Genomic DNA, 103,938 nt, shown 5'->3' with positions numbered 1-103,938 from the left:
CCAGTGGAGACCCTATTACCCTTCTCCCTTCTGTCTATAAGATATTAGCGTTACTGATCAGCCATCGCTTGTGACCGTTCTTACCAGATATTATTCATACTTCTCAGACAGGCTTTGTCATGGATCGATGCATCCTGGATAATATCTTCACTTTTTATGAGGCAGTAGAGTGGGCCAGATCATCTTCTGAACCTCTCGCTTTTTTCATCCTTGACTTCGAGAAAGCATACGATCGTGTTGAGTGGGACTTTCTCGAAGGATCATTAGCCAGGATGGGTTTCCCTTCGAGATGGATCTTAGGCATTTCCACTCTCTTTAGGACTGCCAGCAGTGCTATTACTATTGGTGGCCGTGTCAGTCGTAGTTTTGAGCTTTCTCGATCTGTCCGTCAGGGATGTTTTTTAGCAGCATATCTGTATCCGTTTGTAGGAGAGACTATGTCCGACTTTCTTCGCGCTCAGAGTCATGCATTTCGTGGCTTGACCATGCCAGTACCTACAGCTCCGGACCTTATCGATCAGGAGTTTGCTGATGACACTATGCTAATGTTGCGCTATTTGCTAGCTGCTCTTGATGCCATGCGGGAGGCCCTAAAGGTTTTTTGCATTGCCAATGGTGCACGCATTAACTGGCATAAATCCTATGGGTTACTGGTTGGCAGTGATGACATACCTACTTGGGGGGTAGCTGATGGTTTCACATGGCTACAGCCGGGTCAGACATGCAGATATCTGGGCTTTCAGGTTGGATTTGATGTTTCCTCACAGCAGCAGTTTGCACCCGTACTACAGTCTATTCGCAGGAAGCTATGCCATTGGTCTTCACGTCATCTGTCGTTGGCTGGCCGTGCATTGGTTGCCAACCAGGTCATTCTGGCTACAGTATGGTATACGGCCTCTTGTTGGATGCTACATTCTGGTGTGATAGCTCAGCTCCGCCGACTAGTGAGGAACTTTTTATGGAGTGGCACAGATGGGCTACTGATACTCGTGCTCGAGTTCGCTGGTCCACGATTATTCGTCCTAGGTCAGAGGGAGGCCTTGGCATTATTGATCCAGAGTTACAGAGCCGCGCCCTTCTTACCAAGCTTATTGTTCGGGGTCTTTTTCCCGGCCAAGAACCTTGGAAGATGCTTCTTCAGGCCGCTCTTTGCACAGTGACTCCACGTCTCTGCACTAGAGATGGTCATACTTGGCATACAGGGTATCGTTTTCTCTTTACGGATGCCCCCTTGTCCACCACCACCCTCTCACCCTTCATCCGATCGCTCCTTCAGATTTGGGTTTCCATGCGACGGGCTATCATATGCTCACCTCCCTCATGTCGTGAGGAGATTGAGCGCCAGCCTCTCATTTGGAATGCTGCAGTTCTTGATTCTTCGGTTAATCCACCCTGTCAGCTTGGAGAGAGGACTCACATTGATTGGGTTGCTTGGGACACCGGCCCTACTGCCTCTATGCGGTTGTTTCATGAGACACGATGCTGGATGCAGATTTTGTGGCAGAACATTATGACATTGGTTGCGGGGTGACAGACAGACTGCTTGAGATTGATTCCGCCGTTCCTTCACAGTGGGATGCAGTCATGCGAGGCACGGTTCAGATGCCTCCCCATTGTGGCTGGGAAGGCCTCTTTGCTCATAGCACTCTCTTATTAGTTCGTTTAGACACCATGCTGTTCACAGTTGATACTGACTACTCTCAGGGGATTCATGCTAGATTGACATATGATGCCACCTCTCCGCACCTTGTCTCCCCCGGCGCTCGATGGGAGGCCATACGAGAAGTTGGCTCCCGCGGGAAGCGTTGTTGTGTTGACCCCCGTTTCGCTTCCGCTGATGCTGCACTTTGGAGGCTTTGGGTGTGGGAGGGTCGTGCCCTATCTCAGCTTTATTGGGACCCTGCAGAGTGGCATTGGCCTCACTCTGACCCCACCGGTGCACCTGTATCATTCTTTGAGTACACTGTCAGGATTGGAAGGTTAGCATTGATGAGACAGCAACCAGAGCAGCCCACTCGTATGCGTTTCTGGTTACATTCAGGTCTCTCCCATGCCTATCTACAGCAGTTTTGGTCCGCCATCTGGGATTTACATGCGGCTCGTCGTATTTCTTTTTTCATGTGGATGATTGCACATGCAGGACTTCCAGTTGGGACTTGGCTAGCTACTATGGGTCATGATCTGTTATGTACTCGCTGTCCTTTGCGACTACTTGAGTCACCTGCACACTGTCTTTGGTCATGCTCAACTTCCCATGTAGTGTGGCTTGCAGTTTGCTTTTTACTTAGCAGAGCGGGTGTTCAGCATGGATTTCTCACTTGGGGATCTGTCTCATGGTTGATGCCGATGCCCGGTCCGCATCTTTTCTACGAGGGCTCAGACATAGATCCAGCCTTTATGCTTACCTCGACTGGTTATCGGCGAGGGACTTTGGCTATGCTACCACAGATTGCTTGGTAGGGGGATTCTCAGACACGTGATGAAGTTTTTTCAGTCATCACTAGTATTACACTATGGAATGTTTGGAGAGCTTGTTGTCTTCACATTCTAAGTGCGGCTCCACAGCTCCTTCAGGATACCCTCACTGCCATTGGCTGGACATCATTCACACTCTGATTTGGCAGTGGGATTCTTCCTCAGGTACATCTCGAGCAGCCGAGGCTCGCCGATTTGCCTTCCTTCGGCGTTGGGCCCGATCCCCACTCTTCTTCACACTTACAGGTGGCCAGATTACGTGGCATTATGCCCCTCCTCGGTGGTTTCTCCTCCACTCATCAGACCGACCACCATGAGATCTTCTAGTCGAGTTGTCACTATAGTGGCTCTCATCCTTACATTCAGCTTGTACACCCCACGTGATAGGCTATTTTGGCATCCGCTGGGGATTACATTGTACTCAGTAATATACAGCCCTGACTTTTTCGAAAAAAGAGAGAGAGAGAGAGAGAGAGAGAGAGAGAGAGAGAGAGAGAGAGAGAGAGAGAGAGAGAGAGAGAGAGAGAGAGAGAGAGAGAGAGAGAGAGAGAGAGAGAGGGAGGGAGGTTGATGGCTGTTCACGAGCAGCTTGATTGCACCAAGATAGACCAGTCCAACAGACTTTGGATCTCTCGGAGCTTCAGTCGCAGGTGCCTCTCATAGTAGGCCCTATTCAGGGGGAGCACGAGGGTAGTGAGTCTTCGCATTTTGCTGAGGATTTGACTATTCAGCAGGCTTCAGATCTCCAGTAGACGTCCCACTTTCTGAGATACTGCGAGCTCAGTCTTCGCGGTTAGCCCATGGATATCTCCATATGTTTTTTGAGGAGTGGACCGCTATGTGTCGATATGCTTTTCCTACAGTTATCAAGAACACATCACATTCTTCTGATTAGATTTAGAGTAGAGGTTTAACATGATGATTGCTTTTGGTCGAGAGAGGCTGTCTACGATACCATACAGGAGCAGGCAATGGTAGAGGCCAATTACTTTATGGATAGTTTGCAGATTTGTTTGAGAGCCAGTTTAGAGAGGCCTTAGGGAAGCTGGTTTGATCAGAGAGATGTGCATCTTGGTGCCTTCCCTTGGCCTTTGAGGTGGAGAGTGAGTGGGCCCTCCTACCTTTCTTACAGTTTGGTTGTACCGTTGATTTGCATCCTTTTTCGGAGTACATCATTAGGAAATGGATGTGGATGATTTTAAAGGCACGTCCTTGGGGTTTCACAGTCCCTTGGCTTTTGTGAGTGGCTACAGGAGATTTATACAACGGATGCTTCATATGAATCAGATAAACATCACTAGACTCCGTGGTTTTCGCTACATCCCCGAGGTGGACAGAGCTTTGGACAGATTTGTGTAGACTTGATCACTATCCAGATAGCTACACTTCACCACCTAGTTAAAGTATCTTTATCCCCACATGTTTCTTGTAGTTGTTATGGGATTTTTCCCCATGTTCTCATTGTACATTCATCAAGGTTTTCCCCATATTTCTTGTATATGGACCTATGGTTTATTTATGTAATGCAAAGGGTCAAAGCCCCACTTTCAATGAATGAGAGAGAGAGAGAGAGAGAGAGAGAGAGAGAGAGAGAGAGAGAGAGAGAGAGAGAGAGAGAGAGAGAGATGATGAAATGAAATGTTGTATTAAACGTCTTCAAACGGCCAAATTGATACAATCTTGGTGGATCCAATACAATGTCTGGGAAACAAAATAAAAACGAAGTAAAGTGAAAAACTAAAATCATCATCATCATTAATGCCCGAGGATGCCCGACAGCGGGTACTGTCCGAGAAAGTATACCGGACAATGACAAATGTGATGTAACTCTGTCTCTGGCTCTATATGACATAACTGGCAAATCCTGGCCTCTGGTTGTAGAGAGAGAAATAAAACGAAATGAAATGTTATATTAAATGTTTTCAAAAGGCCAAAATGACCTATGAGAACAAACTGATACAATCGTGGTGGATCTAATACAATGTCTGAGTACAAAAAGAAAATGAAGTAAAGTGAAAAACTAAAATCTTAATTGCTAGATGTGAACTAAGCAGCTAGCTGGAACCGTGTAGGATATGAGTAGGGGGATGAAAGTAGTGACTGGGGGCTAATACAACACAATGTGGGTGTGCGTGTGGGAATATAATGGGTGAGAGCTGATACAAAGGCTGATACAAGATGAGCAGGGTGTACGATCCTCAAAAGAGCGAAATCATAGGAGATCCATCATCGGTCGCTGGCGTATCTCATCAATCTCCTCCATAGTCAATAGTCTGACCGGGCGTCATGCATGTCGGGCAAAGTGATCCGAATCCTTTGATGTAGCCTCCGTCGATGCTAGATAGTCCTCTGTAGTTGTGGGCGTCTAGATCTCCCTAGCTCTGTCGCTCGATCGATCAACGTGCCTCTGATGTGAGGAGAATGTGAGCTCTGCTATGGTAGCTGCTCCTCTGGCTGCCCAATGTCCACTCGAAAGAAGTCCGTGGTCTGTCTCTGAGACTGGCTAGCCTCGCCTCTCATCAGGCTCTCTCTGGGTCTGCGAAGCTTGAGCAAAAACAGACCCACACATCTCTGGTCCTCATACCACATGACTCTAGAGATTGGTCCAAAGCTCTCTCTGAACAGGCAGTGAAATCGGCTTCGTATCTCATAGTAAACTGGGCAGTGGCATGTGTAGTGCAACTCTGTCTCAGGCTCCATGTGTCCTGGCCTCTGTTGGTATTCCGCTATATCTACCAGTCTCGATCTGAAGCTGGTGTGAAGATGTGGGTATCTGGCCAATAGCACATCGTATCCCATGAGATAAGTGGGTGTCCATGTATCTGGGCCTCGTCACAAAACCATCTTCAGTAAGCTGGAGAAGATGCTCTCTATAGAAAGCCATCTTCGTGCCCAACTCCTGTGCCGGTTGTAACCAAGCCCTCCTAGTATCTAGCTGAGTTAGGTCTTGGTGGATGAGCCTGGTGAGCTCGAACTGTGTAAGTGTCAGAGGTGGTGCATCCAATGAGTACTTGAAGGGGGGCAATCTGTCCATGTTGAACCCATGTACCTGAAACCATGATGTCATCTATCCATACCAGCATGTTGTGTCTCCCTGCAAAGCTAACTGTCGAGAGGACTGAAATGCTAGGCGGGCATATCTGTCTCTGGGGAGGTCCCACAAGCGGTGTATGAAGGAGACTAATTTGGTAAGCGCCTCAACCACTTGGGCAGCTAGCTCTGCTTGAATAATCTCATGTGGTATTGAAACCTTGGCTCTAATAAGCCGCGAGATCATAGAGACTAGAGGCTTCTCCATGTCTCCCCATCCATCAGTGCGATCCGACCTCCGGTGATGGTCCAATGAAGGCCCACATATTTTGAACTCCATAGAGCAATGCGGAAGCCACCAGAGTGTCAAAAAGCCAGAGCTTCATCCGAGGCTTTTGAAACTGAATCTGTGAACACATCCTCTCCAAACCACCCAATGCTGCATGTGCTCTAGTCAGTCTAGTGTCTGATGCTCTCCTCAATGGAAATGCTGGTCCACTAAAGACCACCCCAAGGTAGGTGTATGCATCTGTATACTCCATTGTCTCATGGCCGTATGTGAATGTGGGTGCTGATCTCCTGGCCCACTGTGGGGTGGTGTTAAACACCATACCTTGGTTTTACCAAGGTTGACAGACAGACCACTATCGTGAGCAAACCTATGCAAAGCATCCAAGTGACGTTGCATCCCCTCCGGAGAGTCCAAGATCAACACAATATCATAAGCATATAACAATAGTAGAATCCATATCCCTGCCAATTGTGCACCTCTATCACCCTCTCTCAATATAGTCAGAAACCTTATCCACATACATACCAAATAGAGTAGGAGAGAGCGGGCAGCCCTGCTTCACCCCGATAGTGGAGTGAACTAATGTAGATAATCCCTGTGGAGTGCGTACATGTCCCACTACTGACCTGTAGAATGCCATAATCCCCCAAATCATCTTTTTGGGTACTCCCATCTGCTATAGTCTGTGCATCAATCTAGCTCTAGGCACTGTGACAAATGCTTTGCGGAAGTCCACAAAGCTACAATAGATCTGTCTCCCATGTAATCTGCCCTCCTCAATAATGGCTTTGAGTGTCAGAATGTGGTCAAGAGTAGAAAAACCTCTCCTGAACCCTGCTTGCCCGGCTGCGCGTATACCCTCCCTCTCTGCCCATCTACTTAGGTGCTGCTCAAGAATGGATGCATACAACCGTGTCAATGTGTGTCCAATCATGATAGTGTGATAATTCCCAATTTCCATAGGGTCTCCTTACTTGAAGATAGATACAATAGTAGATAAACTCCAAGTACCAAACAAACCCTCACACATGGCACGGTTGAACATCACTTCTAGAAGCTTGTAGCGGAGATAACGTGTCGTGCTCTCTACAATGGGTGCTCCTTAGTGCAGTGTGCGTGAAATCTCACTCCAACACGATGAAAACACAGAAGACAATGAATAATACAATGAATAGCACAACAAAACACAACTCAGCAGTAGAACCTGAAGAGCATGGGACTCGACTAACTCAAAGAGACCAGTACAGACCCTGGCATGGCAACACACTCAACTCGAGCCCAGAACTCATAGGTACAATGGGGGGTGGTCGAGGCTCAAATGTGTAGGGACGGTGTAGACGTGCTGTGCGTGAACTCCAGATACTAGACTCAAGAACTCATGACCATACAAAGAAGATGATGATAGTGTATCTGACCCTGCACCCAACCACTCATATGTAAGGAGCCACCAATGGATAGCAGATATCCCAATCCAGCTAAGCCTATCTCCAAACTGAGGTGGTGGTAATCTAGCCTCGGTGTCCACTAGACCACCATCCGTATCACTTGCCACGTGTCATTGCCTAGGCAAGAGTCCGTCCAGTGTGAACTCCTGATCAACTGAATGTCTGTCTTGCCAGTGACATTGTAGCCTTGCTACAGATTGCCCACCACAAGACCACTCAGCATCCCGGATAGATAGAACTCTGAAACTAGAGAGAACAGTGAACAAGCAGGAAAAACACAGTACACTTTGACCGAAGAAGGTGATGTTTGGAGAAGATTTTGAATTCCTAGGAGGAAGGTACCAATGAAGCAATGTAGATATTTACAAGATATGCTGAAGAAGTAATAACCTTGCCTCAATGAGGTAAGCTGTCCAGAGAGTAGAAACTGAAGATTGCCCAAGATAACAAATCCCAGAAAGTCACAACGCTAGTGTAAATGCAGCCAAAAGAGCCAGGAGTTGGCTACCATGAATGGTATTTGTCCGAACAGAAGACAATAAGGGCAAACTTGAAATACATTTGGTTTTAGGGGCCTCCGCCGCATTTAAACTTGCGAAAATTTCATTGTTTTCTTCAAGCAAATGCTCAAAATCTAACTTGAATGCGGCCTGTAGAAGTATTTTTAACACTGGAGGGTGGAGGGAGGGGTTGAGGAGGTGGGTGAGGGCTAGGGAAGAGGGAGGGGGTAGGTAGGGGCGAGGTGGGAGGGAGGGGGTGGGTAGGGGCGAGGGGGGTAGATAGGGGCGAGATGTGGAGGGTAGGGGCGAGGTGGGGTAGATAGGGGCGGGGGGGTGGGGGGGGGGTGTATAGATAGGGGCGAGATGGGAGGGAGGGGGTGCGTAGGGGCGAGGGCAAGGGAGAGGTGGAGAGGGGCGAGGGAGGTAGATAGGGGCGAGATGGGGAGGGTAGGGGCGAGGGGGGGTGGAGAGGGACGAGTGGGAAGGGATATGGGTGAGGTGGGAGGGAGGGGGTTAGATAGGGGCGAGAGGGGTGGAGAGGGACGAGTGGGAAGGGATATGGGTGAGGTGGGAGGTAGGGGGTTAGATAGGGGCGAGAGGGGTGGGTAGGGGCGAGGGAAAGGGAGACTATCTATTCAACCTTTGCCTAAGGTCACACCCTTTTCCAGTGTTCCTACCGTAACTGAGCCCAATGAGCCACCTGAGCCAACTCCAAGTGTGGAAGCCACAGAGATTGATTTCTCAATTGGCCCTTTAGTAAAAGCCTTTAAACTTGGTAAGCTTGCCAAGGACCGCAGTAGGAGGAAGTTTGTTGTAGCTGTCGGTGCTTTCATTATGACAACTCAGGTCATGGTATCTGCTATGTTCTCATTGTTGAGCATTCTGTTGCTCTTGGCTGCTATTTCCTACCCACCCTCTCTCCACCTCTCCTTTGCTCTCGCCCCTATCTACCCCCCTCGCCCCTCTCCACCTCCATAACAAGGAATAGACTTGGTAGCTTCCAAACACTCTAACAGATCTACGTCTAAGGATTCAGCTCTACGTCTGAGGATTCAGCTGGAGTAGGTTGTTCCAATTCAAGGTTGGATTCCATTGACAAAGAACTATGTTGTACTATTGGATCCATTCCTCCTTCAAGTCGAATGGGTTTCATTGGGGAGCTAGCAGTATGTATCCACATGGCGTTGTTTCCCCAATCATGAAGTGCTTTAGTGTGCCGCAACCATGGTCTACCGATGAGCAAGGGAAATCCTCCCTCAACCTGTGAAAGCAGAACCACAACAAAATCCAAACTAAAGGTGAAGTCTTGTACGTGCAGAGGCACCTTGTCCACTATGCCCAATGGGTAGACTGGCTGGTTGGCCAAGGTCACTGTGAAGGGAGCAGGCCGTGTAGGCTGCAAACCTAAAGCCAACATAGTGAACTCAGGCATCAGGTTGATGCCAGATCCACCATCCACTATCATTTCTGAGAATTGCCGCCCCAAGACGGACACGATGAGATGAGGGCTTCTATAATCAGTGAGGGGAGCAGCGAGATTTGATATCGTATAGGACTCTGATGGTGGCACTGAGAGGTGCCCGCCACTAGGACCTGCTCTAGGGTAAAGCGATTTAATAATTGCAAGAGAATCACTCTGAAAACTCGCATCTAGCCGCAACATGTCATAGAGCGATACTTGTTGAAAGGTGTCCTTCAAGATTGTCTATGCTGTAAGCTTTTCTTTTTATACAAGAGGTTTCTCAGGCACCTAATCTACTGTAGGTCGTCTACTGCTTCTAAGAAAGCTTCATCAATATCTAAGAGCAGAGATGAGGATCCTTGCTTGGCACGGGGGGGTGGCTTCTCGACAGCTGAAAGCGGGGTATCCACTGGTGTGAGAATGCGTGGGGGAGTTGAACTTGCTGGCAGGCTAAGACCGAGAGCGGCCCGTGGGCCTGAGTGAGGACATCTGCTGGCTCCTTTACTAACTGCAGCTTGTCTTGAGGGGATCCACATGGGCAGAAGGGGGCGGTTGAAAGATGGTGCTAACTGCTATCAGATTGATCTTGGGAAAGGTGAACTCATTTTGGCTTTGACTTGGGCTCGAAGCTGTAGATGCACGAAGTTTGGAACAATCCTTACTGTAGTGATCCTTTGTTTTAGGGCAATGATGGCAGGGAAGGAACCCTTCTCGCAGGGGACATTTGCTTTCGTAATGTCCATACTCCCCGCATTTGTAGCACAAAATTGGTTGATTCAATGGGCGAGGTGGTCTTTGCTCCTGGTGCATGGAGGTGGAGGCGTAGAAGCTTTGAGGGGATGAGGGAGCATGTGCATGATAAAAGCTAAGAGAGGGAAAAGTGCTCTGCATACCTTGCATAGGAGGGGCTCTCAGCAAAGGTGGCGTATGGTTTGGATGGCCATAGGGGGAAACCATGGTGGATGCAAGTGCTGCCCCTTGTTGAAGAGTAGGACCAAGATTTTGCTGTATTTGTCGCAATCCCTTAAGGTAGTAGCAATCCTTGTCCTTATGTCCAGAGTTTTCATAGAAATGGCAAAAAGCCCGAAAGGGGCATTCATGTGGAAGGTGCCCTGGTGAGCGACATGAGCTACGCCAGACCACAGCTTTAGACTCCTGCTGAGCCAGAGCTCTTCTAGCTCGTGCTTGATCTGGTCCAGAGCCTCTTGATGAGGAGGCTTCTCCTGTCGAAGAGAGAGTGATCTCTCCTCTTGAAGAGCTCGTTATAACTTCAGGGCTTCTAGTTCCTTGCGTAAAGAAGTTAAAGGATAAGAAGGACTTTCCAAAAAAACTGACATGGTCTCTACCTGAGGTGTAACATTTAATGGTCTAATTAATAACTTGTGTGTAGCGGAAAATAGCATGAACATAGTGAGCATTTCATTAGAATAGCTTCCTAATAAGAACAACAAGAGTGCTTGGGTGGAGAGAGCAACAAAAAGTATAACACCTAGTTAGATAGCATGAACAATACTTCAAAAGAGAGAGAAATTAAGCAATTGACAACAGTTGAGGACCGGATTTGCATGAAGCCGGTCCCCCCTCCAAACGGCTCTGTATTATGGTTTCTCCTATCAAGAGAGACATTTTACAATACAATTCTTTGTGTTCCTTCAATACTAGCTAGTGCAATGAAGATGGAAACTTCATGCACTAAGCAAAACACTTATCAAACACAACATCAATTCCCTCACGGTCTCAGACCCAAGACCTCACACACCTTCGAAGATGGTGAGAGCTAGCGGGCTATGAGAGTAGATTAAGAGGAAGAAGGAGTATTCTTACGAGAAAGATGTACATCTCCTCACATAATCACTCATATTAGCATAGCTTAGCTTAGTAATTAGCATGGTAGAGGAGACGAGCATGCATTGAAGCTTGGCTCTTGGTTGGATTTGCATCACAAAGCCAAGAGTTGTTGGTGTATGCCTCCGTTCTCACAAGCTTGGAGTAGGTGGTAAGCTTTCCATTAAAGCTTGAGAAGGAGAGAGAGTCTTCTTTGCTTCACACATCAAATTGTGTGTGTGTGTGTGTGTGTGTGATAATGCTTTCCAAAAATCAGCCCCCCTCTCTCTCTTGGTCGACCCCCCTTGCTATTTGCTCATCCTCACACCTCATTGGACCTCCCCAGGCCTAGCCAATGGAAATTAAGAAGCATAAGTGATAGTCTTCTGACATGTGTCCCCCTTTCCCCTTTTGTGAGAGCTTTACGTAATTACTTAATTCAACTAAACTCTCATTGGACCCCTTTACCTCCTAGCCAATAGGAATCAGGCAAGCCATTGGGTTGTTGAATGCTCATTGGACCCCTTGGGAGACTGTCCAATAGTCTTTTAGAGAGATTAATTTTTATTGGTTCTTTTATTAAGTGTTTTTAAATTGATTAAACTAGATATACTCTAGCTTAATTCTCATTGGTCCACCTCCAATGGTCCACCTCCAAGGCCATCCAATAGGAACTGAGTACACCTTGTGGGCATCTGGGCTAGGGAGCTGACATGTGTCCCTCATTCCCTTTGTGTAAAGGGAGCTTCCCTTTGTGTAAAGGGAGCTTGTGTGTGTGTGTGTGTGTGAGTTTCTCTCTCATCTCCTACTTCTAGGGCTCGCCCCCTCCTATGTAGGGATGGTTGAAGACTTTTGGGACACACACAAAGCATCCAATTTCCCTAGGCTTTTGACCTTTGGACAGAACCTTTGAATTTCTGAACCTTAGCATTTTGGAAGTCTTAATGGGTTGAACCTTAGGATCTTTTAAGCCCATTGGTGCACATTGCTCTTTTGCAGATGACTTTTGGATCCCTGTTTTCCCTCCTTTGGATCCCTACTGTGGCCGGTCTGCTAGCTTAACCAATATTCTAGCTTTTTCTCCCCTTGCAGTTCCCCATACCAAATGATCAGTTTAACATGAGAAAATTATTTAGGAGAATTAGATATTGATTATCATGACATTACCTCTCTCTTGAAATCATTGTCGTCCTCGACTATGGGGTAGAGAAGATAAAGCATATTCATTAGTCCTTTTTCCTAGCGGGTAGAGGATCCCTATGTTACCCTACGACATCGTTCTAGAATGGATGACTTGTCCATTTGGCGCTTGAGAGCCTAAACTGCCGCAAGAATGTCTACACATAGTCCTATCAATCTTCCGTAGTAGAGTGCTCTACTTGGTGTTTGGGAGACGTCGTCTCTGCAAACTTGATCTAAGCATGCTTACTACTTCATTTTTGTGCACAATAAAGAAAAAGAGAGTTTTATAAGACAAAAACTTTGTTCATTTTTAAAATTTGTACATTTGCTTACCCTAGGGAAGCATTGTAAGCATTGACAAGGTTTAGGTTATCCTTTAATTGTATGCCTTGCATCTATCTAGCATCTTCAAAAGGATAATTCTTAAACTTAATAGATATTGTCGCATAGTCTTACCACCTCTTAATACCTTGTCTTCATGCGGAGAATGAACTCGGGTTGCAGCACCTCTTCTTGGTCCTCGATCTCCGGTGAGTCTTCAATAGTTGGTTCTCGAGGTGGCTCTCCTTTGTAAGGCTTTAATAGGCTCACATCGAAAGCATTGTGTATGAGCCAATGGTTGGGCAACTTGAGTTGATAGGCCATCTCATTGATTGGCTTAAGAATTTGGAAGGGACCATAGCACCTTTTTGCTAACTTAGCATAGTACTTTTGGTATCCCGTAGTATTCTTGCCCGTCGTGTGCCTTAATCGAGCCTTGGGAAATTTGAGTAAGACCCAATCATTTTCTTTAAAGGCTTGGGCTCTTCTGTGCTTGTCAGAAGCAGCCTTTTGCCTTTGCTGTGAGATAGAGATAGCATCCTTAAATCTTTTGGAAAGATTCTTGTAGGTCTCGGCTATACTCATCTGCAGCGAAGATCTTCCCGTGTACCTTAAGTAGCAAGGGACTTTTTGATCTTCCCTCAATTACCTCAAAAGGTGCTTTTCCCGTGGAAGTATGTACAGTGTTATTGTAGGCATACTCCACTAAGGGTAAGTACTTCTCCCATTGGGATCTTTGATCTACTTCCGTTACATAGGCTTTTAGTAGATCGAGAATTGTTAGGTTAGCTATTTCACTTTGGCCATCCGTTTGCGGGTGAGGCCGGAGAGAAATTTAGCCTTGTTCCTAAATTCTCAAAGAGACCCTTCCAAAAATTACTGGTCGTTCTAGGATCTCTATCCAACACTATGGACATTGGCAAGCCATGGTACTTGAAGATTTGTGAAATGAAGAGGGTTGCCATTTGATGGGCTTTGATAGTCCTTTTGACTGGTATAAAATGAGCTTGTTTATTGAACCTGTCCACTAAAATCCATGGATATGCTCTCCCATGGTGAATTAGGGATTGACAAAGGTTGAAGCAATCCAGGTGCTTCCCTCTATCAAACTTCGTCTTTTGGCATATCACACATTTAGAAACATACTCTTGTATGTTTGCTTTTATGGTAGGCCAATAGAAATATGTTTCAATCCCTTTTAGGGTAGATTGAATCCCTCTATGCCTTGCATAAGGAGGAGCATGAGATTCATACATTACTTTCTCACGTAGTGAGCTAGTAACGCATAGTCTATTGCCATAGAGAAGATAACCATCTTGTAAAGTAAATGGTTCCTCTTTCTTCCCTAGTGCAAGGGCTGAAATCACATCTCTAAAATCGGGATCACTAGCATACTCATCTATCATAGAAGATAGATCATTGTGAGTTGCTATGGAAACCGCATTCACTCTCAGCCGTCTTGAGAGTGCATCGGCTACTTGATTATGCCTGCCAACAATGTGAGCAATATGAAAATGAAATTGCGAAAGAAAGTTTGCCCATCTCATTTGTTTGTCGGAGAGCTTGGTCTGCGTCATGAAGTACTCAAGACTTTGGTGATCCGTTCGCAGAATGAAAGGAGTCCCCAATTAATAGTGCTTCCATGAGTCTAAGGCATGTAGAACTGCGAGGAGTTCCTTTTCATATATGCGTAGAGCTTGCTCAACAGGGTCAAGCCTTCGACTTTCATAGCCTATGGCGTGTCCTTCTTGAAGCAAAACAGCTCCAAGGCAATCACCACAAGCATCACATTGGACCTCAAATGGCTTTGAGAGATCCGGTAGTGTAAGCACAGGTTGAGAGATAAGCTTTTCGAAAGCATTGTTCTCCTTGGCAGACCATGTGTACCTAACGTTTTTCTTTGTTAGGTCATGTAATGGTCCTGCTATTAGTGAGAACTTTTCTATGAAGCGTCTATAGAATGCGCACACACCTATAAAGCTTCTTAATTCATGAAGATTCCTTGGTTTAGGCCATCCTTTTATTACCTCTAACTTTGATGGATCCATTTGGATGCCATCTTGAGAGATAATGTGACCTAAATACTGAATCTCTTGTAAGAAAAATTCACCTTTCTTTCGATTAACATAAAGTTTATTCTCTCTTAGAACTTGAAATATTACCTGGAGGTGTTGCTTGTGTTCGTCTAATGAATTAGAGTAGATGATGATATCATCAAAGAACATTCCAGTAAAGGTTCGATGAGGCCCGAATAGCTTCTCCATCAAGCGGTTGAATGAGGCTGGTGCATTGGTCAAGCCAAAAGGCATGACAATGTATTCGTAAAGACCAAACGTAGTGCGAAATGCGGTCTTTACAATGTCTTGATCAACTATTCTTATTTGATGATAGCCACTTTTTAGGTCAATCCTACTGAGGTAGGTGGATCCTTGTAGCTTATCAAATAGGTCTTCTACTCGTGGAACGGAAAACCTATTCTTGATAGTGATCCTATTTAATGCTCTATAGTCGAGACACATACGATATGTGCCGTCTTTCTTTTGCACTAGTAGCACAGGAGAACAAAATGGAGATGAGCTAGGCCTAACCATGCCCTTCTCAACTAACTCATGCACTTGCCGCATAATCTCCTCTTGTTGAGCTTGAGAAACTCTATAAGGAGGTTTGTTAGGCGGTGAACTTCCTGGAAGAAGTTCAATTGCATGGTCATCATTGCCTCGTTTAGGAGGTAGCTCACAAGGGATGTCGTCAATAAAGACATCTTGAAACCCCTTGAGAAAATTGGATAACTCTAATTCCTTTTGATTGTGTATATTTTCTTTTACTAAAACATTAGCTTCATTTTGAGAATCTTTAACAAAAATCATGCACACGAAATAGAGCTCTTTATTGACTTGTTGAAAGCTTGTGTATGTACAATGGGTACAGTGTTACCTATTTCCTTAGCATTCATATACATATCTTTTTCCCTGAACTTAAAGGAGATTCTCCTTTCAGGGAATTTAACATTGGCAGCCATGCGATCAAACCATGGTGCCCCTAGGATTACATCCTCATGCTTGAGAGGAGAGATAAAGAAGTCCTCTTTGTCCACATAGCTTTGGACATGGAGCCTCAATTTCCCGATTAAGAGAGTGACTGAAGCTTCTTGCCCCTTGAAAGCACCGTCTGCGGGTAGGACATCTCCCATCTCGTAGGCTTGTATGCCTAGCTTGGTAGCCAACTCTATAGATATAAACTTGTGAGTAGAACCAGGGTCAAAGAGAATAAAAGCATCATGTTCTCTAACCTTTCCCCAAGCATGGCATAGAGGAGATCCTTTGTGGTGAATTTCCTCCTCTTGGATTTCGACCAAGGTAGCTCTAGGAGGTTCATGACGGGTGTTCTTTTGGGGACAAGCGTGATACGCATGCTCTTGCTCGCCGCACTTGAAACAACAGTTATCCTTGCGATAACGCTCAAGCTCTTTAGGAGAGAGTTTATTTTTGCCTTTATAAACTCCCTTCTCTTTAGCTTTGTTGGAGTTGCCCTTAGGAGACTTTTGGACATTGTCCTTCCCCTTAGGCTCATTGGAACCCTTGTTTTCCGTGGGCTTAGAATTTCTTTGTAGCCCCCGTTTGGAAATTGATTCTAGAGGCCACCATAGTATGGTGTATAACCGCCGATATGGTGCGTGGCCTTTGGGAGTTGACATAATCCGCCATTTCTTTAGTTAAGCCCGCACAGAATTGTTGCTTTTGCTCTCCAAAATCGAACTTCTTGAAGACAGTGGCTTTGAGTTGTAAATCGCAAAACTTGTCTACATATTTGTGAATGGATTCGTAGGGAGAGAGCTTTAAGCTTCGCCATTCGGTGAGTACTTTGTTTTTGGCATCGGTGGCCAAAAACTGCTTCATAATGGAAGCTCTCAAAGCTTTCCATGTTTGTGGAGCTTCACCGTTGGCCCGTAGGCTAGACCACCATTGCCTGGCGGACTTTTGAAAGTACATAGCTACATGGCGTAGCTTAGAGGACTCAATGAAGCCCTCATCTCCAAACGCCGCATCGAATTGTTGGATAAAAGCCAAGACTTTGTCCGTTGCACCAATAGTGCGATCATAGGTAAGGAAAGAGATGCTATTCCCTCCCTCTTTGACTTTCTTGTGCTTGGACGTCCTCTTCCACGTGGCATAGGATTTCCTTTTCCTTCTCTTGCTTTTTGTCATCCCTCTTTGAAGTATGGTGTGGAGAAGTATGCGATGGTCTTCTCCGTTTTGGAGGTGATAGAGTGTTTAGCCCGCCGTCTTCGTGGAGCTATCTCCGCCGAGGTAGCAGGAGACTCACTTATTTCTCGTTCCTTCGGTGGAGGCTCTTGAATTCTCCTTTGAGAAGGAGATGCGTCATCAAGGAGCAAATTTTTGAGCCCTTCATATGGATCCTCTTCTTCTTCCCGAATCGGAGAGAGGCCTCTTTTGGAAGTCTCGCAAGGAGGCTTCCTAGGTGCTCTCTCGTCATGGTGGGGAGCTTGGAGAATCCCATGAGCACGAAGCTGCCGTTGCACTTCATTGTGGAGGGATGGATTGCCCATGGCTTGTTGAAGCCTAGAAACAAGATAGTTAGCAAAATCAAAGCTGTCAACATTAATTTCACTCTCTTTACTATTGTCAGCCATTCTAACAACTTTAGGTGTAAACTTTTTAGGTGTACTTTGGCACTTCAAGCCCTAGGTGCTACTCCTCTTTACCCCTTTAGAAAAAGCACTCAAGCTACTGTACCCGTGGCTCGAATATCATTAATTGCAAGGAATAGAAGAGAGGGTCGTTCAACACCAAAACAGCACCGGCTCCTGTCAAGCTTCTAATAGCTCAATAGTGGTTAAGCCGTAGGCAAGTCCCGTAGGACTCTACTATTAAGACCATAGCTCTCGACGGTGATGCCCCGTTAACTGCATAAAGGAAGGTGCACTGCAAGGCTGAAAAATCCCTATTCTACTTACTCACATGCAATTAATAGTACCAACCATTTATAGGTAGCTTGAGGACCTCCCTACTTGAGCAAGAAAAGAGAAACCTTGTGCTCTGATAGCAATGTAACATTTAATGGTGTAATAACTTGTGTGTAGCGGAAAATAGCATGAACATCGTGAGCATTTCATTAGAATAGCTTCCTAATAAGAATAACAAGAGTGCTTGGGTGGAGAGAGAAACAAAAAGTATAACACTTAGTTAGATAGCATGAACAATACTTCAAAAGAGAGAAATTAAGCAATTGACAACTGTTGAGGACCGGATTTGCATGGAGCCGGTCCCCCCTCCAAAAGGCTTTGTATTATGGTTTCTCCCATCAAGAGAGACATTTTACAATACAATTCTTTGTGTTCCTTCAATACTAGCTAGTGCAATGAAGATGGAAACTTCATGCACTAAGCAAAATACTTATTAAACAAACATCAATTCCCTCACGGTCTCAGACCCAAGACCTCACACACCTTCGAAGATGGTGAGAGCTAGCGGGGTATGAGAGTAGATTGAGAGGAAGGAGTATTCTTACGAGACAAATGTACATCTCCTCACATAATCACTCATATTAGCATAGCTTAGTGTAGTAATTAGCATGGTAGAGGAGATGAGCATGCATTGAAGCTTGGCTCTTGGTTGGATTTGCATCACAAAGCCAAGAGTTGTTGGTGTAGGCCTCCCTTCTCACAAGCTTGGAGTAGGTGGTAAGCTTTCCATTAAAGCTTGAGAAGGAGAGAGAGTCTTCTTTGCTTCACACATCAGATTGTGTGAGTGTGTGTGTGATAATGCCTTTCAAAAATCAGCCCCCCTCTCTCTCTTGGTCGACCCCCCTTGCTATTTGCTCATCCTCACACCTCATTGGACCTCCCCAGGCCTAGCCAATGGAAATTAAGAGCATAAGTGATAGTCTTCTGACATGTGTCTCCCTTTCCCCTTTTGTGAGAGCTTTAGGTAATTACTTAATTCAACTAAACTCTCATTGGACCCCTTTGCCTCGTGGCCAATAGGAATCAGACAAGCCATTGGGCTGCTGAATGCTCATTGGACCCCTTGGGAGACTGTCCAATAGTCTTCTAGAGAGCTTAATTCTTATTGGTTCTTTTATTAAGTGTTTTTAAATTAATTAAACTACATATACTCTAGCTTAATTCTCATTGGTCCACCTCCAAGGCCATCCAATAGGAACTGAGTACACCTTGTGGGCATCTGGGCTAGGGAGCTGACATGTGTCCCTCATTCCCTTTGTGTAAAGGGAGCTTGTGTGTGTGTGTGTGTGAGTTTCTCTCTCATCTCCTACTTCTAGGGCTCGCCCCCTCCTATATAGGGATGGTTGAAGACTTTTGGGACACACACAAAGCATCCAATTTCCCTAGGCTTTTGACCTTTGGACAGAACCTTTGAATTTTGGAACCTTAGCATTTTGGAAGTCTTAATGGCCTGAACCTTAGGGTCTTTTAAGCCCATTGGTGCACATTGCTCTTTTGCAGATGGCCCTCCTTTTGGATCCCTATTTTCCCTCCTTTGGATCCCTATTGTGCCGGTTTGCTAGCTTAACCAATATTCTAGCTTTTTCTCCCCTGGCACTTTCTCATATTAAATGATCAGTTTAACATGAGAAAATCATTTAGGAGAATTAGATATTGATTATTATGACATGAGGAGAGTCGGTAAACAACTTCCTTGTCCCCTCTATCCTAGTAGCAACAACAACAAACTCCTCTATAGTGGCTTCAGGTCGGAGACTCTCTCCGATTTTCTGTTGTGAAGTCTTAGGAAGAGCCTTCTCTACCCATTTCTTGACCATAAACTCACCTAGTTGCTGAGGAAGCTTGGCGACCAAAGACTTTATTCTGGTCATGAGTTTTGCAAAAGTCTTTGTTGTCTTAATGTGGCCCAAGTAGTAAAGTGGTTTTCTGCAAAGTGATTGTACCATTTGTCTGCTAAACCATCGAAGGTGGATGTGAAGAGTACTAAGTAGGCGTCTTCTCGGTTGAGGCCACGACACCTGCAGAGGGAAACAAATCTCCTGGCATGGTCGTTGGCATCCTCTATGAAGAGACCCTTGAAAGTCGGAAACTTGATATTCACCTTAGCGCTTGTGAGCTCCTCCATGGTTGTCTGTGCAGGAGCCTCTTGCTCACGAGCTTGCTGTAACACAATGGGTGAGAACTTTACTGAGGGGGGTGACTGTGGAGGTGTAGAACTGGTTGAGGGAATGGAGGTAGCTGCTTGGGAAGGTAGGGGTAATGGGGCTCGTGGACTCTACTTGGCACGAAGGGTTGACGCTTTCTGTGGTAGTACTTCAGAGGACTCAGTAATGGGCTTTGTCGTTCTTTTGACTGCCTTGTATGTGTCATGTAGTAACCAAAAGCCACCCCAAGCTTTTGGCACGAAGACCTTTAACTTACTGAACACTGCTCTAGATTCCACTAGACCAAGGCGAGTGACTAGACCACTTGGCTAGACCTGGAGGAGAGTGGACTAGACCAAGCTGAGAGTCTGCTAGACCAGGACGAGAGACTAGATAAGCAGGTCTAGAACTAAGCAGGTCGAAGTGAAACTAGACTCGACCAAGCTGAAGCAGCCCCACCCAGTCGAAACCAACCGACCAATACAGAGAGCTTAAACCGAGTAGCTCCTCGACTCGACTTTCGAAGGAGTGAGACTTCAGTTGAGGTCCCACCGGGTGTGCCAAACATGAGAGCACTTGTAGCGGAGATAATATGTCGTGCTTTCTACAGTGGGTGCTTTCTACTCCGTGCAGTGTGCAATGTAATCTAGCCATTTTGGGGCATGCTCCTAGAACGTCGTCTCTGCTCAAGCTGGGTGTGTGGGTATGCCTCTACTGCTGCATCATGCAATGTTTGTGTTAGTATAGTAGTAAGGTCCTCCATAGGTCGCTTTGGCTCCTTAGTGCACAGATGTCTATAGATCCCATCTATGTAGACAGAGTCTGTCTCCCGTGTAAAGATGTAGCGAGTAGGGGCTGCTATCCGTGGTATGTGTGCTACACTAAACTGGAAAGAGATGGTCATCGACACAAGGGCATGATCTACTGCCACGCCAACAGGTCTAGGTTTGTGAGGTCTTGGATACTAGAGATAAAGCTCGGGTGTGCCATGCATAGTTACATGGGACGGCGGGTCGAGGTCTGGAACGGGGACCGGGATAGGACGGCAAAAGTCAGAAAATGGGGACTGGGTCCGGAACGGCAAAAAAAAAGAGGATTTTTTTTGGCATTTTTTGACCTACACACATGCCACACACATAGAGCATCACTTTGACCACAAATTTACACTAAATAGACCAAAGAGCATGAGTCATATAGGCACAAATGTGCTAATAAAACATCGATGGATACAAAATGAAAAGTGCATGCCACAAGGGCTCAAAAAGGACAAGTCTCAAGGATAACAAAAAATAAAGAGGGCTAGGTAGACTCTAGAGGAGTAGACTCTAGACTCTAGACTCTAGAGTGATCAATGATCATCAAACTCCGGAAGTGCTCGCCTGTTGAATCTCCATATCGTCCGTAGTCGAGGTCGTCAGTGACATATGAGGCCTCGCGAGGCTCGCATTGAGGCTCGAAGTCCTCCTCTAGCTCCTCCAAAAGTGTCTTGGCCATAGATGGATTCTCTTGTGCCATCTCCCACTCAGTGAAGGGATCTGCCTTGTGTGTGACGCTCTTGGCAAGCATGCGCAAGTTAGCGTTCACAAACACCAAATCATTGGCCCTATGGACCCCAAGGCGATTCCTCTTCTTAGAGGCAATGTGGATGTACACACTCCATAGTTGCTCCAAGCAACTAGTGGTACATGCTTGGTCTAAGGATACGAACAACCAAGCGCTGCAAATGTGGGCCATCTCCTCCATAGTCCTCCCACCACAAAACCGAGCCAATCTTGCTGCGATCAACCTATGCATCTACACATCCATAGGAGCCCTTCTTTTGGTTGTAGTTGAGTAGCTCGTCTCTAATCTTGCGCCTAATGTCACTGCTAGGCTCAAGGCGCTCCAATGCAAGCCGCCATCCTTTGCTCACCTCCTTGTCGGTCTCTTGACACCTTCCTTGAAACTCTGGGTCAAGCACATAAGCTGCCACATGAAGTGGAGAGTAGTATCCATTCCACCTCGACTCACACAAGCTATGAAGAAGATGGGCTCGCACTTTGTTTGCACCACCCGTTCTCCTGTACGGGCATAGCATGCACGTCCATGGTCTTGCACTGCCACCTTTACCACGTGTAGTAGAGTCGACTTCATCCCACCACGACCATGTTTGCACGGCGGGCCTCCTTAGGGAAGAGCCTGCTTGAGAAGTGGAGTTAGCTTGAGATGACATGACGGTGGAGAGAGAGTAGAGCTAAGAGGAGAGCTTGTGTGGAGAGAGAGTAGAGGAGAGCTTTAAAGTTGAGAGGGTAGAAGAGGGAGAGAGTGGGTAGAGAGACTCAAGGGTAGAGCTTGAGCGCCCAAAGGTAGACCGTAGAGTCTATATGGTAGAGAGGAGAGGCTTGTCACTTGAGCCTTGATTGAGGTTGAGAGACCCAAAGGCCCAAGGGTGCTTTTACTGCCTCCCAAGTCCCCCCCAAAAAACAGACGTTGGCTGCGAGTTTTGTCCGTTAATAACGGTCAAATTTTCAAAATTTGAAAAATCCAGCCGTTCCTTGCCGTTCCCATCCGTCCCTTGTCGGTCCATCTGTCACCGGTCCCCCGTCCGTCTCCGGTACGGCTGCCTGCATTCCCACCGGTCGGATGAAAAACCGGCCGTTCCCTTCCGTCCCCGACCCGGTTACGGCCGTTCCACGTTCCTAAGCCCCCTCCCCTTCGTCCCCTGTAACTATGGTGCCATGACATAATCCACTGTGCTGGCTTCATGTCTGTATGGAAAGCATGTAAAACCTCCCGTAGAGCAGGAAATCTCTGTAGGCCATTCAAAATAGCCAATCCATGTGCAGTCCCATGTCTATCAAGTGCCGTCCATACTTAGTATGCTCCACATCTTGTGATATTCTAGATAGGCCCATCTCTACAACATCCAGCTCCCTCAACATCTCCTCTGTAGTATCATAAAATACTGTCTGCTAATGGGAAGTCCTAGCATTGATGTCCCCACGATGATAATGTCACCATCCCTAGAGAACTCCCATATGTCATCATCCAAAATAGGAAAGGGAGACTGTTCTCTAGGTGGTGCATGTACTAACGTACTCGGAGGAAAGTAGCAAATAGCAATGTAGAAGTATCTGCCTGTCTCTGCCTTAGTCTCACCCATATGTACCTAGCCTGCTCATCCCTGCGGGCTATATGTATCAATGGCTGCAACTCCTCCCTGAATACGACTGCCACTCCCCCTGAGTCTCGTCCTCTGTGCTCTGATCAAGTTTCTTGTCTACAAATTGTTTCCCATTTGTATCCGCTGACACGTGACATAGACTGCCCAGGGGCTTGATGTGTCTCATAATAGAAGATGATGTCCCTTCCAGTGAAACTATCCTCAAAAGTACCCACATCAAGTTGTAGAGATCCATTACAATTCCAAGTAGCGGACAATGACAAATGTGATGTAACTCTATCTCTGGCTCTATATGACACAACTGGCATATCCTGGCTTCTGCTGCTGGTACCCTCCTTAAACTGCCAGTCACAATCTCTAGCTGATGCGATGTTGTGCGCATATGACCAATAGCACATTGTATTCCATAGGATAAATGAGTGTGCATATAGGCCCGTCTGATCACATATCCATCCTCTGTTAGTTGGAGATGCTCTCTATAAAAAGCCATCTTTGTGCCCAACTCTTGTATCGGCTGTATCCATGTGCTTCTGGTATCTAGTTGAATCAAATCCTGACGTATAAGTCTAGTGATCTCTGTCCGTGTGAGAGAAAGGAGAGGGTTTATCCAAGGAATACTGGAATGGAGGAAGTTATCCATGCTGAAGCCATGTGTTGGAACCATGATGTCATCTGCCCATACCAACATGCTGTTTCCCCTTGTAGCGCTAGCTGTTTGGATGACTCGAGGGCTAGCCGAGAATATCTGTCTCTGGGAAGGTCTCATAAATTATGCATGAAGGAAACTGATCTCACAAGGGCCTCAACTACGAGAGGGGGGGCAGCTAGCTCAGCTCGAATAACCTCATGTGGCACCGAGGCCTTAGCCCAAATCATCCAAGAGATCATAGAGACTAGAGGCCTTTCCATACATCTCCATCATAGTTACAGGGGACGGGGGGGACGGGCCCTAGGGCCGGGGACGGAAGGGGACGCCTTGGGACGGTCGGATTTCTGGCCGGACGGGCGGGTCGGACCGGGGACGGCAGTTTTCAGGCGGGGTAAATAGCCGTTTATGACTGTTTTAAACGGCTGTTTGCAGCCCAACTGCCATATTTTGGGGGGGGGCTTGGCCCTTGGGAGGCTATAAAAGCCCCCTTGGGCCTCTTAATACTTATTCCAATTTCCCTCAAGGCTCAAGCTCTCCTCTCTACTCATAGCCTCATTGCTCAAGGCTCAAGCATGACTATGCGCTGTGGCCCGTATGCTCTACACTCTACCCTTGAAAGTTGAGTCTCCACTCTCTCCCTCTTCTACCCACTTTGAAGCTCTCCTCTACTCTCTCTCCACACAAGCTCTCTTCTAACTCCTCTAACTTCTAAGCTCTATTCTCTCGAGTCTCTCCACCATCATGTCATCTCAAGCCAACTCCACTTCTCAAGACGGTTCTTCTCGAAGGAGGCCCGCCGTGCAAACGTGGTTGTGGTGGGATGAAGTCGACTTTAGCACGCGTGGCAAAGGTGGCGGTGCAAGACCATGGACATGCAAGCTATGCCCATACAAGAGAACGGGTGGTTCAAACAAAGTGCGAGCCCATCTTCTTCATGAACCCGGTCACGAGGTGAAGTTTTTCCCTCATGTAGCTCCCGAGAAGAGGTTGGATCTTCTTGAGAAGCTCACGGTGTATGAGGTTGTGGAAGCGGCCAAGAGGGGCCGTTTTGTTGCCGTTGATCCCTCCGCCACGGCGACACCACGAGAGCAAAGGGAAGCCAACCTTGACGACATCTCTCGAAGCTTCAAGAGCCATGCATCTACACCGTCCTCTTCCGTTCCGCATCGCCAAAGCACTCTCAACGAAAATTGGAATCCTAAATTGAAGGAAGAGGTGGATAGATCGGTTGCCCGATTCTTCTTCCATGACCACATTGCCTTCCATGCTTCGCGGTGAGTTTCCCTTGGCATATGCACATTGCAATCTTCCATTTTGTATTCATAATGGGTTATAACTTCTCGACTCTCGACTCTCCATACTAACACAACATGCTCTATTTTGTGTGGATAGGTCTCCATACTTTCGAACCATGGGTACGAAAATAGGGGAATATGGCTCCTCTTATTATACCACCTTCATCGGAGAGGCTTCGCACCACCCTCCTTGACAAAGAGAAGCTTGCTGTGGAGCAAGCGGCCCAAGCGACAAAGGATTTGTGGGAGACCAATGGCGTCTCTCTCCTTGTAGATGGATGGAGCGACACCCGCAAGCGGTCCATCCACGGGGTCGTGGCCTACTCTCGGGGGGAGATGTACTTTGTGGAGTCACATGATGCATCCGATAGTGGCAAGGCCGCCGAGATGCTTGCTACGGAGTGGACAAGCACCATAGAGATCACCGGCCCGGAGAATGTCCTTTGTATGGTTGCAGATGGAGAGGCGTCAAATAGGGCAGCCGGGGCTATCACTGAGGGCATGTATCCCAGCATCCATGTCACATTTTGCATGGCGCATTGCCTCAATAACCTCCTCAAGGACATAGGGAACTTGTCATGGATTTCACCCACCATTGGTGACGCCTCTCAAATTGTCTCCTTTGTGCTGAACCATCAAAAAGTGCGCCATGAATTCTCAAAGAGGAGCCACTTGTCCTTGCTCAAATATTCAGAGACAAGATTTGCATTCAATTGGCTTATGCTAGGCTGCTTGTCTACATGTGGTGGAGCCTTAAGGGGCCTCTTTCTCAGTGATGAGTTCCAGGCCATGCCGGAGTCTACATCAGCAACAGGATTGAAATGCCGAGAATGGGCCGACGATGCCGCTTGGTGGGAGGAGATGAAGACTCTTGACGCCATGGTCAAGCCTATTCTACACCTACTTCGAGTGGTGGATGGCTTGCAGCCATGCATTGGCAAAGTCTACGAAGCCATGGATCGGATGATAGAGGCACTTGAGAGCTTGTGCCTGACCCTGTTCAGTATACGGAGATTCATGGCTTGTGTGAGTCGAGGTGGAATGGATACTACTCTCCACTTCATGCGGCAGCTTATGTGCTTGACCTGAGTTTCAGGGAAGGCGTCAAGAGATCGACAAGGAGGTGAGCAAAGGATGGCGGCTTGCATTGGAGCGCCTTGAGCCTAGCAGTGACATTAGGCGCAAGATTAGAGACGAGCTACTCAACTACAGGCAAAAGAAGGGCTCCTATGGATGTGTAGATGCACAGCTTGATTGCAACAAGATTGGCTCGGTTTTGTGGTGGGAGGACTATGGAGGAGATGGCCCACATTTGCAGCGCTTGGCTTTTCGTGTCCTTAGCCAAGCACGTACCACTAGTTGCTTGGAGCAACTATGGAGTGTATACAGCCACATTGCCTCTAAGAAGAGGAATCGCCTTGGGGTTCAGAGGGCCAATGATTTGGTGTTTGTGAGCGCTAACTTGCGCATGCTTGCCAAGAGCGTCACACACAAGGCAGATCCCTTCATTGAGTGGGAGATGGCACAAGAGAATCCATCTATGGCCGATACTCTTTTGGAGGAGCTAGAGGAGGACTTTGAGCCTCAATGCGAGCCTCCCGAGCCCTCATACGTCGCTGACGACCTCGACTACGACGACGATATGGAGATTTAACAGGCGAGCACTTCTTGAGTTTGATGATCATTGATCACTCGACTCTCGAGTCTAGACTCTTGAGTCTACGACTCTACCTACTGCATAGTCCTTTGTACTTTTTGTTATCCTTGAGGCCTCAGGCTTGTCCTAAGTCCTTTAGGCTTTTTGACTCTTGAGCCCTTGTGGCATGCACTTCTCATATTGTATCCATCGATCATCGATGTTTTATTAGCACATTTCCGTCTATATGACTCATGTTCTTTGGTCTATTTCGTGTAAATTTATGGGCAAAGTGATGCTCTATGTGTGTTGCATGTGTGTAGGTCAAAAAATGCCAAAAAAACTCTCTTTGTTTTTGCCGTTCTGACCCCCGTCCCCGTTTCCTGACTTTTGCCGTTCCGTCCCCGTCCCCGACCCCGACCTGCCGTCCCATGTAACTATGATCTCCATCCATCAGTGCTACCAAATTTGCCCTGGTGGTCCACTGAGGGTCCCACATGTGAACCTCATAGAGCATAGCTGAAGCCTCTAGAGTTTCAAAAAGCCTCAGCTTTGTTCGAGGTTCTTGAAACAAACCTGTGAACACATCTTCTCCAATCCTCCCAAGGCTGCATAAGCTCTCATTAATCTAGTCACTGCTGCTCTTCTCAATGAAAAAGCCAGTCCATTGAAGACTACCCCAAGATAGGTGTATGCATCTGTATACTCCACCGTCAATTGGCCATATGTAAAAGTAGGTGCTGACTGCCTGACCCACTGTGGTGGGTGTTAAAACACCATAACCTTGGTTTTCCCCAGGTTAGCGGACAATCTACTATCTTGGGCAAATGTGTACAAAGCATCTAAATGACGCTGCATCCCCTCCGAGGAGTCGGAAATCAACACTATATCATCAACATATAACAATAGTGGGATCCATGTCCCTGCCAACTGTGCTCCTCTATCACCATCCCTCTTAATGTAGTCAGCAACCTCATCCACATACATGCCAAATAGTGTAGGAGATAGCAGGCAACCCTGTTTCGCCCCAATAGTGGAATGAACCAAATTAGAAATCCCCTCTGGAGTGCGTACATGCTCGACTATTTGTATAGAGCCATGATCCCCCAAATCAACTTTTTGGGTACCCCCATCTCTTGCAATCTGCGCATCAATCTAGCTCTAGGCACTGTATTGAAGGCTTTGCAGAAGTCCACAAAGCAACAATAGAGCCGTCTCCCACGTGATCTCCCCTCCTCAATAATGGCTTTGAGTGTCAGAATATGATCAAGAGTAGAGAAACCTCTCCTGAAACCAGCTATCCTGCTGCCTGTACACCCTCTCTCTCTCCCCATCTACTCAACTGCTGCTCAAGGATGGATGTGTACAACCGTGCCAATTTGTGTCCAATCATGATAGTGCGGTAGTTCCCAAGCTCCATAGGGTCCCCTGACTTGACGATATGTATGATCGTGTACAAACTCCAAGTATCAGGTAGGCCCTCGCAAATGGTACGGTTGAACATCACTACTAGAAGCTCTACAAGCAAATCTCTGGCATGTATAAAATGCTCTGCTACCAGGCCATCGTGATCATATGCTCTCCTAGTCTTTATCTTGTCAATGGCTTTCTTTACCATCTTGGCGGTATAGAAAGCACATGTGTGTGGGCATGGCTCTGGCAAATCTGGAAGAGGTGGCTACCCAGAGACTGTGTAGAGAGATGATGCATACTGACCCCACACCTCCGTAGAAGTGATGACCGGTGGGGGGAGTGCTCATGGAAGAGTCTCCATGCCTCGCCTAAATCCTGGCTCAAAAACAATTGATTTAAATCCTGCTCTAGCCGAGCTAGAATTGCCCTCTTCTTCCGTCGTACCAAATGCTGAGAAGCAATTTGTGACTGCGTGTGAGTAATGACTCCTAGAAGTCGGGCTCTGATCTCTCTGCACTCCTAATCATACCAGCTATTTTGAGGTGTGCTCCCAAAACTCGTCGTTGCCCAGGCTCAGTGTGTGGGTATGTCTCTACTACCGCATCCTGTAGTGTCTCTGTCAATATATAAGTGAGCTCCCCTAAAGGTCTCCCCGGATCCTCTGTGCATAAGAGTTTGTAGATACCATCTTTGTAGACAGAATCAGTCTCTGAAGTAAAAGTGTATCGGGTATGCGTAGGTGTCTGTGCCAGTCGAGCTGTGCTGAACTTGAATGAGACGATAAACGTGAGGAGAGCATGATCTACTGCTACCCCAATAGGCTTGGGCCCGACTGTAAAGTCTTGAATAGAGGGTATGAAAGTGGGTCAAGCCAAAACATAATCCACTGTGCTGGCCCCATGTCTATGAGGAAAACAAGTGAACCCGCAATTCCCTAATCCGTCAGATATTCCCCACATCTCGTGTGCTCTTCATCTTGCGAACACCTGGCCAATCCCCTATCACTTACATCCAATTCTCTCAACATTTCCTCTCAGGTATCGTAGAAAGCTGTGTGAGACTGGCCATCTTGGCATTGAAGTAAAAAGAATGACATCTCCATCCTTAGAGAACTCCCATATGTCCTCATCCAATATCATGTAGGGTCACTCCCCCTTGGGCGATGCATAATGAGATGTGTTGGGGGAAAAATAGCATATTGCAATGTAGATTGTCTCTTCCCTTAAAGCTATCTTCAAATGCGCCTACATCTAGCTTCATTGATCCGTCCCATAGGTCTTGCACCGTCATGCGGTGTGTTTTTCCAACACCACTACTCTCCCTGCCCTGTAGAAAGCAATTTCCCTTTCTCCTTCGCTGCCTTGATCTTTGACATCAGCTCTTGAATGTGTGCTACCTGTGTTAGAGTGAGCTCATCTTCGAAAATATCCTAGTTTGCTTCAGTGTTGGTCTCTTCTTCAGGAACTCCTTCCTAGCTTCGAGTCTAGGGAAACATATAATGAGTGCTCTTTCCTGCATCACTTCCCTTCTTGCCAACTCTCCAAGCACCTGTGTGTGTGGGTTCAGAGATACCCATGCGCTTCAAGAGCTCTTGCACTTCTTCTATTTTTCCGGTGTCTTTGAGACTTGTAACACGCACATGAAGGGATCTAGTCTTTCTCTTTTGCTCCTCTTCAATTGTCATATTGATGATAGTCAATGTCGGTGTGGCTTCAGGCATCTTATCTTTTCCTTTCTTTGCGTCCTTGATCCACTTTTCAGCTTTATCAAACTTCTCTTGTGTTGTCAATAGGTGCTCCGCCCATGAAGAAGTTGTTCGTGCCTTTTGCTCTTCCTCTTCTCGTAGAGTTTTCACCTGCTCTTTAATGCTTTCGAGCTCCTTGATCATTGAGGGGTGATTTTCTGCCTCCTTTGCGGGGGTATTTTTGCAAACTGTAAGGTCTCCCTTAAGTGCTTCGATCAATGCATCCCTTTCATTCATGCGTTCTTCCATTTTTTATTTCCAGGATTCAAACATAGCAAGTGCATCCTCTAATCTTTTCTGCATCATACATTCCATTACATTCACTTCTGCCCGCACAATCTTCTGCATTTTGGCCTTTAATGGTGTACATCTCATCATGCTTACCAAGCATCTCTTTGTCCAATTCTTTCCTCAATTCTGCATACATAGCTTTTCTGTAAGTTTCCGCATTTGCATACATCTCTTTTTCAATGTTATCCCTCAAGAGGCTCAACTCTGCCTTAATCATCACATGTACCTTCTCATACATTAAGCCACCTTTGACTCTAGAAAGTTTCTTTGCTCTCACAGAACCTGGCGATAGTGTGCTCTCTCGAAACCTCCGCCTAAATGTCGCTTTCAATTAAGGCGGGGTTTCATAAATGCCGTCATCCCCGACAGTGACTGGTTGGTCCATCCTCCAGCATCTTGAGAGAGAGAGAGAGAGAGAGAGAGAGAGAGAGAGAGAGAGAGAGAGAGAGAGAGAGAGAGAGAGAGAGAGAGAGGAGTGTATGACCTGTTCTCTATTCCTGCAAGCCCTAAATCTGCACGAGTCCCCCTTCCTTTGCTTCTGCCGCCACGAGGGCGTGCTGCACAGTCGCTGGTCTGCTGCTAGTCGCTGCACCCTGTTTCGGCCTGGTGGTGAGAGCGGCTTTGCTGTTGTTCAGGCTGCTGTTCCAATGCACATGAACGTCTTGCAAAGAAGTGAACTCAGCCTGCAGCGAACCTTTAACCTGCACCGTGAACTTCTGCCAGCACGCGTACCTGCATGGATTGAGAGAGAGAGAGAGAGAGAGAGAGAGAGAGAGAGAGAGAGAGAGAGAGAGAGAGAGAGAGAGAGAGAGAGATGGAATGAAATTTTATATTAACGTCTTCAAAAGGCCAAAATGACCTATAAGACCAAAAAGTTACAACTAGTGAATCTGATACCATGTCTGAGTACGGAAATTACAAAGTTACAAAGAACTAACACTGGAACACTAAGGAGAAAGGAAATAGGAGAGGGTGGGGGGGTGTTTGGTGGGTTCACATGAAATTTCTCATCGACCTCCTCCATGGTCAGTACTCTAGTTGGACGTCTTGCATGTCGAGCTAAAGTGATCTGTATCTTCTGTTGCAGCCTTCGCCGGTAGTGGAAGACCCCCCGAGGTCGTGGGCATCTGGATCTGCCAAGTTCATTGGCTCGGTCAAGCAACGTACCTCTAGTATCAGGTTGTGAGATCTGCTATAATGATTGCTCCCTTGGCTCTCCTTTGGCTGGTGACAAAAATCTGTGATTCGTTTCTGAGGCTGTCTATCCCCTGATGTCCTCAGCAAGCTCTCCCTAAGTCTGCGCAGCTCTAGCAGGAACAATCCGAGACATCTTTGATCCTTGTATCTCATGACTCTAGAAAAAGGTCCGAAACCTTCTTTGAACAGGTAGTGGAAGCAGCTGCGTATCTCATAGTACGCTGGGCAGTGACATGTGTAGTGCAGTCTGTCTCTGGCTCTAAGTTACATAGGTGACATATCCTGGCCCCTGCTGCCACCCCTCGAAAACGTCCAGTCTCGATCTGGAGCTGATGTGAGGATGTGCGTATCTGCCCAATAGCGCATCTTATCCCATGAGATAAGTGCGTATCCATGTATGCAGGCCTAGTCACAAAGCCATCCTTTGTGAGTTGGAGAAGATGCTCTTTGTAAAAGGCCATCTTCGTGCCCAACTCTTGTGTCGGCTTTATCCATGTGTTCCCAGTATCTAGCTAAATGAGATCCTGGCGTGTGAGTCTGTTGATCTCTGTCTGTGTGAGAGACAGGGAGGGTGCATCCAAGGAGTATTGAAACGGAGGTAGTCTATCCATGTTTAGACCATGCGACTGAAACCATACTGTCATCTGTCCATACCAACATGCTGTATCGCCTTGTAGAGCTAGTTGTCGAGATGACTCGAGGGCAAGCCGAGCGTATCTATCCCTGGGAGATCCCATAGTCAATGCCTCCACCACGAGGGGGGGGGGGGGGGGGGGGGGGGGGGGGGGGGGGGGGGGGGGGGGGGGGGGGGGGGCGGCAGGCTAGCTCAGCTCAGATAATCTCATGTGGCACTGAGGCCTTAGCTCGAATCATCCGAGCGATCATAGAGACTAGAAGCCTCTCTATACATCTCCATCCATCAATGTTGCCAGATCTCCCATGGTGGTCTACTGAGGGTCCCCATACCTGAACTCCATAGAGCATAGGAGGAGTCAGTAGAGTGTCAAAAAGACAGAGCTTTGTTCGCAGTTCCTGAAACTGAACCTGCGAACACATCCTCTCCAGTCCTCCCAAAGCTACATATGCTCTTGTCAGTCTAGTCTCTGATGCTCTCCTTAGTGAAAACACCGGTCCCCCGAAGACTACCCCAAGATAAGTATATGCATCTGTGTACTCCACAATCTCCTGGCCATACGTAAATGTGGGTGCCGACCTCCTGACCCAGTATGGTGTAATGTTGAACACCATAACCTTGGTTTTCCCCAGATTAACAGACAATCCACTATCACGAGGAAATGTATGCAGAGCATCCAAATGACGTTGCATCCCCTCTGGAGAGTCAGATATCAATAGCATACAGTAACAACGGAATCCATGTCCCTGCTAGCTGAGCCCCCGTGTCTCCCTGACGCTCTACATAGTCTGAAAACTCATCCACATACATCTCAAAAAGAGTCGGGGATAGGGGGCATCCCTGCTTTGCTCCAATAGTGGAGTGGACCATGTCAGACATACCCTCCTTGGTGCGTACCCGCCCCATCACTGTCTTGTATAGAGCCAGAATACCCCATATCAGCTCTATAGGCACACCCATGTCTTGTAGTCTGCGTATAAGTCTGGCTCTTGGCACTGTGTCAAAAGCTTTGCGGAAATCCACAAAGCTACAATAGATCCTCTTGCCATGGTGTCTACCCTCCTCAATAATAGCTCTGAGTGTCAGAATCTGGTCAAGAGTGGAGAAACCTCTCCTAAAACCTGCTTGCCCTGGTGCTCTTATGCCCTCTCGCTTTGCCCATCTACTCAGCTCCTACTGAAGAAGGGATGCATACAACCTAGCTAATGTGTGACCCACCATGATGGTGCGATAATTCCCGGGAATCATGGGATCTCCTGACTTGAAAATAGGCACAATCAAAGACATCTCCAAGTCTACGGGAAGCCTTCATACATGGCTCGATTAAACATCATAGCCAGGAGCTCTACAAGCATATCTATGGCATGGATGAAGTGCTCTGCTAGCAGACCATCATGATCATGTGCTCTCCTTGTCTTCATCTTGTCAATGGCTTTCCTTACCCTCTCGGCAGTAAAGAAAGAACATGTCTCCAGGCATGTCTCTAGTGGGTCCGGCAAAGGTGGTTGCCCTGATGCTGTGTAGAGAGATGTGGCATATTCCCCCCATGTCTCAGTGGAGGTGACCGCTGGTGGTGGTGAATGCTCGTGGAATAGCCTCCATGCTTCGCCTGAGTCCTCACTTAATAAATAACTGATATAGATCCTACTCTAGCTGAGATAGATAAGCCCTTTTCTTTCGTCGCATAATGGGGTGAAAGATAATCCATGACTGTCTGTGTGGTAATACCCATGAGCACTTCCCTCTGTAATTTGATCCTCGTCTCTTTGCACTCCTCATCATACCAACTGTTCTGGGGCATGCTCCCAGATCGTCTCCGTGTGGGCTGGCTGTGGGGGTATGCCTCTGATGTTGCATCATGGAGCGTCTCTGTCAGTACCTGAGTGAGTTCATCTAGTGTCCGTCCCGGCTTCTGGGTCCATAGCTGCCTGTATATATCATCCATATACACAAAATCCGTCTCCTTTATGAAGGCATACCCAGTGTGTGTGGGGACCTCTCCTAATGGAGCTGTGCTGAACTGAAAGGTCAGGGTGAAAGACACGATAGCATGATTAACTGCTACTCCAACTGGCCTAGTGCCCACCATGAAGTCCTGAAAGAATGGAATGAGACCTGGCTGGGCCATAACATAATCCACTGTGCTGGCACCATGTTGGTGTGGAAAGCAAGTAAAACCTCCAGCTGTCGAAAAATCTTTGTAGGCCATTCACAATGGCCAATCTATGTGCGGTTCCCATATCTATCAAGTATCTGCCATATTCAGTGTATTCCTCATCTTGTGATAGTTTGGATAGACCCATCTCTGTGACGTCCAACTCCCTAAGCATCTCTTCGGAAGTATCATAAAATATTGTCTGGTGGTGGGCAGTCCTAGCATTGAATTCCCCTAGTATGATAATGTCACTATGCTTGGAAAACTCCCATATGTCATGATCCAAAATAGCAAAGGGGGATTGTCCTCTAGGTGAGCATATATTGACGTACGAGGAGGAAAGTAACAAATAGCAATGTAGAGGTCTCTGCCCGTCTCTGCCCTGAGCCTCACCCACATGTACCTAGCCTGTTCATCCTTGTGTGCTATATATATCAATGGCTGCAGTTCCTCCCTGAATAGAACTGCCACTCCCCTTGAGCCCCGTCCTCGATGGTCCGATTTGGTCTCCTGTCTCTGCAGGCTGTCTCCCATCTATATCCGCTCACCTGTGGCATGGATTGTCCAGGTGCTTGATGCGTCTAAGAGTAGAAAATGATGTCTCTCCTCGTGAAGCTATTCTCGAAGGCCCCTACATCAAGACGGAGTGACCCATTACAATTCCAGGTTGCCATCTTTAGTGTGGTCCCATAGGTCTCGCACCGTCATGCGGGGCGTCGCTCCAATATCACCACCTTTCCATCCCTGTAAAAAGCAATCTTCCCCTTTTCCCTTGCTGCTCTTATTTCCGGCATTACTTCTTGCATATGAGCAATCTGCGAGAGGGTGAGGTCATCTCCAAGAAAGTTGCCAGTCTTCTTTAGAGTCGGTCTCTTCTTCAAGAAGTCTTTCTTCGCTTCCATGGAGGGGAATCTGAGAATGAGTGCCCTTTCCTTCGAGGTTTCTCCGTTGCTCCCACTTTTCTTAGTGCCCACTCTCCAAGCCCTCGTGTGCGTCTGCTCGCTGACTTTCACCAAAGTCATGAGTTCTTTCACCTCTTTATCTACATTATCTTGGTCTCTGAGGCCACCTATCCTTACGTGTAAGGCCTGTACACGTCTCCTTTGCTCCTCTTCTAGTGTCAAGTTGATGATGGTTGGCGTGGGAGTGGCGGTTATTTCCTTGCCTTTTCCTTTCTTGACAATCTTGATCCATTTTTTGGCCTTTTCTGCTTTTTGCTGGGTCTTTGTGATGACATCTACCCACGAGGTCGTCATTTATTTTTGTTACTCCCCACCTTCCTTGATGGCCCGTACTTGTTCCTTAATCGTGTTAAGTTCTTCAATGATAGAGGCTTGAAGCTCTCCTTCTTTGAGGACATTCTGCGATCGCACCTCTGCAAGCTCTTTCTTGAGTACTGCGATTTCCTCATCTTGGGCCTTCATGCGATCCTCAAGTGTATGTATCGTGCTTTCTTGTGTTGCTACGCGTGCGTCGAGTTTGTTAATAGTACCTAGGAGGCGGCGGTTGATCTTGCTGAGGAACTTGCTCAATTCTTCTTTGCATTTTTGGATGGCATCCTCCACCGGGTCATCCTTGCCGTTCTCCTTTCTCACGATTGACGGGAAAATCAAGAGAGGGAGAGGGATACAGAAGTGATTTTTTTTATTTTTTATTTTCTCTCTCTATGTGTGTGTGTGTGTGTGTACCTGCACCAGTGATGCCGCCCCACTTTAGTCCCACCTGCTGCTGCACCTGCACCCTCGCCAGTGCTACCGCCCATACCCCCGTTTATTGCCCCCTCATTGCACTATCTTTCATCATGACTCCCCTCAACACTTGAGCCACGACAGATAAGCGAATAAATCAAGAAAGCTCCGAGATGGCAAAAGGAGGAGTGACCAAGGAGGAAATAACCAAGATGGACTACAAGCTCAATGCCACAATCAAGGAGAACAAGAAAATGACGGATTCCGCCGTCAACACTATCATCAATCGTTTCTCCAAGCTCGAGAAGAAAGTGGAAGCTTTGAATAAGGGGAAAGAGGAGTGGGTCAAAGAAAAAGAGATTATAGACGAGGAGACAAGGAAGGAGCTCGCGATGTGGAAGGAGGCCCAAGAAGGATGGAAAAAGGAGAAGGAGGAGATGCAAGAACAAATGGCCATCCTCAATGTTTCAATCGCATCCCTCACCCCCGAGGAAGGTGAAATAAACAATGAAACCAAAGAGGCCATCAAGGAAAAACTCACCAAAGCTCTCACCGAAAGCTTGGAAGACAAGCTCGAGGCCACAAAGGAAGGGTGGGTGGAGGTGGTCAAGAAGAACCTCAAAAAAGAAGCCAAAGAGGACGCTCACAAGGAAGAGGCCCTCCTTGTACACACCACACTCGAAGAGGAGAAGATGCGAGATGCCCGCCGCCTAAATGTACGAGTCACCAGCATGGAAGAAGGGAAAGACTCCACTCCCAAGAAAGATGGCAAAACCCTATGTACGAAACTTGGGTACAAGATAGAAGACCCAACCCCCTTCACTAAAGCTTGGAGAGTCGGTAAAGACCCAACTAAAAAGAGGGCCCTCATCCTCCAATTTCCATCGGAAGAAGCCCGTACCCTCTTCATCCGCAAGAGGGTCATCCTACGAGGCCTCATAGGGGCACCCGTTTACCTTGATGATGACCTCACAAAGATGCAAGTAGAACATAGGAGAGCATGCATGCCCCGAGTACAACAAGCACGCAAAGAGGGGAAACGGGCCTCCTACCGAGACGGTCGAGTCATCATTGATGGCAAGGCCGTAGCATAGGGACTCGTGGCCTATGGGACAATATACGAGGAGATACACATGGCAGTTTGGAACTACAATGGCTCTCTGGACACATCACATCCAGGGAGACTAGAGGAGGTGATGCATGACCGAGACATTGTTCTACTCGCAGAGACACATGTGAGTCCCGAGAGAGGCCTACCTCGAGTACAGGATTACCAGTGGAAGTCTCTACACAGAAAGTGTACACGGCACAACACTTCTAGAGGATCTAGCGGAGTAGCAATCCCCTATCGCTGCTCACTTCATAACAGGATACAGATAGTAGCCCGCGACCCAGAGGCACGCACATGTGGATACGGATTGAGCTATCGGAGGAGCACACTCTATTCTTGACACTCTGGTCACACCTGCCATGATGTATGCCGCGATAGTATGGGCACCAGGACTCTGAGCACCTCTATGGACACAAATAGAGCGACCACAGATCATTATGATCTCTCGTTTGCTCCACAGCAAACCCTCAGTCCCACATGACATCATCACAGCAGAGCTAGCCACACCACCGATGCTAGTAGAGGCCCTTTTCCAGACGATTTGTTTCTTTCAACGCATGCGAGAGCTCCCACCAGACAGACTCACCTGTAGAGCTTTTGAGGCATCGATACAGCTGCATCAGGAGGGTGACACGAGAGCATGGTACTCACAGGTCATAGAGTGGTTTACATCCCATGGTTTGGACATCACAGACCCTACATTAGGGAGACATGGACCACACCCAGAGAGCCTCTCCCCATGAAGAGGTAGTACTACAGAGATCACTTTCTGACCATCCTAGCAGATGGGTTCATCCAGAGACCGAGATACATGGATATTTACATGCCACATAGAGCACGGGTCGCCATTGGACAACTTAGAGTATCATCACACCGGCTAGAGATTGAGGCAGGGTGAGCTACACATGTCCCCAGAGCAGAGAGGATATACAGACTTTGCACAGCAGAGATTGAGAGCGAGGAGCACTATGTTTGCAGATGTAGAGCATATGAGGAGATCAGAGGCAGATACCTGACCTTGTTAACAGATCAGCCCACTCTACATCAGATTTTTGAGTCTAGAGACCAGCGACAGTTCGGCCGCTTTCTCCTCGAGATACAGCAACATCGGGACTCCCTCCTCCAGGTAGCATCATCTGTGAGAGACAAGCGCCAGACACAACTCACATAATTTTTTCAGAAGACCATAGCAGCACCACCACCTCCGACCATCCAAACAGGAGTGACTCTACAGCAGGCTGGGGAGGCCCGAGCTCGCAGATGCCCACGTCCCCATGGATGTAGGGTGCCTTGCCTACATCAGAGCGAGATCCAGGAGCACTATTACAGATCTTTGGAGGATAGATGCCTCCGGGCTTTTGCAGATCCAGCAACCATCTTACGAGGACTGTTCACACCCTACCCGCCCATGCATCGTGTACTACACCCTGATTATGGTACTGGATGGAGCCGGAGATAGGACATCATTTCATCTTATGATTGTACATTCTACCCCAGCATATAGGATTACATCTTTTCCTCAGTTTTGGAGCTCCATCCACGCCCTTGATTCACTTTCCTCCCCCAGTCATCATACAGGATAGTCACCTTTACTTTTGTACCTTTTATCCTTTACATAGAGGACACCCACCTCATGTACTTTGATTTGTCTCATAGGCCGACTTCGGCCTTTCATAGACGTTAAACTCTCTCTCTCTCTCTCTCTCTCTCTCTCTCTCTCTCTCTCTCTCTCTCTATGCAAGCAGAGACTCTCTCCTTTCTCTCTCTACGCTATTTATCTCTCTTTTTTATTTTTGTTTTTTTCTCTCTCCATGGGATTTTCCCTCCCGCTCTCTTTACGCCACTTTTTTTTTCCTCTTTCTCTCTCTATGCAATTTTTCCCCTCTTTCTCTCTCTACCCCCCCCCCCCCCCCCCCCCCCCCCCCCCTCTTTCTCTCTCTACGCGTTAGGTTAGCGCTCGGTTGGGGGGTTGCAGGTAGAGCAGGAGGGAGCGGAGCGCCAGGGGAGGCGTGTGCGTGCGTTTGGGGGGGCGGGGGGGGGGGGGGGGGGGGGGGGCAGCGAGAGAGCAAGGGGTGGGGGCAGCGGCAACGGGACAGAGGGAACGGGGGATAGGGGCAGTGGGAGAGAGCAAAGCGAGCAGGGGGGGGGGGGGGGGGGGGGGGGGGGGGGGGCAGAGAGAGAGAGAGAGAGACGTGACTGACTTATCAAGTGTCTTAGTTCAGTAACATTCAGAAATTTCTAGTTCTGTTCTCTTACTAATTTTTCTTGGTTCTAGAACAATTGGCTGATCAAGATGCTAGTTTCGAGTATCAAACAGATGGGAATGAAGAGGATGCTGAAAAACAGGTTAAATTGGTGCAAGACAGAGAGGGAAGGGCATCTTTTAGAACAGGTTCACTCCATTCCTCTTTACTGTAAAAGTTCTTAGATGTTTTGACAAATTGACTTACTAGAAAGCTTTCGGATTTGTGTTTTGTTGAATCAATTTCTGTTGTTCTCTGTAGTTTCCATTATGTGTAATTATATCTGTTTCATGAATGTGTCTTTTTCTTCCTATGTTTATATGAGTTGTGGATCTTGCCCTGCCTTTAAGAGGCCCTCTACATTGTATCAATGATAGTATCTTGAAGGCATTCTAATCCCCAAGGACAAGCCTCAGAAGAGCTTTTTGATCATCAAGCTTGTCAAGAGGGGATAGTTCCTGATTTGCTAGCTGTGTTACCGTGTTCGCTTTGCATGTAATAGCCACACCAGAGCATTGATGTAATTAGGAAAAGGTAAAATGTCTCAGGCGATAGAATGGCAAGCTGTTCCCTTGTAGAATGCCTGCAGGCTCTTTGTTTGGACGCAGATTGTCTGCACCCACCCTTTTTTCAACTGTTTCTTTAGGACGAGGTGATATTGTTTGGGATCTGTGTTTTCAACAAGATAACTTCCTTTCTTGCTTCTTTGCAGCGGTTGTCAACTGTTTTCACTCGACAGAAATCCTTTTTGTGTGTGTGAGATGAGAACTGAGAGGAAGATTGAGAGGGCAGAGGAGAGAGTAGCATGGTTGAAGAGGGGGGAAAGGCACTACGTGGAATAGGCTCACGAGAGGGAGTGGACCATGCTTAGGAAGGGGATGATCTAGGAACATGCAATCCCTCGTTTTCTCAGGTGCTAGATCTCTCTCTCTCTCTCTCTCTCTCTCTCTCTCACACACACACACACACACACACACACACACACATACACACACACCCCTTTGTAAATCATTTTATAGAAGTGTTCCGTAATGTGAAGGCCCTAAAAGCATATATAGGAGAGCTGAAGGATATCCGGGGATATGTCCTCTACATCAAGGGCAAAATGTAAGGATTGCCTAAGTGAAATCTTGAACAAAGGAAAGGGATTTGCATACTGATGGAACATTCGAAAATTGCATTGGCTCCACAATTAACCATAGAGACCAAAAGATGACCCACGTGAAGAAGATCGCAAATCGTTGAAGGGAAGTTGGGTGAATGCCAAAAGCCCAAAACTGTTTGTGGAAAACTGCGGAGGGAAAACGGAGGCGCATACTGGCTGATATGCGGTGAAGGAAGGCCCTGGTGAAGCGACAATCCCAAAGTAGATGACTGAGAGTCTCATCACAGGCCTGAACATCTGACACAACGAGAAGAGCTAATGTGACGCACACTAGGGAGAACTCCCAACAAAAAGTCACCATAGAAACAGATGTTCCTTCAGAGGCAAATGACTCTTCCAGATTGCAATAAGAGCCTTTCTCTACCATTGATTAAATTTATGCAAAGACCATAGCGCATTACAATTGTCAGCCAGTCAAGACTCATGCAGGAGAAGCATAACTGTTGCGGGCAAAAATGGCAACAAAAGGTGTGTCCCATAAAGTCCAATCGGACATACGGCCTCCATTGGCCAATGGAGGAATGCGCAGGAAAGCAGCCAGCATGTGCTCCACCACGCTCAAATCTGATGATAATGCACGCCCAAACCAAAATGTGCAGCTGCCTGAGGAAAACGAAGCATATTCCTAGACGTGTTAACCACATCATCCACCGTGCGTATGCCATGACAAGGAGGGAAGCATGCCTGGCGTGGCAACCTGTCAACAAGAGTAAGAGAGAATGCCCTACTCCAGTGAATGCTTTCTATCCGTAGCGAATTCCTGTTGGGCTGTTGTCTGCCATGCCATGAAAGATGAGCCGTAACGGCTTTCCAAGCAAAGAGTAAACTAGAGGTGTCAAGTGCAGCGGTATTGAAATGGTGACAAGATCTAGACTTTACACTTCCAGAAATCTTTGCTTCTCTCCTTGCTTGAATGGGTGCTACTTAGCACAAATGACGGTTCCTTTTAAAAAGAGAGAGAGAGAGAGAGAGAGAGAGAGAGAGAGAGAGAGAGAGAGAGAGAGAGAGAAATGAAATGAAATGTTATATTAACGTCTTCAAAAGGCCAGAATGACCTATGAGACCAAACTGATACAAAAGTGGTGAATCTGTTACAATGTCTGGGTACCTTAGTACTAAAGTACTAAGTGTGAAAAGTGTGAAAGTGTGAAAATAAATGTGAAAACTAAATACAAAGTATTAAGTAAACTTCTTAGGAGCATTCTGGGTGTCTGGCTAGAATGCTTCTAATCCTTTGTTGTAGTCTCCTCCGGTGAAGTGTGCTTCTGCATCTTGGTCGTGGTCGTCTCGATTTCCTAAGCTCAATCGCTCTGTCAATTAGGGTGCCTTTGGTATGAATGTGGGTACTCCTTTGTGCTGGCTGCTGGCCTCTTGCTTCTCCTTCCACTCCTGCTTCTCTCGATCCGAAGAAATCAGTGATCTGCCTCTGAGGCTATAGTGCTCTTTGTCTTCTCATTAGATTATCCCTGATCCGATATAGTTCCAGTAGGTACAAGCCTAAGCATCTTTGATCTTGGTATTGCATGATTCTATCTAGAGAACCAAAGCCTTCTTTAAAGAGGCAATGAAAACGCCCACGTATCTCATAGTATACTGTGCAGTGGCATATATAGTGTACTTCTGTCTCCGGCTCCATTCCGCATAACATGCAAATTCTGCTTTCAGGTGGGATTCCCCTAAATCTGCCAAATTCAATTTCCAGCTGGTGTGAGGATTTACGAATCTGACCAATAGCACATCTCAAACCATGAGACACGTGGGTATCCATGTAACTCGGGCGAATCACAAATCCATCTTCAGATAGTTGTAGGAAGTTTTCTTTGTAGTCGGCCATCTTCGTGCCCAATTCTTGTGTAGGGTCTACCCATGTCCTCTTAGTATCCAACTGTATAAGATCCTGTCGGATGATTTTATTAATCTCCGTTCGTGTAATTGCCAGTGATGGAGCCTCAAGAGAGTATTGGAAGGGGGGTAATCTTTCCATATTGAACCCGTGTCTCTGAAACCACGAGGACAGTTGCGCATACCAACATGATGTATCCCCTTTCATTGCTAATTGTCGAGAGGATTCGAGGGCCTTTCTAGTATATCGGCAATTATTTGTATCCCACAAACCATGTATAAAGGACATTGATCTGGTAAGAGCTTCAATTTCTATCAGAGGGGCCGCTAGTTCCGCTCGGGTAATCACTTGTGGTACGGAGGCCTTGGCTCTAATCATTCAAGAAATCATAGATACCAAAGGTCTCTCGATTGACTTCCAATTATCCTGATCCACAGATGGTCCCCAAATCTGGACCCCATAAAGCATAGTCGAAGCCACCACACTATCAAAGAGCCAAAGTTCTGTTTGTGGTTCCTGAAACTGCACTTGTGAACACATCCTCTCCAACCCTCCCAGAGCCGAAGAGGCTCTGGATAATCTAGCATCCGCTGCTTTCTTAACAGTAATCTTCGGTCCTGCAAATACCACCCCAAGGTATGTGTATGCATCTGTGTACTCTACTGTATCCTGGCCATATGCAAATGTAGGTGCCGATCTCCTAAGCCACTACGGTGTGGTGTTAAACACCATAACTTTGGTTTTACCCAAGTTTACCGACAGTCCACTATCCTCCACGAATTTATGTAATGCATCTAGCTGCCTCTGCATTCCATCTGGTGATTCTGCTATCAATACAATATCAGCTGCATACAACAACACAGGGATCCATGACCTTGCAAGTTGAGCACCTCTGTCACCCTCTCTATCGATGTAATCTGATACCTCATCTATGTACATACCAAATAAAGTAGGGGACAGTGGGCATCCCTGCTTTACTCCAACGGTGGAATGAACAATGTCGGAATCCCCTTCTGGAGTACGTACATAACCAGTTATACTGACCCATATAAGGCCATGATCCCCCAATAATCTCATTGGGCACCCCTAACTCTTGCATCCTGCGCATCAATCTGGCCCTTGGTACTGTATCAAAAGCTTTCCGAAAATCCACAAAGCAACAATACATCCTTCTTCCGTTTGCTCTTCCTTCCTCAATAATGGCTCTGAGCGTAAGAATATGATTTAAAGTGGAATAACCCCTTCTGAATCCAGCTTGTCCTGTTGCCCTTATGCCCTCATTCTCTGCGCATCTACTCAATTTTTGTTCCAGAATGGATGCGTACAGTCGGGTCAAAGTGTGACCTACCATAATGGTACGGTAGTTCCTGGGTATCATAGGATCCCCTGACTTGAAAATAGGTACGATAGTAGATAATTTCCAAGATTCAGGTAATCCTTCACACATGACCCGATTAAATAGACGAGCAAGGACTTCTGAAAGTAGATCCTTGGCATGGATCAGATGTTCTGCTACTAAACCATCATGAGCATATGCTCTTCTTGTCTTCATCTTATCGATGGCTTTTTCCACCATTTCCATAGTAAAGAAATTACTAGTAGCAGGGCATGGCTCTAGCGGATCTGGTAATGGAGGCTGTCCAGCTACCATATATAATGATGTTACATATTGACCCCAGATCTCAGGAGAAGTAATCGTCGGAGGCAGTGAGTGCTTGTGAAATAAGCGCCAGGCCTCATGTGAGTCCTGACTCAAGAAGAGCTGATATAAATCCTTCTTTAGTTTGGCTAAAAATGCCCTTTTCTTGCGACGTACTATACGCCGAAGAGAAATCCGGGACTGCTTATATGTGATGATCCCAAGTGTAAGCTCTTTCTGGACCTGGGTTCTCGTCTCTCTGCATTCCTCGTCATACCAACTGTTTTGAGGCCGATTCCCAGATCCTCTCTTCTGATCAGGTTGAGTATGTGGGTATGCCTCTTGTGCTGCTCCATGTAGTATCTCTGTTGTGAGAAGTAATCTCCTCTACAGTATATACTGGCTCGGCTGCCCACATCATATTATAGATCTTTTTCACATAGACTAAATCAGTTTGTGGCGTGAAAGTATATCTTGTGTGTGTCTTCTTCCTTTGTACTTGAGAGGCATTGTATTGGAAGGAGATTGATAAGGTCAAGAGAGCATGATCCACTGCAATCCGAACTGGTCTGGGTCCCACCTTGAAGTCCTTGATACTAGAAATAAAGCTTGGTGAAGTCATGACATAGTCCACTGTATTGGCCCCATGCCTATGCGGGAAGCATGTGAATCCCCCAGATAACGGGAAATTCTCTAGACCATTAAGTATGGCCAAACCATGTATAGTTGCGATCTCCATGAGGTGTCTCCCATATTCAGTGTGTTCTTTATCCTGTGAGTTTCTAGTAAGCCCCCTCTGTGATAAATCCACTTCTCTCAGCATTTATCCTGAGAGAGAGAGAGAGAGAGAGAGAGAGAGAGAGAGAGAGAGAGAGAGAGAGAGAAAATGAAATGTTATATTAACGTCTTCAAAAGGCCAGGATGACCTATGAGACCAAACTGATACAAAAGTGGTGAATCTGTTACAATGTCTGGGTACCTTAGTACTAAAGTACTAAGTGTGAAAAGTGTGAAAGTGTGAAAATAAATGTGAAAACTAAATACAAAGTATTAAATAAACTTCTTAGGAGCATTCTGGGTGTCTGGCTAGAATGCTTCTAATCCTTTGTTGTAGTCTCCTCCGGTGAAGTGTGCTTCTGCATCTCGGTCGTGGTCATCTCGATTTCCTAAGCTCAATCGCCCTGTCAATGAGGGTGCCTTTGGTATGAATGTGGGTACTCCTTTGTGCTCGCTGCTGGCCTCTTGCTTCTCCTTCCATTCCTGCTTCTCTCGATCCGAAGAAATCTGTGATCTGCCTCTGAGGCTGTAGTGCTCTTTGTCTTCTCATTAGATTATCCCTGCGCCGATGTAGTTCCAATAGGTACATGCCTAAGCATATTTGATCCTGGTATTGCATGACTTTATCTAGAGGTCCAAAGCCTTCTTTGAAAAGGCAATGGAAACGCCCACGTATCTCATAGCATACGGTGCAATGGCATATGTAGTGTAATTTTGTCTCCGGCTCCATTCCGCATAACTTGCAAATTCTGCTCTCAGGTGGGATTCCCCTAAATCTGCCAAATTCAATTTCCAGCTGGTGTGAGGATGTACGAATCTGACCAATAGCACATCTCAAACCATGAGACAGGTGGGTATCCATGTAGCTCGGGCGAATTACAAATCCATCTTCAGATAGTTGTAGGAAGTTTTCTTTGTAGTCGGCCATCTTCGTGCCCAATTCTTGTGTAGGGTCTACCCATGTCCTCTTAGTGTCCAGCTGTATAAGATCTTGGCGGATGATTTTATTAATCTCCGTTCGTGTGATTGCCAGTGATGGAGCCTCAAGAGAGTATTGGAAGGGGGGTTATCTTTCCATACTGAACGCGTGTCTCTGAAACCACGAGGACAGTTGCGCATACCAGCAAGATGTATCTCCTTTCATTGCTAATTGTCGAGAGGATTCGAGGGCCAATCTAGTATATCGGCAATTATTTGTATCCCACAAACCATGTATAAAGGACACTGATCTGGTAAGAGCTTTAATTTCTATCGGAGGGGCGGCTAGTTCCGCTCGGGTAATCGCGTGTGGTACGGAGGCCTAATCATAGATACCAAAGGTCTCTCCATTGACTTCCAATTATCCTGATCCACAGATGGTCCCCAAATCTGGACCCCATAAAGCATAGCCGAAGCGACCACAGTATCAAAGAGCCAAAGTTTCGTTCGTGGTTCCTGAAACTGCACTTGTGAACACATCCTCTCCAACCCTCCCAAGGCCGCAGAGGCTCTGGACAATCTAGCATCCGCTGCTTTCTTAAGAGTAAGGTTCGGTCCTGTAAATACCACACCAAGGTATGTGTATGCATCTGTGTACTCTACTGTATCCTGGCCATATGCAAATGTAGGTGCCGATCTCCTAACCCACTGCGGTGTGGTATTAAACACCATAACTTTGGTTTTACCCAAATTTACTGACAGTCCGTTGTCCTCCACAAATTTATGTAATGCATCTAACTGCCTCTGCATTCCATCTGGTGATTCTGCTATCAATACAATATCATCTGCATACAACAACAAAGGGATCCATGACCCTGCAAGTTGAGCACCTCTGTCACCCTCTCTATCAATGTAATCTGATACCTCATCTATATACATACCAAATAAAGTAGGGGACAGTGGGCATCCCTGCTTTACTCCAACGGTGGAATGAACAATGTCGGACATAACCAGTTACTGACCCGTATAAGGCCATGATCCCCCAGATAATCTCTTTGGGGACCCCTAACTCTTGCATTCTGCGCATCAATCTGGCCCTTGGTATTGTATCAAAAGCTTTCCCAAAATCCACAAAGCAACAATACATCCTTTTCCCGCTTGCTCTTCCTTCCTCAATAATGGCTCTAAGCGTCAGAATATGATCTAAAGTGGAATAACCCCTCCTGAATCCAGCTTGTCCTGTTGCCCTTATGCCTTCATTCTTTGCCCATCTACTCAATTTCTGTTCCAGAATGGATGCATACAGTCGGGTCAGTGTGTGACCCACCATAATGGTACGGTAGTTCCCGGGTATCATAGGATCCCCTGACTTGAAAATAGGTACGATAGTAGATAATTTCCAAGATTCAGGTAGTCCTTCACACATGACCCGATTAAACAGACGAGCAAGGACTTCTGAAAGTAGATCCTTGGCATGGATCAGATGTTCTGCTACTAAACCATCATGAGCATATGCTCTTCTTGTCTTCATCTTATCGATGGCTTTTTCCACCATTTCCATAGTAAAGAAATTACTAGTAGCAGGGCATGGCTCTAGCGGATCTGGTAATGGAGGCTGTCCAGCTACCATATATAATGATGTTACATATTGACCCCAGATCTCAGGAGAAGTAATCGTCGGAGGCAGTGAGTGCTTGTGAAATAAGCGCCAGGCCTCATGTGAGTCCTGACTCAAGAAGAGCTGATATAAATCCTTCTTTAGTTTGGCTAAAAATGCCCTTTTCTTGCGACGTACTATACGCCGAAGAGAAATCCGGGACTGCTTATATGTGATGATCCCAAGTGTAAGCTCTTTCTGGACCTGGGTTCTCGTCTCTCTGCATTCCTCGTCGTACCAACTGTTTTGGGGCATGTTCCCAGATCCTCTCTTCTGATCAGGCTGAGTATGTGGGTATGCCTCTTGTGCTGCTCCATGTAGTATCTCTGTTAGCTGAGAAGTAATCTCCTCTACAGTATATACTGGCTCGGCTGCCCACATCCTATTATAGATCTTTTCCACATAGACTGAATCAGTCTCTGGCGTGAAAGTATATCTTGTGTGTGTCTTCTTCCTTTGTACTTGAGAGGCATTGTATTGGAAGGAGATTGATAAGGTCAAGAGAGCATGATCCACTGCAATTCCAACGGGTCTGGGTCCCACCTTAAAGTCCTCGATACTAGAAATAAAGCTTGGTGAAGTCATGACATAATCCACTGTACTGGCCCCATGCCTGTGCGGGAAGCATGTGAATCCCCCAGATAAAGGGAAATTCTCTAGACCATTAAGTATGGCCAAACCATGTGTAGTTGCCATCTCCATGAGATGTCTCCCATATTCAGTGTGTTCTTTATCCTGTGAGTTTCTAGTAAGCCCCTCCTGTGATAAATCCACTTCTCTGAGCATTTCCTCAGAAGTATCATAGAATACTGCTTGAGAGTTGGCCGTTCTGGCATTAAAGTCTCCTATGAGAAGGATGTCTTCATCTCTAGAGAACTCCCATATGTCATTATTCAATATGGAGAAAGGGGATTGTCCTTTAGGTGCGGAGTAGACTGATGTACTTGGAGGGAAGTAGCATATAGCGATATATAGAAATCTACCTGTCTCGGCATACCTTGCTTGTTCATCTTTATTGATAATTTGTAGTAGTGGTTTCAGCTCCTCTTTAAATAAGACTGCTACTCCTCCTGAACCCAGGCTACCTCGTAGAGTTCTCTTGTCATGTCGACCCGCTGTTTCCCATAAATACCCCTTCACATGTGGCATAAGGTGTCCCGGTATCTGGTGTGTCTCTGAGTAGAAAACTATGTCTCTGTCTCTAAAGCTGTCTTCAAAGGCACCTACATCTAGCCTTTATGACCCATTACAATTCCAAGCCGCTATCCGGAGCGTCGCCCCATAGGTCTCGCACCGTCATGATGAGCGCTTTTCCAGAACCACTACTTTCCCTCCTCTATAAAAGGCGATTTTCCCCTTTTCTCTTGCTGCCCTGATCTCTGGCATCAACTCTTGCATGTGTGCCACTTGTGCCAATGTAAGGTCATCTCCCAGGAAAATACCGGTTTTCTTAAGAGTTGGCCTCTTCTTTAGAAATTCTTTCCTTATTTCTATATTCGGGAAGCGGAGAATAAGTGCCCTATCCTTTACGTTTCCCTTCTCATCGACTCCTTTGTTGCCCACTCTCCATGCACTTGTGTGAGTAGGCTCTATGATGCCCATGCGTTGTAGCAGTTCCATCACCTCTTCATCTACATTCTCTTTGTCCTTGACTCCTGTGACCCGCACATGCAGAGCTCGAGTCTTCCTTTTCTGCTCTTCCTCAATGGTCATATTAATAATGGTGGAAGTAGGTGTGGTCTCAGGCATTTGGGCCTTCCCTTTCTTCGCATCCTCAATCCATTTCTCTGCTTCATCAACCTTTTCTTGTGTTTTAACAAGACGTTCCGCCCATGAAGATGCCGTTTTCCATTTCTGTTCATCTCCTTCCCGTAGAGCTTTCATCTGGTCCTTCATGTCCTCGAGCTCCTTCAGCACCGAAGGTTGGTCGTCTCCCTTCTCCTTAGTTGCGGATTTGCAAGCCGCAAGTTCTCCTTTTAGCTCCTCGATTATTGCATCTTTTTCCTCCATGTGCTTTTCCATATTTGTTCTCCATGCTTCAAAATTTGCTACTGCCTCATCGAGTTTCTTTTGCATAACGCATTCTGTTACATTTACTTCGGCCTTGATTAGGTTTCGTAATTCCGTTTTCATGGTCTGAATTTCCTCATTCTGTATCCCCCGGATCTCTTTCCTTAGTTCTCTCATCATGTCTCCATACATGGAGTTCCTGTAGCTCTCGGCGTTCGTGTGCATTTCCTTCCTGATGTTGTCCCTCATAGAGAGAGAGAGAGAGAGAGAGAGAGAGAGAGAGAGAGAGAGAGAGAGAGAGAGAGAGAGAGAGAGAGATGATGATGAAATGAAATGTTATATAACGTCTTCAAAAGGCCAAAGTGACTTATGAGACCAGAAAGTTACACAATGTGGGTGTACCCTCAAAAAGGGCTATATCACAGGAGATCCATCATTGATCGTTGGCGGATCTCATCAATCTCTTACATGGTCAGTAGTCTAACCGGGTGTTGTGCATGTCAGGCCAAAGTGATCCGATCCTCTGGTGCAACCTCCGTCGATGCTATGTAGTCCTCCGCAGTCGCGGGCGTCTGGAACTCCCTAGCTCTGTCGTTTGGTCGATTAGCGTGCCTCTGGTGTGAGGAGAATGTGGGCTCTGCTGTGGTAGTAGCTCCTGCGGCTGTCTAGTGTCTGCTCTAAAGAAGCGTAACAAACTTGGACACCCCAAGTCAAGATTCTACCGCGACACAACAGAGATTCACTTCAAAATAGTTCACAAAGATGACACGGCCCGGCGTAGTTCCGTGCCCAGAGGTATTGGCCCCAAAGACTGGTGCCCCTTTCGGTATTTCTTTTTATATTAATCTGTGTTCAAAGTACAAGAGAGAGTAGGCAGGCACTCACTCTTTGACTGTGCGTCCAGATGCTCTGAGAAGTGAGGCCTGGCCCACTTATTTATAAGTACAAGGGATGCCCAAAAGCAGAGCCCCAAAAATCTTTAAACTCAAAAGCTTTTAACTCATAAGAAATTGTCCCAAAAGCTGCCAGAAAAATCAGCCAGCACAAATTCCGTACAACGTACAGACTGTCACGTCATCAACGTAATTTGCGTTGTAAAATCCGGGCTGCCATGTCAGTGTTTAGTCAACGCATAATACATCGCATTTTTCGGGCCTCCGTACTGACTGCCATGTCAGCATTCATTTGTGTGTGTGTGTGTGTGCGCGCGCGCGTGGGCATTGCCACGTCATCAGTTTGTTACATCCCCCCCTCTTGAAAGAATTGTAATCGTCCTCGATAATGCCTGCAAAAATAGACAGAGGCCATAAACTGTCTTAGTAGACACTGACTACTAGTACCGACGCACTAGACAAGACACATCTAGCACATGTACCAATCGATAGTCACATCACTTCACATCACAGGACCTCACATGACAAATCACATTCAAATTGATTCCAAATCTCAGACCATGATTAATCGGCAACGTATTTAGTAATCGCATCTAGATCCAGTCGGGACCTCACAGATGCCCGATTAACTAATCCGTATTGCAATCATGTCTATAGAGATTTATGAGACTGAAATGTTGCAGTCATTTCGTCTTTCCGTTCCTGCGCTCAAACAAGTCAAGTACAAATCAATCAGTATCATTTTTATTTTCGGGAATTTCAGTTCATAAAGTCATATAACAGAATACTATCAGCCCAGCAGTATCCGTGAAACCCGAAGGGACATCAATGACTCTATATCAAAAATCGGGGTAATCTGTTGACAAAGTAGGGGAGTGACTCCCCTCTTGTGCAAGCCCGCTGCACTAGATTCACCCATGCTGAAATCGGGGTTCTATTGGAGTAGACTATACTAAACAGAATGCTTCAAGGTAAAGTTCCAAAATCTGAGGAGTATCTGCTAGGTCCTCCTCCTCCATCCACTTCGCACCCAATGCAGGATAGTTCTTGAATTTAACCAAGAACTGCCTAATCACTTTACCTTTAATCTTTCTATCTTTATTTTCCAATATGTGTTCTGGAACGAGGATCTCCTCGCTTTCCTCCACTTTGGGTTGCTCATTTGGCTCCCCATCATTGGGCACATTGCCTTTAAAAGGCTTCAAGAGACTCACATGAAAAGCATTGTGAATTGTCCAAGTATCGGGCAGCTCGAGTCTAAAGTAGACATCATTTATCTTTTCTTTTATCTGGAAAGGTCCATAGTATCTCATGCTAAGCTTTGGAAAAAGCCGCTCCTTTCCCTTTTTCTTTCTTAGGCGTGCCTTCTCAAAATGTAAGAGCACCCAGTCGTCTTCCTTTAATTTCAAATGCTGTCTTCTTGTGTCTTTCCTGAGATTTTGCTAAAGCCTCCCGGACCTTGGCAAAAGCAATGTCCAAGTCCCTCGTGTACTGGTCGGCTTCAAAAATCTTATCTTTCGTGCTTAGGAAGTGTGGAACCTTCGTAGCACCTTCAATAATCTCAAATGGCGCCTTCCCTATCGAAGAGCGGATCGTGTTATTATAGGCAAATTCCACCAAGGGCAAAAAATTTCCCATTGAGTCTTCTGATAAGAAATGTAAGACTTCAATAAATCCAGTACGATTGAATTTGCAATCTCAGACTGCACATCTGTCTGCCGGTGGAAAGATGACGAGAACTACAATCGTGTGCCAATGTTCTCCCAAATAGCCTTCCAAAACAAACTCGTGAATCGGGGATCTCTGTCAGAGACTATTGTCTCAGGCATGCCATGCAATCTGAATATCTGGGCAATGAACATTCTCGCTAAATGATCTTGCTTCCTTGTTTTCTTCATTGGAATGAAATGAGCTTGCTTGCTAAATCTGTCAATAACACTCCAGATACCATCGTGCCCACTCTATGTCTTCGGGAGATCAAAAATGAAATGCATAGCAATACTTTCCCAGGGGCAAGTGGGAATGGTAAAGGCTGTAACAATCCGCGTGCTTTATTCCTGTCAAACTTGACCTTGTGGCATACCAAGCAACCGCGTACAAAGTCGTCCACATCCTTCTTGAGTCTCGGCCAAAAGAAGTAATGCTCCACACCTTTCAAGGTGGTGTCGATGCTACGTTGACCCGTAAACGGTGGAGAATGGCATTCAGTTAGAACCTTTTCCCTCAACGGCGTGTAATGCACAACATCGTTTTCTTCACAAGTAGCCATCCCGTATGGAATATCCCGCTACTACCTCCCCATTCTGTATTTGTGTGAATAGATCCGAAAAATCTAGACCTGTGGCGTACTGATCGACCATGTCCTCGAAGCTTCTATGATGAATCGCGGGAATAGCCAAGACTAACGGCTTCCGGGACAATGCATCTGCCACCAAGTTCTTTTGTCCTTGTACATGGACAATCTAGAAGTGAAACTGTGACAAAATGTTAGCCCACCGTATCTGCTTTTCTGAAAGCTGCTTTTGTGACAAGAAGTAGCGTAAACTCCGATGATCAGTGAAGATCGTAAAATCGGCTCCGAGTAGGTAATGTCGCCACTGAGAACAATCGGCTCTCATAGGCAATGACATGGCCTTCTTGCATTAAGACCGCACCCAGACTACGACCACAAGCATCACGATATACTTTGAATGACTTTTGCAAATCCGGCAAAGCCAAAACTGGTCCTGTAGTCAATTTCTCTTTCAAAGTCTGAAAGGCAGTCACCTCTGTGGGTCCCCACAAGAAAGAGACTCCTTTCTGTGTCAGAATATGCAAAGGGGAAGCGACCTCTGCAAACTTTCTAATGAACCGCCGGTAGTAAGAACATAAGCCCAAAAGGCTTCTAACTTCATGGACATTCTTCAAATCGGGCCAATCACGTATAGTCTCAATGTTTTTTTTTTCGAGAAAAAGATCCTTCTATTAGTTAATGAAAACTGCCCGTAGGGCTACAACCACCTCTGCAAGAGAGGGCTACAACAAACATGGTGGGGAGACTTTCCCAATGAAAGAACAACATATATACAATGAGGCTAAATCAAGAGATGAGAGGAGGGAAGAGCCACACAGGTGGTCGGTAGTGCCATCTGAGCACCCCTTGGACAATGGTGTAGAAAGGCCCAGGGCGCCAGAGTCGAAGGAAAGCCTCGGGGCGCTCCCGCATGCAGTCGGAGCTGCCTTGTAGTCCCTCAAGCTGTCCTCTGAGAGTATGGATCAGCTCTAGCCAAAAGTCACGAACAGTCTCTGCTGGTGGCACAGAGCGAGCCTCAAAAATGCGGAAACAGCGGGCCCACCAGATGAACCAAAGTGTCAGGCCACTCATGAGCTCCCAACACTCCTCTCTCTCATTGCACCACTCATGTGGAGTAAGCTCTGTAGCAGGCTAGAGTGTAGGTCGCCCCCCCTGTATCACTATCATCCTGCTGGTGGAAGATAGCTCAAACTGAAGTGCCGGGCCCGTGAGAGTGGACCAAGCCGCTGCCCCCCAAGTGTAGTGTCTAGCCGTGGAGAGAGTAGGCATCAGCCGAAGAACTCGTAGCCACACCTGCTGGGCCGAGGGACAGTCCCAAAGACAATGGCGCTGACTCTCCATCAACAAGTCGCAGGCTGCACATGCGGCCGAGAGACCACTATGCACAAGCCAGCTCCCTACTGCTATAGCTCTGTGTGCAACCAGCCACTGAAACAAAGTGACGCGCCTCGGCTGTCTGGAGTCCCACAGCCTCTACCAAAAGGCTGCCAAGAACTCGACTATGAGGCCCTCCTCCTGCCAATGACGTGTTGCAGCGGGGCGGGCCTCTCTCTGTGCTGCAAGTATATGACGTCCAAGCCGGACAGTGTACTGAAAGAAGGGGACTCCTGGGTGGTCTGCAGAAGAGAAGGGGTCCCTCCATAACCACTCACCAGGATCCCACTGTACTCGTGCCAGTGGACAACACTCCCAAGCCCATAGCCTCCAGTGTCCAGTCTCAAGAGCTGCTGGGTCAGGGTCTATGACGCAAGTCCTCCCACAGATGCCCACAACTCGGATCCTCTATAAACAGCACTCTGCTACCTGCGGGGCCTCTACTGCAACTCGCTGTAATCGTCCCCCACCCTGAAGCTTGAAGAACAGGGCTGGGACAGTCTTTGAGCAGGCCCTGACTGAAATGAGAACCTCCAGTCGTGTGAAGGCTCCCATCCACCGGGGTGCTACTGGCTCGAGAGGCGTTAGCCACTCAGCTGGAACTGACTCTGAGATGTCCTGACACATGCTCTGCACCCCTCTCATGCCCTGTAGCTGGAAACCCTGCACCTCCTCTGACAAACCTGTGAACTCTAGCCAGTCACCTAGAGAGCGCGCTGGACCTGGTGCCATGGGACCCCAGGAAACATGAGGCCGGCTACCAACCAAGTGGCCTCTCTGAGTGCTAACCATGGGGTTCCAGACGAGGGGCTGCCGTAGGCGCTCCTCCGTGCACGTCGGCTGTCCCTGCTCCAAGCCACGCCGTAAGAGCTCCCAAGATTGAAGCAAACTCACAGTGAAGCGGTCCTCTAGTCTCCTGCTCAAACCAACTCGCCGCATCTTTGTAAAGATCCATCTGGTCGAAGGTTGCCAAGGGCCTCCTGACTGAGGCACTCTGGCTCGAAGCCTCTGCAACAAGAACTCCTTCCAGGGCTCCTTACCTGGAAGAAGGCCTCTGACTATGAACTTCCCAAGAAGGGCTCTGCTCTGCTGTGCTGGATCAATGATCCCAAGCCCTCCCTAAGAACAAGGAAGCGTGATGACCGACCAAGCCACCTTGGCTTGGGCTATCTGAGTGTCACGTCCTGACCAAAGAAAGTTCCTGATCAGCCTCTCTACCTGGTTGATACAAGAACTCGAGAAGATCTTGCAGGAAGTGATGTACCACATAGTCGCCAACAGCACCTGGTTGGCAACTACTACTCTACTAGCCAACGAAAGTCGTGCTGAGCTCCAATGTAACAGCTTTCTCCTGATGGACAGGAGAAGAGGGGCAATCTGCTCCTCGGGAGACAAGTCCAAACGAACCTGACAACCCAAGTATCGAACTGCAGTCCCTGGGGGAATCCACCTGAAACCCTCTCCTGGCATCCAATCTGGCACAGGAGCACTACCAACCGAGAAAGCCACTGTCTTTCTCCAGTTGATCGGTGCGCCCGATGCACAACAGAAGGTCTCCAAAGCCTGCTCACATCTGTGAAGATTGGCCTCCTGGCCATCTAAGTACAAGGCTGAGTCATTGGCAAACTCAGCGTCAAGTAGCTCATCTCCCCGAATAGGGAGTGCTAAGCCCCGAAGACCAACTTGCTGTGACACCAAAAATCTGCTCATCGCCTCCGCATAGAACAGAAAGAGGAAGGGGGCAAGAGGACAACCCTGTCTGACCGAGCGTGTGAGCATGAAGCGCTCACCTCTCCCTCCTGCCAAAAGCACCTGACTGTGAGCCTGTCTGTACAAAGCTGACACCCCTTTGATCCAAGCATCTGAGAAGCCCATCCTGCGTAGAGTGCCCTCTAGAAAGTCCCAGTCAACTCTCTCGTATGCCTTCTCAAAATCGAGAAGAAGAATCACAAGGTCCTCACCACGGAGCTGTGCCAGGGTAGAAGCCTCCCAGAAAGTAAAGATGTTGTCAAGGATACTGCGTTCCTTGAAAAAACCCATCTGAGTCCCATGTATAAGGCTCTCTAAAAGTGGCTGAATCCTCAAACTCAGAGCCTTGGCAAGAATTTTGTAGGCTGAGTTGAGGATGGTGATGGGGCGCCATTGTCGAATCTCATCCAAGGAGCCACCCTCCTTGGGAATGAGGTAGATCAGGCCCTCACTCATGCTGTGAGGCATCACTCTTGTGTGCAAAATGTACTAAAAAGCACTACAAAGATCTGGGCCAAGCAGGTCCCAATACTCCAAGAAAAAGCTGGGAGTCAACCCATCCTCACCTGGACAGCTACCACGAGGGAGGGCCCTAAGAGTCGTGTGCAGCTCCTCAAGTTGAAGTGGCATCTCTAGCCTCTGGCGCATCTCCTCTGTCACAAGACATGGCATCTGTGCCCAAACCTGCTCCCTGCATGCATCCTGCCGCTCTGACTGAGGCTCAGTCGAGAGTAACTCACGGTAAAAGTCAATAGCAACTGCACGCATATCCTCGGACTCACAAGCAACTCACCCATCGGGCCTCCTCAACTGAATGACCTTGGCATGCGAGTGCCGAGGTCCCTTCGCGTGCCGAGGTCCCACTGTCTCAAAAAAAACACCAGTCACTCTGTCACCCTGCTGAGTCCAGTGAGATGCCTGTCGATGAAAGGCAAACTCATGACGCCTCTCCTCTGTGCTAGCAAGCTCCTGTCGAGCCTGCTGTAACTGCTCCTCCACCCATGGACTGTCTACATGGTGCTCCTGCATCCTCTGTAGTGAAGCAATGCCTCGTCTGAGACGCTGCTCCTCCTCTCTCTCTGCAGCTCGGCGAGCCAGAGACTCCTGAAGAAGAAAGTGGCTAAGCTGAGCTAGGCCTGAGGCCACTCTGTCTGCAGGTGAAAACTGGCTGTCCATGCCCTCTGTCCAAAGAGCCTCTACCCTCTCTCTGAGTGCTGAGTCCAACAAGACCCTCTCTGGGATGCGAAGCATCGCGCTCCCACTCCTCTGCCTGTCTGCCACTGTGAGGATCACTGGTGCATGGTCCGAGAAGGATGTCCTTGTCAGGATGCCCATTGATCCCCCCAAGTCGCTGAAGTGGTCACTAGTGTAGAAGCGATCTATCAGCAATAGATTCACTCCTCCCACTCCGCGGTCCGATCTAGAGAAGGCAAGACTGTCTGGGGGCCTCACAAAACCAGAGTGCTGCTGCCATGTATCCGAGACCCTCAAAGTCATACACAGTCTCTCCCAAGCTACCAACTCGACTCCATGCACAGTAGCATGGCTGCCACCAATCCTGTCAGAAGGGTCCTCCAACATGTTGAAGTCCCCTCCTATACACAAATGAACGGCCTGCGGCAAAGACTCAACAATCTGTGACCAAAACTCTGCACGAGCACTCGCCACACTGGGCGCATAGATGTTCAGGAAGCCCACAAGGCCACCCTGAACCTGCATAGTAATCCACTGAGCCCTGCCTGGGACAATAATCCCTCTGCCCACCATGGCCTGCTGCAATGAGTCCGTAATAGTCATACATACCCCACCCTGGATGCCTCTAGGTCCAAGAGCAGTTGATCAAAAGGTATCATATCGTCCACGCAAAATCTGACCACATCACCGAATGTGGCTCTCACACAGATGGTGCTCCTGAAGCATAAGGAGATCAATCTCTCCTCCCACAAGGCAACGCTGAAGCTCCTGACGCAATCGGCTCGAAGAAGAACATCCACCTGCTATGGACCACCCCAACAACTGCAACTTCATCGACCACAGACACAAATACATGCATTTGGATGGTAAGAACATCTGCTCCATCTCTACTTCGTGAAATGCCGCTTCAGGTATTAGTTGGGAGGACTCAGTCGATGGTTGCTTGTTTGAAAATCTTCATCTCTGGGATGAAGTTGGAGCAATATCTACTTGCGGACTTTGACCTTCAATCTCTAGACCATGAGATCGATAACGCATGTCTTGTACTTGCTCTATCAGAAAGAGACCGTGATTGCGTATGTCTTGGTCGTAAATTTTTTGTTTTGGAAAGATCTGATGCTTTCAATGCGCACAAGGACACGCCATCCTATCGTCCATACTTTATCTACCAATGATGCAACAAATAATTAAAACACTCTCGCTATCGTTGAAACTGGGGCCCACCTAGTCCGTGCACGTTCCATGAGACGATCCTCATGGGGAGCGAGAGAGAACAGATGCTGCCACAACAGCAAGACGGGCTATCTTCGAGGCTGGCTTGGATGGGGAGTAATCCGCATCCGAGCGTCCTCTAGATAGGCGTGACTGCAGTGAGTGTCTAGCCCAAGCCCAAGCCCAAGCAGAGCGAGCCGTGCGTAAAGCAACCTCCTCTGTCCAGGAGTCCTCATGAATGTATACATAGCAAGGCAAACACTGCGTATCAGCAAAGAAGTACACCACAATGTGCCTACATCCTGCTGAGTCTGGGGGTGTCACCGCAAACTTGGCCAATGGCCACAAAGTCTACAGCAAATCTGTAACTCCAAGTTCTTCCATGTGGTGAGAGAACTCTAGGACCTGTGTATGCAACCATCCCACCACTGAGTTGAGGGACCACTCTGTCTCGGCCCTACCACAGAGGGGGAAGGAGAAACCAACTGCTGAGTCCAAGGCCTCTGTCCCCCTAGCGGCGAGGAACAAAACATGGACCCTGAAGCAGGCTGCCTCATGGTCTGTTGCGGAATCGCCGAAAAAACAAGTGAACCCGTAGTCGAAGAAGTACCAGCGGCGTCGGATGTCAATGCTCATCAGACCATGAGGGATAGCTGCAAGGGAAAATTTCTGAATCTGCAAAGGGGGCCGCAAGAAGGGCTGACCCTCTCGTGCTAGGCGACTCGTGGCAAAGGCACTGCCAAGAGATCTCCTAGCCGCCGAAGAGGGACCTGTCTCCTGAGTCGACTGTGAAACTGGAGCAGAAGGGGGAGGAGAAGGGGCAGGGGGGAGCGGAGAAGAAGAGGGGCGGGATGGGGTGACAGAGGTAAAGGGGCGTCGGGAGCAGAAGGCGGGGGGGAGGATGAGGGAGAAGGGGGGAACTCTGGGGGGGGGGAGCGGCTGTCGAGAGTGAAGCGGAGGTGGGGGCTGGCGCAGGGATCTCCTCCTGCTCAAGAGGACCAAAGCGGTTCCCCGTGGGAACCCACTGCTGTTGAGTAGGCACCTGAGGGCCACTCTGAGTGCCAGGCTGACGCTGTGGCCCCTGGCGTCGTCGGCCACGGGCTTGCTGCCACCACTCCTCCGCTGAAGCCCCAGGCTCGGAGGGTGGCTCTACATGTGTGCGCTGTGCCGCTGGCTGTGGCTGCGGGCCAGCCCTGGCAGGCTGGGGCTGAGGCTGTGGTGCAGGTCTCGGCCTCATACGTGGACAAGCCTTCACGAGATGGCCCATCTGTCGGCAAATGAAGCACTGTTTTGGGAGGCCCGAGTACTCCACACTCTGTCTAAACCAACCCCCACTCACCCGAGGCAGAAGGATAACCTTCGGGAGTGTGTGGGTATCTTTGACCAAAACTCGAACTGAGGGGATGCCTGCCGCCTTGGCAGCTACCGATGCTGCCGTACGAGGTGTCTCCAGGATAGACCCAATCCTAGAAAGAAGTGGTAAGTACTCCCTCCGTAAACCCGAAAAGCAAACTGAGATGGGGATGTCTGCCTCCTCTACTAGAACATCTGAGGCCGGGTCAAAACCATGTCGCCACTGTCGAAAGTGGGCGCGTGATGCTCGAATGGCCAGTGGACTCATAGCTATGACCTTGGACGCCATCTCGGAGGTCTCGAACTCGATCTGATAGTAACCCCGTTCGAGAATCTGGACATCCAAGATCTTGCCCACCTCTACGAGAAGGTGGGCCTGGAGAAGGTCTCGCAGCTCTCCTCTGCTAGGTCGGGTGCCGAGAATCTTGCAGATGACTGAGGTCGCCTACAATCGCTCTACCTCTGCGGCAAGGCTCGCTTGCTCTGTCGGCGGACAGAGCAAATCGAATGGTGGGCTCAGTGGGGTCGGGCGAGGGGGCTTCTGGCGAGTCCCTCTGTGGCGAAGCTGGAGCCTCCATCTGTTTCTACTGCTGTGTCGTAAGAAGATGACGATGGGAGGATGTTGCAATCCGGCGCAGAAAGCCCCAAGAATGAAACTGAATGGGCCGAGTTGCGGGGTTGTCGGGGTGGAAACCAAGCGGGCGAGCAGACCGGGGGGGGGAGGGGGGGTAGCGGGCTGAGGCAAATGGGAGCGTTGGCGGCAGCAGGAGGGGGTGACAGGGGCGGCAGGGCAGGAGGGGCAAGCAGCAGGCGGGCGGGCAGGTGGGCAGCGGGCTGCAGAGGCGGGCAGGCAGGCAGCGCGAGGGCAAGCTGGGCTATCAGGTAGGCAAGCAGCGAGGCAGCAAGGGCAGCGGGGAGGGAGCAGTGGGCAGCGCTGGGGGGGAGTAGTAGGCAGTGCTGGAAGGGGGGGGGGGGGGGGGGGGGGGGGGGGAGCGATGGCGTGCGAAGCAGCAGCAATGAGCTGTTCTAAGTATCCTGGTCGAAATACAAGGTTACACACTACATTGGGTTTTTTTATGCCCCGGCGTCACTAAAAGCATCGCGGTATAGTCTCAATGTTGGCCGGGTCCATCTGTACTCCTGCTGCTGAGACGATGTGTCCCAAAAAGTGTATCTTCGGTAAGAAAAAATTCACTCTTCTTGGCATTGATTACTAACTTGTGATCTCGCAATGCCTTAAAGACCTGTAGCAGATGGTGTCTATGTTCTGCCTCATCCTTGGAGAAGACTATAATGTCATCAAAGAAAGTGCCAACAAAAGATTTGTACTCTCTGAAAATCCTATCCATCATTCGGTTGAAAGTCGCTGGAGCATTGCTTAGGCCAAAAGGCATCACCAAAAATTCCTATAAACCGAAGCTCGTCCGAAAAGCTGTCTTATAGACATCTCTTGGTGCGATTCGGATCTAATGATATCCGCTTTTCAAATCGGTCCTGCTGAATCAAGAGGATCCCTGTAATCGGTCAAGAATATTATCGATCCTTGGAACCGGAAATCTGTTCTTGATGGTGATTTTATTGAGAGCTCTATAATCAATGCACATTCTCCAAGATCCGTCTTTTTTTAAAACCAACAACACCGGGGAGCAGTAGGGTGGAGTACTCGGGTGGATAAAACTCTTTTCCAAAAGGTCTTTCGCTTGGTTCATAATCTCTTCATTCTGGGCTTGGCTCACACGGTAAGGTGGCCGGTTCGGTCGTGTGCTTCCAGGTATCAGATCAATAGTATGATCCTCAGGACGAGATGGTGGCAACTCGCTTGGTAGGCCCTCAAAAAAGCAATCAGCATGAGTATGAAGAAAATCTTGTCGTTCTTTAGCAAGTTCAGACATATTCGTTCTGTGTTCATCATTTAACTCTTTCAAATAGATCGAGCAAACAAACAGACTGGATTTCATTAATTTGGAAACGGCCGAAGCCGATACACTAGCGACAAACTCGCCCTTCAGTTTCACATCAAGTACAATTTTTCGGCCCTTTTCATTTGTCAAAGTCGCTTTCTTTGCCCGATAATCGACCACCGTGTTGTTCTTATGGTACCAAGGGACTCCAAGGTCCTCGTGCCCCAAATACCTCCGACAATGCAACCGAAGTTTGTCAATGACAGGTGTAATGGCTATGTCCCATCCGCTATAATTGCCTCTGCTGGTGGTCCCATCCGATCGGGTGTAATCTCGAGCCGCGCCGCCAATTCAGGTGAAATGAAGTCGGCCTTGGCTCCTCCATCAAAGAAAATCAAGGCTTCTTAATTTTTTTCTTTGCCCCAAGCTCGACAAAGTTCTGTACTTTCATGAGTCGTACTTGGGTGAGTACCCATGCAATCTGGAACCAGTTTTACTTTTATCTTGCCTTTTCTGCCACGTTCCTCCGCTGTTGTCGAACTCTCTCACGTGTCTTCATGTTGTTCTTGTCGTACCTTATTAGGGCACTTCGCAGAGACGTGCCCATGTTCCCCGCATCCAAAACACTTCCCTTCTTTGATGTAACTGGCCCTCTCTCGAAGAGTGAGCCGGGGTCGTGTGTCCTTGTCTTTCTTTTCTTCGGAACTCTTTCTCTTTCTACTTTCATTGTTAGAATTCTGTTGGGTTCTCTGAGTTAAGATCTCATTAGTGGGGTAAGTCAAATTTCCTGAATGTATCGCAAAACCCCCTTTCGCATGACCCGTCAATTCTTGAGTAGAATTAGACTTTTGTTCCAAGCAGTAGTCTCGGATCTCTGTAGGAAGTCCGCAAAAAAACCGCTCAATCTGGTTCTTAAATGAGACCTTCTTAAATGAAGAGGTTGGTAGAAAGAGTTCCAGAATCTCTCACAATAAGCGTCCAGAGAAGACCATTTTACTAGAGCTTCCTGCCTCAGAAGAAGAGTGGACCACCATGTTCGAGCATTTCCCTTAAAGAAAGATGTAGCCCTCCCAATCTTGGAGTGCTCTGAGTAATGCCCTCTAGAGAAAGCTATGTCAAATTGGTGAATGAAGGTCAAAGCCCTTGGAGCATCTCAGAATCCAGAAAAAGAGTCAAACTTAATCGACTGTCCACCTTCTTTGAATTCTTTTTCTTTCTTGCTTTTATCTTCGAGGAAGTCATATTGGTTGGCTCTATAAAAATGCTTCGTCTTTGCATAAAACATGTGATTGTCGGAGTCCGAACTGTGAGGATGACTCCTCTGTAGAACTGTCAGAAACTGGGCGAAATCTAGGCTTCTTTGCCTTTTTCTTGCCCTTTCGGAAGCTTTGCTTTTTGCTTCGCTTTTTGCCTTTTCTGTCTTCTTCGCTCGAGTCTGAAGAGCTAGAAGAACTATCAGAAGAAGAAGAAGAACAGGGTAGTCCTTCAAATCCTACACACTTCTTCTGCTTCCTTGTAGATGCAAATGAAGATTGACGACCTAAATAACCCGAGAAGTCAGTCCCTTTCTTGTGCCTTTTCTCGTGCTTTTTGGATTTGTTGTTTGCATCCAAAAGCCGGCTGATCTGTGTCTGAACCACCTCTTGTAATTCTTGCTCTGTAAACATTCTCGGAGAAGGAGGTTTCTTGATTGCCACCGGGATATCCGATCCTTTTCTCCTAGCACTTATGAATTCCAACAACAAACAGTCGACTTCTTCTACATCTGCGAATGCAGGAGGAGATCACGAAGAAGATTCTCATGAGCAAACAGAGGAAGAGTACGGCCCACCTCAGCCTACTCAGTTCAAGATTGAAGAGATGGAACGTCGATAACTAGTTGACGAAGCAACAAAGCAAATGATTAAAAATGCGAAGGATCCGAAATTTGCAAATCTTTTGTCTCAGCAATCCATCGTAGAAGTGCACACCTAGTGGCAGAAAACCACAGAACCACCCATCAAACTAGAAGAGAAATCGGCCGCGCTCTGATTCCACTGTAACAAACTTGGACACCCCAAGTCAAGATTCTACCGCGACACAATAGAGATTCACTTCAAAATAGTTCACATAGATGACACGTCCGGCGTAGTTCCGTGCCCAGAGGTAGTGGGCCCAAAGACTGGCGCCCCTTTCGGTATTTCCTTTCTGTGTTCAAAGTACAAGAGAGAGTAGGCAAGCTCTCACTCTCAGACTCTGCGTCCAGATGCTATGAGAAGCGAGGCCTAGCCCACTTGTTTATAAGTACAAGGGATGCCCAAAAGCAGAGCCCCGAAAATCTTTAAACTCAAAAGCTTTTAACTCAAAAGCTTTTAACTCAAAAGCAATTGTCCCAAAAGCTGCCAGAAAAATCAGCCAGCGCAATTTACGGAATTCCGTACAGCGTAAGGACTGCCTCGTCATCAGCTTAATTTGCGCTTTAAAATCCGGGCTGCAACGTCAGCGTTTAGTCAGTGCATAATCTGGCGCATTTTTCGGGCATCCGTACTGGCTGCCATGTCAGCATTCATCTCTGTGTGTGCATGGGCACTGCCACGTTATCAGTTTGTGACAAGAAGACTGTGATCCGTCTCTGGGATTGGCTAGCCTCTCCTCTCATGATGCTCTCTCTGTGTCTGTGCAGCTCAAGCAAAAACAGTCCCAGGCATCTCTGGTCCTCGTACCTTATGACTCTAGAGAGTGGTCCAAAGCCCTTTCTGAAGAGGCAGTGAAAGCGGCCTCGTATCTCATAGTAGACTGGGCAGTGGCATGTGTAGTGCAACTCTCTCTCAGGCTCCATGTAGCATAGGAGGCATGTCCAGTCCTTTGCTAGCACTATGCTGTATCTCCCAGTCTCGACCTGAAGCTGGTGTGAAGATGTGCGTATTTGGCCGATGGCACATCGTATCCCATGAGACAAGTTGGTGTCCATGTATTTGGGTCTTGTCTCAAAGCGGTCCTTCAGTAAGCTGATGAAGATGCTCTTTGTAGAAAGCCATCTTCGTTTCCAACTCTTGTGCCGGTGTTTAGCTGAGTCAGGTCCCGGAGGATGAGCCCGGTGATCTTCGACTGTGTAAGAGTCAGAGAGGGGCAATCTGTCCATGCTGAACCCATGTGCCTGAAACCGTGTGCTTGAAACCATGATGTCATCTCCCCATATCAGCGTGGTGCATCTCCTTATACATAGCTAATTGTCGAGAGGACTGAAGTGCTAGGTGGGCATATCTGTCTCTGGGAAGCTCCCACAGGCTGTGTATAAAGGAAACTGATCTGGTGAGTGCCTCAACCACTAGTAGAGGGGGCAGCTAGCTCTGCTCGGATAATGTCACGTTGTAACAAACTGCTAACGTGTCAAAGCCTAAAGAATGGAGCCAACTTACAGATGTGGCCGAGGGGCCTAAACTGTCACAAATATGATGACGTGGCACCTGTACGGATATTCCGGATTCTCGGCAGATTTTTAGAGAAATCCCAAAATTTTAGGAAAGTGATTTTTTGGGTTCAGCTTTTCATATTTGATGCTTTTAGGCTTTGGGCCTTTAAATATGAGCCTTGGCGGCCCTCTTTGGCACTCTTCAGCGTGCAGATTGCAGAGGAGGTGCTCCTCGGCTGTTATACTTTGCGAATCAGCAGTAATATAAAGAAATACCGAAAGGGGCGCCAAGGTTTGGGGCCAATACTCTCTGGGGTGGAATTCCGCCACTCCATGTTGCGTGTCGTCTCTCTCTCTCTTTCAGTTCAGTTGTTATTGAAGTGCTAAAAGCGTGTTCAGTCTGTTCTTTTCTATTGGCACGTGGTGCCCGTCCTATGACAGTGGTATCAGAGCATCAGGCGTGTGCTTTTCTGAAAGCATACCGGTCCTACCAAGGAGCAAACAGAGCATACCGGTCCTACCAAGGAGCAGACAAAGCAAGATTGCACTTTCAAAAGTTCATTGGAAGTTTTAGCTTCGTGCTCCGACCCTGGACTCATTAGCAACTCCTCCAACCTAGACTCATTAGCCACTCCTCAACCCGGACTCATTAGCCACTACTTCAACCCGGACTCATTAGCCACGCCCACCCTTACTTCATCGCGCATCGGGCACGCTCCCATCTTCACCGCTCATGGCTTACAAGGCATAAGCCATTAAGATCACTTGCAAAAGAAGAATCCCCGATTTGTTTCAAGTCACTGTTTTTCTCAGAAGCAGTGCCATGCAGATGTTGATGTCTACAGCTACCAAGCAGCACACTCCAAGGACTTGGCAAGTTTTCAAGAAAAATTTTGTCCGAAGTTATATGGTTTCTGACATCTTCCTTCAGGGTGCAACTTCTGGCAGAGTGGGGTATTCTGAAATGCTTGCCATGGAAACCCTAACAATTTATAACTTGAAATTTCTCGATATCTCTCAGTAGATGTCTCTTCACGAGCTGATGACCTTGGAGGTCCGATGTGACTGATATATCTTGGGACTACCATCGCCACCAATGAAAACACGGTTTGTCCAAGAGCTGATGGACCATGCTGTGCTCTGCCACGACCCTATGGAAGAAACCTAACCCTAATTTTTGATGCAGGTTTTAGGATGGAAAGTCAGTCGACTTTTCGAGCTCGACTGATGTCAAGATTGCTTTTTAAGTTTGAGTTGTGTTTGATCTTGTTTGGTGATCCTGTTTGGAATTTGTTTGAAATGGATAGTATTTGTTTTGAACCTGTTTTGGTGTCGATTTGAATTGTTTGACTTTGGTTTGATTCTGGTTTCAATGATTGGTGATTTTACTCCCAAGTGGAGAAGTGAGAAATTATGTTTGAGAATGCTTGTTCATACTCATGGCCCGGACCCTTGTGGTTATTTGCGGGAGGAGTATTAAATGATTAAAAAGTGTTTTTTTTTAAAACTCATGGCCCGGACCCTTGTGGTTATTGACGGGGGGAGTATTGTTGTTGTGACTCCCGGCCCGGACCTGGATGGTTATGCGGGAGGAGTATTAAGAAGCCTGAGCAGTGGTTACTCTCAGCACCTCCAACCGACGCAGGCTGTGGTCTGGGGCGCGTTAGGTTGTAAAAGGCCTCTATATCTCCCGGCCCGGACCTTTTTAGGTTATGCGGGAGGAGTGATGAGGGAGTCGTTGAATATCTCCCGGCCCGGACCTTGTTAGGTTATGCGGAGGAGTGTTCATCGGCGGCTTTATGTTTCTATGTCTTGTAACATGCATATGTAAGCATTTGTGTTGCATTGTGATGTGCCAACTACTAAATATTCCTAATTGGATGAGATTGCCTGGGTATGTAATTTTAGCATCAAGACACCCATGGAAGATCAGTACGGTCTGGGTGTGATGGCTAATTTTACTACGCCGGAATATCAAGAGTTCCGAGCTGGACGAAAGGAGAAGCTAACTCCTTGATCTAAAGAGCAGAAAGGAGAAGCTAACTCCTTGATCAAAACAGCCAAAAGGAGAAGCTAACTCCTTGATCAAAAGAGCAAAGTGATTGTCCCTCGGAATGACCCTCGGAAATTTTTGAGCTAGCTTGAGTTGTTTTGCCGATATGCTGTAATCGCGGACGATTACTCTCTTTCAAGAAGGGGAGATGTAACAAACTGCTAACGTGTCAAAGCCTAAAGAATGGAGCCAACTTACAGATGTGGTTGAGGGGCCTAAATTGTCACAAATATGATGACGTGGCACTTGTACGGACATTCCGGAATTCGCGGCGGATTTTTAGGAAATTCTTGAAATTTTAGGAAAGTGATTTTTTGGGGTCGGCTTTTTCTATTTGATGCTTTTAGGCTTTGGGCCTTCAAATATGAGCCTTGGGGGCCTTCTTTGGCACTCTTCAGCGGGCAGATTGCAGAGGAGGTGCTCCCTGGCTGTTGTACTTTGCGAATCAGCAGTAATATAAAGGAATACCGAAAGGGGCGCCAAGGTTTAGGGCCAATACTCTCTGGGGTGGAATTCCGCCACTCCATGTCACGTGTCGTCTCTCTCTCTTTTAGTTTAGTTGTTCTTGAAGTGCTAAAAGCGTGTTCAATCTGTTCTTTACTATTGGCATGTGGTGCCCTTCCTATGACACACGTGGTACTGAAACCCTTGGCTCTAGTAAGCCGCAAGATCATAGAGATCAGAGGCTTCTCCATGTCCCCCATCCATCAGTCCAATGAAGGGCCCCATATCTGAATACCATAGAGCAATGCGGAAGTCACCGAAGTGTCAAAGAGCTACAATAGATCCGTCTCCCATGTGATCTGCCCTCCTCAATAATGGCTCTGAGTGTTAGGATGAGGTCAAGAGAAGAAAAACCTCTCCTGAACCTTGCCTGCCCGGCTGCACGTATACCCTCCTTTTCTTCCCATCTACTCAGTTGATGCTCAAGAATGGATGCGTACAACCGTGCCAATGTGTGTCCAATCATGATAGTGTGATAATTCCCAAGCTCCATAGGGTCTCCTGACTTGAAGATAGGTACAATAGTAGACAAGCTCCAAGTATGAGGCAAGCCCTCACACATGGTACGGTTGAACATCACTGCTAGAAGCTCTACGAGCAGATCCTTGGCATGTATAAATTGCTTAGCTATTAGGCCATCATGATCATATGCTCTCCCAGCCCTCATCCTATCAATGGCCTTCTCCACCATCTGAGCGGTGAAAAAAGCACATGTATGTGGGCACGGTTCAGGGGGCTCGGGAAGGGGCCGCTATCAAGGAATTGTGTACAAAGATGCCTCTGTAGAAATAATGGCAGAGGGGGGGGGGGGGTGTTGTGTTGTGTGTGTGCTTACGAAAGAGTCGCCATGCCTCACCTGAGTCTTGACTCAATAATAGTTGGTATAGGTCTTGCTCTAGTCGAGCCAAAAATGTCCTCTTCTTCTGCCGCACCAGGTGTCGGAAGTCAATCGGTGACTGTCTGTGAGTGATGTCCCCCAAAAGCACCTCCCTCTGAAGTGTGGCTCTGGTCTCGCAGCATTCTTCTTCATACCAGCTGTTCTGGGGCATGCTCCCAGAGCGCTGTCTCTGCCTCGGTTGGTGTGTGGGTATGCCTCTATTGCTGCATCATGCAATGTTTGTGTCAGTATAGTAGTAAGCTCCTCCAGAGGTCGCCCTGGCTCCTTAGTGCACATGCGTCTAAAGATCCCGTCTATGCATGCCGAGTCGGTCTCCCGCATGAGGTGTAGCGAGTAGGGGCTGCTACCGGTGGCATGTGTGCTACAGTAAAACTGGAAAGAGATGGTCATTGACACAAGGGCATGATCTACTGCCACACCAACAGGTCTGGGTCCAACTGTGAGATCCTAGATACTTAAGATGAGTCTCGGTTGTGCCATGACATAATCCACTGTGCTAGCTCCATGTCTGTGTGGAAAGCATGTGAAACCTCCCGCAGCGGGAAATCTCTGTAATCCATTCAAGATGGCCAGCCCATGTGTAGTCCCCATGTCTAGCAAGTGTCGCCACATCTTGTGATAATTTAGACAGGCCCATCTCTGCAACATCCAGCTCCCTCAGCATCTCCTCCGAAGTATCATAAAATACTGTCTGGTGATGGACAGTCCTACCACTGAAGTCCCCTAGGATGATAATGTCACCATCTCTAGAGAACTCCCATATGTCATCATCCAAGATAGAGGGGGATTGTCCTCTTGGTGGTGCATATACTGACGTACTCGAGGGAAAGTAGCAAATAGCAATGTAGAGATATTTGTCTGTCTCTGCTCTCAATCTCACCTAGAGAGAGAGAGAGAGAGAGAGAGAGAGAGAGAGAGAGAGAGAGAGAGAGAGAGAGAGAGAGAGAGAGAGAGATTTTTTAACATCCATAAGAGGTCGAAATCGGCCTATGAGACAAATCAAAGTACATGAGGTGGGTGTCCTCTGGATATCCATGAAGGATAAAAGGTACAAAGTAAAAATAACTTTTGTATGTAATGATTGAGGGAGGAGAAAGGTGATACAAGGGTGGGGGGTGGAGCTCTAAATCAGGGAGAAGATGCAATTCTATATGCTGGTGAATATACAACCATGAGAGAAAATGCTATCATATCTCTAGCTCCATTACGTCCCATAGTCAGGGTGCAGGACATGATGCATGGGTGGGTGGGGTGTGAACAATCCGCGTAGGATGGCAGCTGGATCTACAAAAGCCCGTTTGCGTCTCTCCTCTAGAGATCTATAGTAGCGCTCCTAGATCTCTCTCTGGTGAAGTCGGGGTGCCCTACGTCCATGGGTGTGTGGGCGTCTGCGAGCTCGGACCTCCTTAGCCTGCTGTAGGGTCACTCCTCTGAGTAGTTTGGGGTGGTGGTGCTGCTGTGGCCCTCTGGAAGAAGTCTGTGAGTTGTGTCTGACGCTCGTCTCTCACAGCTGATGGTGTCTGAAGGAGAGAGTCCCGGTGCTGATGTGCCTCTATGAGAAAGCGGCCGAACTGTTGTTGGTCTCTGGACTCACGAATCTGATGTAAGGTGGGCTGATCTGCAAGCAAGGTCGGGTATCTGTCTCTAATCTCCTCATATGCTCTACATTTGCATACAAAATACTCCTCACTCTCAATCTCTGTTGTGCAAACTTTGCATATCTTCTCTTCTTTGGGGACATGTGCAGCTCTCCCTGCCTCGATCTCTAGCTGATGTGATGATACTCCGAGCTGTCCAATGGCGACCCGTGCTCTATGTGGCCTGTAGACGTCCATGTATCTCGATCTCTGGATGAACCCATCAGCTAGAATGGTCAGGAAGTGGTCTCTGTAGTACTGCCTCTTCATGGGAAGAGGCTCTCTGAGTGTGATCCATGTCTCTCGGATGTATAGTTGCCAGAGGTCCTGTGTGAGAACTCTATTCCTCTCATGGTGTGAGAGGCGTATGTGTGGGGAGTCGGGATCATACTGAAAAGGGGGCTAGTCCGTGATGTCTAGGCCATGGGATGTAAACCACTGTATGACCTGTGAGTACCATGCTCTCGTGTCCCCCTCCTGGTGTAGCTGTAATGACGCCTCGAAAGCTCTGCGGGTGAGTCTGTCTGGTGGGAGCTCTCGCATGCGCTGGATGAAGCAAATTGTCTGGAAGAGGGCATCTACGAGCATCGGGGGTGCCGCTAACTCTGCTTTGATAATGTCATGTTGTACTGATGGTTTGCTGTGGAGCAAACGAGAAATCATAATGATCTGTGGTCGCTCTATCTGTGTCCAGAGAGATGCTGATAGCCCTAGTGCCCCCATACTGCAGCAGCGTGCATCATGGCAGGTGTGACTAGAGTGTCAAAAAGCCACCCCTTGGTGCGGGGCTCTTGGAAGTGGGCTTGGTGGCATCTGCGCTCTAAGGTGGCCAGAGCTGCATATCCTTGTGTAAGCTGATCTCTAGTTGCCTGGGTCATGGAAAATCTACCAGTGGTGCCAGCAAAAGTCACCCCCAAGTATACATATGAATCAACTACCTCCACCTGTCCACCTACTGCGGTGAGCACTGCTCTACCCGGACTGTTCTGGAGGTGTGGAAGATCATGACCTTGGTCTTGCTAAGGTTTACTGTGAGCCCTCTATGTGTGTAGAAATCATCCAAGGCTCGTAGGTGGCTCTGTAGTCCCTCCCGTGTCTGAATGATATCATCTGCATAGAGCATAATATGGACTGGTATACCGCTAAGTCTGATCCTGCCCCGCCTGCTCATATGATGTAATCCGATATCTCGTCGATGTAGAGGCCAAATAGAGTTAGGGAGAGGGGGCATCCTTGCTTCACAACAATGGAGCTAGCAACGGGATCCGACATTCCACCTGGGCCTCGCACTCTACCTACGACCTGTGCATACAAAGAATGAATGGCCCATATCATCTCAGATGGTATCTGTAGCTCCTGGAGGCGCTGGAAGAGTCTCTCTCTTTGGGGATAGTGCCACAAAGCAGCAGTAGAGTCTCCTCTTCTGTGCTTTCGCTCTGTCGATCAGGCAGCGAAGCACGAAGATGTGGTCGATGGTCGAGAAGGTGTGTTGAAAGCCTGCCTGCTTGCCCTGGTTCGCGTAGCCATGATGCCTCCGCGTATGTGCTAAGCTGTGCCTCCAGAACTGCCCCATATAGTTTGGCCAATGTGTGGCCAATCATGATAGTCCTGTAGTTCCCTGGATCCAGGGTGTCGCTAGATTTGTGAATAGGCACAATGGTGTGCATGGTCCACTCCTCTAGTAGTCCCTCAACCAATGCGCGGTTGAAAAGACGTGCTATCAAGGGGGAGAGGGTGTGCTGCATAGATGAGGTGCTCACTTTGTAATCCAGTGTGGTCTGCTGAGCGGCCATGCTGGAGGCGTCGAATAGCCCTCTTCACCATACTAGATGTGAAAAACTCGAGGTGGTAGTTCGAGGGTCAGATGGCTCTGGGATCAGTGGCTGCCCAGATATCTGGTATAGGCGCTCGTCATAATCATGCCAGATCTAAGGGTCCTCCAAGGGGGTGGCAGGGCGTGGCTCTCTGAGAATCCTCCATGCGGTGGCGCAGTCTGTACTCATGAGAAGGTGGTAGATCTTAAGGTCCTGCGCCTCTTCGAAAGCCTGCCGTTTGCAGCCTGTGATGACCTTCATCTGTTGCCTGACCTCGCTCTCAGTGATCTCCTCCAAGGCTCGTAGAGTCCGTAGCTGCCTGTATAGATCCCGTCACTCCTCATCATGCTATCGGTTCTGGGGCATCGTCCCAGAGGGTGGAGGTCTACCAGTGTGGGTAGTATGTGGAAAGCAGCTGAGGGCTGAGGTGTGTAAAACGGCGGAGAGCTGGCTAGTGAGTGTAGAGAGTGGTGTGTCTGGGTCGAGGGTGTAGATCCCCTCATAGACATGTGATGAGTAAACTCTGGCTAGCTCATGTGTGAAATGTATAGTAGTGTGGGGTGTGAGTGTAGGTGGTGTGTGTGAGATAGGTGAGCCAGTGAAAGAGAGGGCAAGATATGCATGGTCAGCCCCGATAGGTAGTGGTGGGATGTGAGCAGGTGAGCTGCCTCTCTGAAGCCGATGATGTAGTCTATTGTGCTACCTCCGCTGGATACTGAAGGTGGTATGCAAGTCAGGCCTCGGGATGATGGCCATTGCGCCATCCCGTTGTAAATAACGAGACGGTGCTGTGATCCCAAGCGGAGTAGATGTCTCCCGTATGGTGGCGGTGTGGTGGTGTCTTTGGAAGTCCTCTCTGCCTCTGTGTACTCCATGGTGGAGAGTAGCTCTGGGTCGTCAAAATCGTAAACGTCACACTGTCTACTCTGTGCCCTGGTGTTGAAGTCTCCCGTGAGGAAGACTTTCCCTAGTCTGCAGTACTCCATGATCTCCTCCTTGAGATATGCATATGGTGAATGTGTGTCATCCTCATCCTCCCCGCCGTGTGTATGAGCCTCATCTGTCTCTACTCCACCTGTCTGTGCAAATCTAGAACCGATGGGTGCGAAGTAGCAAATGACAATGTAGAGAATGTGCTCCTTAGATAGCTCAACCCGTACCCACATGTGGCGTGCTCCTGGGTCACAGGCTACTATGTGTACCCTGCTACGGAGTGAGCGGCGATAGAGAACTGCTACTCTGCCTGATCCTCTAGAGGTGTTGTGCCGTGTGCACTTCCTGTGTGTAGACTCCCACTGATATTCCTATACTCGGGGTAGACCTCTCTTTGAGCTCTAATGTGTCCTTGTAAGTAGAATGATGTCTCGGTCATGCATTACCTCCTCCAATCTCCCTCGGTGTGTCCACAGAGAGCCAATGCAGTTCCAAACTGCCATGTGTATCTCCTCTAATGTGTCTCTGTGAGTAGAATGATGTCTCGTTCATGCCTTACCTCCTCCAATCTCCCTGGGTGTGTCCACAGAGAGCCATTGCAGTTCCAAACTACCATGTGTATCTCCTCGTATAGTATCCCATAGGCAGCGAGTCCCTATGCTACGGCCTTGCCATCAATGATGACCCGGCCGTCACGATAGGAGGCTCGTTTTCCCTCATTGCGCGCTTGTTGGATTCGAGGCATGCATGCTTTTCTATGCTCTACTTTCATTTTGGTGAGGTCGTCATCTAGGTAGATGGGGGGGGCCATGAGACCTCTTAGGATTACTCTCTTTCGGATGAAAAGGGTACGTGCTTCCTCCGATGGGAATTGGAGTATAAGAGGCCTCTTCTTGGTGAGCTCTTTACCGGCTCGCCAAGCTTTGGTGAGGGGGTTGAGTCCTCTATTTTGTATATAAGTGTGCTGCATAAGGCTTTGCCATCTTTTTCGGGGGTGGATTCCTTCCCTTCTTCAATGCCGGTGAGGCGTATGTTGAGGCGACGGGCATGCCGCATCTTTTCCTCTTTGAGGGTGGTGTGGACGAGGAGGGCTTCTTCCTTGTGGGCATCCTCTTTCGCTTCTTTCTTGAGGTTCTTCTTGATCACTTCTAGCCATCCCTCCTTCGCGGCTTAGAGCTTGTCTTCCAAGCTCTTGGTGAGGGCTTTAGTGAGTTCTTCTTTAATGGCCTCCTTTATTTCATCGCTGATTTCCTCTTCCTCGTTGGTAAGTGATGCAATTGAGGCCTTGAGGATGGCCATTTGCTCACGCATCTCTTCCTTCTCCTTCTTCCATTCTTCTTGGGCCTTCTTCCATTCCTCAAGCTCCTTCCTTTTCTCCTTTCTTTAGCTTCCTTCTTCTTTGCCCATTCTTCTTTCTCTTTGTTCAAAACTTCTACTTCCTTCTCAAGCTTGGAGACGCGGTTGATGATATTGGAGATGGCGGAGTCGGTCAATTTCTTGCTCTCCTTGATCGTGGCATAGTGTAGCTTGTCCTCCATCTTGGTCATTTCATCCTTTGTGGCTCCTTTTGCCATAGTCGGGTGTCGGTGTGGCTCACGGGGGTTCAAAGGGCGTAGCCCATCGGCATTGGGTATGTGTGTGTGTGTGCGTGCGCTTTGAGGGTGTCAGCGTGAGGAAAATAACTGCAGCAGCAGCTACTGGCGGGCAGGGTTTACTGAGGGCGGGCAGCTACTGACGGGCAGGGTTTACTGAGGACAGGCAGCTCAAGCGGGCAGGGTCTGCTTACACACTGGCAGGGCCTGCTGATGTACAGGGCTGCACGCAGGCAAAGCAGGCAGAGCAGCAGGTCTGCGCGCAGGTAGGGATGGCGAGAGAGATGGCGCGCGCAGGCAGGGATGGAGAGAGAGAGAGAGAGAGAGAGAGAGAGAGAGAGAGAGAGAGAGAGAGAGAGAGAGAGAGAGAGAGAGAGAGAGAGAGAGAGAAAATGAAATGAAATGAAATGTTTTATTAACGTCTTCAAAAAGGCCAGTGTGACCTATGAGACCAAACTGATACAAAAGTGGTGAATCTGTTACAATGTCTGAAAAGTGTGAAAGTGTGAAAATAAATACGAAAAACTAAATACAAAGTATTAGATAACCTTCTTACGAGCATTCTGGGTGTCTGGCTAGAATGCTTCTAATCCTTTGTTGTAGTCTCCTCCGGTGAAGTATGCTTCTGCATCTCGGTCGTGGTCGTCTCGATTTCCTAAGCTCAATCGCCCTATCCATGAGGGTGCCTTTGGTATGAATGTGGGTACTCCTTTGTGCTCGCTGCTGGCCTCTTGCTTCTCCTTCCATTCCTGCTTCTCTCGATCCGAAGAAATCTGTGATCTGCCTCTGAGGCTGTAGTGCTCTTTGTCTTCTCATTAGATTATCCCTGTGCCGATGTAGTTCTAGTAGGTACAGGCCTAAGCACCTTTGATCTTGGTATTGCATGACTCTATCTAGAGGTCCAAAGCCTTCTTTGAAAAGGCAATGGAAACGCCCACGTATCTCATAGTATACGGTGCGATGGCATATGTAGTGTAACTCTGTCTCCGGCTCCATTCCGCATAACTTGCAAATTCTGCTCTCAGGTGGGATTCCCCTAAATCTGCCAAATTCAATTTCCAGCTGGTGTGAGGATTTACGAATCTGACCAATAGCACATCTCAAACCATGAGACAGGTGGGTATCCATGTAGCTCGGGCGAATCACAAAACCATCTTTAGATAGCTGTAGGAAGTTTCTTTGTAGTCGGCCATCTTCCTGCCCAATTCTTGTGTAGGGTCTACCCATGTCCTCTTAGTGTCCAGCTGTATAAGATCTTGGCGGATGATTTTATTAATCTCCGTTCGTGTGATTGCCATTGATGGAGCCTCAAGAGAGTATTGGAAGGGGGGTAATCTTTCCATACTGAACCCGTGTCTCTGAAACCACGAGGACAGTTGCGCATACCAGCAAGATGTATCTCCTTTCATTGCTAATTGTCGAGAGGATTCGAGGGCCAATCTAGTATATCGTCAATTATTTGTATCCCATAAACCATGTATAAAGGACACTGATCTGGTAAGAGCTTCAATTTCTATCGGAGGGGTAGCTAGTTCTGCTCGGGTAATCGCGTGTGGTACGGAGGCCTTGGCTCTAATCATTCGGGAAATCATAGATACCAAAGGTCTCTCCATTGACTTCCAATTATCCTGATCCACAGATGGTCCCCAAATCTGGACCCCATAAAGCATAGCCGAAGCCACCACAATATCAAAGAGCCAAAGTTTTGTTCGTGGTTCCTGAAACTGCACTTGTGAACACATCCTCTCCAACCCTCCCAAGGCCGCAGAGGCTCTGGAGGCTCTGGACAATCTAGCATCCGCTGCTTTCTTAAGAGTAAACTTCAGTCCTGTAAATACCACACCAAGGTATGTGTATGCATCTGTGTACTCTACTGTAGCCTGGCCATATGCAAATGTAAGTGCGGATCTCCTAACCCACTGCGGTGTGGTGTTAAACACCATAACTTTGGTTATACCCAAATTTACCGACAGTCCGCTGTCCTCCCCGAATTTATGTAATGCATCTAACTGCCTCTGCATTCCATCTGGTGATTCTGCTATCAATACAATATCATCTGCATATAACAACAAAGGGATCCATGACCCTGCAAGTTGAGCACCTCTGTCACCCTCTCTATCAATGTAATCTGACACCTCATCTATATACATACCAAATAAAGTAGGGGACAGTGGGCATCCCTGCTTTACTCCAACGGTGGAATGAACAATGTCGGAGTCCCCTTCTGGAGTACATACATAGCCAGTTACTGACCCGTATAAGGCCATGATTCCCCAGATAATCTCTTTGGGGACCCCTAACTCTTGCATTCTGCGCATCAATCTGGCCCTTGGTACTGTATCAAAAGCTTTCCGAAAATCCACAAAGCAACAATACATCCTTCTCCCACTTGCTCTTCCTTCCTCAATAATGGTTCTGAGTGTAAGAATATGATCTAAACTGGAATAACCCCTCCTGAATCCAGCTTGTCCTGTTGCCCTTATGCCCTCATTCTCTGCCCATCTACTCAATTTTTGTTCCAGAATGGATGCGTACAGTCGGGTCAATGTGTGTCCCACCATAATGGTACGGTAGTTTCCGGGTATCATAAGATCCCCTGACTTGAAAATAGGTATGATAGTAGATAATTTCCAAGATTCAGGTAGTCCTTCACACATGACCCGATTAAACAGACGAGCAAGGACTTCTGAAAGTAGATCCCTTGCATGGGTCAGATGTTCTGCTACTAGACCCTCATGATCATATGCTCTTCTTGTCTTCATCTTATCAATGGCTTTTTCCACCATTTCCGTAATAAAGAAATTACTAGTAGCAAGGCATGGCTCTAGCGGATCTGGTAATGGAGGCTGTCCAGATACCGTATATAATGATGTTACATATTGACCCCAAATCTCAGGAGAAGAAATTGTCGGAGGCGATGAGTGCTCGTGAAATAAATGCCAGGCCTCATGTGAGTCCTGACTCAAGAAGAGAGAGAGAGAGAGAGAGAGAGAGAGAGAAACCCGATGGGGTCCCAACCAACCCTCTCAAGGGCCCCCCCACACCGTTGCCGATGTGGTGTTTGGATTTGATTGCATAAATGGAATGTACACAATCCAATACCTCAATGTAGACTCTACTGACTTGAATGGGGAATGTCTCCACAGTAACTCTTCAAATTGAAGCTCCTCCGGAGCTGATTTGATGCACCCTTGGATCCGTCTTGATAAGGGGTTGCTGATAGCCACCAAGGGGTAATTATGGGGCTGGTTGCGCTCTAGATTTGAGAGGAAACAAGGGCTGAAAGCTTGCTGCAAAAATGCAGCCAAACCGTCGCGTGAAGCAGGACTGAAAATGCAGATGATGATGGAGGCGATGATGGACAGCAATGGGAGCACTCGTTGTGGCAAGGGAATGGCCGAGAAAAGGCTCAATAGGCAGCCGAAAAACCGGGCTGCAACGGAGAGGCTAACGTCAACAGAGCAGGGCTAAAAATGTAACAAACTGCTCACGTGTCAAAGCCCTGAAGAATGGTGCCAACTTACAGATGCCGGCCGAGGGGCCTAAACCCTAAGAAGAACAAGTAATAGAAGAAGTCCTCCCAACTTATGGGGACCCCGTCCGATGGGGCCCCAAGTGACATAAAGGAAATAAAGCATGACTCACACACACACACACACACACACACACAAGACCTTGCGAAGCAGGCTGATGACGTGGCAGATTTTCGAAAATCACACTGGCTGATAACGTGGCAAAACTGTACGGATTTTCGCTTTTCACGCTGGCGGTGCTGACGTGGCAAGACTGTACGGATTTTCGTAAATTACACTGGCAGCTTTTTGGCATTGCTTTTGCACCAGATGCTCTTGAGTTTGAAGGCTTTTCACTGTAAACTGCTTTTGGGGCCTAGGGCCTTTAAATATGAGGTTAGGGCTCATCCTCTGGCATGCTTCCTGGAGAAGGTGCAGAGTCTGGAGACCGGCTTGTATTGTGTTGATGCAATATAAAGAAATACCGAAAGGGGCGCCAACGTTTGGGGCCAATACTCTTTAGGGTGGAATTTCGCCACTCCGTATCACGTGTAGTCTCTCTCTCTCTCTCTCTCTCTCTCTCTCTCAGTGCAATTGTTAATGAAGTGCTAAAAGTTTGTTCAATCTGTTCTTTTCTATTGGCACGTGGTGCCCGTCTTGTGACAGTGGTATCAGAGCATCAAACGTGTGCTTTTCTGGAAGCATATCGGTCCCACAAAAGAGCAGACAGAGAAAACCAGAGACTTCTGGAATTTATTCGAGGTATCCTCGTCCTCCAACCCGGACTTATTAGCCACTCCCACCCTTACTTCATCGCTCATCGGGCGTGCTCCCGTCTTCACCGCTCATGTCTTACAGGGCATAAGCCATTAAGATCACTTGCAAGAGAAGGATCCAAGATTTTTTTCGAGCTGCTGTTTTTCTCAGAGACAGTACCATGCAGAGACGGTACCATGCAGATGGCTATAGCTACCAAGCCGCACACTTCCAAGGACTTGGCAAGCTTTCAAGAATTTTTTTTGCCTGAAGTTATATGGTTTCTAACAACTTCCTTCGGAGTGCAACTTCTGGTAGAGTGGGGTATCCTGAAATGCTTGCCATGGAACCCTAGCAGATTATAACTTGAAATTTCCCAACATCTCTCAGTAGATGTCTCTTCACGAGCAGATGACTTTGGAGGTTTAATGCGATTGCTATCTTGGGACTACCATCGCCGCCAAAGCAACACTGTTTGTCCAAGAGCTGACAGACCATGTTTTGCTCAGCTAGGACTCTATGGAATGAACCTGACCTTAAATTTTTTTTGTGTAGGTTTCAGGATGGAAAGTCGGTCGACTTTTCGAGCTTGATTGATGGCGAGATTGACTGATGTCGAGATTGCTTTTTAAGTTTGAAATCTATTTGAGAACTTGTTTGGTGATCCTGTTTGGAATTTTTTTGAAATGGATAGTATCTGTTTTGAACCTGTCTTGGGTGCCGATTTAAATTGTTTGACTCTGGTTTTAATATTGGTTTCATTGATTGGTGATTTTACTCCCAGGTGGAGAAGTGAGAAATACTGTTTTGGTATTGTTTGAACCTCGGAACGACGCAGGCCAATGCCTGTGGAGCGTTTCGTTGTATGTTTGAAAACCTCAGAACGATGCAGGCCGATGCCTAGGGAGCGTCTGGTTGTATGCTTGAACCTTCAAGCGACGCAGACTGCGGTCTGGGGAGCGTTTGGTTGTACAGTAGTCCTCTGAGCTCATGGCCCGGACCTTTTTAGGTTATTTGCGGGGGGGGTGACGAGGTAGTCGTTGAGTAGCTTCATATCGCAGACCGTTTGTCTCGGGGGAGTGCTCAGCGACGTTGTTTGTTGCGTCTTGTAACATGCATATGTGAGCATTTGTGTTGCATTGTGATGTGCCAACCACTGAATATTCCTAATTGGATGAGATTGCCTGGGTATGTAATTCTAGTGCATCAAGACACCCGTGGAAGATCAGTGCGGTCTGGGTGTGATGGCTAATTTTACTACGCCGAAATATCAAGAGTTCCGATCTGGACGAAAGGAGAAGCTGACTCCTTAACAAAAAGAGCAAATTGATTGTCCCTCGAAATGACCCTCGGAAATTTTTGAACTAATTGAGTTGTTTTGCAGATATGTTGTAATCGCGGACGATTACTCTCTTTCAAGAAGGGGAGATGTAACAAACTGCTGACGTGTCAAAGCCCTGAAGAATGGAGCTAACTTACAGATGCCGGCCAAGGGGCCTAAACCCTAAGAAGAACAAGTAACAAAAGAAGTCGTCCCAACTTATGGGGACCCCGTCCGATGGGGCCCCAAGTGACAGAAAGGAAATAAAGCAGGACTCTCACACACACAAGAACTTGCGAAGCAGGCTGATGATGTGGCAGATTTTCAAAAATCACGATGATTGATGACGTGGCAAAATTGTACGGATTTCCACTTTTCACGCTGACAGTACTGACGTGGCAGGACTGTACGGATTTCCGTAAATTACGCAGGCAACTTTTTGGCATTGCTTTTGCACCAAATGCTTTTGAATTTGAAGGCTTTTCATTGTAAACTGCTTTTGGGGCCTAGGGCCTTTAATTATGAGGTTAGGGCTCATTCTCTGGCATGCTTCCTGGAGAAGGTGCAGAGTCTAGAGTACCGGCTTGTACTGTGTTGATGCAATATAAAGAAATACCGAAAGGGGTGCCAAGGTTTGGGGCAAATACTCTATGGGGTGGAATTCCGCCACTCCGTGTCGCGTGTCGTCTCTCTCTCTCTCAGTTCAATTGTTAATGAAGTGCTAAAAGTCTGTTCTTTTCTATTGGCACGTGGTGCCCATCTTGTGACAGAAAACGTAGATGATGATGGAGGTGATGATGGACAGCAATGGGAGCACTCGATGCGGCGAGGGAAGCTGAGAAAAGGCTCAATAGGCAGCCGGAGTACGGAGCTGCAACGGAGAGGCTAGCATCAGCAAATCCGGCCTCGACCGGTGAGTGGAAGGGCTGAAAACGCTGGGCTGAATGTGCTGCTGATGCAAAACGCTGGGCTGATCTGTGTCTTGGGAGCAAAACACTGGCTGATGCAAAACGCTAGGGCTGCTCTCTGCTAGCGTTGGCTCATCTGATCCAAAACATTGGCTCCCTTGCTCCCTTTATAGGCTACTAGGATACTGGTTAGGACCTTTTTAAGGCTTAGGTAAGGCAAGTCAACTTGACTGTGGCTAAGTTTCTAGGTGAAATTATCGCACATATGCTGACTCGAGAATCAGATTGATGCAGGGGATGGCTCGTTGGATTCCTCAAACCTAAAACTACATGCCTGTCATGCCAGATGCCCACCATAGTGTACCAACGTTTATCAAAACGCTTGTTCAATCCATTTATGCAATAGGGTTCAAAAACTGGAAAACCTAATCTAATGGACTCGTCCGGATATGCATGGACTAATCCTCCTTGAAACCGGCCCGTAGGGCGGTAGACTTTAGCTATCACCTGAATCCTTACTTGATAAACTTTACTTGAACTTCACGATACGGAGAAACTTCACGAGTAAATTTGTGACTAGAATTAACACTACAAATAAACCACTACTTGGGAGCTAGAGTGCTTCCAAGCAGACAGCGACGCCTTGTAGGCCCCAAAGATTGGCGCCTCTTTCGGTATTTCTTTATTCTTATTAAACTTAGGAGGAAATCTGCAAATTCCTACGAGCTGTCCGGCTTTTACTGGGCTGAAAATGACCTAGTCTAGACCGACTTCGGCAGCATAACTGTAGTATGAGGCTTCACAGACAAAATCCCCGTGCAAAAGGTGACTTTCCCGGCACATTTGAGCACTTTCCCGAACCTGGCGAGAATCTGCAGTACGCTGCACTCTCTGTTTTCTGCCCCAAAAATGCACCAGAACACCTGTACAGTGACCTTGTAGCTTCCTTGAAGCTCCTGGGGGTATTAGGGATCAATTAGGGTCGAAACCCTAAACCTGCAAAAATACACAGCAGACTGTACTTTACTGCTTCGGGCTCCATTTCACGTGTGCATCCGTAGCAAGCCCTTGAGCTCCCGCACCTGTAGGGCTACTTGCCCTTTGAATTGGACGATATTTCTCACGCGAAATCTCTCTCAGTTCACCTATGCCTACGGGTATTAGCAATTAGCTAATCTAGTACCTGTGCAAGAGGCTCTTGCCTCGGTAAACGCGCATGAACCCACACAATTGTACATACAGATGAAAAGCCCTCGAGCGGGGCATCACGTTTCTATATTCAAAGGGGGAGAGAGGTGCACGAGAGGGGAATCATCGTGCTACATAAGACAAGGGACAAGGCAAGCTTTCCATTAAAGTTGTAAGACGTGCACCCACTCACTACTCACACACTGTGTAGTTCACAATTAAGAAGAAACAGCCCAAATAAGCCTTCTCTATCAACATTGGGTGCCCCCTCTTTATGCTGATTTGGCAGTTTAATCTGGAGCCGCCAAGTGTCCTCTATGCCCATTTGAGTTAAAGTTCTAGTACCCACCAACTTATAAAGTGTAGCGCGGGGCCTAAATGACTTTGAATTGAGCCTAGACACCTTTCACTGCTCGAATTTCAATGCCGACTGGCCCGACCATTTAGTGGTGACCTGCCCTTCGCTGAAGCGGGTGAAACTCTCGGCCGTCGACTGTTTCACACTGGCCATACAATGTCTGGCCATTTGTGACAAAAAAAGGGTCCCAAAAATTTAAATAAAAATCAAGGGAAAGAAACCAACAACTAAGGTTAGTGGTTGCCACAACCTCGTGACACTCCTATCTAGGGATAGGTGCAAAATTGGCTCTGGAAGTCTGTGAAGCATGTCCACGTGGAACACAGAGCCATGTGCATGTGACAAGAGGGAACTGACCAACTAGAAATATGACCGACCATCTTGCCAAACACAATGTAGTTCCTTCGCTTTGGTTGTAGCATCTAGATTCTACAGCTCCCCTGATGATGGTCAAGGAACAAGGCTTTGTATCACCATTATTCTGTGCCCACTTTTGAATGGGGAGGCTTATTGGTACGGGACATTGTCTCTTGCGGCGGAGGTTTGGCTTGTGTAGTGCCAGCGCTTAGGCGTGTGGTTGGGCATATATTGGTAGGTGAGTTTATGCTTGTCCTATACGCTTGTATGTCGTGTTGTGAACAGGGTGGATCTTTGGGAGTGCTTAGACAGGGGGCTGGGAATTATGGAAAGGGTGTTTGCAAGCTGGAAACACTTGGGCAGAGAGAAGGCTTGGAATGGAGGGGAAAACCTGATAAACCCATCAATTAGAAACAGTTTAAGAGCATTACAGTATTTTGCATCCATATACAATTTAAACTGCTCTTGCTGTCCGTATTAAAGTTTATTTTCTTGAAACTCTTCTCTCTTTTGATCTGCTATGAGGAAGTGATTTTGAAGAAAAAATGTCCAAGTTTACTTTTATTAGTGGTTTTACTATTCATTGAGCACCAGAACCTGTAGATATGTTTGGCAGTTCTGATACAGCACTGAACTGAGTATGTTTTTTCTAATTGTATGCCAGAAGAGGCCCCTAACCGCTATGGGCGTTTTCGAAGAGGATCAAAATCAGATTCCACATCAACAGCTGAGGATGAGTTTGTGAAACAAGTAATTGACACAATGTGATTGCTTGTTTGTTGAAATCACAAATACATGGGTACTTGCAGTTAGCTCAGAAATATATATGGCACAAGTAATTGACGGAATGTGATTGCTTTACATTGAAATGACGAGCATTATTCAGTTTTATAACTGCAACATTACATGGTTATCGGTGTGGTTAGCTTGTCTCTGTCAAGAAAAAGAAAAGGGGCAAGTCCCCAAGATGTATATGTCAGCCTAGAGGTGAAGCTCACCCATTATGGTTTTGTTCCCAAGCTTGGGAGAAGAATCACATGTTTATACTTGCTTGGAACAACTCTACTTGCTTATACATGTTTGTTCCTTCAGATGACTCCTTGTTTTTCAGGTGGTGGTGTCTTTGGATTCTATAGAAAAATCTTGTGATCTTTAACGGTTGTGTTGTATTTGGACTCTTTTCAAAATCTTGTGATCTTGAATGGAGAACCTTTGAAGTGAATGTCTTTGGCATCACCACCGAAGCTAGTGAAATTTTTCTCAAGCTTAACCTTGAACTTTGCCTGCACTGTCTTGATTACTCTATTTCTTCTTGACTTTTCTTAGCCTTTCTATATTCTGTGTGAATTTGATAACTCAAAAGAGCCTCAAAAGGTTTTAAATAGTTGTTGAAAATACAAAGAGTCTATACAAAGATGAGTTCCCTACCGCACACGAAATGCAATCGATCTTTCAATGTTACAAATTTGACAAAGATCATGAACAAATCCAAGTCAAAAGATTGTTCTGGTTCATGTCACTTATTACTTTAGGGTTTTACTCTCTTTAATTCAAAGTCCTTGAGATGGTGTTGTTCTTAGTGAATTTGACCCTTGTCATCTCATGCTCACTCTCTAATCTTCTCTTTTAGCACTGAGCAATCAAAAAATATCTCTCAAACTTTTGTTATAGTATGATACACCATTAATCTATTTTCATCGAATTCAACCACCAAAGTATGAGTTCTTGACTCATAAAGTACTATTGATCTTGGCGTGTCCAAAGCGTGACTTCTACTTTCTTAGAGAGGACCATATTGCAAAGCATCCATATTGATTTGTCAACAATGGTAATGATTGTGTATGTGACATTACAATTAAATAATTTTGAATTTTTGGAAAGAAATTCCTCAAATCGGAAACGGAGGTCAAGAAATCCATAGAGACGGTCATTGGAGTCACCAATTCGATAGTTACCTTGGGCAATGTCTACTTCTTGAGCTATGATCAAAGCGATGCAAGAAAGAAGTGTTCTCTTGAATAATGTAACGTGCAATGCTGTGAAAAGGATAAATACATTCATATTGTAGAAAAGACTAGTAATTTCTTATTAATATGAAAGTAGGAAATTGTGATAGGCCATGTCTTTAATAGCAACGTAGTTGAATAAAGCAACGTTTCTTTAAAGTGCTAAGCAATGTTGTGGCAAAGGCGATACTTTAAGGTGCTATTCTCAAAAGAGTTTATCAATTGCTATGGAAGTTATGGACACATAGGTTTCTTAGAATTGAGAATAAGTTCATGTGTACACAAATTGGAGAGCAATGTTCTCTATCTACTAATACACTTAACAAAGGTTTTAACAACTTACCTTCAACTGGAGATTGTAGTTCTACCCATGCATCATCTTCGATACTTGCATTCATTGGTTGTCTTGCTAATGCATTTTCACACACATACACACACACGTGCACATTTTATGAAGCATTCTCGACAAACAATGGTTGTGAGCGTTACTTAAGTGGACTCAAGCCTTTGTCGCATGTAGCATCCCATTTAATGTGATGCAAAGTCCTATCTTTCAAGACGCCTTGATAAGCACTGCAAAGAAGGGCTTTGTTTTTCTAGATTATACTAAGATGTATGCTTAGCACTAGTCAAAGTAAAGGATGAATGTAACACTATCCTCACCCGTATAATGCTAGACTATGTGCTGCCTTATGATTGAATTCTAGCCCTTGCTAGACGGACAAACTATCAAAAAACACCTCTGATCAATGTAATGCTTGTCCATCCTAGGGGATCTTATTTCTTAGAGGCTTTTGACACATCTTTGCAAGAGAAGATTAGATGGCTTCTTATTAAAGTTATATGAGAGTGAAATCTCAAAGACTAATGGGCTAAATAATCTGACTGCAGTTGTCCTTGGGGGGAGGGGGTCACTATTTGTAACATCTGTATATCGTGTGGGTTCAAGGACTATTTATAAAACCCCTTGGTTGTGAAATTTTCACCAATAAAAGGGACCCTTTTCCTATTCAATCTGCTAAATTTTTTTTAAGATCATCTTTCAACACCCTTTCGTATGTAAAAAATGAGAACATATAGAATAAACTAATCCCTACTGTTGAACCCACATGATATGCATAATTTTTTAAATTGTAGTGATCCCTCGGCTATTATCACAAGAAAATGCATCTAATTACAAAGAGGATAGACTTGCAATCCAAGCCAAATATCTTGAGATTAGATGGGTCCCACATGTGGCACGCACCACAAATGTTTTTTGAAAGACATTTGTAAAACGGCTTGTGTGAAATAGACGCATCTATATGCAATCCATGTCATTAAATTCATTAAGCAGCATTTGTTCTTGTATGCTCTGTTTAAAAGGAAGTCTTAGACCAAAAAAGTGAAAATCTTTTGTGCTAGAAGATTTCATTGCATACAATGCTCTCTCTACGCAAATTTGGTGTGCTTTCTTGGAAGACCACTGCAAACAAATGGTGGGCGTCAGACCTAAGGTAGGATTGGGGAGTAAGGCCCTAATCTACTCGTGCATGGTCAAGGGGACTCCTAAAATATGGACTAGGGGTCTATATGGGGGTAAGGATGGGTGGAGATGAGCATGTCTAAGTTGTTATTATATGTGTGTGGTAGTGATGTGTGTGAATACACTTAGGACCGCCCGGGAAATTTTTTCCCTCACTGGGAGGTTTTTCCCCCCATGCATTGTATATATGCCCATCACTCTAGGGCTATCTTATCTTTCCGTTGCACATTAAGTAATACACTCTCTGTTGTGTGCTGTGTATGTTTGTCTGCAACCATAATCCCAACAATCGGTATCAGAGTAGGTTGCATCCTATCGGGCTTAGTCGCCATCAACTCCAGATAGAGTTTGAGACCCCCGAGATGGCCTCCAAGGTCATTGCGATGAGTCCTCTCGCCATTCGAGCAGTTCGGCCTCATTTTCGACAGTGGCGCCATGGTTTCGACCGAGCTACCGATTTCTTATCGAGGAGAGAGACCTTTCCATCTCAGTCTGCTTCCTCGGCAGTGGTCAAAAAATGATCGATCGTTTGGCCGGCTGGTTGGTGGTCAGCAGTCAATGGTCGGTGGCCACTGGTCGAAATTCAATAGCCAGTGGACGATTTCAAAGGCGGACTTGTGTTGTCTAGGGCAACCACACATGGACGGATTGGAGGGTCCGATTTGGAGTTGTCAACACAAGGGCGGCTACACACGGCTGCCTCTCATGAGAGATGGCAACCCTTTTCGCCTATAAAAGGAGGCTTCCTCTACACACAAAAACGGATTGTGAAGCATTGTGGTACATTGTGAATTTGATGTGAGGTGGTGAGAGTGAAGCAAGGTGTGAGCTCCAAAAGGGTATAATCCTTTTGTAATATACTTCTTGTTTTGAAGTACTAAAGCCATTGAGTGGCTGCTTTCTCGTGGACGTAGCCCACATTGGGTGAACCACGTATATCGTGTGCTCTCTCTCTCTCTCTCTCTCTCTCTCTCTCTCTCTCTCTCTCTCTGCTCAATAATCTCTCACGAGTGAAAATTATCTCTCTCCATTAAGTAAACTACTCAATTATCTACTTAGCTATATCCTAATTCCTAACAACTCGTATTAGAGCAAGGTTTGCTCGTAGCTAAAGTATCTCAAGGAAAGGATTCCTTGAATTGAGTGGGAGTAATGGCAGAGGAAGGGGAGCTCAAGATCGAGAAGCTCAACGGCAAGAACTATCAATACTAGAAGATGCAGATTGAAGACTATCTCTACTAGAAGGACCTTTATTTTCCACTAGGCGGTCTTGCAAAGAAGCCCGCAATGATGGCAGATGAAGCATGGATTGTCCTTGATCGAAAGGGACTGGGAACAATCCGGTTAAGCTTGGCGTCAACGGTGTTTGAAGATGAAGACCACGAAGGACTTGATGAAGTCACTAGAGGGCCTCTACAAGAAACGATCGACATCCAATAAGGTATTTTTCATGAAACGCTTGTTCAATCTAAAGATGGTAGAAAATGGTTCAGTTGTAGAACACCTAAATGACTTTAACACCAACATAAGACAACTTCGATTGGTGAAAATCAATTTCGATGATGAAGTGCAAGCTCTCCTTATACTATTGTCTCTACCGGACAATTGGGACAGCCTTGTGATAGCTGTAAGTAATTCTATCTCTGGCACAAATACTCTTAAGTTTGATGATGTTGTGGGTGTTTTCCTAAGTGAAGAAATGTGAAGAAGAAGCACATGTGAATCATCAAGTGTTGCACCGTCAGTGGTAACAAGAGGAAGGTCTAAGGAGAGGTTCAAAAACCAAAAGGGTCGTGATCACTCAAGGCGGAGCAAGTCACGCACAAAGTCAGTTCTTGAATATTGAAACTGCGACAAGAAGGGCCACATCAAAATGGATTGCTAGTCCAAGAAGAAGGAGTCGGAGTCTCAAGACAACAAGCCAACATTGGAGGCCAATGTGGTAGGTAAAGTAGAGCAAGATGCTCTAATTCTCTCATTAGACAATGTGTCTAATTCTTGGATAGTAGATTCCGAGGCTTCATTTCATGCGACACCACACAAGTAACATTTCCAAGATTACATAAAAAGTAATTTTGGGTATGTATACTTGGGAGATGATGAAGCTTGTGAAACAATTGGCAAAGGTGCAATTTGTGTCAAAACTGCTAATGAAAATGAATGGAAGCTTAAAGATATTAGGCATGTTCCTTCTCTTCGCAAGAATTTGATATCTATAGGACAATTGGATGATGGAGGTCACAACATTGCATTTGGAAACAAACGGTGGAAGATCTCAAAGGGATCTTTGGTGGTTGCCAAAGGAGAAAAGGTTGGTACACTGTACTTATGTACTGTCAGCTCGCAATCTTCAGCTTGTGTAGCAACTACAGAAGTTGACAGTGCGGTGTGGCACTACTGACTTGGGCATATGAGTGCCAAAGGAATGCAAATCCTTCAAACAAAGAAGCTTCTACCAGGTTTGAAAGAACTGGACTTAGAGTTCTGTGAAGATTGTGTTTATGGTAAACAAGAGGGTAAATTTTCAAAAATCAGGAAATGAAAGAAAAAATAAAAAACTTGAGTTGATTCATTCTGATGTTTGGGGTCCTGCAAGCACACCATCACTTGGTGGCTCATTGTACTATATGTAACATTCATAAACGATGCGACTAGGAAAACATGGGTTTATGTAATGAAAAATAAATCCGATGTGTTTTCCATATTTCAAAGGTGGAAAGCCTTTGTGGAGAATGAAGCACGTACCAAGGTTAAATGCCTCAGATCCGACAATGGAGACAAATACTGCAACCAAGCTTTTGAAATCTTTTGTGCTAGCAATGGCATTCGGAGGCAAAGGACAACCCCGAGGACACCTCAACAAAATGAGATTTCGGAAAGGATGAACAAAACAATTATGGAGCAAGCACGAAGCATGCGGCTACATGCAGGCTTACCGCTTGAGCTTTGGGCGGAAGCAATAAGTACGTCTGCGTATTTGATCATGTTGGAATTAGGGTTGCAAAGAAACGCACACAGCTTGGAGAAGACAAAGGAAGCTCAAGGCACATAATAGAGAGTGTGTTACTTAGTGTGCAATGGAAAGATAGATAGCCCGAGAGTGATGGGCGTGTATACAATGCTGGGGGGAAAAAACCTCCTAAAGAGGGAAAAAATGCCCCGGCGGTCCTAGTGTGTTCACACACACATCACTACCACATGTATATGGTAACAAATCCCCTTTGGAGTGATGCGGTGAACGAGAGCTGGCACATGAGTAAAGGGAAGCGTCATGCCTTGAGCACATGATCACTCCACAAAGGGGAGTAAGCCCAAAACTTTGCGGAAAGCTTCAAGCTTCTCACGAGACAATGCCTTTGTGAAAAGATATGCAAGGTTGTCCTGTGTTGGCACATAAGCCAAGCTGATCTCTCCTACTGAGAGTCTCTCCCTGACATAGTGGTAATGCACCTCAATGTGCTTTGTGCGAGCATGAAAAATTGGGTTCCTCGCAACAGCCAATGCGCCCTAACTGTCAGTGTAGATAGTGTTGGCAGTGTCCTGTCCAACACCCAAATCAGCCACCATAAGGCGTCTGAGCCATACACACTCAACCGTAGTTGTGAAGACTGCCCTGTACTCAGCCTCACAACTCGAAGTGGCCACAGTAGGTTGCTTCTTGCTCAACCATGTTATACATAAACTACCAAGCATGAAACAAAAACCACTTGTGGACACTCGCATGTCAAAACAACCAGCCCAATCTGAGTCCGAAAAAGCATGTAAGTCTGGCGGCAATGATCCCCCGTTGGGATAAAACAAGCCAAAGATGTAAAGTGCCACTAAGGTAGCGGAAAATCCTCTTGACAGCCTGTGAATGCTTAGACCCTGGGCTATGCATAAATCTGCTGACCTGTGAGACTGCAAACTGAATCTCCGGCCTCCTGTTGCATACATAAATGAGGCAGCCAACAGCAGTTTGATAAAGAGTGACATCAGCAGGATCGCCAGCATCATGTAGACTCAACTTCAAACCTGTTTCCATGGGAGTGGCAATAGGTTTGCAATCCTCAAGTCCAAACTTACATAGCAATGTCTCTATGTAACTTTTATAACACAAGGTAATACCACCATCACACTGTTTAAACTGTATACCCAAGTAATGATGCAACAGCCCCAAATCTTTCATCTTGAAAGTAGCATTCAAATCAGCCTTAAATTCAGCAATATGTCTCTCATTTGGTCCAGTGATCAGCAAATCATCGACCTAAAGAACCACAATGAGAAGTACATCACCCTCACGCTTTACATACAATGTGCTTTCTGTTGGACTATTACGAAAGCCTCGTTTGACCAAATGAGTGTCAGCTTTCTCATACCAAGCACGAGGAGATTGCTTCAACGCATACAAAGCCTTCTTACATCTGCACACTTTGTCCTCTTGTCCTTTTATGACAAAACCGCGAGGCTGCGTTACATAAACTTCCTCAAATATATCACCATTCAAGAAATCAGTAACAATGTCTGATTGATGTACATTCCAACCAAAATGAGCTGCCAATGCACATATAAAATGCACAATACTCATACGACAAGTGGGAGCAAACGTCTCTTTATAATCTATGCCTTTTTGCTGTGCATAACCCTTTGCAACAAGTTGAGCCTTATGGCGATCGATCTCACCATCTGGCTTGCGTTTCAACTTGTAAACCCACTTCGTAGCAATTGGCCTTTTTGCCAGGAGGCAAATCACATAAAGTCCATGTGTGATTTTCTATAAGTGCATCATATTCTGATTGCATGGCAGCCATCCAATTTTCTGAATTCTGTGCTTCATCAAAAGACAGAGGCTTCTCAATATCATGTAAGCTAGACACAGCCAAAGCATAACAATCTGATGCATAAGATGCATGGCGAGAGCCTGAACGAGTACGACTAGACAAAGGTGCATCCAATTTACTGTCACGCAAAGTGTGCACTAGCCATTTTGGCATACCTCTAGCCTGCTCATTTTCAGCCCTTTCCTCATCAAGTACATCATGTACATCTGCATCAGTAATAGGCTGATCTGTAACATTTTTAGAAACCCTCATAGGCTGTACATTTGCCTCATTGGAACTTACATTTGTATTTCCACCACTAAAAAGAGGCAACAAAGTGTCATTAATGTCCTGTGAGCTTACTTTACTGTCTCTAGTACATGACAGCAAGGGCTGAACAGAATCTTCCACACAAACACTACATCCCGTGAAACCAGAATACATTTTGTTTGCAAATGATACAACATGTAACCTTTGCTTTCAGCACTATAACAAAAAAAAATACATTTGATAGCCTTATCATCCAATTTTCTACGCTGTGTTTGTGGCACCAAAGCATATGCCAAACAGCCAAAAAAACGCATGTGCTCAATAGAAGGCTTTCTATCATGCCATGCTTCATATGGAGTAATAGACTGCAATGCTTTTGTAAGATACCTGTTTAATACATAAGTGGCACACATGATGGCCTCAAGCCAATAAGAATGCGGCAAAGCTTGACTTTTGACCATAGATCGTGCCATTTCCGTAAGTGACTTGTTTTTCCTCTCAGCAACACCATTTTGCTGAGGTGTATAAGGCACTGTACATTGGTGTTTTATCCCACAACTAGCCAGAAATGCATTAAATTCATGAGACATATACTCCCCCCATCGATTAGCACAGAGGGTGCCCATAGTACATTTCTATACATTTTTAGCCATAGCCAGAAATTGTTTGAAGCACATAAAAACTTCGGACTTCACTTTAAGCAGAAATACCCATGCATGCCTGGAGTAATCATCAATGAAAGTCACGAAGTAAAGGTATTGCCTAAGGACGGAGTTTGCATGGGCCCACAAACATCACTATGCACAAACTGCAACCTGCATGTGGCCCGAACTGAACCATCCTTTGGAAACTTAGAACGCTGCATCGTACCCAAAATACAGCCTTCACAAACATATTTGACAGTTGCTTCAAGAGGCGGCAAAGAAGCAACCATATCAGATTTCTGCAAACGTGGCAAACTAGCAAATTCAGATGACCAAAACGTGCATTGCCAAAGTTTTGCATCTGAAATAGCCCTTTAATCTACAATAGTATTTGCAAAATTTTGTCCACACTTGTCATACAAAGTGAGCTTATACAGCCCACGACACAAAAGGCTAGATGCAACAATTTCATCACCAAAACTGAGATCATGAATTGTACATCTGTCATCCACAAATTTGACTACAAGTCCAAGTCTAGCAAGTGCGGATACAAATAAGAGATTCTCCTTGATCCTAGGTACATAAAGTGCATCAACAAGTGTGAAAGAACTGCCATTAGCAGTAGTAAGCACAATCTTTCCAACTCCCTGAACCGGATAAGACTGAATTCCCATGAGGGACAGACTCGAGAGAGGTGAACAATTCACGATGTGAGGTAATGTGCTTTGTAGCACCACTGTCAAAATACCACACATGTGAATCTGCAGAAACTGCAAGCATGCATCATGGACAGCACGATTGTAAGTGCACTCTGCACTAAAAGCCCATTCTGCATCAACATCAGCAACACAATCTCCTTTCGCAGAAGACTCAACAATGGCTGCATTTGTAGTGGAACCAGCATTTGCAGTGGAACCACCCTCTTTCTTCTTAGCCTCTTTGGCCTTCAACTCAGGATACGACTTGATCAAGTGATCATTAGCTTTACAATAATGGCAACGCATCTTCTTTTTTCCCTTATCACCAGAATTTCCAGACGAATTGCTGCCAGCAGAAGCATTAGGAACAGAAGTTTTGACACTCACAGCAGAACCATAAGAAGTGGTTGTATTGTTACTTTCCTTTCTTTGAGAAGCAATAAAAGCCTATTCAACTGCATGTTGTCTAGTCCTGTTTTTCTTGGAAAGTGACTCTTGCAACAGCAATGTGCGTAATGCGTCAAACTTGACAACTTCTAGATTTCCTTGGGTCATAAGTCTCCAAGTACTAGCAAAAGTCTGGTAAGAATCTGGTAAGGCATCAAGAACAGTCTGCACAAGGGAATTGTCTGAAATGACTTCACCTACAGAAATAAGTTGCTCATTGATATCCTTGACACTAGCAAGGAAAGTGTCCATATCATCTTCCTCATGCATAATCTTTGACTCCAGCTCTTTACGCAACAAAGCAATTTTAGCCTCATTGCGGCTTGCATAAAGACCTCCTAGAATATCCCAAGCCTGTTTTATAGATTTTGTTGAATGGATGTGAGGAACAATGGTGCGCTTCACAGACAACACAATCAATGCATGATCCTGCGCATCCTTTACATCCCAACGAGCTTGTTCTGCCGTAGGCAAAACAACTCTAATAGCAGCAATCCTTGCAGCAAGATCTGCAACATCCTTAATATCGCCTACATCCTCAAAACCAGGACGTACTCAATGCCCTGCACAATATTCCAGACGCCCTTTGACATAAGAACGTGTTGCATCATAAAAGCCCATATAGGATAATTGTCCCCATCCAACCTGTCCTCAGCAACAAACATCTTGAAGACATCTGTGTTGTTGTCAGCCATGGTAAATGTTGCACCTAATGTGAAAACTGCCCGAAAATAGAAGAAATGGAGCGGGAACAACACGTGCTATATAGCACAAACCGTAGAAGACTGTAAGACACCTATTATGCAGAAATCGGCACTGACAAAATTTTGCACAAAATGACGAAATTGCCTGTGCAGACCTGCCTATAGTGGAAATGGAGGCCGAAATGAGCCCGAATCAGAAATCTGAGCAGACAAAGCTCTACAAGTTCTTTCGAAATATTTGTCGACTTGCGAACGCTCTCGAAACCTCACTGTGATTGGAGAAAGTGAGCAGGCGTGTGCTGGAGTAGCTGGCGACTAAGCCCGGGAGGACGTAACCTGCTCTGATACCAATTGTTGGAATTAGGGTTGCAGAGAAACGCACACAGCTTGGAGAAGACGAAGGAAGCTCAAGGCACACAATAGAGAGTGTGTTACTTAGTGTGCAATGGAAAGATAGATAGCCTAGAGTGATGGGCGTATATACAATGCTCGGGGGAAAAAACCTCCTAAAGAGGGAAAAAATGCCTCGGCGGTCCTAGTGTGTTCACACACACATCACTACCACTTGTATATGGTAACAGATCAACCGGTCACCCTCAACGGCATTGGATGGGGGAGTTCCAGAGGAGGCATGGATAGGTAAACCGATGAATTATTCATTTCTCAAAGTGTTTGGGTGTGAAGCTTTTATGCACATAGATAGAAGCCTAAGATCAAAGCTAGATGCAAAGTCCACAAAGATGTTTCTTCATTGGCTATGGAGAAGGTGACTTTGGGTATCGCATATGGAATCCTGAAGATGGTAAAATCTTTAGTAGGGATGTAATTTTCAATGAACAAAATATGTACAAAGATTACTTGAAAAGAAAATAAGCAAAATATACAGTTGATGAGTACATGGAGTTTGAGGAACGTGAAGACTCAAGGAGTGCAAACGGTGACAACGTACAACAACGTCAATCAAATGAGGAGCCTCAACCTATTCCCCAAAGATCTACAAGAGCAAGTAGACCTCCAGAAAGGTTTATTCCTTCCTTCAACCATCTCTTGATCTCAAATTCTGGAGAGCCGGAATCATACAAGGAAGCTATGCAACATGAGTCCAAAGAAGAAAGGACTCATTACATCGCAATCAAACATGGGAGTTGGTTGAGTTGCTTAAATGTAAGCAGGCACTTCAGAACAAATGGGTGTATAAGTTGAAGAAAGAAGAAGGTGGGAAGAAAAGGTACAAGTTTAGGCTTGTGGTTAAAGGGTTTTCTCAAAAGAAGGGTATTGACTTCAATGAAATATTTTCTCATGTTGTAAAAATGAACTCAATTAAGCTTGTCTTAAGCCTTGTGGCTGCTCATGATTTGAATATCGAGCAAATGGGTGTAAATAGGGCATTCCCTCACGGTGACTTAGAGGAGGAAATTTTCATGCTTCAACCAAAGGGGTGTGAAGTAAGGGGTAAGGAGAAAATGGTTTGCAGATTAAAGAAGAGCTTGTATGGTTTAAAGCAAGCATCAAGACAATGGTACTTGAAGTTCGATCGATGAATGTTGGATCATGGATTCAGAAGATGCAACTTAGATCATTGCATCTATACAAAGAATTTGTGAGATGGGAAGTTCATCATCCTAATGTTGTATGTTGATGACATGTTGATTGCAATTGCTAACATGCAAGACATCAAAGACCTAAAAGAGGAGCTACTAAATCTTTTTCAATGAAAGATTTAGGTGCTGCAAAGAGGATACTTGGTATGAAGATATCAAGGGACAAAACGAAGAAGACAATAAAGCTATCTCAAGAGGATTACATCAAGAAGGTACTAGAAAGGTTTGCAATGCAAAATGCAAAAACAGTTTCTACACCTTTGGCTGGTCACTTTAAACTAACCAAGGATATGTGTCCAAAGATACAAGAGGAGATAGCACATATGTCTAAAGTTCCATATGCTGCAGTGGTAGGTTCTCTTATGTATGCTATGGTCTAGACAAGGCCAGATATTTCACATGCAGTGGGAGTTGTAAGTAGGTGCATGGACAACCCAGGTAAAGAGCGCTCAAAAGCTATGTAGTGGATACTTAGGTATCTGAAAGGGACAACAACAAATGCTTTGTATTTTGGAGGAATTGATATTTTTCTTCAAGGGTATGCTGATGCAGATATGGCAGGTGACAACGATACTCAAAGGAGCACTATTGGCTATGCCTTCACAATTGGAGGCACAACAGTAAAAGCTGGGCTTCAAAGCTACAGAAAGCGTTCTCACTTTTTACCATGGAAGTAGAGTATGTAGCAATGACGGAGGCAAGCAAAGTAATTTTGTGGCTTCATAGATTCTTAGAAGAGCTCGTATTCAAACAAGAAAATTGTGTCTTGTACAATGATAGCCAAAGCACTATCCATCTTGCAAAGAACTCAGCCTTTCATTCAAGGACAAAGCACATTGAGGTGAGATATCACTTATACGCACTCTTTTAGAAGAGAGACAACTAAAGCTAGGAAAGATACATACAAGTGAAAATCCTGCAAGCATGTTTACAAAGGTGGTCAAGGAGAAGTTAAGCTTCTGTTCATCTTCAATCGGCATTCAAGGATAAGAAGCCAGGATGGAAAGTAGTCAGAGGTTTGGTGTGGAGATCAGTCTCCAAGTGGGAGATTGTTAAGTATGGAGCCTGATTTATCCCTTGTAATTTTCTTTATTAAAAACGCACATTTGTAAGGCCCCCGTTATGAGTAGAAGCCATCGTGTGTGAAGATATTTTTTTTTTACCGAAATATTTCTTTTCGCCGGAATATTATGACCGGCGAAAAGTGGTCGATCGTTTGGTCGGTTGGCCGGTGGTCAAAAGTCAATGGCCGGTGGGCAGTGGCCGATTTCAAAGGCGGACTTGTCTTCTCAAGGACAGCCACACATGGACGGATTGAAGGGTCCAATTTGGACTTGTCAACACAAGGGCGGCTACACAGGGCTAACTCTCAAGAGAGATGGCAGCGCTTTTGGCCTATAAAAGAAGGCCTCCTCTACACACAAAAATGGATTGTGAAGCATTGTGGTGCATTGTGAAGTTGATGTAAGGTGGTGAGAGTGAAGCAAGGCGGGAGCTCCAAAAGGGTATAACCCTTTTGTAATCTACTTCTTGTTTTGAAGTACTAAAGCCATTGAGTGGCTGCTTTTCCGTGGACGTAGCCCACATTGGATAGACCACGTATATCATGTGCGCTCTCTCTCTCTCTCTCTCTCTCTCTCTCTCTCTCTCTCTCTCTCTATCTATCTATCTATCTATCTATCTCTCTCTCTCTCTCTCTCTCTCTCTCTCTCTCTCTCTCTCTCTCTCTCTCTCTCTCTCTCTCTCTCTCTCTCTCTCTCTCTCTCTCTCTCTCTCTCTCTCTCTCTCTCTACTCAATAATCTCTCACGAGTGAAAATTATCTCTCTCCATTAAGTAAACTACTCAACTATCTACTTAGCTACATCCTATTTCCTAACATCAAGGATATCAATGAGCAACTTATTTCTGTAGGCAAAGTCATTTCTAACAGTTCCCTTGTGCATACGTTCTTGATGCTTTGCCAGATTCTTACAAGACTTCTGCTAGTACTTGGAGACTTTGACCCATTGAAATCTTGAAGTTGTCAAGTTTGACGCATTATGCACATTGTTGTTGCAAGAGTCACTTTCCAGAAAAAACAGGGCTAAACAATGTGCAGTTGAACATGCTTTTATTGCTGCTCAAAGAAAAGGTGGTAACAGTAATGTAACCACTTCTCATGAAGCCCCCCCTTTTTTTTGTTTTAAGGTGTTCTTGTTTTGTAATGAAATCTAAAAATAAACCATCTTAGTACAAACCATCTATGGTTACTCATTAATTATCAAAACCATACAAGTGACTGGTTAGTTTTAGGAGTTTACAAAAATGTTAAATCCTTTCTAGTTAAATAGCATCATCACATGCTAGTTAGTGAAGGTACAAATAACCAATCATTAGGTAAGTTATGAATCAGCATTCATCGAAGTTTATGCCATTGATAAGCTAAGTTTGCTATGAAACACCCCTTCCCAACAAAAAAGGCTAAAGTGAACAATATTTTTGCTACTAACAATCTAAAGTGATTTTCTTTGTAATCAAGAAGTAGACATAAAATGCTACTTGTGATATAAGCAGGTTTACAACCAGCTGATATCCAACCTATAAGTGAGGTCCAATCATAGTGTTCAAAATGATAAGCTAACCATTAACCAATAATTTAGGTAACAGTTTATGTCAAGAAAATTCTACATTTGAGGTAAAAATTCCCTATAAGAGTCAATAAAACCAATATGCTAACTTCTGACAAGCATTGCTTCTGATAAACCTTAAAGCCAAACCATTTAGCGTGATAAAAAAGGCAAGTTTGCAACCATTTTTTAATTTTGTATAATCCAAAAAGAATTTACTGCTAAAAAAATCAGTACCAGAGAAAGTTCTAACCCTAGATCCTAATCCGACCATCCAAAACTAGAGCCAAGTTGAACTCATTTAGTATCACAGCTTGTGAAGATCATAACCATCTCACAGCAAGGATAAACCCAGTAATTCCATAGCAATTATTGATGTACTACAATATAGTAATCACAACACTAAGCTTTAGTACAGACTTGACACCAGGCTCCTTTGTGTATTAACAGACTTGGATATTCTAGACCTTACAGCATATGATCAATAGATGATTGATAGAATCCCATAAGTAATGTAGTAAATAGCAACGAATGATTTGTAAAATCACCCTTATATTATGCATGCTCAACAGGATGAACCTTGTAATAAAATAATCCAAGATACCCTATTGTTCGGCACACCCCACTGTATAAATTTATTTTCAGAAAGTAGGAAATTGTACCTAAATCCAAGAGTGATCCATGGGAAGGAGCCAGCATTGCTCAATCAATCCCAAACACATCATAACTCAGGTTTAATATAGTCAGTGCAATACTAAAAGATAACCGCGATTTATAACTTTGTTGAAAACAACATCAAGTAGATAGTGGAAGAAACAAGTGTAAGTTTCAACCTAGCAACCAAGAGTAAGATCAATCAAACAAAAACATCAACATAGTATTTAGGCTTGCTTAAACCAAGACATTGTTATCAACGAGTCCAGGCAGCCATCATCAAAAGCAAAGCACAGAGTGGTGAGCTTTTTATATGGGAAACCAAAACAAAGAAATCAATCCGGCCTCAAAACCAACAGGGAGAATGTAAGACAAAAGAACCTGAGAGCCAGCTGGTTGCTCCACAATCACTAAGATATTCCCACATCACCACACATAATGACGCTCTCTCTCTCTCTCTCTCTCTCTCTCTCTCTCTCTCTCTCTCTCTCTCTCTCTCTCTCTCTCTCTCTCTCTCTCTCTCTCTCTCTCTCTCTCTCTCTCTCTCTCTCTCTCTCTCTCTCTTAACACTTTATAAAAATCCAGAGGTAACCAAAAAAATCAAGACTAAGTGAGGCAGTAAAACAACCCCTCACCCAATTAAATAGGTAGCATGTTTGGTCTTGGCGTTACTTCATCAAGCCTGCGTTTGAAATCATCAGTTCCAAGATCCCCAGGCAGTCCTTGACTTCAAGAGTCAGGTCTCCATTCATTTTACGGTGTTGTATATTAGCCATAGTTCTGGCATCGTGGAATGAGGAAAGGAGAGAGAAAGAGAGATCAGGATGCAAGGAATGTTGCACCAATAGGCACGCAAGAATAAAGACGAAGAGATGAGTGTGGAAAATGCCAGAGCGTTGGGAGAGGGATTATTATTGAAGTTCAGTCATAGGCCACGACCGCCGCCACAAAGCATGAGGGAAATTTCCCAAAAATTTAAAGGATGAGGTGGGACACAATAATACAGAGTGACCCATCACGCTCAAGGGGGTTCCCAATAAGCTATGCTAGGGTAATTATGCTCAGAGTAAGTTTTTATTAGGGGGTGTTCATACCATTGTAGAGTAACGCCTTACAACAAGTGTGTTTTAGGTACATTTCCACCCGATGCATACTAACCAAAAAAAAAGGTTTTGTCCACATGCAAGGTCCATATTTTGAGATTTAAGTGGAAGGTACATCACTGGACATGTCCAAAATATGATTATCATCGTGCTTTAGGAGTGTGGGTAGGAGTTTCCAGGTAAAGGATTGGCCACCACTAAGCCATAGTCTCATACCGAAGGATTATGAGAATAGTCTGCCAGAAGATAAGTGTATATCTATACTCCCAACATTGTAATCATCGGCCCACAATAGGCATATTTATCTAAGCCATCTAATTATGCCAAGATAGTATAGAAGAGGTAAGACCCGAGGGAGGTAAAAACCGTATACTTATCAATTTCATTATGCTTCAACCAAATTCCCCTAGGATACAGGCAAAAGGTAGCCCTCCATGAGAAGACAAAATAATCATTAGCTATCTTAGTAGCTTAGGTGTAAGTGTGTGTAGCTTGATGAAGCAATCATAGCAAGATGAAGTCAAGAAGTGACCAGAAAATTCTACCCTTGAGACCAAAGCAGGGGTGAGAAGTGTGTCAATGCAGGATGATCAACCCATGCAAAGTAACGTGACCAAGTGTGTGTGTGTGTGTGTGTGTGTGTGTGTGTCCACTCTAACCTAGGCACCATACTCAATGAGTCGGCAATATGCCCATTGAGTATGGGCCTACTGACTCATCAAGTTGATGAGAGTAGAATAGTCAAGTTTGAAGTAAAAAGAATTGTAATATAGCAAAAAATCCATGAATCCCAATGGAGCAATAAGGGAAAATGTTAACAAAGAGGATTATACTCCAATCGGAGTTTTAGGGTTTTTTAGCCAGTAGAGTATAGTATGGATGCCATTCAAAATTGGTCGTAGAGGTTTGCCATGCTTATAGCAGTTTCAATGAACGAATCATCCAATCAAGAGTAGTCCGTTTACAAGTAAAAATGATCCTAAAATCATAAGAATCGATATAATTAACCGAGGGTAATTAATTTTGGATTAGCCTGCAACCTGAAACCAGGAGAGTCAAAGACTACAATATCTGTGAGCAGGAATCCAATATTTAGACAAGAAAAGACCACCTAACACCTGTCAACCTAACAAGGAATTATCTGCAGTGGGTCAATCGAAGCCTATAGACAAAAGTCTCCAAATCTAGCATCCTGGTTACCCAACAAACTGGGAGAACCTTGCATTTAGGACGTGTGTGTTGCTGTTTTTAAACTAATACTTACACACAAAAGAACATAATAGTTCAAAATATTGCTGGCTTTAGACAAAGGACAAGGATTAGCACAAAAACAACTCAGTCTTTGATTCATTTTTGTAGATCATAGTGAGAATGAGGTATCATTCTTGTGATTTGTACATAAGATAGTTAAAAACAACAGATATTAAAGTGATAGAGACCAAGTATATCGATGACGGCGGATAGCAACAAAGCCAGGAAGATCCTAAGTAAAGATATAATCCTCACCTGCATCCATATAAACAAGACAACAGATTCATTAGCCTTCAATAGGTAATACATATGTCAATGAGCCTATTAGTTTGTTATCCATGTCCTACTTAAAACCCTTTTAAACTTATACCTACCATCCATAAAGAGTTTAAATCACCAAGTATTCATTCCCATGAAGCCCCCTTTTTTTAATCCCATGAAGCCCCCTTTTTTTTGTTTTAAGGTGTTCTTGTTTGGTAATGAAATCTAAAAATAAACCATCTATGGTTTACTCATTAATTATCAAAACCATACAACTGACTGGTTAGTTTTAAGAGTTTACAAAAATGTTAAATCCTTCCAGTTAAATAGCATTAGCATAGGCTAGTTAGTAGAAGGTACTAATAACCAGTCATTAGGTAAGTTATGAATCAACATTCATCAAATTTAATGCCATTGATAAGCTAGGTTCACAATGAAACACCCCCTTTCCAACAAAAAAGGCTAAAGTGAAGAGTCTTTTTGCTAAAGCTATGAACAGTCTAAAGTGTTTTTTTTGTTGTAATCAAGATGTAGACCTAAAATGCTACTTGTGAAATAAGCGGGGTTCACAAAACGAGCTGATATCCAACCTATAAGCGAGTTCCAATCATAGCGTTCAAAAAGATAAGCTAACCATTAACCAATAATTTAGGTCACAATTTATGTCAAGCAGATCCTACATCTGAGGTAAAAATTCCGTAAAAGAGTTATATGCTAACTTCCGACAAGCATTTCTTTTGATAAACCTTATAGCCAAACCATTTAGCGTGATAAAAAATCAAGCTTGCCAACCATTTTTAATTTTGTATAAACCAAAAAGAATTTGGAACATGAAGTAAAGTAGAATTAGTCAGTACAACTCAAAAAATCAGTCAAGAAAAAGTTCTAACCTTAGATCCAATCCGACCATCCAAAGCTAGAGCCAGGTCAAACTCATTTAGTATCTCGAGTTGTGAAAATCATAACCATCTCACAACAAGGATAAACCCAATAATGCCATAACAATTATTGTTGTACTACAATAAAGTTTATGTAATCACAACAATAAGCTTTAGAGACTTGACGCCAAGCTTCTCTATGTATTAATAGAATGGAACATTCTAGACTTGACAGCATATCATCAATAGATGATTGATAGAATCCCATAAGTCCTGTAGTAAATAGCAAGGGCTGATTTGTAAAATTACCCTTATATTATGCATGCTCAACAGGATGAACCTTGTAATAAATAATCAAGATACCCTATTTTCAGCACACCCAAAACACATGTATAAACCTATTTTCAAAAAGTAGAAAATTTTACCTAAATCCGAGAGTGATCCATGGGAAAGAGCCAGAATTGCTCAATCAATCCCAAACACACACACATGTGTGTGTGTGTGTGTGTGTGTGTGTGTGTTTGTGTGTGTGTGTGTGTGTGTGTGTTCATCCTGTCCTCAAGAACCTCCTCTCCCCTCACAAGGAGCGCAATAATTTTGACATTCCAATAATTTTCATCTCATTCTGTGGGAATGTTGAAATGTTATGGCTTATATATGCATAAACAAGTAGGTTCCTGCGGCTCTTTATGCATGTCTGCGAGTGATCGAGAGCTAAGATTTTGTTACAAATTTAAGAGAGTGGGCCTCTCCAACCAGGTGTATCTACATGAGAAAATTGTTAGTTTGGACACCAAGCTAAAATTTTACAAAGGAGATACTTAGACATTACCATAGATATGAAATGGTGGATGATGAAGCATCCAACTAAATGTTGATAGTGTCTGATGCCTTCTTTTGACGTGGCATCTATAAATAGAACAACTCAACCCTATCCAAGAAAAATCATAACATCAGCTTTTCATGACAATCGAAGTGTATAGAGAATTGAATCAACATAACTATAGTATGTGACCCATATGTTGGTGCAAACCAAAAGAGCACACTCTTAATACCACACGATTAAGTACATAACTAGTATGTGACCCGCGCGTTGCTGCGGCCAAAAAAACATCGCTTCTATTTTTGTAGGAATATCTTCTCTTCCACGTGAAACACTATCAATACTCTATTCCTACATGTATATTCTATTGCATTTGTAAAAGTAACGCATTACACAACCTCTTGAAGATTCTAACAAACATAAATATATGTAAGATTATACAAAGCATTCTTTGATACCAAGCTTGGGAGCTTCTCATAGACATTGTTTTTCATAAGATGCTAGTCCTTGTTCAAAAAACTTAGGAGTGCTCTACTTCTATTGTGGTAGAGAGAGAGAGAGAGAGAGAGAGAGAGAGTCTCCTCCTTCTAGTGTATCTTGATTTAGCAATGCTACCAATGTTGATTATATAGATTAGGTAAGTTAGCATGGTATGAAGAGATGAAAGCCGTTTGGAATCAGTAGCAATAAAGCTGTTTTTGAAAATGGAGTGCGTTCTAGAATTGGTTTCAACCATAGGAACACAATTGAATTCAATATCTCTGTACTCCACTCTCTTACTTACTTCTATCCTTGCATCTTTTTTATGAGCAAGACATGGTAGAAGTGTACATCAAAACTTCTTATATGGCAAGAAGACCATCTTTCCCTTGGTCTACCTAGAGCTTACAAAAGTGCTACCAAGTCGAGAAGTACAAACTGGGTAAGCCATCAAGTTTTTAAAGATAGTGTGTAATTATGAAACTTTTCATGTCTAAGAGTAGAGTTGTGAAAATATAAGGGCTCATAGTTTCCAATGTATCAAAAAAGCTTCAAGTTTCAAAGAGATAAGATGACGTTCTTTTCATATTAAGAATTTGATTACACCTATGCTGCCAAGTATGGTAACGATTTACGTCATCACCTAATCATAACAATACATAAGCATCTTAGTATGATAAGGTGCACACTATTTGGTCATGCACACTTTCACATCATTTGCGTCTTAAAATGTGATAGAAATGAAAAAAAAGTAAGGTTGCTCAATTGTTTATTTTTGTAGGATTTTTTGCCATTATGCTAAACTGAAGGGCGTGGTGTAAAATTGAGGTAGTGACTATAATCATGCATGCCATTGATCTCTATCTATATTTATCCTCTAATTACAAAACCATATTCCTCTTTGAGAGATCAGATTGAACTCAACCAGCTTGAGCCTATTTCCTTGCGCACAATCTATACTATACCAACCATTTGGCTTACTTGTTGCTCTGTTAAATGTGTGATTGGGCATTGAGGCAATGTAGGACAGCCTCCTTTTGTGTACACATTAGGCTCCTTGAAAATATGAGAATATGAGTATCATACCCTACTTGAGTACACACACACAC

The 103,938-nt window shown here is 46.0% G+C and overlaps 1 protein-coding gene and 1 long non-coding RNA gene across 2 annotated transcripts; both read left to right on the top strand.

Annotated features, from left to right (window-relative positions):
• The first annotated feature begins 35,697 nt into the window (after positions 1 to 35,697).
• On the top strand, positions 35,698 to 36,618 carry LOC147437984 (uncharacterized). Its single transcript, XM_086486674.1, has one exon. It carries the CDS (start codon positions 35,698 to 35,700, stop codon positions 36,616 to 36,618), a length of 921 nt encoding a protein of 306 aa, XP_086342800.1.
• A 2,244-nt stretch (positions 36,619 to 38,862) lies between these two features.
• On the top strand, positions 38,863 to 83,188 carry LOC147437983 (uncharacterized). Its single transcript, XR_015184912.1, has 2 exons — positions 38,863 to 39,027; positions 82,743 to 83,188. It is a non-coding gene; the product is annotated as an uncharacterized LOC147437983 (long non-coding RNA).
• The last annotated feature ends 20,750 nt before the right edge of the window (positions 83,189 to 103,938 follow it).

Source organism: Adiantum capillus-veneris, chromosome 17 (assembly GCF_014529385.1).
Source record: "Adiantum capillus-veneris isolate H3 chromosome 17, ASM1452938v2, whole genome shotgun sequence".
In the NCBI taxonomy this organism is placed as follows: Eukaryota; Viridiplantae; Streptophyta; class Polypodiopsida; order Polypodiales; family Pteridaceae; genus Adiantum; species Adiantum capillus-veneris.
The sequence above is the reverse complement of the archived record's forward strand: the minus strand, read 5'-3'. Positions and strand labels throughout refer to the sequence as shown.

Excerpts from the sequence above, each read along its gene's own strand:
- LOC147437984 (XM_086486674.1), top strand. The coding sequence starts at position 35,698 with ATGGCAAAAGGAGGAGTGACCAAGGAGGAAATAACCAAGATGGACTAC.